This window comes from Scyliorhinus canicula, chromosome 9 (assembly GCF_902713615.1).
Source record: "Scyliorhinus canicula chromosome 9, sScyCan1.1, whole genome shotgun sequence".
Taxonomy (NCBI): domain Eukaryota; kingdom Metazoa; phylum Chordata; class Chondrichthyes; order Carcharhiniformes; family Scyliorhinidae; genus Scyliorhinus; species Scyliorhinus canicula.
The window spans coordinates 30370673-30514851 of record NC_052154.1 but is presented as its reverse complement, the minus strand read 5'-3'; the positions used below and the strand labels follow the sequence as shown (position 1 = coordinate 30514851).

General features: G+C 47.0%; 2 protein-coding genes across 7 annotated transcripts; one reads left to right on the top strand and one right to left on the bottom strand.

The window, feature by feature from the left end:
• Positions 1 to 318: 318 nt before the first annotated feature.
• On the top strand, positions 319 to 25306 carry gabarapl2 (GABA(A) receptor-associated protein like 2). Its single transcript, XM_038806409.1, has 4 exons — positions 319 to 493; positions 17077 to 17132; positions 18585 to 18757; positions 24879 to 25306. The coding sequence occupies exons 1-4, from the start codon at positions 460 to 462 to the stop codon at positions 24967 to 24969; spliced, it is 354 nt and encodes a 117-aa protein (XP_038662337.1). The 5' UTR covers positions 319 to 459; the 3' UTR covers positions 24970 to 25306.
• Positions 25307 to 82594: 57288 nt separating this feature from the next.
• Positions 82595 to 130613, bottom strand: adat1 (adenosine deaminase tRNA specific 1). 6 transcript variants are annotated; one of them, XM_038806405.1, is made up of 11 exons: positions 130469 to 130612; positions 125793 to 125971; positions 123355 to 123423; positions 114781 to 114835; positions 109309 to 109436; positions 106781 to 107492; positions 103309 to 103454; positions 98714 to 98813; positions 96197 to 96283; positions 88777 to 88924; positions 82595 to 82777 (listed from the first exon to the last, which is right to left on the bottom strand). In XM_038806405.1, exons 1-10 carry the CDS (start codon positions 130519 to 130521, stop codon positions 88792 to 88794), a joined length of 1662 nt encoding a protein of 553 aa, XP_038662333.1. In that variant the 5' UTR covers positions 130522 to 130612; the 3' UTR covers positions 82595 to 82777; positions 88777 to 88791. The 6 variants fall into 6 exon arrangements, 5 of the variants coding, with proteins under 5 accessions (XP_038662333.1, XP_038662336.1, XP_038662332.1 ...); XM_038806408.1 differs by lacking the exon at positions 82595 to 82777 and having other exon boundaries at positions 88135 to 88924; positions 96172 to 96283; positions 130469 to 130613; XM_038806404.1 differs by lacking the exon at positions 82595 to 82777 and having other exon boundaries at positions 88135 to 88924.
• Positions 130614 to 144179: the final 13566 nt, after the last annotated feature.

Here is a 144179-nt window from a genome sequence, read left to right as displayed (position 1 = left end):
TTTCCAGCTGTGCTGCTTGCACTTTCACTCAATCTGGAACCCGACGTTGGAAAAGGGAAAATTAGGGAATGTGTCAACATATTTCCCCTTTAAAGTCATAAGTGATGCAATTTGACGGCTGAAACTAATCTTTCGGAACAAACCATAGCTGTGTGAGGGATATTTCAAAGTTCTGCAATTATTCTTAGAAGACAAAAATGGATCACTCGGAACGGTTATTGAAAAATACAAACTAGAAATCTAGGGTAGAAAATAAGATGTACTGTGGCAGTCAGAAACCTCTTGGCCTTCTCGCCTGAAGCATTGTTCCTCCTCACGTCCACCCCCCCTCTATCAATAGGGAATAGGTGAGTCGAACAGGACAGTCCCTGCGCTTGATACAGTAGCAGTCCTCAGAGTTACGTTGTAGCAGCGTTTTGTTTCTTTTTAGTAAATAGATACTTTTATACAGCGGGCAACATGAAATGGATGTTTAAAGAAGACCATTCATTAGGTGAGATCAGTTTGGCGCCTTGGTTAGGTGTAGCAGTGAACCCATTCTGCTGGGCTGCTGTACATGTCTCAGGGCCTAGTCCTGACCTGCGCAGTTTGTACCTCCGGCCTCCTGTTTGTTTTCCTTTAGCTTGTGTAAATTGTTGCGTCTATTTGTTTTTATTTCAGAATTCGAGCAATGATTTACCTAATGTTCGAATATTGCATTGCATGTACCAATTTAACCAGTAAAGCAGTCACGTATTTAATCCTGTTTTACACTGTCATTTCTACATTTGGACATCACAATACGGTACAGTATTTAGAGATGTTAATCGGGGCCAGCTTGCCCGAACCCTTCCCTTTTAATGTCGACACCAATTCTCATTGATTTTCTCATACATCTCAGGAGCATACAGCTCTGAGAAACAGGGTACACATCACATCAACTTCAAACTGCATCCAATAATTTAAAGAGCGACTTCCATTACCTGAGAATATTGCAAAAAGCTTATGAAATATTTTTGAAGTGTTGTCATATCGAGAACAGATTTGCAAACATAAATAACAATAGCAAAGTCATAAATAACAAATTATTTGAGTTTTGTAAGTATTGGCATTTACACGGGGCCATTTTCTTCCTCTTGTAACTGGGATCATCTTGGATTTAAGCTCAATTCAAACTTGGGGCTTTTTAGGACCTTGAGATTCAGAATCTTAAAATCCAAATCCTATCCATTGCCAAGATTACAATGTCTGTACCATATTTAGCACAAGAATATCCTAGAAGTATTGTATAACAAAATATGGCACTGAGGTATTTAAGGAGATATAAGGGCAGATGAATAAAAGCTTGGTCAAAGAGGCAGGCTTCAAGGAGTGTTCCAGAGGAAAGCAAAGTTGAAAGGTGTAGAAAGGGTATCAGAGCTTGGGACCTAAACAGCTGATGGTACAGCCACCAATGGTGGAGCAATTAAGACAGGGATACACGTTAAACTGGAATTAGATGAGTACGGATATCTCAGAGGATTTTAGGGCCAAAGGCAATTGCAGAGATAGGGAGTGTCCAGGCCATGGAAGAATTTGAAAGCAAGGATGATAACTTTAAAATCTAGATGTTGCATGACTGGGTGCCAATCAATGAGACAGGAGTAATAGGGGAACAGGACTTGGTGCAAATTAAGACATGGGCAGCAGAGTTTAGATTTTTAGAAGACCTTTGACAAGATGCCATATAGGAGGCTGTTAAATAAGTTAAGAGCCCATGGTGTTAAGGGTATGATCCTGGCATAGATAGAGGATTGGCTGACTGGCAGAAGGCAGAGAATGGGGATAAAAGGGTCTTTTTCAGCATAGCAGCTGGTGACTAGTGGTGTGCCTCAGGGACGGTGTTGGGACCACAACTTTTCACAATATACATTAACGATCTGGAAGAAGGAACTGAAGGCACTGTTGCTAATTTTGCACATGATACAAAAATATGCAGAGGGACAGGTTGAGGAAGCAAGGGGGCTGCAGAAGGACTTGGACAGGCTAGGAGAGTGGGCAAAGAAGTGGCAGATGGAATACAATATGGAAAAGTGTGAAGTTATGCACTTTGGTAGGAATAATGGAGGTATGGACTATTTTCTAAATGGGAAAAGGCTTAGGAAATCAGAAGCATAAAGGGACTTAGGAGTCCTAGTTCAAGATTCACAAGGTTAACGTGCAGATTCTGTAGGCAGTTAGGAAGACAAATGCAATGTTAGCATTCATGTCAGGAGGGCTGGAATACAAGAGCAGGGATGTACTTCTGAGGCTGCATAAGGCTCTGATCAGACCACATCTGGAGTATTGGGAGCAGTTTGGGGCCCCGTATCTGAGGAAGGATGTTCTGGCCTTGGAAAGGGTCCAGAGGAGGTTGACAAGAATGATCCCTGGATTTAAAAGCTTGTCATATGAGGAGCGGTTGAGGACTCTGGGTCTGTACTCGTTGGAATTTAGAGAGATGAGGGGGATCTTATTGAAACTTACAGGATACTGAGAGGCCTGGATAGAGGGACATGGAGAGGCTGTTTCCACTAGTAGGAAAAACTAGAACCCGAGGCCACAGCCTCAGACTGAAGGAACAATCCTTTCAAACTTAGATGAAGAGGAATGTCTTCAGCCAGAGGGTGGTGAATCTGTGGAACTCTTTGCCGCAAAAGGCGGTGGGGGCCAAATTATTGACTGTCTTCAATACAGAGATAGATAGGTTCTTGATTAGTGAGGGGATCAGGGGTTACAGGGATAGTACAGGGAACGTTACAAATAGTAACGTTATGGTGGGGCAGGCAATAAACAAAGAAATAACTGATGCATGTAGAAATGGTACAGCAGTTATCATGGGGGATTTTAATCTACATGTCGATTGGTTTAACCAGGTCGGTCAAGGTAACCTTGAGGAGGAGTTTATAGAATGTATCCGCGATAGTTTCCTAGAACAGTATGTAATGGAACCTACGAGGGAACAAGCGGTCCTAGATCTTGTCCTGTGTAATGAGACAGGATTGATTCATGATCTCATAGTTAGGGATCCTCTCGGAAGGAGCGATCACAATATGGTGGAATTTAAAATACAGATGGAGGATGAGAAAGTAAAATCAAATACTAGTGTTTTGTGTTTAAACAAAGGAGATTACAAGGGGATGAGAGAAGAACTAGCTAAGGTAGACTGGGAGCTAAGACTTTATGGTGGAACAGTTGGGGAACAGTGGAGAACCTTCCAAGCGATTTTTCACAGTGCTCAGCAAAGGTTTATACCAACAAAAAGGAAGGACGGTAGAAAGAGGGAAAATCGACCGTGGATATCTAAGGAAATAAGGGAGAGTATCAAATTGAAGGAAAAAGCATATAAAGTGGCAAAGATTGCTGGGAGATTAGAGGACTGGGAAATCTTTAGGGGGCAACAGAAAGCTACTAAAAAAGCAATAAAGAAGAGTAAGATAGAATATGAGAGTAAACTTGCTCAGAATATAAAAACAGACAGTAAAAGTTTTTACAAATATAAAAAACAAAAAAGAGTGGCTAAGGTAAATATTGGTCCTTTAGAGGATGAGAAGGGAGTTTTAATAATGGGAAATGAGGAAATGGCTGAGGAACTGAACAGGTTTTTTGGGTCGGTCTTCACAGTGGAAGACACAAATAACATGCCAGTGACTGATAGAAATGAGGCTATGACAGGTGAGGACCTTGAGAGGATTGTTATCACGAAGGAGGTAGTGATGGGCAAGCTAATGGGGCTAAAGGTAGACAAGTCTCCTGGCCCTAATGGAATGCATCCCAGAGTGCTAAAAGAGATGGCTAGGGAAATTGCAGATGCACTAGTGATGACTTACCGAAATTCACTAGACTCTGGGGTGGTCCCGGTGGATTGGAAATTAGCAAATGTGACACCACTGTTTAAAAAGGAGGTAGGCAGAAAGCAGGAAATTATAGGCAGTAGGGAAGATGCTGGAATCTATCATCAAGGAAGAAATAGCGAGGCATCTGGATAAAAATTGTCCCATTGGGCAGACGCAGCATGGGTTCATAAAGGGCAGGTCATGCCTAACTAATTTAGTGGAATTTTTTGAGGACATTACCAGTGCAGTAGATAATGGGGAGCCAATGGATGTGGTATACCTGGATTTCCAGAAAGCCTTTGACAAGGTGCCACACAAAAGATTGCTGCATAAGATAAAGATGCATGGTATTAAGGGTAAAGTAGTAGCATGGATAGAGGATTGGTTAATTAATAGAAAGCAAAGAGTGGGGATTAATGGGTGTTTCTCTGGTTGGCAATCAGTAGCTAGTGGTGTCCCTCAGGGATCCGTGTTGGGCCCACAATTGTTCACAATTTACATAGATGATCTGGAGTTGGGGACCAAGGGCAATGTGTCCAAGTTTGCAGATGACACTAAGATTAGTGGTAAAGCGAAAAGTGCAGAGGATACTGGAAGTCTGCAGAGGGATTTGGATAGGTTAAGTGAATGGGCTAGGGTCTGGCAGATGGAATACAATGTTGACAAATGTGATGTTATCCATTTTGGTAGGAATAACAGCAAACGGGATTATTATTTAAACGATAAAATATTAAAGCATGCCGCTGTGCAGAGAGACTTGGGTGTGCTAGTGCATGAGTCACAGAAGGTTGGTTTACAGGTGCAACAGGTGATTAAGGCGGCAAATGGAATTTTATTTTGTCCTTCATTGCTAGAGGGATGGAGTTTAAGACTAGGGAGGTTATGTTGCAATTGTATAAGGTGTTAGTGAGGCCACACCTGGAGTATTGTGTTCAGTTTTGGTCTCCTTACTTGAGAAAGGACATACTGGCACTGGAGGGTGTGCAGAGGAGATTCACTAGGTTAATCCCAGAGCTGAAGGGGTTGGATTATGAGGAGAGGTTGAGTAGACTGGGACTGTACTCGTTGGAATTTAGAAGGATGAGGGGGGATCTTAAGAAACATTTAAAATTATGAAGGGAATAGATAGGATAGATGCGGGCAGGTTGTTTCCACTGGCGGGTGAAAGCAGAACTAGGGGACATAGCCTCAAAATAAGGGGAAGTAGATTTAGGACTGAGTTTAGGAGGAACTTCTTCACCCAAAGGGTTGTGAATCTATGGAATTCCTTGCCCAGTGAAGCAGTTGAGGCTCCTTCATTACATGTTTTTAAGGTAAAGATAGATAGTTTTTTGAAGAATAAAGGGATTAAGGGTTATGGTGTTCAGGCCGGAAAGTGGATCTGAGTCCACAAAAGATCAGCCATGATCTCATTGAATGGCGGAGCAGGCTCGAGGGGCCAGATGGCCTACTCCTGCTCCTAGTTCTTATGTTCTTATGTTCTTATGTTCTAAGGCAGGAGAATGGGGATGAGAAATATATCAGCCATGATTGAATGGCGGCGCAGACCCATGGCCTAATTCTGCTATATGCCTTATGGCCTTATGGAGTGTCGAATGTGAGAGATCAGCCAGGAATAGTCAAGACTACATTATTAATGCTGCTAACAGTCATTTTCAGCCTTTTGTTTCAGAGTAAGTTGTTGACTATAGTTAATATTTCCACTTCTGTAATAGCTTCCACCTCTACTTCCACTGCCAATGAAATTCCTATCCATGTCTTTGTCAGCACTAGACTTTATTTCTCTAATATGTCTCTTGTTGACTCCTAACTCTACTGCACTACCTGAGTTATATGCATGTTCAGTCCTGCTGAGAAGTCCTTGACCTGAAATATTTACTTTGTTTCTCTCTCTACAGATGCTGCCTGATATACTGAATATTTAAAGCATTTTCTGTTTTTATTTCAGATTTTCAACATCGATTGTATTTTGCTTTTGTCATATCCATATTAAGTTGTGCGGTCATGTCCTCGCCTTCCATTGTCTCCCCATTCCCCAACACATTGAATTCAAACTTCTGCCATTTGTTTACAATATTCCCAGCAGTCAATGTAACACTATTATTCATGAAGCAAGGGTGAGAGACAACAGGGAACTACAGGCCAGTCAGCCTGATCATCATCGGGAAAATGGTGTAATCGACAAGAAAATCTTAACAATGCATGCTGAAAATCATTGTATGATCAGACAAAGCCAACATGGCTTTATGAAAGGGAAATAGTGTATGATGAATTTATTAGAGTTTTGAGAATGTATCTGGGAGGGTAGATAAAGGGGAGCCAGTAGATGTAGTCTACTTGGATTTCTGAAAGGCATACAACAAGGTGCCACACAAAGTTAATATAAGTCCTCATGGAGTTGGTGATATATTGGCATGGATGGAGGATTGGTTAATGAAAAGGAAGCCAAATGATAATTGGGGCATTTTTGAGGTTTTTACTCATTCAAGGGATGTGGTTTTTGCTGGCTGGACCAGCATTTATTGTCTACTGACAATTGCCCTTAAGAAGGTGGTGGAGAACTGCCTTCTTGAACCGCTGCAGTCCATGTGGTGTAGGTACACCCACTGTACTGTTGGTGGGGGGGGTTCCATGAATTTGATCCAGTGGCAGTGAAATATATTTCCAAGTCAGGATGGTGAGTGGCTTGGAGGGAACTCTGCTGCCCTTGTCCTTCTAAATGGTCGTGGTCATGGGTTTATCTAAAATGCCTTAATGAGTTTCTGTTGTGCATGTTGTAAATGATACACACTGCTGCGACTATGCATTGTTGGTTGATGGAGTGAATGTTAGTGGAAGGGATGCCAATCAAATAGGCTGTTTTGTTTTGGGTGGTGTCGAGCTTCTTGAGTGTTACTGGACCCCGCATCCCACCTCACATGGGCAAGGAGCCCAGAGGCCCGATCCCTGGCACGGGCAAAATTCCAGCCTGCCACCTTGGCAGTGCCCCCTGCCAGCCTGGCAGTGCCAAGCTGCCTGGGTAGCACCAGCAGTGCCAGGGTGCCACCCTGCTCGGAGGCCAACCCCCATAAGTGCCGTTCTGCCTGCTCCCCGTTTGTGGGGACCAGTGTTAATCGGCGCCTAGCTGGGGTCTTCTCGGTGAGGCCGATAGATGTTGGCTGGCCGTTCGATCTGGCGTCAGCAGATTTAAGTGGGTTTCTAAACTCATTAACTCTACGAGATCAGTTAGATCTCATGAAGCGTAAAGACCGTCAGGAATCCTGGGAGAGGCCTCTCCTGGGGTCTACTGGTCACATCCTGCCCCGATTCCGGCGGGCGCGGCCAGTAAATTGCACCCTCTGCCTTCGATCATGTCTCCTAACCCTTCAACTGTAACTTGATGTCCATTTTCCTTCCTTCTGTTAAAAGCCATGGATTAAGTGCTACATTTGAGCTGCAGTGTAAACACAAAGTTGTTATATCTTCCTGTAGCACTTTATTGAGCCTTGGAATTACTTGTGATTCAGCATAAGAGCAATTAACTGCTATGATTAACTTTAGCTGTTTATTTTAACATGGGTATTAAGGTTTTTAATTTTAGAGAGTGCTGTTGTTGATATAGCAGAGAGAGGAATGTCATGATAATGTGTTAAATTCTCATCTGCTAATAGTGCCAGGGTAATTTCCAGCTAGACAACATGAAAGTGCAAATCACAAAAATAGCTCTCCATTCAGCTGACTGCCTCAAAGCCTTATGGGTTTCATAGGGAGATAGCTGCCTGCACTGCTCTCCGCGTTCAACATTGCTTTTCGACATCATACCTGACGTGTTCCATTGAAGCTTGCAACAAGAGATTTACAGTGTTTGAGAACTGGGAGTACTGTTTGATTTGTCATTTCTCTTTATCCGTTGTCATTCCATAATTATTCAACTTCATCATTGACACGTAGATCAAAGCAGCAATCTTATTGTGAGAACATCTGAATTTAGACTTTGCCTTTCATTGAGCTCTGAGCCCAAATCAGATGATGGGTTTAGGCAACAGATGGGAAACCAATTTATGGGCCCAAATCTTTCCTAGTTATCTATTATTAATAGTAGTTGGTTGGTGCTTTCTCATAAGCCCACATTAATAATTAGTTACATTTCTGAAGGAATAAGAATTTGACATGAAAATCAGTGATATGAGGATTAGGATAGAATGTAATTTTCTTTCATTTGCTCATGAGGTGTCATAGAAGAATCATAGGGCGCGGTTCTCCGAAAACATTTCTAAGTACATTTGTGGCGGATTTTTCAGGGATTTTCCCGCAGGCTGTGCCGGCGAGGTCTCCACCACTATTCAATGACACTTAGTCACTGGGGAGTTTTGCATTGGTTTAGTCCACACTTAGGGCTGGATTCTTCCGCCCCACCTACCACAGGAATGCCATGGGCGAGAGGCGGACAATGGAGAATTCCATTAACCTCGGGCAGGATTCTCAAGTCGCCAGGCGAACGCGGCCGGAGAAACCTGCCCTTAGAATCGTTTAGCCTGGGGATCTGAACTCAGAGGTCGGGCTGCCATTTTGAAAGGGTGCCCGAACTCTGTGAGCTGTGGGTCCCCCACAACCCTCACCCATGGGCACTGACATCCCCACACACATGGGCACTACTCCCACCCCCCAAGTGAGCAGCCCCGCTATGGGGTCTCTGGGTCCCCCCCCCCTCTTCAGGCTCCCCAAGTCCCCTTACAGCACCAGTATCTCTCCCTTCCAGGATGCCCACTTGTCAACCCCAAAATCCCTGAGGCCCCTACTTACCTGCCCTGCACCCTTCAAATCCTCCCTCCACCTTCCTTTCATGGGCATGCCCCTCCTCAACTTCTGACCCTGGCATTCGGGCACTCTTGCACTGGCACCCAGGCAGTGCTCCAGCCAGCTTGGCAGTGCCAAGGTGCCAACTGGGCAGTGTCAAGGCGCCTGCATTCCAGGGGGCCGCGCTTAACTGATCCCGACCACCCAGGGGTCTCCAATGGCCCAGGAGACCCCATGGGTGCCATTCTGCCTGGTCCACATTTGTTTGGCTCAGTGCTGAATGGCGCCCATCTGCGGTCTCGCTGGACAGGCCAGTGGATCCTGAGATGCTGATGGATACCTGGTAAGTTCACCAAAGCCGGTTTAAAACCAGCTTCGGCGCGCACCACTTTGATCCGCCCCTTGTGGACATGTTTCTGACTCCGACATGGGTGAATCCCGTGAGGCGTGAAAAAGTCCGGGAAGCCCACGGAGGGCTCTCCCAGCATTCACAGGCAGCACCTCACTCAAGTGAGAGCGCAATGTGGCCCGTGGATTACGCCCATAATATCCCTAGACTGGAAAAGGAGGCCATTCGGCCAATCAAGTCTGCACCAACCCTCTGAAAGAGCACCTTACCTAGAGCCCACTCGCCAGCCCGATCAACGTAACCCCACAACCCCACCGACCCAGCACATCGTTAGACACAAAGGGGCAATTGTAGGCATGGCCCTTGAAAAAGAGATGGTGAGCTGCCTGAACCCCTTCTGTCCCTGTGGTGTGGTACCCAACAGTGCCATGAGGGGGAGAATTCCAGGATTTTGTCCCAGCGAAATTAAAGGAACAGTGATACATAGAACATAGAACAGTACAGCACAGAACAGGTCCTTCGGCCCTCGATGTTGTGCCGAGCTTTGTCCGAAACCAAGATCAATCTCCTTGGAACTGGTCAGTTGCATTAAAATGTTTGCAAATTTCATTATTTCACTCAATCATTTAAGGAGCACAGCGTGAAAATAAACTGATGTGGAAAATACCAAAACATCAAGTACAGAATTAAAAAAACAATATTGTACTCAAACAGTAAATACTGCAAAACCCTCTTTGCACTATCAATGATAATAGCATTATAGAGTTCCAAGTCAGGGAATGCATATGAACGTCAAATCCATACAGTGTAAACTATAATAAGGGTAATATTTGAGGAATTAAAAGAGTCTATGAGTACATTGTTTAATTTTCATTTCATATTTCAGCCTCCAAAATTGCAAAGTGTGTATATTTAGTAACCCTTTTCTTACCAAGCTGCCAGAAAGTGAGCATGTTACCCTCTTTTTAAAAAAAGGTGGGTATGTTCCCCTCGTATCCTCCCCTGAGAGAAAATAAATAGCTGCTCAGGATTGTAACTGCAGCATAATTACGCCTGGTAATGTATTTATAATGTATGGAAAACCATTTTATTGTAATTTATTTATTTATTTAATTCATGTATCCAATGATGTCACCATTCTTTTGTTGCACTTCCTTGTGTTAAGTGAATTTTAATCGATCTGATTTGTCGAGTTGCTCTGTGTTATTCATGGTTTGCTGAATCACTTTGTTTTGTTGCCGGTTGAGACAAAGAGAAAGTATATTTTTGTGCATTACTTCTCCATGGTCTGGCCACTCCTTATCTCTGTTATTTGCTGCAACATTCTGAAAACTCTGCGCTCTCCCAAATCTGGGCCGGGATTCTCCGATCCCGCGGCCAAGTTCTGATGGCGGCGTCAAAAGCGGGGTGAGCGACTCTGGCGTCAACGTGCTTCCAGGCCCAGGCATTCGCCCCTTCCTAGGGGTCTAGTACGGTGCTGGAATGCTGTCCGCTGCTCTGATGCTCGAAAGCTGGCGCGCCGCGGCCGACGCAGGTCCGCGCATGCACGTGGGTTGCTGTCTCCGCGCTGGCACCCGGGCAATATGGCAGAGCCCTACAGGGGCCCGGCGCGGAGGAACATAGGCCCCCCCCTGGAATTAGCCCGCCCACCGATCGGTAGGTCCCGATCGCAGGCCTGGCCACTGTGGAGGCCACCCCCCAGAGTCGGATCCCCCTGCCCCCCCCACCAGGACACCCCCGCAGCCAGAACTGCGAGGTCCCGCCAGGTAGGACCATACGTAACCCACACTGGCAGGACTCGGCGGGCACTCAGCCAGTCGAGGCTCCGAGAATCGCTGGGGGGGGGGGGGGCGCTTTCAATGACCCCCGACCGGCGCAGCGGCGACCCCGCGGGTGCGATTGGCGCCGATTCTCCGGTGACTGGAGAATCGGTGGCCCAGTGTTGGAGCGGTGTGGTGTGATTCTAGTGCCCCCCGCCAATTCTCCGATCCTGCGAGGTCTCTTAAACATCTTATAGCTCCACTATTGGGGGTTGTTCCTTCAGCTGCTAAGGCCTTAAACTTTAGAATTCCTTGCCTATACTTATCTATCTCTCTTGCCTCCAATAAGATAAACCTATCTCCTTCACCACGTTTTTGGCCAATGTTCCAATATCCCTTATGTAGCTCGATGTCAAATTTTATTTGATAATGCTCCCTTGAAGTGTCTTGGAACATTGCGTGGCATCAAAGGTACTATATATAAATGTGGGAAGTTGTTGTTGTTTAGGGACCAGTTGGCTCAGTCAGTTAGGTGGCCAGTGTGTGGCTCAGGAAAACGGCAGCATTGCGGTTTTGATTCCTGTTCTGGCTGAGCTAAACTGGGGACCTGCTGCCGTTGCTCTGTCCCTGACAGTGGGAAGGGTAAACTTACCAGTGCCAAGGAAATGGTTCAGGATGAAGCATCAACAGATAATGGCTCAAGAACTTGCCTTCGGGCAGAATAGACATGACATGAGTTTTTTTTACACATTCTTGCTGTCCATGAGGGTCTTTGTTATGTTGAGGCACAATTTAATTTGTGAAGACAAAGCATGAAAACGTTCTAAATTTCAATATGTTTTTCTATTAGATGATTGCAATTGAATTCTAGCCATTGTGAGATTACCACCTTACGCAGTTTCATTATTTGCCGAAATTTGGACCCCGTGCTTTCCTCAACTCACAGGAGCATACTTTGCATCAGTGCAACATAGAATGATCAGGAAAGACTGAATAAGTTGGAGCTCAACTCGAGAAGGCTGAAGAGTGTCCTGATAGGGGCCTTATACATTATGCAAGTGTTTAATATGATAAATGTAAATAATGCTTCAATTTGTGAGTGTCCAAAGCTAAAGGTCCTGAATATGAGATAGTCACTCATCAATCCGAAAGGTGTGGTAAGAATGGGGAATGCATTACCACCAGGAACAGTTGTGCTGAATAACATTGATATATTTAAAGAGAAGCACATGAGGGAAAAGAAGGCTATGATGATTGTTAGAGGCAGGGTCCTATGAGGCTAATGTGAAATATAGACTGAGGGACCTGTGACATTTGCTCCACTTAAATACCAGGCAATGGTCTATCTCCAACAATAAAAGCCTAACCAAGGTATTACCAATTATCAAAACTCCCATCATTAAAATCCTAGTGATTATCATTGATGAGCACATAAATACCATTACTAGAAGAGCAAGTCAGAGGTTGGGTATTCGCAGTGAGTGACTTGCCCCCTGATGCCCAAAGAGTTTATGCTACCTACAAGGCATAAAGCAGGAGTGTGATAGGATACAACCCCTACTTGTCTGCACAAATGCAACTCCACCAACACAAGAAGCTCATTATCATCCCAGTAAAACAACCTGCGTGATCAACACACAATCCCTCACCTTAAAATGTCACTCCTTCCAACACGAGTCTACCACCCACAGGATGCACTGCAGTAATGTGCAAAGCTCAACAGCACCTCGAAAACCTGGGGCCTCTACTACCGAGCAGGAAAAGGCTCGTAAGTGCATTAAAAAAAAACAGTACCCCAAAGATCCCCTCCCAAGTCTTGCACATCCTGGCTTGGAAAAGTCTTGCTGTTCCATCATCATCACTGGGTCATTGTCCTGACACTTCCGACCTAACACCTCAAGGGCAATTTGCTATGGGCAATAAATGCTATTCTTGGTTGCAATCATCACATCCCATGAGTGAATTTTAAAAAACTGCAACTGCTTTTTGGTAAGATACCTTAGTCTGATTACATGTTTTTCCTTTTTACTTCTCAAATAAAGCATTATTAGAATTTCTCTAGATAGTTTCCAAATATGAATAAAGTTTTGTTAACAGTGAGACTATAGGAATAATTGAACAGCTTCCGTATTATTTTGTCTCCTTCCCTGCTCCCTAACCCACCATTATTTATTTCAGATCATTCCACAAGTCATACCCTAATCTTGTCAGGCGTGCATGAAGCTGTGTGACATAGCCATACAGATCCACAGCACAGAAAAGGCCCATCGTGCCTGCGCCAGTCAAAAGCAACTACCTAAGTATCCTAATCCCTTTTCCAGCACTGGGCCCGTAGCCTAGTATGCCTTGGCATCGCAAGTGCACATCTAAATACTTCTTTTTTTAAATAAATTTAGAGTGCCCAATTATTTTTTTCCAATAAGGGGCAATAAGCGTGGCTAATCCACCTGCCCTGCACATCTTTGGGTTGTGGGGGTGAAACCCACGCAGACATGGGGAGAATGTGTAAACCCCACACTGACAGTGAGCCGGGGCTGGGATCGAACCCGGGACCTCAGCGCCGCAGGCAGCAGTGCTAACCACTGCACCACCGTGCCGCCGACTAAATACCTCTTAAATGTATGAGGGTCTCTGCCTCCATCACCCTTCCAGACAGTGAGTTCCAGACTCTCACCACACTCTGGGTGTTAAAGGTTTTTCCTCACATCCCCTCTAAACCTCCTGCCCCTTTCCTTAAATCTATGCCCCCTGGTCATTGGTCCCGCCACCAAGGGGAAACGTTTCTTCCTATCTATGCATGCCCCTCATAGTTTTATACATCTCAAACATGTCCCCCTTCAGTCTCCTCTGCTCCAAGACCCCCCCCCCCCCCCTCCCCCCCCTCCCCCAGTCTCTTGAATTTCTCTTCTTAACTAAAAGTCTCCAGCCCAGGCAACATCCTAGTAAATCTCCTCTGCACCCTTTCCAGTGCAATCACATCACTCCTATAATGTAGATTCCACAACTGCACACAATACTCTTATCAGTGACCTAACCAACGTTTTGTACAATTCCAGCATAACCTCCCTGCTCTTAAACTCTAGGCCATGACTAATAAAGGCAAGTATATCATATGCCTTCTTAAACACTGTATCCATCGGCCCGGCTACTTAAGGGACTGGTGTATACTCGCAACAAGTTCCCCCTGATCTCTGGTACTTCCCAGATTCCTGTCATTCATCATGTATTCCCTTGCCTTGTCCTGCCCAAGTCCATCAGCTCACACTTATCTGGATTGAATTCTATTTGCCACTGATCAGCCCGTCTATATCCTCCTGTAATCTAAGGCTACCCTCCTCACTATTTACCACTCCACCAATTTTCATATCATCCATGAACTTGCTGATCAACCTTCCTACATTCATGTCTGAATTCATTAAAATAAACCACATACAGCAAACTTCTGATCTCTTCCAAATCCATCCTTTATCAGTTCAGGGGATGGAGGGGTTTTATGGACTGGTTGCTTAATTAATTTTCTTTGTGACTTTCAACCCATTTACAATAGTTTCTTGATAGAATAACCCATATTTTGTATAGTTAATAGTAGTGAGATTAACAACACCTTGCCATTATAATTGAGTAAATTGAGCAGCAACTTCTAGCACTTGTACAGTCAGATGCAGAAATTGGAATTTGCTGTCCGAGATACCCACTCCTCCACAATGTGTTCTGCAACAGTTCATGCTGATAGATTCAGCACAGAAATCAATGCAATAGCGCCAACTTTGGGATACTTGTCTGCCAGTTCCCCACGAAAGACATCAGAATAAGTTAATGCTAGTGCATTCAGGATTAAGGATTCCCCCAAAAAATGTTTAAGTTAATTTGTGGCAGATTTTTTAGGGAGTTCCCCACCGCTATTCAATGACACTTAGCCACTTTTTTGGGCCCTGACAAGTTTCTCACCGGGTTAGCCCACACATAGATTTTTTTTAGCACCAGGGAGTAGAGATTGGGCCGTCATTTTGAAAAGGTGACCCAATCTCTTAGTGAGCTTGTGGTTCCTCCACACCCCCAACAATGGGCATTGTCTACCCCACACCCCCCAAGTGAGGACACCCCGCTGTGGGGTCCCCCCTCTTCAGGCCCCCAAGTCCCTTACAACATCCCCTCCCTTCCAGGGCCCCTACCCATACCCTCCCCAACATCCCAGAGGCCCCTACCTGCCAGCTGGGCAGTGCCAAGGTGCCCACTTTCCGGGGGAGGGCCAGGGGGCCACCCTGCAGTTACCCTGACCACCCATGGGCCGCTGATGGCCCGGGAGACCCCGCAGGCGCCGTTCTGCCTGGTCCACGTTTCTGTGGAACAGCAGTGATCGCCGCCCAGTTGCAGCCTCCCTGGGGAGGCCGGAGAATCGACAGAGGTTGTTGGATCCCAGGCAGGTAGGTCGTAAATAGGTTTGTGACCTACATCCGGAGTGGCGTTTGGTCAGGCCTCCTTCAGCACTGTAAATTCTATGAAACATGCCATTAGGCTATATAATGAAACTACCAGTCTCCTTTCCAACTCTAGTCAAGGAATATAAATAGTACTTAGCTGTAAATTAAAACATAGACGTTTGTAAGAATTAAATATAGTCTGCTGCTTAGATACTTAAAAAGCATTAGTACACATATGTGACTATGGTTGAATGATGTTCAACTTAGAACAAGTTATCATGAATTTAAAGGTCATTGTATTATCGGAACAGCTTGTACACATCATTGAAGCTGTATCAGTGACTACAAGATATTGGCATTCCTTCTTTAACTCAAAGTAATGGTATAATTCAGCACAAATAACATTTGTCATTTACAGATTATTGGTTTCAAAGAAAATTTGAGTTATTACTCCCAGGATAAGGGGCCAATCATTTTGGACTGCAATGCAGGGGAATTATTTCACTCAAAGTGTTGTGAATCTTGGAATTCTCTATGCCAGAGCACTGTGGATGCTCCATCATTGAATACACTTAAGGCTGGGATAGACGAGCTTTTGGACCTTTTGGAATTGAGAGATATGGGAAACGGCAGGGAAGTGGTATTAAACCTAAAGATCAGCCATGATCGTATTGAATGGCAGAGCAGGCTTGATGGGGCATTTGGTCTATTTCTGCTCCTATTTCTTCTTTTCTTGCGTTCCCTTTCTACTGATTTGGAGTATATACGGAGCGCAAAAACGTTATCACTAATTATTCGTTATCCAAAATATAGCAGGCGGCACAATGGCATAGTGGTTATCACTGCTGCCTCACAGCGCCTGGGTTCAATTCTGGCCTTGGATAACTGTCTGTGTGGCGTTTGCACTTTCTCCCTGTGTCTGTAAGGCTTTCCTCCGGGTGCTCCGGTTTCCTCCCAGTCGAAAGACGTACAGGTTAGGTGGATTGACGATGCTAAATTGTCCCTTAGTGTCCAAAGGTTTGCAGGTTAGTTGGGGTTGCGGGGCTAGGTTGGGGGAATGGGACTAGGTAGGGTGCTCCTTCAGAGGTGCACTGCAGACTCGATGGACCAAATGGCCTCCTTCTGCACTGTAGGAATTCTATGTTCTATTTGTATTTATCTGTCTTCACAATGAGCTCCTGAAGAGAGAAAGTATGTAAACTTTTTTGTATGTATGTATAGTTTGATCAAATAGGCCTCCAGTGGTGATTGTAGGGTAAACACAGTATATTTATGCCACACGAACAGGGAAGTCCCAAGTTTAAAGGTTGACTTAGCTGCTGCTATTTCGGGGAGCAGTAAGAATGATTATGTCACTCTTTCTTTTATTGTTTGGTTGTCTCGGAAGACATTAGATGTCTTTCCCTGGTAAGAGATCTGATTGGAGGCAAAGATTTTTCCTTAAAAATACTTTTATTTACATAGCTAACTATTTGCAAGATTACAGAACATCAGAACATCTTTTATTCATCTCTTTCTGAGTGACATCATTCGGACATACTTCTTTATGCACAAGCTCAGTAGTTATTATAGTGTTAGATTTAACCCATTACATCTCCCCCAAGTCTTTATCCCTATATTATGTTATAGATATCCTCCTACACTCTCGGATTAGGGAAAGGAATGTTGGTCTAGCTTCCCAAATATTAAGCAACTCCTGCTGAATGGTTACAGCGGTGCCAGGCAAGGACAAGACCTGGTTTAGATGTGAGTGACGGAAAGGTCGCCTGTTGAAGGTCACACATGAATAATTGTCACTTGAGCAAGGCACTGGAGATCAACTGCTGTATGTGGAACCTTAACCTATGCTGGAGTCAGCAGTATTAGGCAGGGTGTGAGAAAATGGGTAAATGTGTATGTGAAATTTCTTATTATTCATACTGACCTTTACTTTACAGAACACAGGTGTGTTGAATCTGCCAAAATCAGAGCTAAATATCCAGACAGAGTACCAGTGAGTATCATTTCAGTAAAATGGTATGAAAGGGTTTTGATAAGAATTATTTTTGCATTATGTTTTGGAAAAAAAAAAGTTATTTAAACTTCTTCCAAAAACTTTTTGGGATTCCCCATTGAAGCCACGCCACGCTGCTGCTAACCCCATGGGCGGGGGTGCGCTAGTGGCGGGAACAGGGAATGCCAAAAATTGGAGAATTCCAGCCCTCCTGTGTTTTGTCCACTTGATAAGATCATGGTCAACTTTTCAAACAACTACAAAACAGTGACAAGAATGCTGAATAGCTTCTAAAAGGAAAGTGGTTAAATAGTTGAAACGAGAGCATTTAAAAGGTTAGGTTACTTGGAAAGGAGAGCAGAATGGTATAGTTCTGGTGAGCTGTGTGGCCTACTTTGCTTAAATCTGTATAAAATGATTGAGTTTTACAGAAGTCACTTATTTGAAGCTTTTATTTACACTGACATTTCTTTAGCTTGAACTTCAAAAAAAATCACAACCTCTTACAGTAAAGATTTAAATTGGTAGAATTTAAACAAAGAACAGCGGGTTGGGTTTGCAACAGGCAAATTATTACAGTGTATGGATCCAGGCTAAGGGTGTGTCAGGCGTGGATTAAATTAGCCCCTAAAGAGCAATGTTATAAATGGTTACACCAGAAAGAAATAATTGCAGTGATCTTTATAGATCTGGGTTACTAATTATGAAGCAAAAGACTTTTAGTTTAACCTATATATTTTGTGATATTATCTCATTTATTACGCACTAACTAACAAGCAGGGCATTAACGTGCAAGCATATGCAGAACATCCATTAGGACCTTTGTTATTGATAAAAATAGTGATATACACAACTGTTGGCAGAATTATTATATTACTTATAATGTTTTAAGCAAACTTACTCAAGTTTGCCTTTTTAATATTTTATGATAATTTTTAGAATGCGTACTTGATTTTAACAGTTTACTATAAAGACATTTCTCCGGATTTTATTAAAGCAGTGGGAATGTGTCAGAGTATATTTTGTGATTGTTAAGTACCTGACCAACATTTGCCCCAAGTAAAAATAGAAAATGTTGGAAACACTCAACAGATGAGGCAACATCTGTAAAGAGAGGAAGGTAGGGTTAACAATCCAAGTAAAAGACCCCTCATTAGTTGTGTTGCAGTGCTTTAAATGAGCTAGTTGCAGCAATATTTATGGGCTATTCTCCAAGTGCCTGTGATCACCTATTTTGTAAGATTCGAAACACTGAAAAATAAAGGTAAGTGCAGTCTCTTGTACTGTGCCTGCCACACAACATGACAGTCCATGTTAGTGATGTGTTTGTTGCCTATTTAATACATTTACAAATCGTCAGTCTCTGTAAAATATTTATAAGTTTTATTCAAAATCTATTCACAATGTCAAAATGTTTTAAACGTACTTGTGATTCTTTTGTGCTTCCAAAAGGTGATAGTGGAGAAGGTATCTGGCTCACAGATAGTGGATATAGACAAAAGAAAGTACCTGGTGCCCTCTGATATCACGGTGGCACAGTTCATGTGGATTATTAGGAAACGGATCCAGCTGCCGTCTGAGAAAGCCATCTTCCTTTTTGTAGATAAAACAGTCCCTCAATCCAGGTCAGTGGTTTCACGTCTTGCAATTGGCTTATTTAGCCAACTTTTTGGGAGATAACTCTGCACTAATGCTGGAAATGAAAATCTTTGTATGCAGTTAAGGAAATATTAAAATAGCTTATTAATTGAAGTGAAAAATTTAATATTTAAATGGGGTTATTCTTGATATAAAGCAGATGTCTTCAATTTTTATTTACCTTTTGATTCGTGGAACTATAATTGATCTATCTGACTCTTGAATATGATTTTATCTGTGTCTGAAGAATCATTCTGACATTTGAACACTGTGGTGAGGTTTATGAGTACAATTAATGGAATGAAAAGGTCATTCAACAGCAGTAGGAAGCACCAATGACCGTCATAATTTATTTGGGATTTGTCACCCAAGACATTTAAAATAATGAGTATTCTACTTTTACCCATTACATATCCTTTACATTTGGTGATGTAGGGCCTGTTTTTCCCAAAATATTTCTACATTTATTTTTGGCTGGATTTTCAGGGAGTTTCCCACCGGCTCTGCCGGCGAGTTCCCCACTGCTATTCAATGACACTTCGTCATTATTTTGGGCCCTTGTGAGTTTCTAACCGGGTTAGCCCACACTTCGATTTTTTTTTTAGCACTGGGCAGCTGAACTCCGAGATCAGGCCGCCATTTTGAACGGTGCCCCAATCTCTAAGTGGGCTTGTGATTTTCCCACATCCCCCATCCATGGACATTGTCGTCCCCCCCCCCCCCCCCAACACACACACACATAGACACTACCCCAAACCCCTCAAGTAAGGACACCCCGCTATGGGGTCGCTGAGGGTGCCTCCTCTTCAGGCCACCCTCCCTCAAGCCCCTTACAGCATCCCCTCCCTTCCAGGACCCTACCCCTCACCAACCTCCCAGAGGCCCCTGCTTAGCTGCACTGCACAGCCCCACTCTTCAAACACTCCCTCCACCCTTCTTTCATGGGCATGGCTCCCCTCGCCCCCTGGCCCTTGGCAGTGCCCCCTGTCATATCGACCCCCCTTCACTGTGACCTTGGCAGCTGGTCAGTGTTCCTGCCAGCTTGGCAGTGCCACATGGGCACCTTGGCAGTGCCAGGGTGGCAGTGTCAAGTTGCCAGCTGAGTAGTTTCAAGGTATCCCCGTTCCAGTGGGAGGGCCGGGGGCAACCCTGCACTGACCCTGACCACCCAGGGGTCACCAACGGTCTGGGAGACCTCCCTGGGTACCGTTCTGCCTGGTCCACATTTGTGTGGATCAGTACTGAACGGCGCCCGGCTGTGGCCTTCCTGGCGAGGCTGGTGGATCCCGCGATGCTGGTGGATGCTGGGTAAGTTCACCAAAGTCGATTTAACATAGGCTTCGGCACGCGCCATTTGGTCTCGCCCCTTGTGGGCGGGATTCTGACTCCGAGGCCTCATGGAACTTGGGTGAATCCCGCGAAGACTTTTCGAAGAATTGTTCCTCCAATCACAGGCCATTTCTCTCCCGCATTTGCTATGGTCACGAGTGAGCCAATCAGCAGCAAATGTGGGAGAGAGCCAGACTTTAATTGGCAGAGCAGCTTTCTGCATTTGAAGGGCTGGAAATCTGGCGTGACAGCAATGGTGAGAATATTTTGGAAGAAGGGAGTGAGGTAGGTTTCCAGCTGTGGGAGAAGAGTGAAGTGGCAGCCAGGTTGTGAAAGGTGGTTGCAGGGCGGAATAGCCATGGAGCAGCGGCTCCAGTCTCTCTCTCCCTCACACACACTCCCTCCTTCACATGCACTCTCTCTATAGCTCACACGCACTCTCTCTCCCTCACACGCAAACCCTCACTACCTCAGACGCACTCTCTCTCTCTATCTCTCCCTCACATGCACTGCCTCTCTCCCTCACATGCACCCCCTCTCTCCTTCACATGCACTCCTTCTCTCTCTCTCCCTCACACGCACTCCTCTCTCTCTCCCTCACACGAACTCCCTCTCCCTCTGGAGCCGCTGCCGGGCGGAGACAGTGGCAGTCGAGCGAGGGGAAGGGAGTAACAATCGGGCAGGAAGAGGAGACAGGCTGCAGCTAGGGGGAAAGAAACTGGGAGCTGGATTGTGTGAGAGAGAGAGACAGAGAGAGTGTGAGGAAGAGACAGAGAGAGAGAGTGTGTGAGGAAGAGACAGAGTGTGTGTGAGGGAGAGACAGAGAGAGAGTGTGTGTGTGTGAGGGAGAGAGAGAGAGGGAGGGAGTGTGTATGAGGGGAGAGAGAGAGAGAGAGAGAGTGTGTGTGAGGGAGGGAGAGAGAGAGAGAGAGTGTGTGTGTGAGGGAGAGAGAAAGTGCGTGTGAGGGAGAAAGAGAATGCGTGTGAGGGAGAAAGAGAGTGCGTGTGAGGGAGAAAGAGAGTGCGTGTGAGGGAGAAAGAGAGTGCATGTGAGGGAGGGCGTGCGTGTGAGGGAGAGAGAGAATGTGTGAGGGAGAGAGGGAGTGTTTGTGAGGGAGAGAGAGTGCGTGTGAGGGGGCGAGGGAGAGGGAGTGCGAGTGAGGGGGAGAGGGAGAGGGAGTGCGTGTGAGGGGGAGAGGAAGTGCGTGTGAGGGGGAGAGGGAGTGCGTGTGAGGGGGAGAGGGAGTGCGTGTGAGGGGGAGAGGGAGTGCGAGTGAGGGGAGAGGGAGTGCGAGTGAGGGGGAGAGGGAGTGAGGGGGAGAGGGATGTGCGAGTGAGGGGAGAGGGAGTGGAGTGGGGCGGAGTGAGGGGGAGAGGGAGTGCGTGTGAGAGGGAGAGGGAGTGCGTGTGAGGGGGAGAGGGAGTGCGTGTGAGGGGGAGAGGGAGTGAGGGAGAGAGGGAGTGCGAGTGAGGGGGGAGAGGGAGTGCGAGTGAGGGGGAGAGGGGAGGGTGCGTGTGAGGGGGAGAGAGGGAGTTGCGTGTGAGGGGGGGGAGAGGGAGTGGCTGTGAGGGGGGAGAGGGAGTGCGAGTGAGGGGGAGAGGGAGCGAAGGGGGAGAGGGAGTGAGGGGGCGAGTGAGGGGGAGAGGGAGTGCGAGTGAGGAGGAGAGGGTGTGCGTGTGAGGGGGAGAGGGTGTGCATGTGAGGGAGAAAGAGTGCGTGTGAGGGAGAGGGTGTGTATGAGAGCGAGTGAGCGTGTGTGTGTGAGTGAGAGAGAGAGTGTGTGTGATATAGTGCATGTGTGTGATATAGTGCATGTGTGTGAGAGAGTGCGTGTGTACTTTTTTTCTTCATTTACGGGATGTAGCCAGCATTTATTGCCCATCCCTAGTTGCCCTTCAGAAGCTGGTGGTGAGATCCTTTCTTGAACCGCTGCTGTCCGTCAAGTGTAGGTACACCCACTGTGCTGTTATAGAGGGAGTTCCAGAATTTTGTCCCAATGACAGCGAAGGAACGGTGATGTATTTCCAAGTCAGGGTGGTGAGTGACTTGGAGGGGAACCTCCAGGCGGTGGGGTTCCCAGGTACCTGCTGCTCTTGTCCTTCTAGATGGTAGCGGCCGTGGGTTTGGAAGATGCTGTCTAAGGAACCTTGGTGAGTTACTGCAGTGCATCTTTCAGATGGTACTCACGGCTGCTACTGTTAATCGATGGTGGAGGGTTTGAATGTTTGTGGAAGTAGGAGCAATAAAGCGGGCTGCTTTGTCCTGGATGGTGTCGAGCTTCTTGAGTGTTGTTGGAGCTACACACATCCAGGCAAGTGGAGAGTATTCCATCACACTCCTGACTTGTGCCTTGTAGATGGTTGACAGGCTCTGGGGGGGGTCAGGAGGTGAGTTACTCGCCATAGGAATCCTAGCCTTTGACCTGCCCTGGTAGCCACAGTAATAATGTGGCTAGTCCAGTTCAGTTTCTGATCAATGGTAATCCCCAGGATGTTGATTGTGGCGCATTTTTCCGTGTCGCGTCTTTTCGTCCGACGTCACTTCGTCCAACGACACTTCGTCCACGTCTTTTGGTCCAACGTCTTTTTGTCCGCCCGTCTTTTGGTCCAACGTCACTTCGTCCAATTATCCAATTACAAATTAACTCCGTATAAAACCATTTAATTAAGTACAATACAGCAAGTGAATTTAATTGCTAAAATGCAAGTAATTGATAAAATGCAAGTAAAATGCAAGTTTAAAAATGCAGTTTAAAAATCTAAAAATGCAGTTACAAAATCTAAAAGTTTACTAATTACTTAAAATTCCCGAAATTACTTAAAATTGATGTAAATTCCTCAAGGTATCCCCGTTCCAGTGGGAGGGCCTCAAGAAATCAATTTTTTGAGGCGTTCAGTTATTTTCTTATATCGCGTACATGAAGTCGACGGATCTCCCCGAAGAATTTGAGCCTTTTTGCCTATTATGAACCCTTCCTCTTCCTTCAGAGTTTTGATTAACCTCCAGATATTCAAATGAGCTCCACCCGCCGAACGCTTTATGGCAGAATGAAACCCCTCAGCAGCATTATTTGTTCTCGGTAGATCTTGTAGAACACGCTGATTAACATTCCATACAGCTGTCGGGAATGTAGGTGTTTCTCTCCTTCGTCTGGCACCACGTCCTCAATGAACTTTGCCATTTCGGGATGGGCGAATTAAGAAAGAGAATGATAATATCTATCCTTTAACGAGGCTCGTTAAAGGAAAGAGACCGGTAATAAAAATCCTTTATTGCATAAAAAGTTAATGTGGGGAGTGGAGTGGAGTGCTACAAGTTACAAAAAGTCAAGTTACAAAAAGTCTTAGACAAAAAAAATTATTAGTAAACTTTTAGATTTTTAAACTGCATTTTTCAACTTCCCGGAGGCCGCTACGTGCTTGCCCTGAACACCCCCACGCTTCAAACCCCCACCCCCCAACTCTCATGGGCATGACCACCTTGACCCCTGACCCTTGGCAGTGCCAAGGTGCCAGCTGGGCAGTGCCAAGGTGCCCGCATTCCAGAGGGAGGGCCAGGGGCCAACCCTGCATTGACCCTGATCACCCAGGGGTCTCTGATGGCCCGGAGACACCCTTGGTGCCGTTCCGCCTGGTCCACGTTCTTGTGGACCAGCACTGATTGGTGCCCAGCTGCAGCCTCTTTGGTAAGGTCAGAGAATTGAGGGAGGCGGGTGGATCCCAGTTAAGTAGGCCTTTAAGTAGATGTAAGACCTACTTCCGCGAGCGCGTTTGGCCCCGTTCCTTTTCGGGGGAATTCCAAATCTGATGCCTCATGGGACTTGGGTGAATCCTGCGAGGCACGGAGGCTTTCAGGAGGCCTGCGCGAGGACTCTCCCAGGATACTCTGCCCGTGTTGTGCTCCCACTCGAGGATCACGCCCAGTGTCTTCCACTGTGACGACTGCCACAAAGTATTTGTTTAACTCCTCTGCCATTTCCTGGTTCCCCATTATTATTTCCCCAGTCTCGAAGGGGCCTATGTTCACTTTGGCCTCTCTCTTCCTTTTTATACATTTAAAGAAGCTCTCACTGTCCCATTTTTATATTGCTAGTTTATCCTCATTGTTTATTTTCTCTCTCTTTACTTTTTTTTTCATCATCCTTTTGTTGATTTATGAAACTTTCCAATCCTCTGACTTGCTACTAAGTTTTGCCACATTGTATGTTTTCTCTTTCAGTTTAATACTAACTCCTTGGTTAACAATGGTTGATTTATCCTCTCCCTAGAGTGTGTGTGTGTGTGTGAGTGACTGAGTGTGTCTGTGAGCGAGAGAGTGTGTTAGTGTGTGAGCAAGAGTGTGAAAGAGTCTGACTCACCTCCAGTCTTCGGGTTCACACTCGCTCTCACTCCCACACAGCTACACACTCACCAACTCGGACAGTGGGTGAGTTGGAAAAACACAAGTTGGCCCTCTCACAATCTTTATTAACCACTCAATATTTTAAATGACCAGTTTATTGCTTTGACATTTCTTTATTTTTCCTCAGCAAGTTGCTTCCTCATACCTCAGCATTTTATTGAAATCCGTGTTCGATGTTTTGCCAAACTTTAGCTTTTCGAAATTTGCTCATTGGCCCTGGGGTGAAAAGAAAATTGTAATGTGGCCCCTGGCACAAAAATGTTGGACAAGCTTGTTTAATTCATTGACCACAATATAGATCAGCAACTCTATCACTGTCCAAACTGTTAAAAACACATTGCTTTATTGTGATGCTCATTGTTTGTTTCTCATTATAGTTTGACCATGGGCCAACTGTACGAGAAGGAAAAAGATGAAGATGGATTTTTGTACGTGGCTTATAGTGGAGAAAACACATTTGGCTTCTAAATGCCTGTGCTTTAGCTGACAGCCACAGTTAATGCTCATCAGTGGAAAGCCTACTTGTACTGTAGATACACTCTCTTTTTGGAATATGATCTTGTGCTGAACATTAATCATTATGAATGCATTTTTGACTTGTTTCACACTATATTCAGTTTATTGTGTTTAAATTAATATATTATATAAACATTAGTTTTCTTTGTTGCGGCTAAGTATTGTGACATGCCTGCTGTTTTAGATTTTTAATTACTTAGACCCCTATTTAAGAAAAGTTGTGTAAATATTGAATGATAAGGTGGCTGGAACAACCTAAACAACAATAAAAGACATCAGAATTTAGAAATCAGTGTTTTTGTTCAGTTGTGGTCTTAATAATAGGTGTTTCTTTATTTTTATATTAAACTAAAATGATAAACATCTAAAGTATCTTCTGTTTAATATAAAAAGAAAGAGGACACCTATGTTGTACCTTAAATACACAGTATGATTGTTCAATAATGTTATGACAGATTGCAAGAGTAAGGATGCTTGGTAATAGAAGGAAGATTGGAATCCACAGGATTAGCACATTGCCCCTGCATTGGGGTTCATATATAGTTCAGATTCATTAGATAGAAGTCTCTTATCTCAGTTGACTCTGTTGTAGGTTTTTTATACAAAGAGTCTTTTAATTTAACTAAATACTGAATTACACAATTATCTGACTTCAAATTCACCCAGTAAAATCCAATAAATGTTTTGGTTCAAACAAGACATAACCACTAGCCAAGATGGTTTCAAATTGCAACTTAAGAGAGAAAGTATGCTTACTAACACAAAATAGACTTCACAGCTTCAAATGAGTGATCAGGCCACTGAAGATTAAAGTTGTCCACCAGTTCCTTCGTTGACAGCAATCCTTTCAAATTCTGCCTCAGGGGCATCCAGTATGGTGCTAGCTAGCAAAGATTAAAAAAAAATAAATTTAGAGGACCCAATTCATTTTTTCCAATTAAGGGGCAATTTAGCGTGGCCAATCCACCTACCTTGCACATTTTTGAGTTGTGGGGGCGAAACCCACGCAAACACGGGGAGAATGTGCAAACACCACGCGGACAGAGCTGGGATCGAACCTGGGACCTCAGCTCCGTGTGGCAGCAGTGCTAACCCACTGCATCTACGTGCTGCCCTAGCTAGCAAAGATGTCATTCATAGTCTACTTTTATCCCCATAATTATCAAACCCTCATCTCTGACCATGTCTGTGTAATTTAATAATCAGTAATTTAATTATTGGTTTGTTTTAATTGGAGTTTCACCACCATTGATCTGGGCTCTCCGATTTTGGGGCTATGTGTGGAGGAGCCATGGCATTTTACATGGGAAGAATCGGCGATTCCCCAGCACTGATCCTCTGACCGGCGAGGGGCGAGCAGCCGCGCCACATAAAACACACGGCCTTCCCGTTATAAACACTTGGAGAATTGTTGGGCCCATGGCCGTGCCGTACAACATGGCGGCGGTCATGCAGGGTCCCGACCTGCCAGATAGTGCCCCCGGGGCCACCCCCCGTGCCCCCACCGCTCCCCTAAGCCCTCCCTGAAGCCCCACAGCCAGCAGCACGGCTCCCGCCAGACTGTTGGCGACACTGGACACAGTTTGCAGCTGCCACGCCGGGTTCCCGACTGCTGAGAACACACGTCAACTGCACGGTTGGGAACTCAGGGGCTGAGCATGGGGGGATGGCCTTCAGGTAACGTCCTGAGGTCGTCCCAATGGCGTGCGGTGTGCTCCTCAATGATGTCATTTTGGAGGGGATGGAGCTTCCGAAAACCGGCGGCGCCCCGATTCCGGCGGGGGGAGGGGGGGAGGGGGCAGGGGAGGGGGAGGAGGGGGGGGGGAGGGGAGGAGGGGGAGGGGGGGGAGGGGGGGGGGGAGGGGGGGGGGGAAGGGGGGGGAGGGGGGGGTGGGGGGAAGGGGGGGAGGGGGGGGGGGGGGGGGGGTGGTGGAGGAGGGGGGGGGGGAGAGGGGGGGGGGGGGGGGGGGGGGTGGGGGGGGGGAGGGGGGAGAGGGGGAGGGTGGTAGGTGGGGGGGGGGGGTAGGAGAGTGGGAGGGGGAGGGGAGGGGGGGGGAGAGAAGGGGGGGGGTGAGAGGAGGGGGGTGGGGGAGGGGGGGAGGGGGGGTAGGGGGGGGGTACGAGGGGGGAGGGAGGGGGGCCAGTGTCGGGGGGGGAGGGGCGACGTGGAGGGGGGGATCGGGGGAGTGGGAGGGGAGTGAGGAGGGGGGCGTGGCGGGGGGGAAGGGGGGACCAGTGGAGGGGGGGAGGGGGGCGGGAGGGTGGAGGGGGGAGGGGTAGTGTGGAGGGGGGAGGGGGGAGTAGGAGGGGGGGAGGGGCGGATGGAGGAGGAGTGGAGGGGGAGAGAGGGGTGGAGGGGGAGGAGGGAGGGGGGAGGGGAGGGGAGGAGGGGAGGGAGGGGGAGGGGAGGGGGGAGGGGGAGGGGGGGGAGGGGAGGGGGAGGATGGGCGGGGGGAGGGGGAGGGGGAGGGGGAGGGGAGGAGGGGAGGGGAGGGGGGAGGGAGGGGGAGGGGAGGGGGAGGGGGAGGGAGGGGGAGGGGCAGGAGGGGGAGGGGAGGGGGGGGGGGGGGAGGGGAGGGGAGGGGGCGGAGTGAGGGGAGGGGAGGAGGGGGAGGGGAGTGGAGGGGGAGGAGGGAGGGGGCGGAGGGGAGGGGAGGGGGGAGGGGGGGGGGAGTGGAGGGAGGGGGGGGGAGTGGAGGGGGAGGGGGGAGTGGAGGGGGAGGGAGGGAGGGGGGGGAGGGGGGGGAGGGGAGGGGGAGGGGGGAGGGGGGAGGGGGAGGGGAGGGGGGAGGGGAGGGAGGGGGGGAGGGGAGGGAGGGGAGGGGAGAGGGGAGGGGAGGGGAGAGGGGAGGGAGGTGGAGGGGGGAGGGGGGAGGGGGAGGGGGGAGGGAGGGGGGGGGGAGGGGGAGGGGGGGGAGGGGGAGGGGGGAGGGGGGGGAGGGAGGGGGAGGGGGGGGAGGGGGAGGGGGGAGGGGGGGAGGGGGGGGGGGGAGGGGGAGGGGGAGTGGAGGGGGAGGGGGGGGGAGGGGGAGGGGAGGGGAGGGGAGGGGGGGGGAGGGGGAGGGGGGGAGGGAGGGGGGGGGAGGGGGGAGGGGGAGGGGGGGAGGGGAGGGGAGGGGGGGAGGGGAGGGGGGGAGGGGGAGGGGAGGGGGGGGGGAGGGGGGGGGAGGGAGGGGGGGAGGGGGAGTGGAGGGGGGGGAGGGGGGAGTGGGGGGGGAGGGGGAGTGGAGGGGGAGGGAGGGGGAGGGAGGGGGGGGAGGGGGAGGGAGGGGGGAGGGGGAGGGGGGGAGGGGGAGGGGGGGGGAGGGGGAGGGGGGGAGGGGGGGGGAGGGGGAGGGGGGAGGGGGGAGGGGGGGGGGGAGGGAGGGGAGGGGGAGGGGAGGGAGGGAGGGAGGGAGGGGGAGGGGGCTGGTTCTGGCTCTGGACAGGATTAAAGGTGCCCCTGAGGCTTTCTACTGGGGCTGCATAGGTCATAGCCTCTGGAGGAGGGCTCCGGGATGGAACAGATTTTGGATGGATTGGCAGCATTTTAGATTGGGTGTCATTCCATTATTGTAGCCAATTTGCGGGAACCATAGGTTTGCACCAATGGGGGCAGCACAGTGGCTCAGTGGTTAGCATTGCTGCCTCATGGCGCCAAGGTCCCAGGTTCAATCCTGGCTCTGTGTCACTGTTCGTGTGGAGTTTGCACATTCTCCCCGTGTTTGCATGGGTTTCGCCCCCACAAACCAAAGATGTGCAGGGTAGGTGAATTGGCCACACTAAATTGCCCCTTAATGGAGAAAAAAATGAATTGGGTACTCTAAAAAAAGGTTTGTACCATCAGATATGGATACAATATACAACATTTGGAAGAGGGAGGGGGGTCGAGAAATTCAGGGGTCTGTGGAAGGTAGGTTCGCAAGGGTGGAGGAGATGGAAACATGTTGGGCGTGATCCTACGGCCACGCCGTAAAGACCTCAACGTCTTCGAAGTCTCAATGCTTAATGGGCGGCACAGTAGAACAGTGGTTAGCACTGTTGCTTTACAGCTCGAGGGTCCCAGATTCGATTCCCAGTTTGGGTCACTGCCTGTGTGGGTCTGCACGTTCTCCCCGTGTGTGCGTGGGTTTCCTCCCACTGTCTGAAGATGTGCAGGTTAGGTGGATTGGCCTTGCAAAATTGCCCTTAGTGTCCAAAAAAGGTTAGGTGGGGTTACAGGGATAGGGTGGAGGAGTGAGCTTAAGTAAGGTGCTCTTCCAAGGGCCGGTGCCAACTCGATGGGCCGAATGGTCTCCTGTACTGTAAATTCTATGATTCAATACAGCACAACAATCAGTAAAGCCAAAAGGTTTTGTCTTTATTCTCCCATGGGCTGTGCAAGTTCTGGGAATGTGAATTGTTGCCCATCTCTAACTTCCCTCGAACTGAGTGGCTTATTGAGTGGCTTATCAGTAGAGAAATCATATACATATATATACACACAAATTCAAAGATGCCAGACAATGCTTAGAATGCGAGCATTTGCAGGTAATCAAGTCTTTACAGATCCAGAGATAGGGGTAACCCCAGGTTAACGAGGTGTGAATTGTCTCAAGCCAGGACAGTTGGTCTCTCTCTCTCTCTCGGATCTGTGCTGCGACCCCTCATCCCTGACAGAAGTAACTAAACAGGTGACGGTTCTCGAATCTAAATTTGACTGTGAGTACATTTTATTTTGTGTAATTAGCCGCAGGTCAGGGACCTTGTTGATCTCGTTTTTCATCCGCATCAGATTTATACAGGCTGTCAATAAATTTGGGTCAGGGACCCTTTGATTAAGTTTTGGGGTCAGGGACCCTGTCAATAAGTTTTGGGGTCAGGGACCCTCTCAGTAATTTTTTGGGGTCAGGGACCCTGTCAGTAATTTTTTGGGGTCAGGGACCCTGTCAATAATTTTTTCGGGTCAGGGACCCTGTCAGTAATTTTTTGGGGTCAAGGACCCTCCAATTTGATTTGGTACCAGAAATTTTGTTTGAGCGTTTTTTTTTGCCAGGGGCACATTTTTACTGACATTATGCGACAAACTTTAGACAAAGCTAGGGGCAATTCCCCTCTATTTTTCATGTGTTTAGAAAAAAAAACAGTCCACTTAAAGCAACGAACAATCACTATTTATGAATTGAAGAGATAACGCCCGCGAAAAAGGAATTAATGAGTGTGTGAATGGTAAAGCGAAAGATTGGAAGACTTTAAATTTGTAATGTGAGCTTTGGGATAGAAAACAGTCAAAATGATAAAAAGCAATCTGGCAATAACAAACCTCCTGTTAGCAGAAAAGTAGGACTGGCCAATCAGATTATAGGAAAGGAGGATCCTCCCAGTTGCTCTGGCATGCCGATGTTCCCCTATTCAAGCGATACGGAAGACGAGGAGGAATTGAACCCTGGACCCCACCCTCATTTTGCGCTCCCCGATCCTACAATTCCACTGCCCCAAGTCCTGACTCCCACTTCTGATCCCATTACCAATGAGACTCCTGCTAACGTATCCCCCTTAGCGACACGCACTCGGTCACAGACGCAAGCCGTAAATATCGAACAACCCTTCTCTACGGAAGACATGATAATTGACTAAAGGGTGTTGATTAAAAGATCCACAATAAGGAAATTATAGAAGTGAATTTAATAAGTTACCAATTTAGAAGCATGCTGGCAATAATGACTAAAGTTTAACGTTGCTTTTGAACGAAACTTAGTACATCAGATAATGTAAACTGACTACTGCTTGGAATATTGTACTGGCCTTATTATGATAACAAGTGGTTCTTCTGAAGGACAACAAAATGCGTACTCGAATTGTTTTTAAACTAATGGCAAAACATTCATAATTCCTCTTGCAAATGTTTTCAAAGTTGTTCAGTTCACACTATATCAGTTTAAAAGAAAGTAACTTTACGAATAAGAGTAATTGAAATATGAATAAGTTTTTAGATTGCGTGAAAAGACGTAAATGGCATCACGCCAAGTTCTCCGCCCCTTACATTCTGCAGGAAACATTAACCATTTCAGCAGACAGTTGGTCTTTTTTGAATTGACAAAGAAAAAATACACGTCTCAAAGAATAGCTAATGCCTCTAAAATTAATCAGTGCAAATTGACTTAAATGGAATAACACAGATAAAGTTTTCGAAAGAGAATGAAAAATTTTTGTTCAAAATTTGTCCCCAAGGACAAGGGCTGAATCCAAGAGAGAGAAAGTGAGACAGAGGAAGAGATTGAAGGAGAGAGAGAGAGAGAGCCAGCAACAAGAGACAGGAACTGTTAGAGAGAGCGAAAGAGAGCGAGTCAGGGAGAGGCAGAAATGGAGAGGTAGGCAGATAAAGAGAAAGAGCAACAAGAGTTCCAAAGACAGTCAGAGTTATGTAGAGAGGGAGAGAGATAGATAAGAGAGAGAGGGAAAGAATTCATATTTCATTTTTCAGACTTTGACTTTAAAAATTATGTTTCAAGCTGTGATGATTTGAAAGAGGTAGAGATATCGATGACAACATGGTCCTTGTTATTACCTGAAACCTTCGCGATAAAAGGTTCCCGTTAACTTTGTAAGGCGGGTGGCATAGAATCTTTACAGTGTCACCTTCGAGCTGTTAATTGGTTTGTACGGAGCGCGATTACTCCGTGATTTAAATTATAATCTCCTGCAGATGCGGATAACTCTGCTTAACAACACATAAACAGGGCAAAAAGCGTGCAGACCCTGACATAAAACATCACACACGTAATTTCCTTAATCAATTGTTAAAATTGTAATCGGAAGGACCATCTGGTATCAGACAAAGGGTGCAATGGGTAAAACTTTAGATACAACTTTTTAAAATGGCAGCGTACTGCAAACGCTGTGTGAACAACTAAAGACCTATCAACAGTAATAGAAGCTCAACAAGTGATTTGGGAAAATAATAGGGCGTCAACTGTTAAAAAGTTAGTGGCTCTATGGAGGGAATATTGACCAAAATTGAAGGATGCCTCCTTGTTTGCCAGCTGGCAGGATAAAGAATTAAAATTGGGAATAGAATTGACAGGTCAAGTTAGGCTATCCACCTTGATCAGAAAGGGGCTAAAACACTCCATTAGTTTTTGTTCAGGAATATCTGAGGATAACAAATCTCCCAAAATGAAAAAAAGGGGAGCAAAGTCAATACAAGATTACGGTTAGGAACTTAACAATGGATTCTTGTCTAAAATAACTTCAGGTTGTTTCAGGCCGTCCAGATGGACTCGGCGGTGGTTCAGTTCATTTGAAATAAAAAGAAATAATAAACATCCAGTAATGTCTCTTTCCAAAAAACTGGTTAAATAGCAAATATTGAAAATTGACTGAAATATGTCCCACTCATAGCCTTCTCGCAGTAAGGATGTACAACAACTAACGACACCTGACCATATTAGGCAGACAGACACTGCAAATTCGGAGCGGTAATACATCGCATTGATAATGGTATGTTTATCGAACTGTCTCAAATACGAGGTCACCAGCTGCAAGATTTAATAACTTCTGTGCCTGCACTTGATTGCTCTGTGTTCTATGCTGGCAGCTAACGTTAACCCTGAGTACCACTGTTTAAAAAAATAAAAATCTAAAAACTGCAGGAAGTCTTACAAAAGATTAATGACACTTGGGCACAGCTATTAAAACACCTGATAGAGTCCAGATGAGAGAATATAGTGACCCAAGCCTTGATAACGGCATTACTACATCACCTATCCCGCAGGCCCAGCTTCGAAACTTTCCCCTATTCACTACTCGATGTTGTGGCCATTTCAGAGACATGGATAGAGCAGGGACAGGAATGGTTGTTGCAGGTTCCGGGGTTTAGGTGTTTTAGTAAGCTCAGAAAAGGGGGCAAAAGAGGGGGAGGTGTGGCGCTGCTAGTCAAGGACAGTATTACGGTGGCGGAAAGGATGCTAGATGGGGACTCTTCTTCCGAGGTAGTATGGGCTGAGGTTAGAAACAGGAAAGGAGAGGTCACCCTGTTGGGAGTTTTCTATAGGCCACCTAATAGTTCTAGAGATGTAGAGGAAAGGATGGTGAAGATGATTCTGGAAAAGAGCGAAAGTAACAGGGTAGTTGTTATGGGAGACTTTAACTTTCCAAATATTGACTGGAAAAGATATAGTTCGAGTACATTAGATGGGTCGTTCTTTGTACAATGTGTGCAGGAGGGTTTCCTGACACAATATGTTGACAGGCCAACAAGAGGCGAGGCCACATTGGATTTGGTTTTGGGTAATGAACCAGGCCAGGTGCTAGATCTGGAGGTAGGTGAGCACTTTGGAAACAGTGACCACAATTCGGTGACCTTTACGTTAGTGATGAAAAGGGATAAGTATACCCCGCAGGGCAAGAGTTATAGCTGGGGGAAGGGCAATTATGATGCCATTAGACATGACTTAGGATGTGTAGGTTGGATAAGTAGGCTGCAAGGGTTGGGCACACTGGATATGTGGAGCTTGTTCAAGGAACAGCTATTGCATGTTCTTGATAAGTACGTACCATTCAGGCAGGGAGGAAGGGGTCGAGAGAGGGAACCGTGGTTTACCAAAGAAGTGGAATCTCTTGTTAAGAGGAAGAAGGAGGCCTATGTGAAGATGAGGCGTGAAGTTTCAGTTGGGGCGCTTGATAGTTGCAAGGAAGCGAGGAAGGATCTAAAGAGAGAGCTAAGACGAGCAAGGAGGGGACATGAGAAGTCTTTGGCAGGTAGGATCAAGGAAAACCCAAAAGCTTTCTATAGGAATGTCAGGAATAAAAGAATGACTAGGGTAAGAGTAGGGCCAGTCAAGGACAGTGGTGGGAAGTTGTGTGTGGAGGCTGAGGAGATAAGCGAGATACTAAATGAATACTTTTCGTCAGTATTCACTCAGGAAAAAGATAATATTGTGGAGGAGAATGCTGAGACCCAGGCTATTAGAATAGATGGCATTGAGGTGCGTCGGGAAGAAGTGTTGGCAATTCTGGACAAGGTGAAAATAGATAAGTCCCCGGGGCCTGATGGGATTTATCCTAGGATTCTCTGGGAAGCCAGGGAAGAGATTGCTGAGCCTTTGGCTTTGATTTTTAGGTCATCATTGGCTACAGGAATAGTGCCAGAGGGCTGGAGGATAGCAAATGTGGTCCCTTTGTTCAAGAAGGGGAGTAGAGATAACCCCGGTAACTATAGGCCGATGAGCCTAACGTCTGTGGTGGGTAAAGTCTTGGAGAGGATTATAAAAGATACGATTTATAATCATCTAGATAGGAATAATATGATTAGGGATAGTCAGCATGGTTTTGTGAAGGGTAGGTCATGCCTCACAAACCTTATCGAGTTCTTTGAGAAGGTGACTGAACAGGTAGACGAGGGTAGAGCAGTTGATGTGGTGTATATGGATTTCAGTAAAGCGTTTGATAAGGTTCCCCACGGTCGGCTATTGCAGAAAATACGGAGGCTGGGGATTGAGGGTGATTTAGAGATGTGGATCAGAAATTGGCTAGTTGAAAGAAGACAGAGAGTGGTAGTTGATGGGAAATGTTCAGAATGGAGTTCAGTTACGAGTGGCGTACCACAAGGATCTGTTCTGGGGCCGTTGCTGTTTGTCATTTTTATAAATGACCTAGAGGAGGGCGCAGAAGGATGGGTGAGTAAATTTGCAGACGACACTAAAGTCGGTGGAGTTGTAGACAGTGCGGAAGGATGTTGCAGGTTACAGAGGGACATAGATAAGCTGCAGAGCTGGGCTGAGAGGTGGCAAATGGAGTTTAATGTGGAGAAGTGTGAGGTGATTCACTTTGGAAAGAATAACAGGAATGCGGAATATTTGGCTAATGGTAAAATTCTTGGTAGTGTGGATGAGCAGAGGGATCTCGGCGTCCATGTACATAGATCCCTGAAAGTTGCCACCCAGGTTGATAGGGTTGTGAAGAAGGCCTATGGCGTGTTGGCCTTTATTGGTAGAGGGATTGAGTTCCGGAGCCATGAGGTAATTTTGCAGTTGTACAAAACTCTAGTACGGCCGCATTTGGAGTATTGCGTACAGTTCTGGTCGCCTCATTATAGGAAGGACGTGGAAGCTTTGGAACGGGTGCAGAGGAGATTTACCAGGATGTTGCCTGGTATGGAGGGAAAGTCTTATGAGGAAAGGCTGATGGACTTGAGGTTGTTTTCGTTAGAGAGAAGAAGGTTAAGAGGTGACTTAATAGAGGCATACAAAATGATCAGAGGGTTAGATAGGGTGGACAGCGAGAGCCTTCTCCCGCGGATGGAGGTGGCTAGCACGAGGGGACATAGCCTTAAATTGAGGGGTAATAGATATAGGACAGAGGTCAGAGGTGGGTTTTTTACGCAAAGAGTGGTGAGGCCGTGGAATGCCCTACCTGCAACAGTAGTGAACTCGCCAACATTGAGGGCATTTAAAAGTTTATTAGATAAGCATATGGATGATAAGGGCATAGTGTAGGTTAGATGGCCTTTAGTTTTTTTCCATGTCGGTGCAACATCGAGGGCCGAAGGGCCTGTACTGCGTTGTATCGTTCTATGTTCTATGTTCTACTCCACAGTGGTGGTCGATTGATTTTGATCCCTCACACTTTTCACCTCCCTTAGATATTCCCAATCCACATGTCACTCTTTGCTACGATCATACAGTAACCTCGCCCGATTTGGTGAGCATTTACCAAGACAAAAGAAGGGTCTGCCTTTCTTGTTGATTTACCCCACAGCCTATGGCGTCAGTCGAGACTTATGTCACCCCACGTGACCCTTTCTGTCAACGAAGGCTACAATGCCAAGTCCTTGGGATTTCTGGCAGCTGCACTAAGAGGACAAGCTGATCCTTTCCTTAATGATAGTCAAACCCTACCCACAGGCACTTTAGAATATTTTAAACGCCCATTTGTCCTCATTTGCACACTGCACCATCATCATTCAGCCCAATCTACGACTCCTGAACTACCCGCAGATTTATGGGCAGCCTCCAAACATGAAGTTGCTCTCACTAATGTCCCTCCCGTTGTTATTAGAATCAAACTTTTGCAGACAATGGATTCCGAATGTTACTATACATACTAAAGAATTAACTCCTTACTCCTCTCAAAATGCTCCTCTTAAGTTTGATCTACCTGATTCAGCAAAGCAATCTTTTATTACTCTGAAAAACGCCCTGGCTACCGCCCCAGCGCTAGGACGACCTATGTATGACAGACCTTTCAGCTGTACGTTAATGTTCTTGATAAATGCACCACTGGTGTTCTTACACAAGAACACGGTGACCGGCGTCGCCCGGTCGCCTACTATTCTTCTAAATTAGATCCTGTAGCTTGTGGTCTACCTCCCTGCACCCAAATTCTTACGGCTGTCCATTTGTTAGTCCAGGCAGCCTCCAATCTAACCCTTCACCAACCAGTACAAGTGCATACTTCACACTCTATCGTGGCTCTCCTAACGTCTCAGCAAACCCAGCATCTGACTCAAGCGCGATTGAGCCGCTATGAGGTTTCACTATTGCAAAACCCCTATCTCTCTTTTCATTATTGTTCAACCTTAAATCCTGCTGTGTTCCTCGAACAGCCCCCCGATAACCTTGAAGACCCACCACACGATTGTTTGCTTCGGAATCACTTCCTTACCGCACCTCGCCCGGATTTAACAGACAGGCCTATTGATAATCCAGTGCTTCATTAAACGTCCCCAATAGATGTGGTGCCAGGTCCGTTGCAAATTCCTTATAAAATTCTGCCGGGTACCCATCCGGCACAGGGGCTTCCACGACTTCATACCCCAATACTATCCAGCACCTCCCTCAGCCCCAGGGGCTCCTCCAATGCCTGCCTCTTTGCTTCCTCCACCTGGAGAAATTCCAGTGCATCCAGAAACCGCTCAATGTCCCCCTCCTCTCCCCCCACGTCGGCCACGTAAAGTCTCTGGTAGTCCTCCCTAAACACCTAATTTATCCTCCATGGCCCTGACACCACATCTCCAGCCCCAGTCCATATCTTCAGTATTTCCCTGGACGCGGTCTGCCTCCGCAGCTGGTGCACCAGCATGCGGCTCGCCTTCTCTCCATACTCTTGCCCTACGCAGTTGCCCATCATCCTCCTGTCAAACTGCCGCTGCAAAGTGTTCCTCTCAATCCCACCACGGTGTGGGCACCCTCGAATATTCCCTGTCCATCTCCACTATCTCGCTCACTAGATGGTCATGTTCCTCCCTCCTTTCCCTATCCGCACGGGCCTTAAACAAAATAATTTCCCCCCGGATCACTGCCTTCAGTGTTTCCCAGAAAATGGCCACGGACACCTCCCCATTCTGATTCAGCTCCACATATTCCTTAATCGCCGCCCGCACCTTATCACAGAAGCCTCCATTCGCCAACAACCCCCGAATCAAACCACCACCCCGGCCTCTGCTCTAATCCCGCTCTGAACCGAATCTCCAGCCAGTGAAGCGCATGGTCCGAGATAACTATCCCCGCCAACCAAAATCTCCCGACTCCCCACAAAGTAATCAATCCCCGAATACACCTTATGGACGTGTGAAGAGAAGGAATACTCCCTTCCCCCTGGGTTCTGAAAAGGCCATGGGTCCACCATACCCATCCTCTCCATAAACCTCCCCAGCTCCCTAGCCATTTGTACCCCACCATAGACCTGGGGCTCAACCTATCCACCCTCGGCTCTCGGACACAGTTAAAATCTCCTCCCGTGATCAACTAGTGCGTGGCCAAATCCGGGATCTTTGCCACAACCCTCCCATGGCAAGCCGTATGGACGAACACCACCAGCTCTAAATATTTCCAGCTGCACAGAGGCACGATGCAGGGATGCCCGCTGTTCCCACTGCTATTCGCCCTGGCAATCAAACCACTAGTGATCGTGCTCAGGGTGGCTTCGAGCTGAAAGGGGATCCGGAGAGGAAACAGAGAACACAGTCTCGCTCTATACGGATGATCTGCTCCTCTACGTCGCTGACCCACAAAGCAGCATAGAAGGAATCATGGCGCTATTGAAAGAGTTTAAACCTTCGTGAGCTACAAACTCTACCTGAGCAAAAGTGAGATCTTCCGGGCAGCACGGTGGTGCAGTGGTTAGCATTGCTGCCTCACAGCGCTGAGGTCCCAGGTTCAATCCCAGCTCTGGTTTACTGTCCGGGTGAAGTTTGCACATTCTCCCCATGTTTGCATGGGTTGCGCCCCCATAATTAAAAAAAAAGGGTAGGTGAATTGGCCACGCTATATTGCCCCTTAATTGGAAAAAATGAATTGGGTACTCTAAATGTGTAAAAAAAAAGTTAGATCTTCCCGATGAAACCGGGAATGAGCAGCACAATAGCACAGTGGTTAGCACTGTTGCTTCACGGCGCCAGGGTCCCAGGTTCGATTTTCGGCTTGGGTCACTGTCTGTGTGGAGTCTGCACATTCTCGCCGTGTCTGCGTGGCTTTCCTCCGGGTGCTCCGGTTTCCTCCCACAAGTGCCGAAAGACGTACTGTTAGATCATTTGGACATTCTGAATTCTCCCTCTGTGTACCCGAACTGGTGCCGGAATGTGGCGACTGGGGTCTTTTCACAGTAACTTCATTGCAGTGTTAATGTAAGCCTATTTATGACAATAAAGATTATTCTTCTAAAGGGGTGGGCAGAGTTGTAGGGAAAGCCATTTAAGCAGGCCCAACACAAATTCTGCTACCTGGGGATGCAAATAGCCCATGACTGGACATAAATCCACAAGTGGAACCAGACCAGCCTGCAGAGACGGAACTGGCAAAGAGAGTGTAGTCTATGAAGATGAATGTAATGTTCAGGTTCTTGTTCAGATCCATATCTGCATCACGGTAGCATCGTGGGTAGCACTGTTGCTTCGCAGCTCCAGGGTCCCAGGTCTGTGCGGAGTCTGCACATTCTCCCTGTGATGGCGTGGGTTTCCTCCGGGTGCTCCAGTTTCCTCCCACAAGTCCTGAAAGACGTGCTGTTAGGTGAATTGGCCATTCTGAATTCTCCCTCTGTGTACCCAAACAGGTGCCGGAATGTGAACATAGAATATACAGTGCAGAAGGAGGCCATTCGGCCCATCGAGTCTGCACTGACCCACTTAAGCCCTCACTTCCATCCTATCCTTGTAACCCAATAACCCCCCCTAACCTTTTTGGCCACTAAGGGCAATTTATCATGACCAATCCACCTAACCTGCACGTCTTTGGACTGTGGGAGGAAACCGGCCACGGTGTTATCCACTTGTGCTACCATGCTGCCCTTAATGGTGACTAGGGTCTTTTCACAGTAACTTCATTGCAGTGTTAATGTAAGCCTACTTGTGACAATATGATTACTATTAATTAAATATCGATATACATCCCCAAAGCCTTCTTCAATTCAGTGGAAAGATTGATCATGGCGTTTTGTGTCTGTGGAGGGTGGGGGTGTGGAGCATTATCAGAGACACCTCCTACCCAGCATTGCCTTCTTCCAGACCCTTCCATCAGGCAGAAGGTACAGAAGTCTGAAGACTCGCACATCTAGACATAGGAGCAGCTTCTTCCCCACAGCTACAAGACTCCTCAACGATTCCCCCTCGGACTGATCTGTTCCCTGTAAGAACACTATTCATGTCGCCCTATGCTGCTCTTACTCATGTATTTGCTTTATTTGCTTTGTTTGGCCCTTTGTTCCACACTGTAACCAATCACTGTTTGTCGATGTACCATTTGTCAATGTTCTCTGTTGATTATTCTTGTGTCGACTGTGTACGTACTGTGTACGTTCCTTGGCCGCAGAAAAATGCCTTTCACTGTACTTCGGTACATGTGACAATAAATCAAATCAATCAATCAAAGAAGAACCTTAGGATCCCCAATAAAGTCCTGCAAAGAACAAGAAGCATGGGGGGAACCTAGCCCTCACAAAACTGCAATATTATCACTGGGCAGCAACAGTGGAAGGAGTAAAGGAATAGTTAAAGGAGCCGAAGGCCGAATGGGTAAGATGGAAGAGAACTCTTTCACGGGACCTACCTCTGGGCCCTGGCTCCCATTCCCACGACCAAAGAGCCCAGTGGTGATAGCCACACTCTCGTGGTGGACTCAACTGCGACAGCACTTTGGTCTAACCGAGATGTCTAAGGCCCACGTCGGCAACAACCACAGGTTCGCGCCAGCCAAAATGGATGCTACCGTCAAAAGGTGGAAACAGTTCGGGGGGGGGGGGGGGCATTGACAGTTAGGGACTTCTACACAAACAACAGACTGACAACACTAGAGGAACTGACAGAGAAGTTCCAACTGACCAGGGGACACAAATTCATTCTTACGTAGGTAAACAAAGAGATACCCACGGCCACCACAACAATCGTTATTCGAGGATCTACAGGACGCAGACATCCTGGGGAGAGGAAACTGCGGGGACCTAATGGGCGACTACTGGAAAGGACATGCTTATCATTGGACAAGACAAGGGAAAAATGGGAGGAGGACCTAGGGTTTGAAGTAGGGTGGGGACTCTGGAACAAAGCACTGCACCGGATCAACTCCACGTCCACTTGCGTGAGGCTAAGCCTAATGCAGCTGAAAGTGGTGCACAGAGCCCACTTAACTAGAACCCGAGTGAGTAGGTTCTTCCCCGAGGTAGAGGACAAATGTGAATGGTGCCAAGGAGGCCCGGTCAACCACGCCCACATGTTCTGGTCATGCCCCAGACCTGTCGAGTTCTGGACTGCCTTCTTCGAGACGATGTCCAAGGTGATGGGGATGAGGGTGGAGCCGCGCCCGAGAGAGTTGCAGCCTTCAGGGTAGCAGAACAGCCAGAACTCTTTATGAGGAGGGCCGATGCCCTTGACTGTGCCTCCATAATAGCTCTCCGGAGAATCTTGCTCTGCTGGCGATCAGCAGCACCACCCAAATCTGTGGACTGCCTGTCCAACCTATCAAACTTCTCCAAATGGAGAAAATGATATTCACCATCTGGACGTTGGAAGAGGGCTTCCACAAAACATGGGAGCCATTTACCCATCTGCTCCAAGACCTGTCTGTATCCAACAGCCAATAAACCAGAGGGAGGGTGGATCCACAGAACAGCCATGGACACAAAATAAAGGAAAGTGGGCAAGGGGTGGTGGGGGGGGGGGGGGGGGGGGGGGGGGGGGGAAGCAGGGTTGAAGGAGGGAGGAAACAAAGAGGCACAGAACCCAACCATACCTAACATGTAACAATATATACTGCACTATAATAATAATAAACTTTTATTGTCACAAGTAGGCTTACATTAACACTGCAATGAAGTTACTGTGAAACTCACCTAGTCATTACATTCCGGTGCCTGTTCGGGTGCACAGAGGGAGAATTCAGAACGTACAATTCACCTAACAGCACATCTTTCTAGTGGGAGGAAACCGGAGTTCCCGGAGGAAACCCACGCAGACACAGGGAGAACGTGTAGACTCCGCACGAACAGTGACCCAAGCCGGGAATCAACCCTGGGACCCTAGCGCTGTGAAGCAACAGTGCTACCGTGTCACCTGTTTTGTTATGCTCCTGACGTAGCATAAGCTGCTTCCTTGGTCTGACAAAGGAAGGTTCAGACTTGGAGATAGCTTTAATACATTTATTAAACTGTTAACGATTCTCCTACTTGGATTCGACTCTCCTGTTAATCCTACTATAGCTACTCAGGCCATCTAACCAGTCTGCTACAATCCACGTGGTGGGTATGATGTGTTTCAAATCAACCCTGTGTACTCACTTAGTGTCTCCACTGGAAAGAGAAAGATCACGTGTGCTGTGTCCTTATATATGGGTTGGTGTAATGCCCTCCTGTGGTAGTGTCACCTGTGTGTGTCTTGAATGCCCATTGGTCGTGTCCTATCTTACTGACCTATTGGTTGACTGTCTGTGTGTCATGTCTCTGGTGCTCCCTTTAGTGTCTATCTAGTCTAAGTGTATTTACATTAACCCCTTGTGTATTTACAGTGATGCATATCACCACACCGCCCATGCCACCCCAACAGGCCAGATTGGAAGAACAAACAAAGAAGGCAGCCAGACAACAAGAAGGGGAGGGGGATCAGGAGAAAAGGGGGGAGTCTGGGGCAGGGGATCCAGCCAAAAATAGGGACCAGCTAAGTACCTGACGTATGTAGTGAATGGTAACCTATGTATAGAGTTTCTTTTTTAAGATAAATTTAGAGTAGCCAATAATTTTTATTTTTCCAATTAAGGGCAATTTAGTGTGGCTAATTCGCCCACCCTATGCATCGATGAGTTGTGGGGGTGAGACTCACGCAGACTCGGGGGAAATGTGTCCCCACGGACAGTGACCTGGGTCTGGGATCGATGCCGGGTCCTCGGTGCAATGAGGCAGCAGTGCTAACCACTGCACCACAATGCCGCCCTCCAAAGTATATAGTTTCTGTCTGTGTTCACGTTCATCTTTACTTTGTATAAAAAGAAAACCTTAATAAAAACATTTTAAAATAAAGTTATGTACTTCTGTGGCCAACTGTGAGTTAGCATTAGCACAATTGTTACCGCCATATATGTCATCACCAATATTAGCACTGTACACTGCCCAAACTCTGCGAGCTGTGCATTGATTGAAATGTGCATTAGCACAATGAATCGTTTCAGGTTTGAGGGGTGTTAGCACTTTACATTGTTTACATTGTTTACATTTTTGTTTTAATGCTGCTCACTTTCTGATTTCTTCAGGGCTATTGTTACAGTGCCTCCAGTCATTGGCAACTGTCTTTGGCAATTGGTAAAGTTATTAAGCAAAACTTGAAAATAGCACTCCCTTCCTCCAGCTTGCCTACCAATAAAGAAGGCAAATTAGACATTCCAGACGCAATGCTTGCGATTTACATTGTCTGTACTCCTGTACTCCTCCTGTATCAGCTGAGAATATTAATGAAAACTCCGCCTCTCGCCTGAGGTACGGTGACCCTCAGGTTAAATCACCTCTCCCCCTCAAAGGGGAAAGCAGCCAATGGCCATCCGGGACTCCGGCACACAAGAGGACGTGCCAATGTCCACAAATGCATCCTTTCAAATAAAATATTTTGTTGGAAAACGATGATGAGACCAGGACCAGCTTATTGAAAAGTACTTTCCAGTTAATGGGCACGATTCAATGAGAATGTTTCAAAGTGTGGTAGTGAGCGGGAACTGTTGCGAGCTTCACGGCGTCACTTAAGGAGGCCCCACGGGCTTCACGCCACAAACCAAGGCTTTCCAGCCGAATCGCTAGCACCACACTCGCCAGCCCCCTGCTAACAAGGTAGAGCAGCACTTAAAATGCTTTTGCGCACAGCTCACAGCCATGGCACCGAGACGACCGGTCCCACCATTCTGGGTTACAGACTTGGGGAGGCTCCTAGGGGTGGTCAAGGCAAGGATGGGTGACCTGTTCCCTCGAGGGTCCCAGAGCAGAAGCCACAGGGCAGGCAGTGCCACCTGGTAGGAAGTGGCAAAGGCCATCAGCTCGGGCAGCGTCACCAGGACGACTGGCACCCAGTGCTGCAAGGTCTACGACCAACACTGGGCCACATGGGTGATTTGTCACCAGACCCCCCCCCCCCCATGGGAATGCACCTGGCACCGCCCCAGCCCAGCACTGTGCCATACCCTGGCCCACCCATGCTGCCCACGCTGCCCCCTACCGAACCCCCCCTAAACCTGCCTTCTCCATGCGAACCACATGCTCCCACCCCAAGCCCCCAACCCAAACCCTTCCCCCTGCTGCGGTGAAGCACGCGTGAGGCTAACAATGCCCTCTTTGTCTCTCCACCTTCGGCAGATGACTAAGATGGGCAGCAGGTTGCCAGACATCAGAATCCTCACCACCTTCGAGGATCGGGCCCAGGACATTACAAGACTGGCCGAGGACAGAGCGGTCACCAACGCGGAGGTTGGCACACGTCGCAGAGGTGAAGATCCACCAGCACCACGCCCCCCCCCCCCCCCCCCCCCCCCCACCGATGGGTTTTTAATGTCAAACATGAGTTTTTAATGCCATACAGATTGTCCCTTCCCTCCCACTGACTACATGTCCATCCTTCTGCGTGACCTCCAGGTGACGGTGCCAGCCATCCGCGGTGGTTACTGCCTCCCATGGGAACACGTCGGAGGAGAGCTCCAAGGATGCCACCATATATAGGTCACAACTGTCATCCCCACCCTCCATCAGGGCAGAGACTCGCACCTCGGGGGGCAACGGGCATGGTCAGGCTTCTGGGGAACAATCTGGGAAACACAGCTGCTGATGCACATCAGGAGGAGGCAGAAATTCCCTGGGGGAACAGCAGTCGGAGGTCTGTTGGATCCCAAGAAGCAGCTGGGTCCCAGTCAGATGCTGAGCCTCTGGAACATCTTTACCTGGAGCTGATGCAGACATTAGGGTGCAACCACCATATTCAGAGGGGGAATGTCAGTGACCCTTCAGTAGGGCCGTAGCCGATTGGAGGTGGCTCAGAGGCTACGTGTGCAGGATATGGCACTGGCAATGCGTGGCACTGAGGCCAACACTGCGAAGGTAAAGTGGAGAGCCTGGTACACGACATCAGCACCATGAGTGGCGGTGTTCAAGGCGTGGCGCAGTCGGTGACGGCCATGGCTGAGGACCTCGGTAGACCCGCTGGGGGACGTGACCCAGTACCAGACCGACCTTGATGCGTGCTGCATCCCAGTTGTTATATTACTTTGTGTAATATGTTACTCATTTGCTTCTTTCCAATATGATCCTGTACTCGATGTTCATTAACACTCAAAGTCTCCAATTAAAGCAAATTGTTTATTGAGTAATGTTAACAAATAAACTGAGAACTCTCTTCAACAACTAAACTAGAGATTAAATTAACAAGATTAAATATATATTAACTGTGATGAACAACACCTGCACTCTGAGCTATCTCTCTCTACCTCTTGTCACGAGTCACTACAAACATGAAGAGGCGGGAACTCGGCTTGAGTCTGTCTTTTATACCCATCTCTAGTGCTGCCATCTAATGATCACTTAACTGTTACTTCTATATATTAACCCTTTATACAAACAATATGCAGATCACTGCACCGCTCTCAGATGGGAATAGCCGAGATGCTGCGGAGCTTGTCCCAGTTGCAGGTGGGCATTGCTGAGAGTCTACAGAGAAGGTCCTAATCACTGAGGAGCATTGCTGAGGGTGTCGACACCATGTTGCAGACACTGGGGGGGCACCAGGGCAGAGCCAGATGATGCAGGGGCAGATGGGGCTCAAACCAACTACCCCTCTGACCTGAGGTGAACCCCAGGGCCCTATGGGCACCGACCAGGAAGAGGGGGCGCTGAGTGCCAACCCGGACCCATCCTATGGAGTGGTAACAGTGGCCACCAGCTCCCCCGGGCTCTACCCCTCTGACGATGCTGCATTTCACAGTCAGTACCCAGTACAGTGTGGCACGGCTGTTCATGTGCTGCCAGCAATGTGCTGGGGCTTTCCGGCCACAGAGCTCCGTGAGACACCCGCCTGGAGCATTGAAAGCTACAGGACGTGGTAAGCAGCTGGCTGCCTCCACCTCTAATTCCTGGGAAACACCTAGATGCAACAGTAGAGCACAGAAGGCTAAACATGTTGAGAATCACTGAGAGGGCACTGGGGGGGAGGTAGTGTGTAAGGGGGTTAAGTGTGCATTGGGGGAGGGGGAGCGTGAAGGGGTGATGGGGAGAATGGGGCACTATCAGGAGAGTGGGGCAGTGGTGGACATTTATGTGAGATATGTGTGCACCACAACCAATGACACCTCTGGCACTTCCTTCCACACTGCGGGCTGACCACCAAGCCCCTGCCCCATCTCCCAGACATGGGGTCTGGATCCCCTGCGGCCCACCCGGCACACTATGTGCAGGTGAGGGGGGAGAGCGAGCACCCAGCAGACAGGCAGGGTCAGATTATGGCACAGATTGAGGAGCACCAACGCTCAGCTCTCTGCGGGTTTTCATCACCACCAGCTTGCTGGATCCTCGTTTGCCGCCTGTCCTCCAGCATCCGGCTGGTCCTCCGGTGCCTCCCCAGGATTGTCCTCCAACCCCTCCTGGTCCAGCGCCGCCTTCTCACCCTCCTCCTCGAAGGTGGCCATATGTTTCTCCTCCTCCACCTCCAGCACATCGCCCCATTGCTGTGCCAGGTTGTGGAGGACACAGCAGGCCACTACAAAGCAGGTGACCCACTGGGGGTTTCACCAGGGCAGTTGAAGCATCGCAACTCCAAAAGACCGCCATCACTCCCGCCCAGAAACTTTTTTCCGCAACCCCAAAACAAGTGCCGCTCGGGCGCCTTATTGGTCAAAGTCTGTGAGGAATTGGGAGAGGGTGTGAGACAGACCAACAATGGTGTCTTCCACCCTGGCCACAGCGGGTCTCCCTGCTCACTGGCGCCATACCCTGCACCCCAGACACCCACAATAATGTTACCTGTACTGGGCACAGGTCCCCTCCCTGTTGCTCCCACCCATTCACTGGCCGCAGACATGTCCCCGGTGCTGGGCCCATCTCTGGGTGCTCGGATGTTGGCTGTTGCGTTTGTGGTGTTGTCTCCCGCAGCGTTCAGGAACAGAGTCCAAGTATCACAGTCTGATTGGAATGCGAGGCAATAATTCTCACATACTACTTGGCCCGCCTATCCACTGGAATCCCCTTGGGATGTGTGAAGTGCTCAATTCCCTTTTAGCAATAGCCTGCAGTCACATGGCCAGAGGCCTCCGCGGTCAGTGGGAGTTAAGGAGTTGCCGCTGTAACAGGTACACATGATCCAGGGGTTGGCATGGAGGACTTGCACACGTTTGCTCCCCCCCCCCCAGCAGAGACCCCGCGCCCCCAGCTCTGATACCCCTACCCCCCATGGTGGCCCATCCCAACTGAGGCTGATTCCCCCCCCCCCCCCCCTCAGTTGCTCTCCAATCTCTCTCCGCGCACAGAGGCAGCAAAGCTCAGTACCCTGGCTCTTTTCCTGTGAGTGAAGATGGCTACTCACCTCTTCGGGGCCCCCCCAGCTGCCCATCCAGCAGGTTCACGTTTTTAAAAAGCTGTACTATTCGGCGCCAGCATGATCACTTGCTGGGAGGCGGTTGGATCACGGGAAGCCGTTGGATATGGGGTGGCTCTCATTATTTGTATGGAAATGAGTCTTAAGTGATGGCTATTGGTTTCTCGCTATGGCCGCTGCCCAATGCTGCCTTTGGGAGCAGGCCAGTTGCATCGCAAGCGGTTTTGGCGCCTGGCACGGTTCTCGTTTTTCTCCTCTCCCACTATTTACCGGCCTCGTTGTGGTATCGCCCGAGCGCAACGAGACCACTGAATCATGTCCAATGTCTCTGAATATCCTCAGAGACTAGAGTGTAGTCATTTTAAAAAACCAGGAGAAGTGGGTGAAGGGTAGAGTGGAATGTGATCCCGAAACATCGGTCTCAGCCCTCAAGCTCAATAAAGCTATTTATAATTTACTGAAAAATAATATCTAAACTCTAATAATTTTTCTGCGCCAGTAATAAAGGACACAAAGAACAGTACACTTACTGTCCCAAAGCTTCTTTTCAGAACCAATAAATCATACCAGATTTCACTACAATATCTATCAACAAAAGATGCCTTTACAAAATCCTGTAGATATTATGGTGCCTGTTACACAGAAACTCTACAATCAGTTTGAAAGCTGTGGAATAACAATATTAGTTTCCTAAAGTTATTTTTGGAAAAACATGAATCCCAACGCGAGAAAGGCTATAAATGTGCATTTTGTTGCCCAGTGATTCACCACAAAGTTTCAATATAATCGCTGCGGGTGTTTTAGTTTTTGGCTGCTTATATTATGTTTAAATGTCACTGTTGCATTTCTCTGCATCGTTAAAAAAATATTCAAGAATGTACACCAAAGGAATCTCCTGAGAAACATAGTTTATAGTGAGTATTTATACATTTTTAAAAATCTTTTTATTCTTCTCATTTTCAACATTTTCATCAATAAACAACCAAAAAAAACCGAACAATCCCCCACACACAAACCGCACCCCGCTCAATATACAGATTAAACCATCCACCCGTACACTCCAGGTACAAAACACCGATTAACAATCAATCCCTAAACAGCGTAACAAAAGACAACAATGCTGCCCACCCTCTTTTCTGCCCCACCCCCAATGCAACCAATTCTCAAAAGTGCACGATAAACAGTCCCCATGAATTGCGAAACCCATCCTTCATCCCCTTCAGCTGAGACTTCATCTTCACGAGAGTCAAAGAAATTCAAGTAGGTTTCCCCCCCCCCCCCCCCCCCCACAGGATGGAGATGGTGACCTCCACCCCAATTGCCTCCGGGCAATCAGCGAGGCGAAGGCTAAAAACATCTGCCCCCGCACCCGCCTGCCATCCGAGCCGGTCCGACCTCCCGAAAAAGGCTTTGAGGGGCCCTGGTTCCAAGTTCACGAACATTACCCTCAAAGTGACACTGACAACCTCTCTCCAACAAACCCCTCACACTCCCCGGAACTATCCTAACCGGAATTCTCTCACCCCCCCCCTCCCGCCCCCCCCCCCCCCCCCCCCCCCCATCCCCCGCCCCTCCTATCCACCATCATCATAAGTCCTGGCCCTGCCCACTTTGTTTGGTCCTCCCGTCCCATTGTTACCATCAAGCCCCCGCCCCCCCCCCCCCCCCCCCAACCCACCCGCTCCCCCGCCCAAAATCCTCTCGAAAACGCCTCACCCAGTATCGGTTCCCCCCCCCCCCCCCCCCCCCCCCCCACTTTTCACGCCCCCTAGGCATATCAAAACCGGTTCTACCAGGCTCCATAGGCCGCAGCCCCCCCCCACTACACTCCAGTTCACTGGGAGGCTCCTGCCAAGGCCCCACCCCCGTTCAATCCCCTCCCCCCACCAGGAAAACAAAGAAATCCCCATCAGCACAACCCCAGTGTAAGCACACAAACCCCAAACAGCCATCATTGTAAATGAAAATCCCGACTCCTACCTTGTCCAAATAGGCAACTTCAGCTCATTTAGCACATATAACAACATGCAGTAAAAAATAGAGCTACACACACTCCTCCACCCCACCTACCCTCTGTCCAAGACCTGTCCTCAGTCCCATTTCTCACTTCTGTCCCAGTCCTTCTACCTTCACAAAGCCTCCGCCGCCTCTACCGTCTCAAAATAAATTGCTTTGGAGTTTGTAGGTCACCCTCAACTTAGCTGGGTACACTATGCCGAACCGCATTCCACTGTTATACAGTGCCGTCTTCACTCGGCCAAAGACCACCCGCCTCCTCACCAACTCTACAGTAAAGTCCTGCTATATATGTATACCAGCTCCTGCCCACTGCACCTCCCGCTTCTGCTTCGCCCAACCCAGGACCTTCTCTTTCACGTGATACCTACGGACACAAATAAACTTTTGGTTTGATTTATTATTGCCACATGTATTAATATACAGTGAAAAGTATTGTTTCTTGCATGCTATACAGACAACGCGTATCGTACATCGGGAAAGAAGGAGAGACTACAGAATGTAATGTTACAGTTATAGCTAGGGTGTAGAGAAAAGACCAACTTAATACGAGGGAGGTCCATTCAAAAGTCTGATGGCAGTGGGGAAGAAGCTGTTTTTGAGTCGGTTGGTACGTGACCTCAAACTTTGGTATCTTTTTCCTGACGGAAGGAGGTGGAAGAGAGTATGTCCGGGGTGCGTGGGGTCCTTAATTATGCCGGCTGCCTTTCTGAGATAGCGGGAATTATAGATAGAGTCAATGGATGGGAGGCTGGTTTGCGTGATGGATTGGGCTACATTTACAACCTTTTGTAGTTTCCTGCAGTCTTGGGCAGAGCAGGATCCATACCAAGCTGTAATACAACCAGAAAGAATGTTTTCTATGGTGCATCTGTAAACGTTTATGACAGTCATAGCTGTCAGGCCAGATTTCCTTTGTCTTCTGGGAAAGTAGAGCCGTTGGCTTTCTTAACTATAGTGTCGGCATGGGGGGGGGGGGCCAGGACAGGTTGTTGGTGATCTGGACACCTAAAACCTTAAAGCTCTCGACCCTTTCTACTTCGTTCCCATTGATGTAGACAGGGGCATGTTCTCCACTACGCTTCCTGAAATCAATGGCAATCTCCTTTATTTTGTTGACATTGAGAGCGAGATTATTGTAGCCGCACCAGTTCACCAGATTCTCTATCTCATTCCTGTACTCTGTCTCATCATTCATAGGATTTACAGTGCAGAAGGAGACCATTCAGCCCATCGTGTCTGCACCGGTCCTTGGAAAGAGCACCCACCTAAGCCCACACCACCACCCTATCCCTGTAACCCAGTAACCCCACTTAACCTTTTTGGACACTAAGGGCAATTTAGCATGACCAATCCACCAAAGCTGCACATCTTTGGACTGTGGGAGGAAACCGGAGCACCCGAAGGAAACCCACGCAGACACGGGGAGAAAGTGCAGACTCCGCACAGACAGTGACCCAGCCAGGAATCGAACCTGGGACCCTGGAGCTGGGAAGCAACTACTGTGCTACCATGTGCTAATTGTTTGAGATCCGACCCACTAGAGTGGTGTCATCTGCAAATTTGAAAATCGAGTTGGAGGGGAATTTGGCCACACAGTCATAGGTGTATAAGGAGTTGTTCTGGAAAATACAGAAAGAAGTCTGCCAATATCTGGTCTGGGAGAGTGCAGGGAAAGATCCCACAAGAGGTTGGTGGCAGCTGAAAAGAGCAGAAACTGTGGCCAGCTCTTCTGTCAAAAATGCAGTCAATTTCAGTCTGTCAGAATTGTTATCACAACCTGCAGCAGGAGAAAGGGAAAAAGAAAAAGAGAGTTTGCATAGATTTCTTTGTGCTGTGTTGAAGCACTGTGATGTACTGAATAGAGGGGGACCCATTGGCCTGGTTGTGTCCCACCATGCCCCTTTAAGCCCCGTAGCCCATCCCCTATCGGAGGTCCCGATCTCTCCCGCCAAAAAGCACTAAGCGTGGGCTCCCCTCGCTCCTCCCCCCACGCGCGAGGCAGAAACAGAGAGCAGCAGAACGCGAAGCAGCAACAGCTGGCGGCCGGGGCACGGCCCGGGGGAGCTCCGCTCCCCTCAAGGAGGTGGAAGGCTCGAAGATCAACGCCAGCAAGAATGAGGAGGAGAACTAAAAGAGAGAGAGAGAAACAGCAACAGGAGAGAAGGGGAGGAGAACTAAAAGAGAGAGAGAGAGAAACAGCAACAGGAGAGAAGGGGAGGAGAATTAAAAGAGAGAGAGAGAGAGAGAGAAACAGCAACAGGAGAGAAGGGGAGGAGAACTAAAAGAGAGAGAGAGAGTCTGAAGGTCCCTACAACAAACCAGCAGCAATGGGGAGGACAGAGGACAGAACACAGAGGACAGAGAAAACAGAGAAACAGCAACAGGAGAGAAGGGGAGGAGAACTAAAAGAGAGAGAGAGAGAGAGTGTCTGAAGGTCCCTACAACAAACCAGCAGCAATGGGGAGGACAGAACACAGAGAACAGAGAAAACAGAGAAACAGCAACAGGAGAGAAGGGGAGGAGAACTACAAGAGAGAGAGAGTCTGAAGGTCCCTACAACACACTAGCAGCATCCAGAATCACTAATCGTTTTTCCTTTCTGTAAAGAAAGTGTTTGCAACTTAAAGGAAAAAAAAGTATAATAATAAAATAACTTAACCTGAAAAAGTGGTTATTAGCTTACTTCACTTCCTTAATAACGCAGGACCCAGGACATCGATGCTATTAAGGGGTAAGTAGGTAAAATTCTTCGGTGAAGGTATGGGTTATACCGGGGAATAACTTGGAAATATAGTTTGACCTGAATAGCACCCACCGAAGCCTGCAGCGGAGTCAGGGAGTGAGAATCCCTGTTCACCATTTGGAATATCGGCCCTTTTTGGTATAGGGGGAATTCTAAGACAGAGTGGTGAATTTACAAAAACAGAGTATAGTAGGGCAGCACAGTAGTATTGTGGATAGCACAATTGCGTCACAGCTCCAGGTTTCCAGGTTCAATTCCGGCTTGGGTCACTGTCCGTGCGGAGTCTGCACATCTTCCCCGTGTGTGCGTAGGTTTCCTCCGGATGTTCCGGTTTCCCCCCCTGTGGTGAATGTAACTCCGTAATTTACACTGTATTGTATATACATGAGACCATGCATTTGTAAGTGCAGTTGCGTTGCCCGACCACTAGGGGGAGTAGCGCTGGGAATGCTTAGGAGTTTGTACAGGGCTCCACCCTTGGCTTCGCCCACGACTCCTCCCCTGGACTGCTGTATAAATACCAATGCTCAGAGCCAGTCGTTCAGTTCATCGAGAGTTCAACGCGGAACAGGCTGGCTCTGTTGTAAGTAGATTAAAACCACTGTTCATATCTTAAAGCACGTGTCTAGTGAATTGATGGTTCCATCAATTTACTCTACTTAAGAAACAGTCAGGATCAATCATGGAATCAGCCCTCAAGCCTGAGCGACTGGAACTCGACCCACAGGATGCAGAGGCAAAATATATTTTTTCTCATTGGCTGCGGTGTTTTAAAGCCTACCTGGCGGAAGCAAGCTCGGCCGAAACAACAGAGGAGCAGAAACTGAGCCTACTGCACGTGAGGGTGAGCCACAGAATCTCTACTCAACTAAACTGCGCCGGTTCATATACTGAAGCCCTAGAGCTACTCGACAAAATGTATGTAAGGCCTGTAAATAAGGTCTACGCGCGACACGTGTTTACTACTCGCCGCCAGCGGCCTACGGAATCGCTCGCAGAATTCCTGAGAGAGCTTAAAACTTTATCTAGTGACTGTAATTACCAGGCGGTTACCGCGGCAGAACATAGAGAACTTGCTGTACGTGATGCCTTTGTTGCGGGCCTTAGGTCAAATTACGTGCGCCAGCGACTGCTGGAAAAGGGGGGCCTAAATCTTGAAGCGACTGTTGAACTTGCTACCACTATGGAGGTCTCCTTCCGCAGCCTCACCTTGTTCCCCGCGGACCCCGCGACCCCGTCATGGTCCCCCGACCAGCGACTCCCCCAGACCTGCGCCATGCAGCCACCCAGCCACAATGCTGCCCCAGCCTGCCACTTTTGTGGCCAGAATCAGCACCCGCGGCAGTACTGCCCGGCCCACAACGCGACCTGCAGCAGCTGCGGGCGAAAAGGACACTATGCCAGAGTATGTCTGGCGAAGAAAGCCCCAGCCCCTAACCCTCCCACGGCTCCAAGCACTCGTTCCCTGAATTCACAGGCCCGCAGGCCCCGAAATGCTGCAGTCTGTATGCCGACTCCGCCCCCACCTGACATGTGCAACTCATGGGGGCGGCCATCTTGGCAATCCTCCTCCGTGCGGCCGGCCATGTGCGACTCATGGGGGCGGCCATCTTGGCAAGCCTCCTCCATGCAGCCGGCCATGTGCGACTCATGGGGGCGGCCATCTTGGCAATCCTCCTCCATGCGGCCGGCCATGTGCGACTCATGGGGGCGGCCATCTTGGCAAGCCTCCTCCATTGGGCCGGCCATGTGCAACTCATCTTGGGATTCATCCCCTTCAAACTCTGAAACTCACCTCGACGACTACGAACTCAGAGGGCAGTGATCACAGGGCCACTCCAGCACAGCTGATCGAGCTGCCGACTACCCGCAACTCAGCGCAGTCACTCTGGGCCAATCGCGCCCGAAGCATCTGCGAAACTCGATGGCAGAGGTCCAAATCAACGGGCACAGCACGCCAAGCCTTTTCGACTCCGGGAGTACTGAGAGCTTCATACACCCAGACCTGGTAAGACGCTGTTCGCTCCCCATTTTCCCCGTGCGGCAAACTATCTCGCTCGCTTCAGGCTCCCATTCGGTCCAGATCCAGGGGCGCACGGCTGCGACACTCACAATCCGAGGCGCTAGCTATGCAAAATTTCAACTCAACATCTTGCCCGACCTCTGCGCGCCACTCTTATTAGGCCTAGACTTTCAATGTAACCTCAAGAGCCTCACCCTCAGCTTCAGCGGGCCCCAGCCCCCACTCACGATCTGCAGCCTCGCTACGCTGCGAATCCCCCCCCCCCTCCCCTCTTCGCCAATCTCACACAGGACTGTAGACCTGTAGCCACTCATAGCAGGCGGTATAGCCTGCAGGACAGGGTATTTATCAGATCAGAGGTCCGAAGGCTTCTCAGTGAGGGGATTATAGAGGCCAGCAACAGTCCCTGGAGAGCTCAGGTGGTGGTCGTGAAGACCGGGGAAAAATTCCGTATGGTTGTCGACTATAGTCAGACCATGAATAGATTTACGCTCCTTGACACGTATCCCCTCCCCAGGATTGCAGACATGGTAAACCAGATTGCCCAGTATCGGCTCTTTTCCACGGTGGATCTGAAGTCTGCATACCACCAGCTCACAATCTGCCCGGAGGACCGCCACTACACACCATTCGAGGCCGATGGCCGCCTCTTCCATTTCCTCCCGGTCTCTTTCGGCGTCACTAACGGGGTTTTGGTGTTCCAACGAGCAATGGACCGAATGGTGGACCAGTACGGGCTGTGGGCCACGTTTCCGTACTTGGACAATGTCACCATCTGCGGCTATGACCAGCAGGACCACGACGCCAACCTCTACCGTTTTCTCCAGACGGCTCAGAAATTAAACTTCACTTATAACAAGGAGAAATGTGTTTTCCGCACAACCAGACTAGCCATCCTCGGCTATGTCGTGGAAAACGGAGTCCTGGGCCCAGACCCGGACCGTGTGATTAGAACTCTTAGAACTCCCCCTCCCTCATTGTCCCAAGTATCGACCGGGGAACCTCAACGAGCCCGTCTGGTTCGACTGGGGACTGAGGGCGCTGGGGGTTAGCCGGTGCGGGTACGCGGCACAGGTGGAGCGAGCTAGTGAGCTCGGGAGCGCGAGGGGGCGGCTGGGTTGCCCGGAACTAATAGCCAGATGCCCTATCACGTGGGACATGCGCCAGCGCGCAGATCGACCGCATGAAAGTCATCCACAACGACCTCTGTCACCTGGGGGTCACCCGGCTTGCCCACTATATCAAAGCCCAAAATCTGCCTTTCTCCACTGAGGAGGTAAAAGCGGTCACCAGGGACTGCCCGATCTGTGCGGAGTGCAAACCGCACTTCTATAGACCAGACAGGGCCCACCTGGCCAAGGCTTCTAGGCCCTTTGAACGCCTTGCGATCGATTTCAAAGGGCCACTCCCCTCAACTAACAAAAACGTTTACTTCTTAAACGTCATAGATGAGTTCTCCCGCTTCTCATTTGCTATCCCGTGCCCCGATATGACCTCCCACACAGTCATTAGGGCCCTGCATAGTATCTTCACCCTGTTTGGTTTCACCAGCTACGTGCACAGCGACCGGGGTTCGTCCTTTATGAGCGACGAGCTGCGTCAGTAGCTGCTCGACAAGGGCATCGCCTCGAGCAGGACTACCAGCTACAACCCCAGGGGGAACGGGCAGGTGGAGAGGGAGAACGCGACAGTCTGGAAGACCGTCCTACTGACCCTCCGGTCCAGGAATCTCCAAGTCTCCCATTGGCAGGAAGTCCTCCCAGACGCGCTCCACGCACAGCGACCAATCAGACCCCTCACGAGAGGCTCTTCAGTTTTTCCAGGGGCACCACCACGGGGGTCTCACTTCCGGCATGGCTGAGGACACCGGGCCCGGGTACTACTGAGGAAACACGTCAGGGCACACAAAACCAACCCCCTTGTTGAGAAGGTGCGCCTGCTTCACTCCAACCCCCAGTACGCCTTCCTAGAGTTCCCTGACAGCCGTCAGGACACAGTATCCGTCCGGGACCTTGCACCCGCCGGATACAGCATCCCCTCTATCACTACAGATGCACCCCTCACCCCACACCCCATCCTGCCGCCCCCTCGGGCTCCCGAGCCCACTAGCTCGCTGCATTGGTTCCGGGCAACCCAGCCGCCCCCTCGCGCTCCCGAGCCCACTAGCCCGCTCCACCTGTGCCGCGCACCCGCACCGGCTAACCCCCAGCGCCCTCAGTCCCCAGTCGAACCAGACGGGTATGGAGCTCGGACGAGATCTTCCCTGGAGTCCGTCATCGTACCCCAACCCACAACACCCGTCCAGCCACCGCAAGAGGCTGCAACCCCGGTGCCCCGCAGATCGCAGCGGGCAGTCCGACCACCGGACAGACTCAATTTATGAACCATCACCCTCGCCGGACTTGATTTTTTTGTAGGGGGTGAATGTGGTGAATGTAACTCCGTAATTCACACTGTATTGTATATACATGAGACCATGCATTTGTAAGCGCAGTTGCGTTGCCCGACCACTAGGGGGAGTAGCGCTGGGAATGCTTAGGAGTTTGTACAGGGCTCCACCCTTGGCTCCGCCCACGACTCCTCCCCCTGGACTGCTGTATAAATACCAATGCTCAGAGCCAGTCGTTCAGTTCATCGAGAGTTCAACGCGGAACAGGCTGGCTCTGTTGTAAGTAGATTAAAACCACTGTTCATATCTTAAAGCACGTGTCTAGTGAATTGATGGTTCCATCACCCCCACAGTGCAAAGATGTGCAGGTTAGGTGGATTGGCCATGATAAATTGCCCTTAGTGTCCAAAACTGCCCTTAGTGTTGGGTGGGGTTACTGGGTTATGGGGATAGGGTGGAGGTGTTGACCTTGGGTAGGGTGCTTTTTCCAAGAGCCGGTGCAGACTCGATGGGCCGAATGGCCTCCTTCTGCGCTGTAAATTCTGTGATAAAAGTAAGGGGCAGAGGACTCAGCCTTGTGGGGCACCGGTGTTGAGGATGCTCGTGGAGGTGTTGTTCCCTATCCTTACTGATTGTGGTCTGTGGGTTAGGAAGTTCAGAATCCAGTCGCAGAAGGAGGAGCTCAGGCCCAGGCCACGGAGTTTGGAGATGAGCTTTGTAGGAGTAATAGTGCTAAAGGCTGAGCTGTAGTCGATAAATAGGAGTCTGACATAGGTGTCTTTGTTATCTAGGTGTTCCAGGCTTGAGTCTTCTTTACGCGCATTCGCCTTTGGTTCTGGCCTCCACGCCCTATGAGCCATATTAATACATTTTGATTGTTGTATTGGTTATAATGTGATGAAGAGGACTGTTCAGTCACAGATACTGCTGCCTATAATCACCTCTAAACCAACACAGTTGTCCCACGATCTTCATGCTTCTGTGTGTGCAGATTCTTGATTAGATACTCCCAGAATCACAGTCCTATACCTCTTGCTAATCCTTTACTGCCACCGGACTTGGCACCTGGAAGAAGCCTGTGTGTGACTTTGTTTCACACGGGGACATTGGGGGCACGGTCATTGTCCACACCACCTTGATGGGTCAATGGTCATATTTTGCTGATGCCATTGCAGCCTGCTCCCATCTTCGCAACAGGTGAGACGCACAGTCTTCCTTCTCCTCTTCTGTTGCTGAGGAGCTTTTGAGCCTCACTTTGCCTGGCACTTCCTCCTGACCTTACCCCTGAGGCTGGTCCAACCGAGAACAAGGAGTTCCTGTCTGCATCACCCATGGAAGGTAGTGACCCATGGAGGAATAATGGAATCATTAATATGGTGCAGTATTTTGGTGAATGTAACATGATAATTCACACTATATCTTTGTAAGCGCAGTAGTGTTATCCGACCACTAGGGGGAGTAGCTCTGGGAATGCTCAGGAGCTTGTACAGGGCTCCACCCTTGACTCCACCCATGACTCCTCCCCCTAGTGCTGCTGTATAAATACCCTTGTCCAGAGTCAGCCTGCAGTTCACTGAGAGTTCATCAACGGGTAACAGGCTGGCTCTGTAGTAAGTCGATTAAAGCATTTATTCATATCGGAAACACGTGTCTGGTGAATTGATGGTTCCATCAATTTCACCTACTTAAGAACAGTAAAGATCGATCATGGAATCAGCCCTCAAGCCTGGACGCCTGGAACGCGACCCGCAGGATGCAGAGGCTAAAGAAATCTTCTCCCACTGGATGCGGTGCTTGAAGGCCTACCTGGCAGAAGCGAGCACCGCCGAAACAACAGAGGAGCAGAAGTTGAGCCTACTGCACGCGAGGGTGAGCCACAGAATCTCTACGTAACTAAACTCGGCCGGTTCATATACTGCAGCGCTAGCAGTACTCGATAAGATATATGTGAGGCCCATTAATGAAGTTTACGCACGCCATGTGTTCACGACTCGCCGCCAGCGGCCTACAGAATCACTTGCCGAATTTCTAAGGGAACTCAATAATTTGTCCAATGACTGTAATTATCAAGCGGCTGAACACAGAGAACTTGCTGTACGTGATGTTTTTGTAGCGGGCCTCAGGTATAATTATGTGCGCCAACGACTGCTGGAAAAGGGGGCCCAAGACTTAGAAACGACTGTGGAAGCTGCGACCACGATGGAGGTCTCCTTCCATAGCCTTAACTCGTTCCCCGCGGACCCGTGACCCAATCATGGGCCCTCGACCAGCGACTCCCCCAGGCCTGTGCCATGCGACTGCCTAGCCACCATGCTGCCCCAGCCAGCCGCTATGCTGCCCCAGCCAGCCACTATACTGCTCCAGCCTGCCCTTTCTGCGGCCAGAACCAGCACCTGCAGCAGCACTGCCCGGCCCGCAGCGCAACCTGCAGCGACCGGGCGGAAAGGCCACTACGCAAGAGTGTGCCTCGCTAAAAGGGCCCCAGCTTCCAACTCCCCAGCGGCACAAAGTAATCGCTCCCCTCACCCGCAGGCCCGCGGGGCCCGAAACGCTGCGGCCTATGCCCCGACTCCGCCCCCTCCAGCCATGTGCGATCCATGGGGGCCGCCATCTTGGCAAACCTCCACCACCTGGCCGGCCACGAGCGACTCATGGGGGCCGCCATCTTGGACGCCATCTTCCTCGCCGCCCGCCACGTGCGATCCACGGGCCCGACCTGCATCTCCGCGCTCGGACAACTCATCGGAAGAATACGACTATGAACTCAGAGGGCAGTCATCACGGGGCCACTCCAGCACAGCTGATCGAGCCGCCGACTACCCGCAACTCAGCGCAGTCACTCTGGACCAATCACGCCCGAAGCATCTGCGAAATTCGATGGCACAGGTCCAAATCAACGGGTACAAAACGCCATGCCTCTTCGACTCTGGGAGCACTGAGAGCTTCATACATCCAAACCTGGTAAGACGCTGTTCACACCCCGTTTTCCACGTGCGGCAAACTATCTCGCTCGCTTCAGGCTCCCATTCGGTCCAGATCCAGGGGCGCACCGCTGCGACACTCACAATCTGAGGCGCTAGCTACTCAAAATTCAAACTCTACATTTTGCCCAACCTCTGCGTGCCACTCTTATTAGGCCTCGATTTTCAGTGTAACCTTAAGAGCCTCACCCTCAGCTTCGGCGGGCCCCTGCCCCCACTCACTATCTGCAGCCTCGCTATGCTGCGAATCCCCCCCCTCCTCTCTTTGCCAATCTCACAAAGGACTATAAACCCATAGCCACTCGTAGCAGGCGGTATAGCCTGCAGGATAGGGTATGTATCAGAGCAGAGGTCCGAAGGCTTCTCAGTGAGGGGATTATAGAGGCCAGCAATAGTCCCTGGAGAGCTCAGGTGGTGGTCGTTAAGACCGGAGAAAAATTCCGTATGGTGCTCGACTATAGTCAGACCATAAATAGATTTACGCTCCTTCGACGCGTATCCCCTCCCCAGGATTGCAGACATGGTAAACCAGATCGCCCAAAATCGGCTATTTTCCACGGTGGATCTGAAGTCTGCATACCACTAGCTCCCAATCCGCCCGGAGGACCACCACTACACGGCATTCGAGGCCAATGGCCGCCTCTTCCATTTCCTCCGGGTCCCTTTCGGCGTCACTAATGTGGTCTCGGTGTTCCAATGAGCAATGGACCGAATGGTGGACCAGTACGGGCTGCGGGCCACATTTCCGTACTTGGACAATGTCACCATCTGCAGCTATGACCAGCAGGACCACGACGCCAACCTCCACCGTATTCTCCAGACAGCACAGAAACTGAATCTCACGTATAACAAGGAGAAATGCGTTTTCCGCACAACCAGACTAGCCGTCCTCGGCTATGTCGTGGAAAATGGAGTCCTGGGCCCAGACCCGGACCGTATGCGCCCCCTCTTAGAACACCCCTCCCCCATTGCCCCAAGGCCCTCAAACGGTGCTTGGGTTTCTTTTCCTACTACGCCCAGTGGGTCCCTCAATATGTGGACAAAGCCCGCCCACTCTTTAGGGCCACACGATTTCCCCTGTCAGCCGAGGCACGCCAGGCCTTCGACGGCATCAAGGAGGACATCGCCAAAGTGGTCATGCGGGCGGTGGATGAATCCACTGCATTTCAGGTAGAGAGCGATGCCTCAGAGGTAGCTCTAGCAGCCACACTAAATCAGGCAGGGAGACCAGTTGCATTTTTCTCCCGTACCCTCTCCGCTTCAGAACTCCGACACTCCTCGGTTGAGAAAGAAGCACAAGCCATTGGGGAGGCTATCCATTACTGGAGGCACTACCTCGCAGGTAGGAGGTTCGCCCTCATCACCGACCAAAAATCGGTTGCCTTCATGATCAACAACTAGCAAAGGGGCAAAATTAAAAACGACAAAATTCTGAGGTGGAGGATCGAACTCTCCACCTACAATTACGACATTAGGTATCGATCCGGGAAGCTCAACGAGCCTCCGGATGCCCTATCCCGCGGGACATGCGCCAGCGCGCAGATGGACCGATGAAAGTCATCCACAATGACCTCTGCCACCCGGGGGTCACCCGGCTCGCCCACTACATCAGAGCCCGAAACCTGCCTTTCTCCACGAGGAGGTAAAAGCGGTCACCAGGGACTGCCCGATCTGTGCGGAGTGCAAACCGCACTTCTATAGACCAGACAGGGCCCATCTGGTCAAGTCTTCTAGGCCCTTTGAACGCCTCGCGATTGATTTCAAAGGGCCACTCCCCTCAACTAACAAGAACGTTTACTTTTGAAACGTCGAACACGAGTTCTCCCGTTTCCCATTCGCTATCCGTGCCCCGACATGACCTCCCACACAGTCATTCGGGCCCTGCATAGCATCTTCACCCTGTTTGGTTTCCCCAGCTACGCACACAGCGACTGGGGTTCGTCCTTCATGAGTGACGAGCTGCGTCAGTACCTGCTCGACAAGGGCATTGACTCGAGCAGGACTACCAGCTACAACCCCAGGGGGAACGGGCAGGTGGAGAGGGAGAACGCGACAGTCTGGAAGACCGTCCTACTGACCCTCCGGTCTAGAAAGCTCCAAGTCTCCCAGTGGCAGGAAGTCCTCCCAGACGCACTTCACGCTATTAGGTCCCTTTTGTGCACAGCGACCAACCAGACCCCTCACGAGAGGCTCTTCATTTTTTCCAGGGGCACTACCACGGGGGTCTCACTTCCGGCATGGCTGAGGACACCGGGCCCCGTACTTCTGAGGAAACACGTCAGGGCGCACAAAACCGACCCACTTGTTGAAAAGGTGCGCCTGCTCCACTCCGACCCCCAGTACGGATTCGTCGAGTTCCCTGACAGCCGTCAGGACACAGTATCCCTCCGGGATCTGGCACCCACCGGATCCAGCGCCCCCTCTACCCCCACAGAAGGACATCTCACCCTACACCCCATGCTGCTGCCCCCTCGCGCTCCTGAGCCCGCGAGCTCGCTCCACCAGTTCCGCGCACCCACGCCGGCCAGCCCCCAGCGCCCCCGGTCGAACCAGGAGAGTATGAAGCACGGATACAACCCTCCCTGGAGTCCGCCATCGTACCCTAACCCACAACACCCATCCAGCCACCGCAAGAGGCTGCAACCCTGGTGCTCCGCAGATCACAGCGGACAATTCGACCACCGGACAGACTGTCTTTGTAGACCACCACCCCCCACCGGACTTGATTTTTTTGCAGGGGATGAATGTGGTGAATGTGACATGATAATTCATACTACATCTTTGTAAGCGCAGTAGCGTTATCCGACCATTAGGGGGAGTAGCTCTGGGAATACCCAGGAGCTTGTACAGGGCTCCACCCTTGGCTCCGCCTATGACTCCTCCCCCTAGTGCTGCTGTATAAATACCCTTGTCCAGAGTCAACCTGCCGTTCACTGAGAGTTCATCAACGGATAACAGGCTGGCTCTGTAGTAAGTCGATTAAAGCCTATATTCATATCGGAAACATGTGTCTGGTGAATTGGTGGTTCCATCAAGTATGTCAAGTCCAAAGCTCTGTGCCACAAGAATTATCTGATGCAATTTTGCACCTGTTAATGACCTAAAAGCCAAATCACCAATTTAAATCAGGAAGGGTACAAGACAAGGCAACGAACTACAGCACAAAATCATTTACAGGCTACTGCAATCTCAGCAATAATTTCAGAGCTTTGGCTTGGCTTCTCAGTCAAGAGCAGTGTATAGGGTGCAGATAACAAAGAAAATAAATAAGAAAAAGCATTATTTTCAAAACTGAGATGACAGATTTTTAATCAGTAAGGGAATCAAGGATTATGGGGATAAGGCTGGAACATGGGGTTGAGGATTATCATATCAGTTGTCATCTCATTGGAACTCTGCAGTTCTCAAGCTTATTTGTTATTTATATCTTGACAGCAGCAGGACCTGCTCAGTAACTTACTGCAGGCCGCCTCCTAATTTAGATGAGCCCTTGAAACGCTTCAGCATACAAGGCCACAGGTAGATCACCTCTATTTATAGCATATAGCAACTGTAGATAGGATTATAAAGGAGGGGGAGGGCTCAGGAGATGTTCGGAAAGTTTCCAGAACAAATAGTAGAACAGAGAATATAGAACATAGAACATTACAGCGCAGTACAGGCCCTTCGGCCCTCGATGTTGCACCAACCTGTGAAACCCCTCTAAAGCCCATCTACACTATTCCCTTATCGTCCATATGCCTATCCAATGATCATTTGAATGCCCTTAGTGTTGGCGAGTCCACTACTGTTGCAGGCAGGGCATTCCACGCTCTTACTACTCTCTGAGTAAAGAACCTACCTCTGACATCTGTCCTATATCTATCTCCTCTCAATTTAAAGCTATGTCCCCTCATGCTAGACATCACCATCCGAGGGCAGCACGGTAGCAAAGTGGTTAGCACAAATGCTTCACAGCTCCAGGGTCCCAGGTTCGAATCCCGGCTTGGGTCACTGTCTGTGTGGAGTCCGCACGTTCTCCCCGTGTGTGCGTGGGTTTCCTCCGGGTGCTCCGGTTTCCTCCCACAGTCCAAAGATGTGCAGGTTAGGTGGATTGGTCATGATAAATTGCCCTTAGTGTCCAAATTGCCCTTAGTGTTAGGTGGGGTTACTGGGTTATGGGGATAGGGTGGAGGTATGGGCTTGGGTAGGGTGCTCTTTCCAAGTGATGGTGCAGACTCGATGGGCCGAATGGCCTCCTTCTGCACTGTAAATTCTATGAAATTCTATGAAAAAGGCTCTCACTGTCCACCCTATCTAATCCTCTGATCATCTTGTATGCCTCAATTAAGTCACCTCTTAACCTTCTTGTCTCTAACAAAAAAAGCCTCAAGTCCTTCAGCCTTTCCTCATATGATCTTCCCTCCATACCAGGCAACATTCTGGTAAATCTCCTCTGCACCCTTTCCAATGCTTCCACATCCTTCCTATAATGCGGCGACCAGAATTGCATGCAATACTCCAAATGCGGCCGCACCAGAGTTTTGTACAGCTGCAACATGACCTCATGGCTCCGAAACTCAATCCCTCCACCAATAAAAGCTAATACACCGTACGCCTTCTTAACAGCCCTCTCAACCTGGGTGGCAACTTTCAGGGATCTATGTACATGGACACCGAGATCTCTCTGCTCATCCACACTACCAGGAATCTTACCATTAGCCCAGTACTCTGTCTTCCTGTTATTCCTTCCAAAATTAATCACCTCACACTTACCTAAGGTACCTAAATGTGCGCATACAAAACAAGGTAAATGAGCTTGTAGCGCACATTAAAATTGGTGGGCACGATGTGGGTATTACAGAGACGCGGCTGCAAGGGGATCAGGGCTGGGATCTAAATATCCAAAGATATGTGTCCTATCGAAAGGACAGGCAGATGGGCAAAGGGGATGGGGTTGCGTTGTTAGTAAGGAATTAAGTTAAATCGATAGCAAGGAATGATATAGGATCAGAAGGCATGGAATCTCGGTGGGTAGAGTTGAGGGATCGCAAAGGTAAAAAGATCCTGATGGGAGTTATGTACAGGCCCCGTAGCAGTAGTCAGGATGTGGGGCAGAAAATAAATCAGAAGATAGAAAAAACATATAAGAAAGGCAATATTACAATAACTATGGGGAACTTCAATATACAGGGTGACTGGGAAAATCAGGTTGGTAGCGGATCCTAAGAAAAGGAATTTGTGGAATGTCTCCAAGATGTTTTTTTTGAGCAGTTTGTGGATGATCCCACTAGGAAACTACCAATTCTGGATTTGCTGATGTGAAATGAGGCAAACTTGATGAGGAAAATGAGGGAACTTCAGGTGAAGGAACCCTGAGGGAGCAGTGACCACAATATCATAGAATTCACCCTGCAGTTTGAGAGGGAGAAGCTGGAATCAAATGTGACTATTACAATTAAATAAGGGTAACTACAAAGACATGAGGGAGGAGCTGGCCAGAGTTGATTGGGAGGGGAGTCTAGCAGGGAAGGTGGTGGAACAGCAATGACAGGGGATTTGGGGGGTTATTCGGGAGGCACAACAGAAATTCATCCCAAGGAAGAGGAAATATGCTAAGGGGAAGATGCGGCAACCAGTGCTGATGGGGGAAGTCAAGGACATCATTAAAGCAAAAGAAAAAGTATACAATGTGGCAAGGATTAGTGGGAAGCCTGAGGATTGGGAAGCCTTTAAAAGTAAGCAGAGGATAACTGAAACAGCAATAAGGGAAGAAGATGAAATATGAATGTAAGTTAGCTAACAATATAAAAGAAGACTGCAAAAGTTCTTTTCACTATCTATAAGGTAAGAGAGAGGCAAGAATGACATTGGACCGGAATAAACTGAAGCTGGAGAAGTAGTAATAGGGACAAAGAAATGGCAGAGGAACAGAATAGGTACTTTGTATCAGTCTTCACAGTGGAAGACACCAGCGGCATACCAGAACTTCAATAATGTCTGGGGGCTGAGGTGAGTGTAGTGGCCATCACTAAGAGGAAGGTGCTGGGGAAACTGAAAGGTCTGAAGGTGGATAAGTTGCCTGGACTGGATGGACTACACCCCAGGGTCCTAAAGGGAATAGCTGAGGAAATTGTGGAGGTATTGGTGGTGATCTTTCAGGAATCACTGGAGGCAGGGAGGGTCCGAGAGAATTGGAAAATGACAAATGTAACACTTCTGTTTAAGAAGGGAGGGAGGCAGGAGACAAGAAATTATAGGCTGGTTAGCCTGACTTTGGTTGTTGGTATGATTTTCGAGTCCATTATTTTTTTTTATTTTTAGATTACCCAATTATTTTTTCTATTAAGGGGCAATTTAGCGTGGCCAATCCACCTACTCTGCACATTTTTGGGTTGTGGGGGCGAAACCCACGCAGACACGGGGAGAATGTGCAAACTCCACACGGACAGTGACCCAGAGCCGGGATCAAACCTGGGACCTCAGCGCCGTGAGGCGGTTGTGCTAACCACTAGGCCACCGTGCTACCCATCCATTATTAAGGATGAGATTGCAGAGTACATGGAAGTGCATGATAAAATAGGGCTGAGTCATCACAGCTTCATCAAGGAGAGGCCATGGTTGCCAAATCTCTTACAATTCTTTGAGGGGTTAACGAGGAAGTTAGACAAAGGAGAACCAGTGGAGGTGATCTATTTGGATTTCCAGAAGGCCTTTGACAAAGTGCCATACAGGAGGCTGCAAAATAAGATAAGAGTCCATGATGTTCGGGGCAAGGTACTGGCATGGACAGAGGATTGGCTGACTGGCAGAAGGCAGAGAGTGGAGATAACGTATAGCAACCGGTGACTAGTAGTGTTCCGCAGGGGTCAGTGTGGGACCACAACTATTCACGATATACGTTAACAATCTGGAAGAAGGAACTGAGGGCATTGTTGCTAAGTTTGCAGATAATACAAAGATATGTAATGGGACAGGTAATGTTGAGGAAGCAGAGAGGCTGCAGATGTACTTGAACAGGCTAGGACAGCGGGCAAAGAAGTGGCAGATGGAATACAATGTGGAAAAGTGTGAGGTTATGCACTTTGATCAGAAGAGTAGAGGCATAGACTATTTTCTAAATGTGGAAAGGCTTCAGAAATCTGAAGCACAAAGGGTCTTAGGAGTCCTAGTTCAGGAATCTCTTAAGGTTATCTTGCAAGTTCAGTTGGTAGTTAGGAAGGCAAATGCAATGTTGGCCTTCATTTCAAGGTGTCTAGCATGCAAGAGCAGGGATGTACCTCTGAGGCTGTATAATGCTCTGGTCAGATCCCATTTGGAATATTGTGAGCAGTACTGGGCCTGGTATATAAGGAAGGATGTGCTGGCCTTGGAGAAGGTCCAGAGGAGGTTCACAAGAATGATCCCGGGAATGAAGGACTTGTCATGTGAGGAGCGATTGAGGACTCCAGGTCTGCACTCGATGGAGATTAGAAGGATGAGGGGGGATTGACTTGAAACTTACAGAATACTGAGAGATCTAGAAAGCATGGATGGTGAGAAGATGTTTCCACTGGGAGAAGAAACTAGAACCTGAGGGCCCAGCCTCAGACTGAATGGATGAGATGAGGAGAAATTCCTTCAGCCAGTGGGTGGTGAATCTGTGGAACTCCACAGAAGACTGTGGAGGCCAAATCACTGAGTGTCTTTAAGACAGAGATAGATAAATTCTTGATTGTTAAGGGGATCAGGGGTTATGGGGAGAAGGCAGGAGGATGAGGATGAGAAACATATCAGCCAAAATCAAATGGTGGAGCAGATTTGATGGGCCGAATGGCTTAATTCTGCTCCTATATCTTTTGTCTTATTCAGTTGGCGGCCTCCTTATGTGGTGGTGGGTCACAAAATGTCAACAAAATGTCAACCGCTACTGAAAAATGGCCCTGTTGTGGCCTTTAATTATGAAAATTGGCTGCCACCCCCTTGGAGAACGTCGTAACCCCCACAAAACCCTTGGGAACAACCCAATCGTTTCGGGCTTGTGGAATACGAGCTCCACCCCTGAGGGGCAGGGGCCTAACAGCGAGGCTCGTCAATTTCACCACATAAAAGCCGGCCCAAAAGGGAACTGATATCTTCGGAAGGTCCCGGCTGGGACAAGTTGTGCTTTCTGCCGCTGTGCAGCTTTACTGTTTCCAGAAATAAACTTCTTGAACTTAACTTTTCCGGACTCCTCCTACCAAATTGGCGACAAGGACAAAACGGAAGTACAGGTGGCGCTGCTGGATATCCAAACCACAGCTGCACCTCTCAGAGGAGCAAGGTTAGCACTGATTTAAAAGTGCCACTCTTTGGGAGGCACAACGCTTTTGATGTGAGTGTCGAAGATTTGGCCCATTACACTGAGCCGATACCTTACTTTTTCAGGGCAAACGCCATTATTGGGAACAATCACTAGAAGGTGATACTCCTGACAGCCTGTGGGGCCCCTAACGTCATAAAGAGCCTAACCTACTCTGTGGCACCAGACTCCAAGAGGTTTGATGACTTTGTGGCACTCAGACCACTATCACCCCAAACCAGCGGTTATTGTCCAAAGATACCACTTCAATATGGCCGAGAGAACCCGGGAGAGTCTGTTACTGAATTTCTGGTGCGCTTACGTAAGCTGGCTGAGCACTGCAATTACGGGCCATCTCGACCGGAGATGCTGAGGGACCTCCTTGTGTTCGGAGTAAATAACATGGCGACCCAGCAGAAATTCCTGACTGAACCATCTTTGGACCTGAAAAGGGCCATAGAGACATCCCTCTCATGGGACAGTGTGGAGAAGGAAGTCCAGGAGCACCAGAGCACAATCAAGATGGAGGCAAATAGCATTGGAAGACCCCCACTCAGGCGAGCGGTGCCCCCTAAGAACAGACCAACCTAACACCACTGCATGCGCTATAGAAAAAGCAGCAGGACTGGGCATGGAGGGCGCCACAAGGAAGCGTTCACCAAGGTGAAGTAGCAACTGTCATCATCAGACCTGCTGACCCATTAGAGTCCTTTAAAGCCTCTATTGGTCACTTGTAATACCTCCCCCTGTGGAATTGGGGCGGTGTTATCCCACCGTGTGGACGACAGAACAGAGAGGCCAATAGCCTATGCATCAAGGATTCTGATGGCTGATGTGGAGCGCAATTACACTCAGATCGAGAAAGGGCTGGCCATCATTTTCCTGGTGAATAAATTCCACTAATACGTTTATGGGCGCTATTGTACAATCGTAATGGACCACAAACCATTGCTCAGGTTGTTTAAAGAGGACAGGGCGATTCCGCCGATAGCGACTGCCCAGATACAGCATTGGGCCTTATTGTTGGCGGCGTACGAGTACGTGTTCGCGTATCGCCCAGGCTCGCAGGTCGCACATGTAGACACTTTGAGCTAGCTCCCTGATGGAACCATCAATTCACCAGACACGTGTTTCCAATATGAATCTAGGCTTTAATCGACTTACTACAGAGCCAGCCTGTTACCCGTTGATGAACTCTCAGTGAACTGCAGGCTGACTCTGGACAAGGGTATTTATACAGCAGCACTAGGGGGAGGAGTCGTGGGCGGAGCCGAGGGTGGAGCCCTGTACAAGCTCCTGAGTATTCCCAGAGCTACTCCCCCTAGTGGTCGGATAACTCTACTGCGCTTACAAAGACATAGTGTGAATTATCATATTACATTCACCACATTCACCCCCTGCAAAAAAAATCAAGTCCGGCGGGGGTGGTGGTCTACAACGTCAGTCTGTCCGGTGGTCGAATTGTCCGCTGTGATCTGCGGAGCACCGGGGTTGCAGCCTCTTGCGGTGGCTGGATGGGTGTTGTGTGCTGGGGTACCATGGCGGACTCCAGGGAGGGTTGTGTCCGAGCTTCATACTCTCCTGGTTCGACCGGGGACTGGGGGCGCTGGCCGGCGCGGGTGCGCGGAACTGGGGGAGCGAGCTCGCGGGCTCGGGAGCGCAAGGGGGCGGCAGCATGGGGTATAGGGTGAGATGTCCTTCTGTGGGGGTAGAGGGGGAGCTGGATCCGGCGGGTGCCAGATCCCGGAGGGATACTGTGTCCTGACGGCCGTCAGGGAACTCGACAAATGCGTACTGGGGGTTGGAGTGGAGCAGGCGCACCTTTTCAACAAGAGGGTCGGTTTTGTGCGCCCTGACGTGTTTCCTCAAAAGTACGGGGCCCGGTGTCCTCAGCCATGCCGGAAGTGAGACCCCCGTGGTAGTGCCCCTGGAAAAAATGAAGAGCCTCTCATGAGGGGTCTGATTGGTCGCTGTGCACAATAGGGACCTAATGGCGTGAAGTGCGTCTGGGAGGACTTCCTGCCACTGGGAGACTTGGAGCTTTCTAGACCGGAGGGTCAGTAGGACGGTCTTCCAGACCGTCGCATTCTCCCTTTCCACCTGCCCGTTCCCCCTGGGGTTGTAGCTGATAGTCCTGCTCGAGGCAATGCCCTGGTCGAGCAGGTACTGACGCAGCTCGTCGTTCATGAAGGACGAACCCCGGTCACTGTGTACGTAGCTGGGGAAACCAAACAGGGTGAAGATGCTATGCAGGGCCCTAATGACTGTGTGGGAGGTCATGTCGGGGCACGGGATAGCGAATGGAAAACGGGAGAACTCGTCTACGACGGTTAAAAAGTAAACGTTCTTGTTAGTTGAGGGGAGTGGCCCTTTGAAATCAATCGCGAGGCGTTCAAAGGGCCTAGAAGCCTTGACCAGGTGGGCCCTGTCTGGTCTATAGAAGTGCGGTTTGCACTCCGCACAGATCGGGCAGTCCTCGGTGACCGTTTTTACCTCCTCGTTGGAGAAAGGTAGGTTTCGGGCCGTGATGTATTGGGCGAGCCGGGTGACCCCCGGGTGGCAGAGGTCATTGTGGATGACTTTCAATCGGTCAATCTGCGCGCTGGCGCATGTCCCGCGGAATAGGGCATCCGGTGGCTCGTTGAGCTTCCCGGGTCGATACTTAATGTCGTAATTATAGGTGGAGTGTTCGATCCTCCACCTCAGAATTTTGTCGTTTTTAATTTTGCCCCTTTGCGAGTTGTCGAATATGAAGGCAACCGATCTTTGGTCGGTGATGAGGGTGAACCTCCTACCTGCGAGGTAGTGCCTCCAGTAACGGATAGCCTCCACAATGGCTTGTGCTTCTTTCTCGACTGAGGAGTGTCGGAGTTCTGAAGCGGAGAGGGTACGGGAGAAAAATGCGACTGGTCTCCCTGCCTGATTTAGTGTGGCTGCTAGAGCTACCTCTGAGGCATCACTCTCTACCTGAAATGGAGTAGATTCATCCACCGTCCGCATAACCACTTTGGCGATGTCCTCCTTGATGCCGTCGAAGGCCTGGCGTGCCTCGGCTGACAGGGGAAATCGTGTGGTCCTAAAGAGTGGGCGGGCTTTGTCCGCATCTTGAGGGACCCACTGGGCGTAGTAGGAAAAGAAACCCAAGCACCGTTTGAGGACCTTGGGGCAATGGGGGAGGGGGAGTTCTAAGAGGGGGCATACGGTCCGGGTCGGGGCCCAGGACTCCGTTTTCCACGACATAGCCGAGGATGGCTAGTCTGGTTGTGCGGAAAACGCATTTCTCCTTGTTATACGTGAGATTCAGTTTCTGTGCCGTCTGGAGAAAACGGTGGAGGTTGGCGTCGTGGTCCTGCTGGTCATAGCTGCAGATGGTGACATTGTCCAAGTACGGAAATGTGGCCCGCAGCCCGTACTGGTCCACCATTCGGTCCATTGCTCATTGGAACACCGAGACCCCATTAGTGACGCCGAAAGAGACCCGGAGGAAATGGAAGAGTCGGCCATCGGCCTCGAATGCCGTGTAGTGGCGGTCCTCCGGGCGGATTGGGAGCTGGTGGTATGCAGACTTCAGATCCACCGTGGAAGAGAGCCGGTACTGGGCGATCTGGTTTACCATGTCTGCAATCCTGGGGAAGGGATACGCGTCGAGGAGCGTAAATCTATTTATGTTCTGACTATAGTCGACAACCATGCGGAATTTTTCCTCGGTCTTAACGACCACCACCTGAGCTCTCCAGGGACTATTGCTGGCCTCTATAATCCCCTCACTGAGAAGCCTTTGGACCTCTGATCTGATAAATACCCTATCCTGCAGGCTATACCGCCTGCTACGAGTGGCTACGGGTTTACAGTCCTTTGTGAGATTGGCGAAGAGAGGAGAGGCTACAGATAGTGAGTGGGGGCAGGGGCCCGCCGAAGCTGAGGGTGAGGCTCTTGAGGTTACATTGAAAATCTAGGCCTAATAAGAGTGGCGCTCAGAGTTTGGGCAAAACGTAGAGTTTGAATTTTGAGTAGCTAGCGCCTCGGATTGTGAGTGTCGCGGCGGTGCGCCCCTGGATCTGGACCGAATGGGAGCCTGAAGCGAGCGAGACAGTTTGCTGCACGGTGTAAACGGGGAGCGAACAGCGTCTTACCAGGTCTGGATGTATGAAGCTCTCAGTGCTCCCAGAGTCGAAGAGGCATGGCGTTTTGTACCCGTTGATATGGACCTCTGCCATTGAGTTTCGCAGATGCTTCAGGCGTGATTGGTCCAGAATTACGGCGCTGAGTTGCGGGTAGTCGGCGGCTCGATCAGCTGTGCTGGAGTGGCCCCGTGATGACTGCCCTCTGAGTTCATAGTTGTCCGAGCGCGGAGATGCAGGTCGGGCCCATGGATCACACGTGGCGGGCGGCGAGGAAGATGGCGTCCAAGATGGCGGCCCCCATGAGTCGCACGTGGCCGGCCGCGTGGTGGAGGTTTGCCAAGATGGCGGCCCCCATGGATCGCACGTGGCTGGAGGGGGCGGAGTCGGGGCATAGGCCGCAGCATTTCGGGCCCCGCGGGCCTGCGGGTGAAGGGAGCGATTACTTCATGCCGCTGGGGAGCTGGAAGCAGGGGCCCTTTTAGCGAGGCACACTCTTGTTGCTGCAGGTTGCGTTGCGGGCCGGGCAGTGCTGCTGCAGGTGCTGGTTCTGGCCGCAGAAAGGGCAGGCTGGAGCAGCATAGTGGCTGGCTGGAGCAGCATAGTGGCTGGCTGGGGCAGCATGGTGGCTGGGCAGCCGCGTGGCACAGGCCTGGGGGAGTTGTTGGTCGGGGGCCCACGATTGGGTTGCGGGGTCCGCGGGGAACGAGTTAAGGCTGCAGAAGGAGACCTCCATCGTGGTAGCAGCTTCCACAGTCGTTTCTAAGTCTTGGGCCCCCTTTTCCAGCAGTCGTTGGCGCACATAATTAGACCTGAGGTCCGCTACAAAAACATCACGTACAACAAGTTCTCTGTGTTCAGCCGCGGTAACCACTTGATAATTACAGTCATTGGACAAATTATTGAGTTCCCTTAGAAATTCGGCGAATGATTCGGTAGGCCGCTGGCGGCGAGTCGTGAACACATGGCATGCGTAAACTTCGTTAATGGGCCTCACATATATCTTATCGAGTACTGCTAGCGCTGCAGTATATGAACCGGCCGAGTTTAGTTGCGTAGAGATTCTGTGGCTCACCCTCGCGTGCAGTAGACTCAACTTCTGTTCCTCTGTTGTTTCAGCTGTGCTCGCTTCCGCCAGGTAGGCCGTGAAGCACTGCAGCCAGTGGGTGAAGATTTCCTTAGCCTCTGCATCCTGCGGGTTGAGTTCCAGGCGTCTAGGCTTGAGGGCTGATTCCATGATCGATCTTGATTGTTCTTAAGTCGATTAAATTGATGGAACCATTAATTCATCAGACACGTGTTTCCGATATGACTCTAGGCTTTAATCGACTTACTACAGAGCCAGCCTGTTACCCGTTGATGAACTCTCAGTGAACTGCAGGCTGACTCTGGACAAGGGTATTTATACAGCAGCACTAGGGGGAGGAGTCATGGGCGGAGCCAAGGGTGGAGACCTGTACAAGCTCCTGAGTATTCCCAGAGCTACTCCCCCTAGTGGTCGGATAACCTTACTGCGCTTACAAAGACATAGCGTGAATTATCATATTACATTAACCACACTCCCGTTGACAACACGTCCCCTATCTCCTGATGCAGTCGTGTCAACCTTGCTGGTCACAGCTGTACTTTGTGACTAGACGCAGAAGGACCCGGGCTTGACGAAGCTACACCATATCGTCTTCCACAGGGGTCAGTGAGGGAAACTTCCTGTGGAGTTGTGGGATTTTGAGGCCAAGAAGTAAGAGCTCAGCATGGAAGCCGGCATATTTTTGTGGGAAGCTCGCATTCTGATTCCGAGTCAGGACAGGAAGTCTAACCTTCAGGACCTAAACAATGGATAACTGGGGGTGTTGAAGATGAAAATACTTGCCAGGGGCTACATATGGTGGTCAGGCTTGGATGGTGACACCGAGCGGTTGGTCCAGCGATGCGCCACGTGTCAGAAAAGTCAGAATCTGCCACCAATCACACCCCTCAACTGATAGGAAAGGCCAGGCCGATCTTGGCTACGTCTGCATGCAAACCTTCAAGGCTCGATGTTCTTGCTGATAGTGGACGCCCAGTCAAAATGTTTAGATGTCCATCGAATGCCATCCGCCACTTTGAAGGCTACCATCGAGAACCTGCACCTCTCATTTAGTACCCATGGTATCCCAAAGGTATTGTTCACGGACAATGGTACCCCCTTTACTCGCAAGGACTTTGTGCACTTCACAAAGTCAAATGGAATGGAGCACATTCGGACTGTCCCATCCCACCCTTCCTCAAATGGACTCGCAGAACAAGCTGTGCAGACGTTCAAGAGGGATCCGTGGAGATGAGATTGGCGCATTTCTTGATCATCTACCGTATCACGCCACATGTAACGACCGGGGTGGCATCAGTCTCCGCAGATGGGCCGGAGACTGAGAACCCACCTTAGCCTGCTGTTCCCCATTGTTAGCGGGAATGTAGAATGGAGACAAGGGCCGGGATTCTCCCCTACCCAGTGGGGCAGGGGGTCCCGGCATAGCGGAGTGGCGCCAACCACTCCGGTGTCGGGCCTCCGCACCTTTAGGGGCTAGGCCTGCGCTGGAGTAGTTGGCGCCACGCCGACTGGCGCCAAAACACGCACCAACGGCCTTTGACGCCCGACGGCCGGCGTCGGGGCTGGCCAAAAGGCCTATGCCGGTTCGCGCATGCGCCAGTGCGTCAGCGGCCGCTGACGTCACCACCGCCGCATGCGCGGTAGGTGGGTTCTCTTAGGAGGCCATGGCGGCGGCGGCGGACGAAAAAGAGTGCCCCCACGGCACTGGCCCGCCGGCCGATTTGGTGTTTGCACATTCTCCCCGTGTTGGTGTGGGTTTCGCCCCCACAACCCAAAGATGTGCAGGGTAGGTGGAGTGGCCACGCTAAATTGCCCCTTAATTGGTAAATGAATTGGGTACACTAAATTTTTTTTTTTAAATCGCCAGAGGCAGTACCCCAATAGACGGACGCAGAACAGACATTTTTGAATGGGGTACAGGGTATATGTCAGGAAATGCGGAGACGTTGCCTCGTGGATACTGGGGACCCTAGTGGAATGGACTGGACCAGCATCGTTTACAGTAAAAACATGGGAGCAGATGGTGTGATAACATGTGGACGACGTCTGCAGCAGGGAGCCAACACCAAGATTGGCCCCGCAAGATGAACCGGTCTTGCATACCCCTACCCGACACCCAAGGACCAGGGGGCAACAACCCCGAGGGGTGGGGCACAGACACAGGCACGGAGGTGCGCTAGGTGGAGGACCCCAGTTCCAAGATGGCGACAGCCTCGTCAGGGAATGGTTGCCGCCGATCACCGCGGAAACGACATTCCCCAACAGGTTACACGTCCCCCGATCCAGCACCATAACAGGCGGAGGTGCAACTGCGGGAAAAGTGGAGTAGAAGGCCTCCTCCACCCTCTACGACAGAGGGACTTAGAGACTTTGGGGGGGGGGGGAAGGATGCTCTGACCCCCACGAGACCTCACGGAGACAACCCGATTGATCTCCCCATGAGGCTTGTGGAATACGAACTCCTCCCCTGAGGAGCGGAGGCCCAACAGTGGGGCTCATCAATTTCACCCAATAAAAGGCCCATAAGAGAACCAGCATCTTCGGATGGTCCCGGCTGAGGCGATTTGCTCCCCGCCGCTGTGTGGCTTTACTTTGTACCAGAAATAAACGCCTTGGACTTACCTTTTCAGGGCTCCTTGTGATTACCATGGAGTGGACACGCTCTCCACATCCAGTGCCATCATCGGTAAAATACCTGTCAGTGAGGTGGAGTTGAGGTGAAGTTAGATTCCACTAATGAAAAACAAATTCTGTGTTTCTAAGTTTTCACAAATTATTTGAAAACAATGTGAATGAATTTAAGTTGGTTTGTGTTATCAAGTGTTAAATTTTATCTTAGAGAGGCTGCATATCTGAGGGGCAAATCATCACTGAGCTAGAGATGATGAAGGGCCCAGTTTTAATTCCTTGTAAATCAATGAGTTAACGTTAGACTTCCAATTTTACTGTATGACACAGACAAGCCTCGAAGAAAATATGCCATCGCTCCCACCCACCCTTGCAAACCTAACTGGCACCACTAATACCTGAGCGTCTGATACCAGACAACTTTATTTTGCATCAAGGTTAACATCATTGTAGCTTCAAAAATATGAGTTGTTAGCAATAGATTTTGAGGGGACAGATTTAATTATTATTAAATGCTCAAATTGCTGAGATGCCAAGGGGTATTTGTAAATTCATAACCCCATGCACATTGTCAATGTACAACTCTTGTAATAACAATTAAGAACAGTAGCAAATTGGACCAAATTGCAATGTACCACAGGAATTTCTGTACTGGCATTGAAATGAAGTCTCTCGTTAATGGATTCTCCAGTCGTTAAAGGAGATCATTGTGCTATTTCCTAATTTTTATATCAGGAAAGAGGTAAATGAACATCCATTATATGTATCTTTCTTTGTATAGTAGTAAGTTTAAAGAAAAGTTCAACAGCATAGCAATAATCATGTTGCTCCTCTGGCCAGTCGGAGCAGAGGAGCAATTGGTGACAGCTTTATTGCGAACACACGTCCAAGATAACTGAAAAATGTAATAAGAACATTGTTCATTCTTCTCAAAATGGAAGTTTGCCTAATGTTTTGGAGACTGTAACAGGAAACCTATGTACCTTCTTTGTTTATGACCTTTGTAGTGATATCATGGTTGTGTTGTAATTTATCCACAGACCACTAGGAGTCTCACTAGTATATAAGTGAATGTAATGTCAGCTGACCAGACACTGGCTGGAGGAAGTAAAAGAAAGAGTTTGCATGTGCATGATTTTGCTGTTGTTCATCTGTTGTCTTGTATATAGTTTACCCCCAGTTACTGTTAATAAATAATTTATAACTGCAAGTGTTCTTGTAATAAATCAGGCCATCCAACAAGAACATTATAACTGTCTATTGCAATTCAAATGCTCAAGTCTGCAATTTTATTTCAACACTGGTCATGACCTGTAAATCAGCCCTCGAAAAGTCAGTTTGTAAAAAAGAAAACGTACAGTTAATTTATATGTCAAACAGTTAAGCTTCAAATCAAATCACATCAACTCTAGTTTCAAATCAAAGCTAATACAATATTGCTTGTGCAAGGAAGCTCTATTTCAAGAATAGTCTAGTATTCTGCAAAGGGCCTGTCACATCATAGAATCCCTACCGGGCAGAAGAAGGCCATTCGGTCCATTGAGTCGACACCAACTGTAAGGAAAGGGTTAAAAATTGTGCTTAGTTTAATGATATTACATTGCATTATGGAAACGGCTTGTGCTGTACAATGAAAATTGTGTTACAGCTGGTGTATGTAGCTGCTTGCTATACTTCTTTGTATTGTGTACATTGCGTTAGTCACAGATGTATTTAGCTTTGTCCTCAGTTATTTTTATGTGACCAATGCCAACAACAGTTCTTTCAATTCTAAATTTGAATTTGGAATATGAACGAAGGGCTACATTTTGCCGAATTTGGCAGCATTCTAATGTCGAGAGTGTTTCCAGATCTTCCACATCACCGATCCCATGAATGATGGCAGGTAGAAGCTGGAAGTAACAGGTCCCTTTTAAAGGACAACTGTCAGTACTAAATATGATGCAGGCAGGGAGAAGTTGTGCTGAAGGGTTACTAAACCAAATAAGGGACATGACAGTCAGCCATGACAGGATCGTTCCAAGGTTCTCCAACGCCTCATCGGAGGTGATGAACGAGGCAGTATGAGCCTGGCGCCACATTGTTTCCTAAGAAGACATGGCTAGAGATCGCTAGAGCGGTCAGCAGTCACATCCTGGCGAGTAGGACCTGGGTCCAGTGCTGGATAAAGAGTCATTGGACTCAAAACATTAGCTCTTTTCTCTCCCTACAGATGCTGCCAGACTTGCTGAGATTTTCCAGCAATTCCTCTTTCGTTTCAGATTCCAGCATCCGCAGTAATTTTCTTTTATCCAGCCATGCCTTCCTGGATGTGGCAATATACTAGTGGAATAGCAATGGGAGATGCGTGAACATTGGTCAAGAGTTTCCATGAAACATGGTCAGTATGTCCTGCCTGTGCGTGAGGTCTGAAAGGGATGTGTAGTTGTGTGGTCTTACAGAAAATACTCTGCATCATGAGTGATGCACTCTATAGAGGGGCTGGAATATTTTACATTACTGTCCAATTTAGATCGTCTTAATGGAGGCTCTGCCATGATGCCATGCCTGAATCATGACATCCCTTGCTTCTCTGCCAGCATGCTCAGTATGTCTCTGTAAGAGTCTGACCTTTAGGTTGTCCTGAAGTGCCTTCAGCTGATCCTCATACTCAGATAAGCCAAAGCACTCTTTCCCATAAACCACCTCCAGTTCCACTCCTTTCTGAGTGACCATGTCCTGGAATGCAGAAGACTGCAACAATGCAGGAAACCTTTGTAAGGTGGCACCCGATATGTCAAAACCATAAGATCATAAGAAATAGGAGCAGAATTAGGCCACTCAGCCCATCGAGTCTATTCCACCATTCAATCATGGCTGATATGTTTCTCATCCCCATTTCCCTCCCTTCTCCCCATAACTGCTGATCACCTTATCAATCAAGAACCTATCTGCCTCTGTCTTAAAGACACTCAGTGACTTAGTGTCCACAGCCTTCTGCGGCGAAGAGTTCCATAGATTCACCATCTTCTGGCTGAAGAAAATCCTCCTCATCTCTGTTTTAATGAATTATCCCTTCAGTCTGAGGCTGCGGCCTCGAGTTCTAGCTTTTCCTACTAGTGGAAACATCCTCTCCATGTCCACTCTATCTCGGCCTCTCAGTATTCTGTAAGTTCCAATTCAACCTCCCATATCCTTCTGAGCCCCATTGAATACAGACCCAGAGTCCTCAACTGCCCCTCGTATGACAAGCTCTTCATTCCAGGGATCATTCTTGTCAACCTCCTCTGGACCCTTTCCAAGGCAAGCACATCCTTCCTTAGATTCCAGGGCCAAAACTGCTCACAGTACTCCAAATGGGGTCTGACAAGAGCATTATACAGACTCAGAAGTACATCCCTACCTTAATATTCTAACCCTCTCAACATGAATGCCAACATTGCATTTGCCTTCCTACCAACTGAACCTGCACTTTAATGTTAAGAGAATCCTGAACCAGGACTCCTTAATTCCTTTCTGCTTCTGATTTCTGAAGCTTTTTCCCATTTAGAAAATAATCTATGCCTCTATTCTTCCTACCAAAGTGCATAACCTCACACTTTTCCACATTGTATTCCATCTGCCACTTTTTTTTGCCTACTCTCCTAGCCTATCCAAGTCCTTCTGCAGCCTCTCTGCTTCCTCAACACTATCTGTCCCTCTACATATTTTTGTACCATTTGCAAACTTAGCAACAATGCCCTCAGTTCCTTCTTCCAGATCATTAATGTATATTGTGAATAGTTGTGGTCCCAATAGTGACCCCTGAGGAACACCATTAGTTACCGTCTGCCAAACTGAAAAATACCCCTTTATCCTCCCTCTCTGCCAGTCAGCCAGTCCTCTATCTATGCCAGTATCTTACCCCGAACATCATGTACTCGTATCTTATTTTGCAGCCTCCTGAACGGCACATCGTCAAAGGCCTTCTGGAAATCCAAATAGATCACGTCCAGTGGTTCTCCTTTGTCTAACTTCCTCATTACCTCCTCAAAGAATTGTAACAGATTTGTCAAGCATGTCGTCCCTTGAGGAAGCTGTGCTGACTCAGACCCATTTTACCATGCACTTTCATGTTCTTTGCAATCTCACCCGTAATAAAATCTTACCAACAACCAAAGTCAGGCTAATCAGCCTATAATTTCCCATCTTCCGACTTCCTCCCTTCTTAAACAGGAGTGTTACATTGGCCATTTCCCAGTCCCCTGGAACCTGCCCTGCCTCCAGTGATACCTGAAAGATCACCATCAATGCCTTCATAATCACCTCAGCTATCTCCTTTAGAACCCTGGGGTGTAGTCCATCCGGTCCAGGTGATTTATCCACCTTCAGACCTTTCAGTTTCCCTAGCATCTTCCCCTTAGTGATGGCCACTACGCTCACCTCTGGCCCCTGACTCTCTTGAGGTTCCGGTATGCTGCTGGTGTCTTCCACTGTGAAGATTGCCTGTCAAGGCATCTGAACTGCATCCCGGGGAGCTTAATGGCTGGTTCAATGGTTGCTCTTGCTAAGATGGTGGCAGTTATATTTTTGTGTGCCTCAGTGTGGAGTTTTGAACTGGGGTATGCAGCTATTTCCTCACCAGGTCACCCATGGTTGCCAGAAGCCATCCACATCGCTGTTTTGGTGGAAGAATAGCTGCAGCACTCATGTCTGCCTCAGATTGAATGAATCTGCAGCTGCCATAAAACCGAACACAAACCTGAAGGAAGTGATTATGATGGTTGCACACCAGCTGAATGTTTCCCTTCCTGTTGACTGATTTGGGCTGAGACAACGGAACGTCAATAGGAACATGTGTGCCATCAATCATGCCTTGTATCGAAGGAAATCCTGCCATTGAGGCAAATCCAATGGCCCCCTGTGTCTGACTGGTCACACCCTCGCAAAAACTGTAATGTCATTTGAGAAATAGGGCTTGGCTACCAATCGCATGATTCCACATAGGGCAACATTGGAGAAATGGGCAACAGAGGGACCCTGAAACAGGCCGCCATCAGCATCTCGAGTAGTGGGCAAGTGGAGGGCCCCGAAACAGTTAGTCAGCAGCCTCTAGATTGGGCAAGAGGGAGACCCCGAGACAGTCAGTCAGCAGCATCTCGATCGGACAAGAGGGAGACCCCGAGACAGTCAGTCAGCAGCATCTCGATCGGACAAGAGGGAGACCCCGAGACAGTCAGTCAGCAGCATCTAGATTGGACAAGAGGCAGACCCCGAGACAGTCAGACAGCAGCATCTAGATTGGACAAGAGGGAGACCCCGAGACGTCAGTCAGCAGCATCTAGATTGGACAAGAGGGAGACCCCGAGACGTCAGTCAGCAGCATCTAGATTGGACAAGAGGGAGACCCCGAGACAGTCAGTCAGCAGCATCTAGATTGGACAAGAGGGAGACCCAGAGACAGTCAGTCAGCAGCATCTCGATCGGACAAGAGGGAGACCCCGAGACAGTCAGTCAGCAGCATCTCAATCGGACAAGAGGGAGACCCCGAGACAGTCAGTCAGCAACATCTAGATTGGACAAGAGGGAGACCCCGAGACAGTCAGTCAGCAACATCTAGATTGGACAAGAGGGAGACCCCGAGACAGTCAGTCAGCAGCATCTAGATTGGACAAGAGAGAGACCCAGAGACAGTCAGTCAGCAGCATCTAGATTGGACAAGAGGCAGACCCCGAGACAGTCAGTCAGCAGCATCTAGAGAGGAACCCGAGTCACCACTCAGCTGCTGGATCAGTGAACGCCGGGTTTGAAGGAAGAGTGAAAAAGAAGTGATATTATAGCAAAGTCATGTGTTGATTGGTTAGTATCTATTGTAAAGACCTGTGTGCAATGTGTTAGATTAATTCACTGCTTTTAGGAAAAATGTGTAAATAGCGGTAGCACAGTGGTTAGCACTGTTGTTTCACAGCGCCAGGGTCACAGGTTCGACTCCCAGCTTGGGTCACTGTCTGTGCTGAGTCTGCATGCTCTCCCTATGTCTGTGTGGGTTTCCTCCGGGTGCTCCGGTTTCCTCCCACAAGTCCCAAAAGACGTGCTGTTAGGTAATTTGGGCATTCTGAATTCTCCGTGTACTCGAACAGGCACCGGAATGTGGCGACTAGGTGCTTTTCACAGTAACTTCATTGCAGTGTTACCGTATGCCTACTTGTGACAATAAAGATAATTATTATAGCCGCATTATAGAAAAAGATGTAAAACCTTTACAAAACGTAGGTCCCTATAGACACAGGCAAAGGAGCTGATTGGTGAATAAGGGTGAGTAATTCCACCTTCTAATCTCCAGTTTAAGTAAATAGCCCAAAGGTATGGCAGGGCAGCTCAGCCAGATGGAATGTGCATTCTGTGGCAAGTGAGGAGTCGTGAACCCTTCACGTGGCCCAGGTGAACACATGCAGGAAGTGCCATCTTCTGCAAAAACCTGAGCTCCGGGTTTCAGAACTTGAGCGATGGCTGGAATCACTGTCGTGCAACAGCTAACTGAGACCTGCGTGGATAGCCCATAAGGAGCAGATTAGGAACATGCAGGCAGAGAGGGAATGGGTGACCACCAGACAGTCTCGGAGTACCAGGCACACTTTGCATGAGTCTCATGAGTCTACCTCACTTACTTCCATTTTGGATACTGATGAGTACAATGGTAATGTAGAGGAGTGTAGCAAAAGTCAAGGTCAAGGCTCAGTGGGTGGGTGGCTCCGCTGCGCAGGTGGAGGGGAAGAAGAGTGGAAGAGTAACAGCAGTGGGAGATTCGGTAGTCAGAGGAATACAGATGTTACAGTGGCCGTAGATGTGACTCCAGGAAGGAATGTTGCCTCCCTGATGCCAGGATCAAGGATCTCACTGAGCGGCTCAGGACATTCTTTTGGGGAAGGGTGAACATCCAGAGGTCAAGGTTGGTACCAGCAACACAAGAAGAAAGAGGAATGAGGTCCTGAAGTAGATTTAAAGAAGCTGTGAAAAGTGATTGAAAAGCAGGGTCTCAAAGGCAGTAATTTCAGAATTGCTCATAGTGCCACGTGCTAGTAAGAATAGAAATAGGAGGACTGAACAAATGAACATGTGGCTAGAGAAGTGGTGTAGGAATATGGGCTTCAGACATCTGGGGTTTTGGGACTGGGTCTGGGGCAGATGGACCTGTACGGTAGATAAGTTACACCTTAGCTGCAGGACCGGGACTACCATTCTCATGCGGAGATTTACGAGAGCACATGGAGAAAGTTTAAACCAGCTTTGTTGTGGGATGGGAACCTTAGAGGGAATTCACCCAAGAGAAAAATGGAGCTTTTTAAAAAAAAAATGTTTTATTCAGTTTTCCGTATTTCATTGCAAACATTACATGGCCAAAACATGCATCTCCAATAGCTTACATACATTGTTGTTCAGGCAGTAATTTGCCAGCAACCTGTCTCTTGCTGTTATCGTCTCTTCTGCCTCTCCTGGGTTCTTCTTTGGGTCACAAAGCTGATAATGGAAAATAGAAAAACAGTAAACGATAGTGGAAGATACTGGAAACAAATGTCGGCATCAAAAATAGAGACATAAATATAGAATAATGTTAAAAAGGCAGAATTGAAGGTACTCTATCTGAATGTGCACAGCATTCGCAACAAAGTAGGTGTCTTGACAGTATAAATAGAAGTAAGCGGTTATGATCTAATTGCTACATCAGAGACATGCTGTAGGGTGACCAAGGCTGGGAACTGAATATTCAAGGTTTTGACAAAGGAAAAGGAGGTGGGGTAGTGTTGATTAGTCTTATGCGACTGGGAGGAGTGCGCAGTTAATTCTAGACCCACTGCTCCACAGGTTACAATATAGTGTAAATGTTTAATCCACTCACCAAAATAGCTAATCATTTACCTTTGCTACTGCTATACCAAGTATAAAAGAGACTTTAACCAGGCTTCTTTCAATAAACACATAATCATTGATTTTTAGTAAATGAAACTTCCTTAAAAGTTGCAAAGCTGGTTAACGGACAATTTGTAATCAGAAGGTTTAACATAAATAAACAAAGAAATAAATAAAGAGGGTTTCTGCAGAGGTTATAATAAGGGCATTTTATAAAAAAACATCAAGTTTGAAAAGGTCTCCTCTCCCCACCCAGCTTTGAATTCCCAAACTCACTCTTGGTTGTGCCTCACTCTGGCTGTGTCTTCTTTGGCTCACTGAGAGAACTCACCCAGGGTCTCAGATGCTCTCTGGTTCTCTCCCTGCAGATTAAAAGTTACAGGCCAGAAGAAAGAGAGAGAACAAACAGTAGGGAAAAAGCACCTCCTCCCATTCTGCACCAAATTACCTCACTGCACCAAATTGCAATTCCCACTCTGGATGTGCCTCACTCCGGCTGTGTCTTCTCGATTTGCGCAAAGCTTACTGAGTGCGCTTTCTGTCTGTCTTTTATACAGACCTCAGCTAACCAGGATGATTCAAACTACGTAAACTTCAAAGAGAAGAATACAATGTGCACCTTTGTGCCCCTAAACAGGCCTCAGGTGACTGACAGATAACTGCCTCTCAGAAATTAGGGTGGGGCAGCTTCAGCCAATCAGACACTAAGATACACACTGCACTTCTAACTGAAAAACAGCAGAATTAGATTTACAAAGATGCCCCTTAAACGTCACTATCGCCCCTGCTTCCACCACCTCCTCCGGTAGCGAGTTCCAGGCACCCACTACCCTCTGTGTAAAAAAACGTGTCTCGTACCTCTCCTCTAAACCTTGCCCCTCGCACTGTAAATCTATGCCCCTTAGTAATTGACCCCTCTACCCTGGGAAAAAGTCTCTGACGATCCAAATGATGTCAATTGAGTGCTCTGCAGATCAATGTAGATAAATCCAAAGATATACTGTTTATGTAGCAATGGCCTGCATCCCGTACCTGCCTCCCCGAACAGGCACGGAACGTGGCAACTAGGGGCTTTTCACAGTAAATTCATTTGAAGCGTACTTGTGGCAACAAGTGATTTTCATTTCATTTCATATGTGTGAACTTCTGTATCTTAATGATCAACCAGTAGAGATTGTAGAGTGTTTGAAGTATCTGGGAACATATATAGGCCAGAAGCTAAGCTTCTCAGAGAATTCTGACTATATCTTTAATAAAGCTAGTCAGCGTCTGCTTTTAATTAGAAAACTGAAAGGGTTTGGAGTGAGTGAAGATGTTTTAGAGAAGATATACTTAATTCTGACAGAGTGTTTTAACATTCAACATGACAGTCTGGTCAGACTTCCGATGACAGGGATGTGCTGAGGAGTCGCGGGAAAGGAGACTCTTGTGGAAACTCCAAATTAAGTTCTTTTAGCCTGAAAATTGGCCTCTGAACCCATAAACACCCCCCCCCCCCCCCCCACACACACACAAAAACCACCACATACCTGAAGATATGCCCTCGAATCAATAAAAGGGGCGGAGCGAGAATAAGAGCAGCAGGAGCCAAGAAATAAAGATGAGACAGTGGACGCAAGGAGCGAGGGAGAGCAAGATACAGCGGAGCGAATGGAACCATCGTTGCAAATGCCGGTGTACCCACCAATAGGCCAATGGATGGTGCTCATAGCACAGGAGCTCTTAAAGCACAGAGATGCCATATATAAGGGAATTATGGCAACAGTATAATTAGTAACCGCCGTGAGGCGGTTGTGCTAACCACTAGGCCACTGTGCTGCCCTGCTAAAAGTTTTTTGCTGAACATCCACTTCAGCCACTTGATGATCTGCCATTTGATGCTCGTTTGTATGAGAGGAAAATTATGAATGACTCAATCTCAAGAAAATGGCTAACATATAACAAAAGAAAATAGATGCTTATTTTGTTCATACTGCTTAGCCTTTGAGTTACCCAACACTTGTAATCCATCACCCTTTGTACGTGGCTTTAGTGACTACAGGCGTATTAGCCAGAGCTTGACTTTACAGGAATCGACAACAACACGTCAGAAATGCTCAGCAATATATCAGTGTGGTTAATGATGGCACCTTAGATAATTTATTTGCAGCATCACTAATTAAAAGGAAAGAAGAAGTATTGAAGCAGAGAAGTATTGTCATGAGGATTATAGACATCATCATAAAGATGTTAGGCAAGCAAGCACTTCCTTTTCGAGGTCACAGAAATGAATCGGCCTACACTTTAGATAATGAGATTCTGAATCATGGCAATTTTTTAGCTAGAGTGCAGTTGATGGCAAAATATGACCCCATTATGGCAGCTCACGTTTCTGCAGTGCAAAACACGTCTAAACAAAGAATCAAACGATTAGAGCAACAAGGAAAGGCTCAAAGTAAAGGCCATGGAGGACTTGTTACATACCTGAGTAAAACAACTATAAACATGTTAATCAAAATTATGAAGAATATGATACAAGAAAGAATTAGTCATGAAGTTTCTCAAGCAAAATATTATTCTATTCAGGTTGATTCAACACAAGATAATTTATCCATCGATCAGTTTAGCATTATTATTCGGTATGTGCTTAAAGGTATTATCTGTGAGCGACTACTTTCAGTTGTGCCAAGTAATGATGGTACAGGACAGGGACTTTTTGATCCATTGATTGAAACATTACAGCATCTTAAAATTGACCCCCAAAAATGTTTATCTGATAGGACAGATGGCGCAGCAAGCTACCATGGCCAGTATAATGGTTTACAAAGTAAAATTGCTGATGTGGCTGATCAACATGTTCATATATGGTGCTATGCCCATGTCTTGAATTTGGTGATAACTGAAACAACAAAATGTTGTGTGCCTGCAGTTTCTTTTTTCAATTTGCTCCAGAATATAGCAACTTTTGTGAAAGCATCATACAAGAGAATGGCTGTCTGGATAGAAGTTGTTGGAAAACATCTAGGACAAGAAAAAATGAAACGATTAAAGCTAATTGGTGAGACCAGATGGTCAGGAAAATCCAATGCAGCAACAACTATATTTGGACGTTTTGATGATGCCGCTGCCAGTACTTTCGTAAATCTATTGACATGCTTATCAATGATACAAGATTCAGAAAAGTCTGATGCAAAAACAAAACGTAAAGCAAATGTTTTACTTCAAAGTCTTCTAAAGTTTGAAACCATATTGACAGCATTTACTTACTTGTATATATTTGAAACTACAACCCCGTTATCAAGTTATCTACAGACAAGTGGTTTAGATATGTTTACTGCATGGAGTTTGGTAGATTCAGCTACAACAAAGTTGAAGGAACAGACAAGAACATTTGATAACGTTCAAAGCAAGGCTTTGGAATTTGTAAATAAATGTAATGACAGGATTTCACAGATGAATATGGATGAAAATCAAACATTGGAAATTGATGCGTTGGAAACAGCATTGCCAGTTAAGAGGCAGAGGAAGAAAAGAATGGCAGATGAGCTTATTGATGATTAAAGAAATTCCTCAGATTCTCTAGCTGATTTTCGAGTAAATGTGTTTAACCTAATAATGGATCGCATTGTCCAGTCACTAGACTCACTCTTTGTACAACACAAACAGTTGTATAAAGATTTGTCCTGCTTGGACCCAGCAAAGTTTAAAACTATTGCAGAGAAGGGCCTTGAAGATGAAGCATTGGAAGGTATTATTAAGCTGTTTCCACAAATCAGCAAAGATCAAGTAATATTGGAATTGTTTTCTTTTGCTTCAAACTTTGATGTATTAAAGCTATTGCTTAATGATGGTGAGAATATGGATTCCAGTTGCAACAATTGTAAAATTTGCAGCACTTGCCCATCGTGTGTACTAAAAATTCTGGCATCCAACAGACTTCATGACAAGGCATATGATAACTTTTATGAACTTTATAAAGTCATCTGCACACTATCAGTTACTCAAGTCCAATGTGAGAGGACATTTTCAAAGCTAAAGATCATAAAGACAAGGTTAAGAAATTCGCTGTCTGAGGAGAATTTGGAATCATACATGTTGCTATCCATTGAAAAGGAATTGTTAGATGAATTGGATGCAGAAGCAATTATTGGCAGATTTGCACAATCATCTAGCGAACACAAACGATTGCTCTTAATATAGTGGACTGCATGCAATGCTCTATTGTGCTTTTGAACTATCTGTTAATGTGTAAATTGTGCAGTAAACTATTTAAAAATATCAACCAATTACTTAAAATTAAAAAATAAAAATTCAATTATAACATTCTGTATTTACATTTGGTATCTACTGTCAGTAATATGCACAGTACATGTACACTGTAATTAATAAGAAATACACATTTTTTCCACAAAAATTTTAATTGTACCCTTTTTTCCATATGTATTTTTGGAAAATTTTATTTATTCGTTATGAAAATTAAATGATAGCATTGTAGTTGTGGGTGGGCCCTCTTTGTCTCCTGGCAACCAATATTTTTAGACCCAGTCCGCCTCTGTGCACAACTCACCACAATCTGCCATCAGTGGCAGTGTGGTCTGACATGCTCAGGAAGCAAATTCTCTGCCAGTAATTTGATCAGCTAATTATCTAATCTTTCAATACCAAATTTAAAATGTCTCCCACTTCAATCAAAGGTTTTCTGCTGTGCAGCCACCTCATCTGCTCGAATGAGGTGTTGATACAGTGTGTAAACCTATGTACCTCAGTACAATTTCACCACCTCACATAATTGCCTGAGAAGTGCCTCCTTAACTACCTTAATTACCTATCCACTGGATAGAAGGGCACACTCGCAGAGAAGTCACCTCTGATAAAAAGGCCACATGTTTGGCAGCCAGCTTACCGTGTTGCAATGCAAATTTGCTGGTTTACTCGCCTTCAAAACTGCCTCTGCCGGCTTGACAAAATTTAGCCCAAAAGGCCTTATGTAAATATAAGTCTGTTTTTACTTTGGTAACCATGGCGACAGCTTTTCTAAATTATTCAACTTTTTTTACATCATTTATCAACAACAGCTGGTGTCAAAGTACTTAGAATCATATACCCCCATACATTTTAATATTATTTCATTCTTTTTACAAGCAATTCTACTGTAATAGAACTTGGAACTGGATTTGAAGCACATGACAGACAAATCAAAAATCTCTTGAGCGTTTAATAAAATCCTCTTTCAGACTTTGTGCTTCATTGAGGAGTGCTCTTGCATGTTAGAGTAAAACCTTCTTGAATTTCATAGCAAAAAAAAATGATAAACAATGAGATAAAAACAGTGGCAATACTTTTCCAGTCTCCATCAAACTTAACTGTTACTATTTTATCTTTGTTTACTGATTGTATCTCATCAGTTTTTGGGATAACTCTGGCTATTATCCAAGTCTGCCCAGCCAGTCATCGAAATCCAGGCTCAGCAACATTAAAGTCCAGTAATTTTTAAAAAATGATTACTTACATTTTATCTGATGCAAGTTAACAATGTTAATTTTTTACAAATCCAGAAACAAATTTGGATCTACTGTCATGCATTGTAATCATCCACAAAGAACTGGCTTCAATTTCTTTTGTTATATTACTTTGATGTTTGCTCTCTATTGAAACTGCAGAAAGTCCCTTGGGGTTCGAATCCAGGTAACAAATGCCTGCTTCTGTATTTCATTCCATGCTTCCTGATAATTTGCTGCTGCTTCCTTGAATTTCCAGTAGGTTTTTAACGTATTATTTCTGTTTAAGTAAAGAAAAGGATCACAATTTTCAACAATGAAAAAGCCATTGCGATGAATAGTTAAAATACACCAAAACAAAAAAATATATATATTAGAAGTTGGAGCGAGTACAGAAAAGGTTTACCAGGATGTTGCCTGACACAGAGGGCATTAGCTATGAGGAGAGATTGAATAAACTGGGATTGTTCTCAATCTGTCAGAGAGAGACGGAGGCTGAGGGGAGATCTGATAGAAGTTTATAAAATGATTAGGGGTATAGAATAGGTGAACAGTTGGAGGCTTTTTCCCAGGTCAGAAATGACAATTACAAGGGGGCACAAGTTCAAGGTGAGGGGGAAAGGTTCAGTGGAGATGTGCGGGGGAATTTTTTTTACACAGAGGGTGGTGGCCTGGAATGCACTGCCAAGTGAGGTGGTTGAGACAGATACGTTAGCGACCTTTAAGACTTATCTGGATAGGCACACGAACAGACGTGGTATAGAAGGATACAGGCGGTTGGTCTAGATGGGACTCGTGATCGACGCAGGCTTGGAGGGCCGAAGGGCCTGTTCCTGTGCTGTATTGTTCTTTGCTCTTCATGGTTGACTCGACTTTTTGAATTATAATTTTTCTTTTTTAAATTTAGTTTTATATCTGTGCGTTTATAGTTGTGCCGAGAACTGTTTGTGTGCTGTGGCAACTGATACACTATGTACATCATCAACTTGTAATCTGCAGCTACACAGATACAAACAGACCTATTATGCTAGCTTCTCATTGTCAAGTCATTTGCTTCTTTTTTGTAAATAGCTGTTGCATGTTGTGATTATGCAGTGTTATAATTAAAAACTTCTGTTTTCAGTTTAAACTGAGAAAAACTCATCTCTTTTGTTGGTTTCCAATTGGGAGTAATCCTCTCGAGAAATAATTGCTAATGTTAGAAGTGCATAGGGACTGCTAAAAATGGCGAAACTGATTATGATGCTGGTTGATTTGAGTGATTTATTTTGGACCCAATACTTCTTGTTTCAAATTGTTAGAATGCGAAAGGGAAAGATTTAGAACATCCAGTGAAAAAGCCCAATAACTGTGACTACTTCAAATATGAAACACAAGAATAAAATAAGAATGAACTGAGACACATTGAGGGATCTCTTGGGTTTTTCCTTTTGGCTTCATTCTTTTTCTTCTAAATTTCAAGTTCTCTTGTTTTTCTCAGTTTTCCCACCAACGCGTTGGTGTAAGGGTAAACTGGAGACTAGCTCCATGGATTCCAATCAGATTGGATTGGATTTGTTTATTGTCACGTGTACCGAGGTACAGTGAGAAGTATTTTTCTGCGAGCAGCTCAACAGATCATTAAGTACATGGGAAGAAAAGAAAAGAAAATACATAATAGGGCAACACAAGGTATACAGTGTAACTACATAGGCATCTGGCATCGGATGAAGCATACAGGGTGTAGTGTTAATGAGGTCAGTCCATAAGAGGGTCATTTAGGAGTCTAGTGATAGTGGGGAAGAAGCTGTTTTTGAGTCTGTTGGTGTGTGTTCTCAGACTTCTGTGTCTCCTGCCCGATGGAAGAAGTTGTCTTCTGCCTTTCAGCGAAGTGCTCACTGGTCTACTTGAAATTGGGAATTCACCCACAATGGAACTGAAACATCATGCAACTCAATCAATCTGATCCATCAAATAAATTGGAGACATCAACAAAAGGAACGTGGGAGATAAAGTGAAGTTCTGGATTTGAATTGCATTTGTTTCTGCTCAACTCCAAAAAAAGAGGCTAGCATTTATATTGTTTATTCTTTCACAATGTGTGGGCGTGGCTGCTAGACTAGCAATTATTCCCTATCACTAATGGTCTTTGAAAAGATGGTCATGCGATGCCTTCTTGAATTCCTGAAATCCATGTAGTCTAGGTACACCCACAGTACTGGTAAGGGAGTTCCAGGAGTTTGACCCAGCGGCGATGAAGGACATTGTGCTTTTCATAACCTCAGGGCTCCTTATAGTGCATAACAGTGAATTAAGTACTTAAAAAAAAAAAAAAAAAAAATTTTATTCAAGTTTTTCAATAACAAATTCTCTCCCCACAATTTAAAACAAGGCGTGTTTCCACACCAGCACAAGAAAAGAACTCACCCCCCCCAATAAATAACAAAAAAAACCAACAGCAATACAAGAAAGAAGAAAATAACATAGCAAACCCACCGCCGCAAAAACAAACCCCCTAACCATCCCCAAACCCCGCCACCCCCCCCCCCCCCCCCCCAAGTTACTGCTGAGACCGACCACTCTCTACCCCTTCGCCAGGAAGTCGAGAAAGGGCTGCCACCGCCGAAAGAACCCCTGTACCAACCCCCTCAGGGCAAACTTCATCCTCTCCAACTTGATGAACCCAGCCATGTCGTTGATCCAGGCCTCTGAACCCGGGGGCCACGTATCCCTCCACTGTAACAGAATCCTGCGCCGAGCTACTAGAGACGCAAAGGCCAGAATGCTGGCCTCTCTCGCCTCCTGCACTCCCGGCTCCGAAGTGAATTAAGTACTTTTGAACTAGTCATTGCTATCATGTAGAAAATGCAACAGCCAAGTTGCACACAGCAAACACCCACAAATAATAGTGGGATAATGACCAGCTAACCCATATTAGTGATTTTGATTGACTGATAAATATTGGCCAGGATATATTCGCAAAGAAAAAGCACAATGAAGGAAAACTAAATGCAGCAAAATTTATAAAGGTTGTGTGTGCAATATCATAACACAGCACAGATAAGCTTTCCCCTCGTGCCTACAGTTTACTTAATGATGTTATAGATTGAGGTATTAATCTAAGGTATTACTCAGCTAGTTATGCTGAGTAAGGTCACTGCTTACTGTTGCAATACATTTAAACGTCACCTACTAACTAAATTTCAAATATGTTATGCAACAATGTCAACAACTTGCATTTATACAGTACTTTTAATCTACAAAATTGGCTCAAAACATTTCACAGATGATAATCAGCCAAAAATAAACAATAAGCTGAAGAAGGGATTATTGGAAGTGACAGAAGTTTGGTCAGAGAAGTGACTTTTAAGGAATTAAAGTAGGAGAGTATGATGGGGAGTTTTTGTCAAAGCCTTTTGACAAAGGGTCATCTGGACTTGAAACATTAGCTCTTTTCTCTGCCTACAGATGCTGCCAGACCTGCTGAGATTTTCCAGCATTTTTTGGGGGGGTTTCAGATTCCAGCATCTGCAGTAATTTGCTTTTAATTCGTTCAGTTATGGCTTCCAAGGCGGGCTAAGTGGGAGAGGCACAAGAGTCCAGAGTTGGAGGAGTACTAAGTTCTGGGAAGGGGCAAAATATAGATTTTTGGAGACCAGTTCCATCGATTCCAATCTGATTTCCTTCTCCTCTCACAATGAACTATTCTGATTTGCTCTTGCAGCTACAATATATGGCTGGTCCAGTTAAGCTTCTGGTCAATGGTAAACTCCATGGTGTTGGTGGTGGGGTATTTAGTGATGATAATACTCTTGAATGTCAAGAGGAGATGGTTGGATTCTCTTTTGTTGGAGACAGTCATTATCTGGCACTTGTGTAGTGTGAATGTTAATCTCTTGCTGAGGCAGACAGTGTGTGGTAAAGAATGTGCAGAATAGCACAAAAGTCTGGCCACTTGGCGCGTTTCCTCCTCTGGGCAATCTCACTGGAGACAAGGGGGCAATAAAAAAGCGGCTACCTGCCTGGCAATGGCGAATAGCCAATTTGTGGCAAGTATCTTGGAGCTAGTCAGAGGACACTGCGGGATCTTATTGGCAGTGGATGGGCTCCACGTTGCGGGCAAAGCTGGGCAGGTCCCTGAAGGTGACCTCCAGTTGTCAGGCAAAAGATCCAGGGATGCTTCCTTTATTTATCATAACGAAGGCCTTGAAATTATGGCCACAAATAATATTTAAAACTTTACACATCTTCTGAGGGCACCATTATCTTGAGGTGCCCTTGCACTCGCCTGCCTGCCACAGCACTGCCCACACCTTCAAAGATTTTGCCTAAGAAGGTACTGGCCATCAGGATGACCAACACACTGGCAGTAGAATGTGACCAAACAACTCATTGTTTCAAAGTGAAACAGCTGCAAAACATTTAACAGGGAAAATACAGCGGATGCTTGAAATCCGAAAGAGAAACAGAAAACACTGGAAGTATTTAGCTGGTCAAAATGCAAAGCCAATAAAGTTCTATGCTGCAATAATACACAATACACATTCCCTCAAACTTTCAAAACATTGTTTTTCTAAATTAAACAAATGCTTGCAGCAAAGCTGCTTTACCTGAAAGTGGCCAATCATAAATATAGCACTATTCTTGCCCCTAACTTCTATAAAGCCTTCAAGTTTCGAAAGGCTAAACATATTACTGAACATGATTTAATTTACCATTGCATTGCCTGGAAGACTCATTACTTGTTTATTTGTGGATGATCCAATCATTGAGTCCTTTAAAAACTTGTTTCGAAGTAAATTCAGAACTTGATGTGCCCAGATCATATTTTAAACTTCAAAAATCAAAAGCATTTCTTCAGTAACATTCCGATTTATATGTCAGGAGGCTATACCCTTTATTCGCTAATGGTTCTGCTGGTGAGTATAACGTATGAAACTCGGCTCTGGTTGAAAGGAATACCAAAATTGCTATCATCTGGGTTAACCTAAACCAGAGGCTGGGAAAGGAAGTCAGAACAAAAAGTTATGGAGTATTTTACACCGTCCAAATCTCACAGCTTCGTTTGTCTGATTGGTCAATCTGACAAAGTTTGGTTTTCACAGAATCCAGACAGTGGGAAAGGAAGCCATTCGGTCCATCTTGTCTGCGCCGATCCTCCAAAAGAGCACTCTACCTAGGCACGCATTCCTGCTCTATCCCCATAACCCAACCAACACATTTTTGGACAGTAAGGGGCAATTTAGCTTGGCCAATCCACCTGCATATCTTTGTGACAAACAAAATGTGGCTTCGATTATGATGGTGGAAAGATGCATGCAGAGCAATAGGTGATTGTTGCAAAGGGTCGTCGAGGATAATTTTTACCCTCTACAATGATTGCGGAAAGGGAACATGATTTACTGATCAATACTTCAGCATGGTGAAGTTAGATCCGCTTAGGGCAACTAGGCAAGCCATGATCAAAAGTTTGAGTATGAAGGCAGCAGTGAGTGGCCATACTGGCTGGTCAGTTATTAACTAGGCTACTTTGTGAAGCAGCAGTAAAACTGTAGTAATCTAGTTTTAGGGAGGGGTGGGGAAGAATGGCTTCCCATTTTTATGGTTCAAAAAATAAATGTCTGAGAAGTTAGTGAAAAATTAAGCTTTAACATGAAACGTAAGTGGCAAGTAACATTCACATCACACAAGTGCTGGGTAATGACCATCTCAAACAAGAGAGTCTAACAATCTCCTCTTGTCATTCAATGGCATTACCATTGGTGAATCCCCCACGATCAACATTCTGGGAGTTACCGTTGATCAAGAACTGAACTAAACTAGCCATATAAATACTGTGGTTAGAACAGCAGATCAGAGGCTGGGAATTCTAAGGAAAGTAACCCATCCCTTGAATTCCAAAAACCTGTCCACCATCTGCAAGGCATAAGTCAGGAAAGTGAGTTTCAACCTTTGAGAGTCCCTTTCACCAGAGCTGAGTTTCATACATTATATTCATCACCAGAATTTCTTACTTCCCACTCTGCAACATTGTTTGCTTCCAACTCTCCACTTCCCTGGATGAGTACGGCTCCAACAACACTCGAAAATCTCAACACCATACAGGACAAAGCAGCCTGCTTGATCGGTACTCCCTCCAACACCAATGCAGAGTTGCAGAGGTTATACAACATGCACTGCGAGAACTCACTGAGGCTCCTCAGACAGCACCTCCCAAATCTGCACCCGTTACTACCTAGAAAGACAAGGACAGCAGACACTGGGAACACCACAAGCTGCAAATTCCCTCAAAGTCACAGGACATCCTGAACATCACTGCTCCTCCACTGCCATGGGAACAAAATCCTGGAACTCCTTTCCCAGCAACACTGGGGTGTACCTGCACAAGATAAACTGCAGTGGTTCAAAAATGTGGCTTACTACCATCTTCCTCGGGGCAATTAGGGATGGTCAACAAATGCTGGCCTTAGCAGTGAAGCCCACATCTCATAAAAGAAAAGATCATGAAGAGGTCAGTGGCTATGGCTTACAAATAGTTTGAACCGAGTGTGGTATTAATTAAATCTGCCTATGTAAGTGACTACATAGTTCATTGCGAATGTCCTGAGGAAAAGAGATTACACGATAATACATGCAAATTCTTTATTTCCAGGCCACAACTTCAGAAACAAATTCAAGTATTTGGAGCAAACCAACAGTTAATATCTATCTTTTCTTCAGGCTTTATTAATTTCCTTTAAAAATAAGCCTTTATACAAAGTAGGACATACAACTACCTCAGGCTATAAAAGAGTATGTGGAAACTAAATTATTTTGCATCTTTATGTAACCCTTTTTCAAAGTAAAAAGTTGCTGGTAACATAAAACAGCCACATACTTTTCGTTGTTATGGGTCCAGTTAGCCAAACCATACAATGCAAACTGGAACAACTCATCTTTTGGTTTGAAGAATGTTGGGTTCATGTTTGGTCCAGAGTCCCAAAGACAAAATTAGATAACCTGTTGTGTGTGGACTGCAGAGGGGTGGTGACAATGTCAACCATAAATGAAAACAGACAAATTATTCACTGTGCCTGAAATAAATAAACTACATGAAGCTCTCTGAAGTGTGGAATAACAAACATGCAAAGTTTTTCTTGGATTCGCTTTAAACCATTTTCAGATTAAATTCTAAAGTTGTGTTCCTTTGTTCTGGATTCACACATGAGAGAAGAATCATTTCCCTACTGCCCTGTTGATTCCTTTCAATTTTCAACACTTCAATCACAATGCCTTAATTCATTCATCATAACCTAGTCTCTTCATTCCAGCTATCATTCTAATGCCACAATAGTTTTTTGACCATGCCACCTCGCTTTCAATGACTTGTGCCTCTGGCACTAAATCCATCTAGTGCTTTTCCCAATGGGATTATTCCCCAGTGTAATGTTGCAATACAAGAATAAAGGCTACAACTTTTTGTTAAACAGTCCTCTACTGAATATGTCAAAAACAAAATTTACTTGGGCAACAGCTACATTCAATTCAGTTTTATGACTATTTCCATACCTTTCTGTTAAAAGTTATCACCTACCGAAGGGATATTGGACGGTTTTCTTCAGAAAGGAAAGTAAGCAGTTCTCTGAATTCCATGAAAAGCTCAGCCTTGCAAATTCTAGACCTGCAAATAAAGAAGCAAATTTACTAAATTGTTCAAAGCACCAAATTTATTGATAGTAGAGCAGAAGAGACACATCGTCTCAACTTGAATTGTTAATGTCGGTTCCTAAATCCATCCAGAAAGCACGGGACATACAGGTTAAGCAGCAGTCATTTCCAGCAGTATTTAAAGGGATTATTCCTTGTTCTCAGTTAAAATGCTGCAACGGTATGCATTCCAGTTTGCTTGTACTGGATGCTGTTTTTGCTACTTAGTTGATGTTAGGTGCTTGTGGTGGGAGTATAACATTCTGAATTCTTCAGGGGCTTCTCACAATGCACCTTTCTTTTTTGCTTAGAGACAATTTCAGCCTCAGCAGAGAGGTAGGGAGGAACGTACTCAACTGCAGGGAAGACAAATAGTAGATTCACTTGCAAAAATCCTCATCCTCCCAACAGAGTGCAATATATCACCAGTTCCATGAGGAGTGAGAATAAAGAGTTGTATTTCTCTAGGAAATAGACAGAGTTGTCAATTCCAGTACCAAAGCCTAAAACCAACTCTTGTGGCCAAGGTCATTGCAGCTTTGGGGTTGTCTATGGTTCCATACTGGCTACCACAGGATTTAGGCAACTTTTGTCAGTCTGCTGTTTAATATTTCATTAAACACATGAATAATGTCACACTTGCTCGAGCAAACATTTAAATTACTTTCGCTAAGTGGACAAGCAGAAGCAAAAGATTAGAACACTAGATTCAGGGAATGTAGCAGAAAAATCATCCAATGCAAGAAAATTGCAAGAATCACCCGGTTGACAGTCTCATTTTCTCTTTAGTGACATCACCCTGCTGATTCCTTTACATGTAATTTTTATAAGAATGTAATTTTATTTAATTACTCAAGTACTTACACATGAATTATTACCCTGGTGTAAGCTCACTGTGCCTGTCTAACTGCTCTCTTACCGAATCTAGTGCCCCTATGAGAAGGTCTATGGGTCAGCCAAGGACTCTGGAGAGCTCATGGTCTGCAATCTGTAGGAGTTCAGACCTGAGAGGGCACAGGTGCAGAACACACAAAACTGACAGCTTCCAAGAACTTTTGGCCAAGTTGGTAACCTTGCATCCAAATGGGTAATGATTGAGGGGTTGGTGAGAATGTAGACATGCTGTCATTCTAAGAGGAGGCAACATGATACATTCACATTGCCAGACTACCCCGTAATCTGGCTGCAACTCAGAAACTTCCTCGGCTCAGTGGAAGATTGTGTATCCGAATTCTTAAGTCTCTATTCTCCTCTAACGTTTAAAGTGCCAATATCTATTTCTTCCCGTATAATTACGAATTTGACACCGTTGCCACTGATTTCACCACTTTCCACAGCTAATGTCACCGTTTGCAAACTCCTATTTGACCCAGCGAAGCTTTCGGACCCATCGCCTGGGCCCTTCGATTCCTCGCCCTGGATCTCATCCACTTTGTTCTCCCCCTAAAAGGCCCTCCTTAAATCCAACGTCTTTGATCAAGCTTTTTTGTCACCCATCCTAACATGATCTTCCTTGACTCAGCATCCAAATTCGTCTTCTTATAGGACATTTTCCACATTAAAAGTGATAAATACAATTTGTTGACATTATTCTTCCCAAAGTGCACCACTTCACAGTTGTCTGCATTAAATTTCACCTGACATATATTTGCCCATTCCACCAGCCTATTAATTCTCCAGATTGTTGGAAACACCAAGCAATCCAGAATATTTTGCATAATATGAAATTATTAATTTGAAATGCTTTAATTTTCTACAAACTATAAATGTTAGTTTATTTAAACTATGTTTAAAATATACCATGCTCAAAAGTCAGAGTTCAGTTAATAACAAAGAACAATCAAACCAGGGTGGGGACTCGCGATTTTTGGGGTTGGGGTGGAGCCGGGAGTGCAGGAGGCGAAAGAGGCCAGTGTCCTGGCCTTTGCGTCCCTAGTAGCCCGTCGAAGGATTCTGTTACAATGGAAGGATGCAAGGCCCCCAAGCGTGGAGACCTGGATCAGTGACATGGCGGGATTTATAAAATTGGAAAAGGTCAAATTTGCCCTGAGAGGATCAATACAAGGGTTCTATAAACGATGGCAGCCTTTTCTGGACTTCCTGGCTCAGAGATAGGTAACTGGGTCAATAGCAGCAGCAACCCGGGGGGGGGGGGGGGGGGGGCATTATTGTAGTGTTTATTCTGTAACTTTATAGTGTGTTAATTTGCGTTGTTGTTAAAATGCTGGGTTGTTCATGGGGATGGGGCGAATGTATATGATTGTTAATATTATTGTTATTTTCGGTATTTTACTAAGGTGCGTTATTGTTGTATAAAATCAAAATTTCTCAATAAAAATTATTTAAAAAAAATAAAATAACAAAGAACAATATTTCATCTAATTAAAAATGCATAATTCTGTACCTGGCTTGTGGGGTTCCAAGGATCTTTTTTGTTGCACCTTGTTTAAAGCCATTTACAGAAACATCCAGTGGCTGGTGTGGAACAGCACACCAACTTATTGCTATAAGAGATTAAAAACAATCACTTCTGCTTAACAGCATCACAATATCTTTGGTAATGATAGTCATTAACTATGTGTATTGCATACATATAATTTACCCTCTATTGAGATCATCTGGAATCAGTGATGCAGTTTACTGTGCACAGTGAGTTGACTTACCTTAACAAAAAAACAATCACACACCAAGATTAAGATGCTGCATTTGGAAAAGGAAAATATGACAATTATGATCAAAGCTTCAATGTTTTTGATTTATGGGAATTATCTGTAAATAGAAACCGCTATCTTCCTCATTCTATTTACCATGTCACGTTTACATGGTGGAATAGCTAGGGATTGACACAAAGCACCCACTAGGACTATAAAGACCCCCTCCTCCTATGCTGTACTATAATTTTATACCTATTATCCAGCAGATTTAATTGATTTCAAGTAGAGCACCAGGATCAGAGCCATTGGTAATTTAATTGTACATTTATTTATAAATCTGCAACTGTTCCACATAAAACACATTCTATGCAGTTAGCAACAGCTACATAGATCTACATAGAATATTGAACACAGGTCAGGCCACCTGTTCACACTGTTGTTTCTGCTCCATTCAAGCTTCCTACCATCATTCCTCAATTAACTATATCACCAACATCAATTGTTTATGGGCAGAGGTGGCAGAGGCCATGAGCCCCACTGCAAGGACCGGACAGCAGTGCAGAAAGGTGCACAACCTCCTCAGTGCGGCCCGGGTGAGTCATCAGCCCCGTCCCAACAGCCCCCCAGCCAGGGTGAATCACCAACCCTATGCCCCTAGCACCAACCCCATCCCACACTTCGCTATACCCATCCCTCCCTTCTACAGGGTGCCCGAACACTACCCACTGGCAGTTCATGGGCACCCCACCCCAAACCACATGCCAACATTCATATTTTTCACCACGGCCGGTGCCCTGCACACATGGGCCACCAGCTGCAGACCCCTGTGCTGCACATGTCAGAGTGTCCCACACTGTGCATTATTTGTTCCCCCCACCCCCAGGAGAAGGCGGCCCTCAGCCGCCAGGAGTGGGAGAAGATCGGAGGGACCCCGCTGGACCTGCGGCTTCTCAATGTTGCGGAGCAGAGGGCGATGGACCTAGTTGGCAGGGTGGGAGAGTGGGTAGTCGCAGAGACGGAGGTCAGCATGGGACAAACAAGTGAGTCCCCAAAGTGTTGCGATGTCCCTATGGCACGTGAGTTAACCCTCTCACCCCCACACACTTAACCGCGATTTCACAATGCGCCTCGTCTTGTGTCTTGCAAGGTCACCTCCCAACGAGGCAGAACCCGCTGGTATCCTTTGCCCCCTGGCGAAACCCGGCAACTCACCTGGCAACGAGCGGGACCTTCCAGGGTCACTCGCCCCCGGCGCAACCCCGCCAACACCTTACAGCACAAGTCCGGGAACAACACCGACTTCCCGCCACTGCTGTCACCGACACCCTCCAGCATCCCAGAGACACTCCCCTCGGTTGGGCACTTTAGTGAAAAGGCTTCTGGAATGCACAACACACATGAAGCGATGCATCAGGTGGAGAGACGAACCCTCAAGGGGGCGGACGGTCAGAGGGCAGTCGGACAACAGGGACTAGCTGCCGTCCAGAGAGTTTCTGGAAAGGGCGGTCCCATCCATGTTGGAAATGCGGGTGCAGAGCCAGGAACTACACGAGGGGATGTCATCAACCATCCAGTGCCTGCAGGTGCAGTTGAAGGATACGTGCCACTCAGGCCAATGCTACACGGGTGGCGTCCTTGGTGGAGGCCTTGGGTGTGAGAGTCACGCCATGGTTCACGACGACCAAGGGCTGGGGTACAGTGTGCGGCGGATGGCTGATGCGCAGGACAGGGCAGCCATGTCACAGGCAGCCATGTATCTGGGCTACATGGACATTGCTGCAGTCCAGAGCATGGCCCAATTAGCAAGTCATGGTTGTGGGCGTTGAGAGCATTGGCCAGGCGCTGGCTGACCTGAGCCAGTGACGGAAGGATCTGGCACAGTCCCTGTGCTCCATGGCTGCGAGCATCAAGACCTGGCTGAGATGAGAGCGGGCCTCCAGGTCCGGCAGTGCCAGGTGACGGCGGAGCACCATGCCCCTGGCCCCGTGGGTGCCTGGCACCAGGGGGGGGGGTCTCTATCCATGCCAGCGTAATGCTCCACCGCAGGGGTGGGCTGCCATAGGAAGGTGGGGACAAGGGAGTCACTGGGGGGGAAACCGCTCACGGCACCACCATGCCAACCCCTGGATAGTGTGTACCCGTTCCGGGGGCAACCCTAGTCCCTGCCCATCTGCCCCAACGACCAACCACCGACTGCTGAGGCCTCTGACCGGGTGGCTGAAGGTTATTGCTAATAGGGGATTGGCAAACATGGTTAAGTGAGTACTTCACACATCCCAAGTGGATCCCCGTGGGTACGTGGGCCATGTAGTATGTGAGAGTCATTACCTAGCATTCCAATCACACCTTGATGAATGGATACTGTGCCAGAACACTGCGGGAGGCAACAGCACACATGCAGCAGCCAACATCCGAACAGCCAGCGGATGTGACACAGTTCTGGGGCATGTACACGACCGGAGGGTGGGTGGGTGCCATGGGGAGGGGAAGATGCCTGGAGAGATGGGCCAAGAAATCGAGGTCAGCCCGCATTGCGGACGAAAGTGACAGAGGCGTCATAATGATTGTGCACAAGGGTGTTTGATGTGTAATACAAGTCCCCACCCTCCCGATGGTGCCGCGCCCCCAACCCCCACCCCTACCTACCCTCCCCTCCTAATTACAGCAGTTTGCTTATTTTACACCAGTGATTACACTTTAGATGGGAATTCATTATAGCTGTGAATTGCATTCAGATATAAAGACATGAAACATGCTATATAACTTCAAGTTATCATTCTGTCTCTTAATTAACAGGCTGATTCAAAATTAGCAGAATAACAATTAAACACGTTATACTAAATATTTTTTTCCTGAAATAAATATTCTGAAGAAAATAGCACGGCTTTTATATTAACAACAGTAGTGAGGCTAATGGCATTGTAATGAAACAAAGAGGGCAGCAATTATTGGCAAGTGCGAGCTGTATTCAAATGCAGAAATTGGAAAGTTTCCGTCAGAGATACTAGAGTCTCCACAGGCTACATTGTAACGGTCCTTGCCAATGTAATTGGTATTTAGAGACACGCAATGGCGTGAATTCGGAGTATTTGTCCATTAGTTTTGCATCGAAGACAGTGGAAAATATTGGTGTGAGTGAATTTCGAGCAAGTGGATTTGTAATAGCGTGATGTGTGATAATTACTGAAAACGATCTCTCTGGCTCTGAAAATGTAATTTTGCAAGATTTTAGGTTAATTACTTCAGTAGTTAGTTTTGTGGACTTTTTTTTGTTTTACTTTCTGTCTTTTATCTTTCTTACTCCCGCCTGTCATTCCTTTTTTTAAAAAATTTAGAGTACCCAATTCACTTTTTCCAATTAAGGGGCAATTTAGCCTGGCCAATCCACCTACCCTGCACATTTTTTGGGTTGTGGGGGCGAAACCCACCCAAACATAGGGAGAATGTGCAAACTCCACACGGACAGTGACCCAGAGCCAGGATCGAACCTGGGACCTCGGCGCTGTGAGGCAGCAGGGCTAACCACTGTGCTGCCTCGCCTGTCATTCCTGAGCTTTATTTTGCTTCCTACGTGATTTAATTTTCATTTATATTTTCTGTTTCATTATTCCTGGCTTAGACTCCACATGCTTCAGTGAGGATTCCATAATCTGATTGGTTGGACTGCTTGGCTATATCTTGCCTTCTTCACACATGCCACAGATATTTTGTGGCAGACGGTGTTACTGGGGCCTCACGGTAGCATGGTGGTTAGCATCAATGCTTCACAGCTCCAGGGTCCCAGGTTCGATTCCCGGCTGGGTCACTGTCTGTGTGGAGTCTGCACGTCCTCCCCGTGTGCGCGTGGGTTTCCTCCGGGTGCTCCGGTTTCCTCCCACAGTCCAAAGATGTGCGGGTTAGGTGGATTGGCCATGCTAAATTGCCCGTAGTGTAAGGTTAATGGGGGGATTGTTGGGTTACGGGTATACGGGTTACGTGGGTTTAAGTGGGGTGATCATTGTTCGGCACAACATCGAGGGCCGAAGGGCCTGTTCTGTGCTGTACTGTTCTATGTTCTATGGACCAAACACTAGATTTGAGGTTTGTCAGTGAGGTGAACAGTTGGTGTCGTTCCTGCGCTGCTTTCGCATAACCTGGGCCATCATGTGGAGTACAACTAATATAGCACAAAGAATGGACCTATGAAACATGACGATTGCATTCAAGAGATATATAAATTACGTACTTCAAATGTCATCACAAAAATGCTGCTGTCTTTAAAACATTATTGTTTCAAAGACTTTCAAATACCTAGTTTGGGATTTGTAAAAAAAAATATATATATTTTTAAGAAATTGTCCTCTACCTGCTGCACATGGTACAAATTTCTCTTTGTTGGGCTCATTGCTGCTTTGAAGTGAATGGCGACCGTGTACAAACTCCAGTTGTGACTGCAGCAGCGTTACATCGTGAACTCTGAATTCTTTTGGGAGAGAGGTAATGTGGCGACATCTGTTGGAACACAAGGGGAAAACAAACAGTAACTCAATGTTTTCTTTAGAATCCTTGCTGTGTTACTTTTATCAGAATCCAGAAGGTTAAATCCTCAAACATCTTTTATTTCCATGTATGGAGCACCTGAAACTCAGCATTTCCTGTAAAGTACTTTAATTACATTTTATTGAACAATAAACAAGTCTTTATTACACGAGAATGACATCTTAACCTACACATAGTTAAGATTAAAGCTCTAAAATTATAAACATATTTTGGAGAGTTGGGGTCATTTTGCAAATCACCATAGAATTTACAGTGCAGAAGGCGGCCATTCGGCCCATTGAGTCTGCACTGGCTCTTTGAAAGAGCACCCTACCCAAGCCACACCTCCACCCTATCCCCATAACCCAGTAACCCTACCCAACACCAAGGGCAATTTTGGACTCTAAGGGCAATTTAGCATGGCCAATCCATCTAACCTGCACATCTTTGGACTGTGGGAGGAAACCGGAGCACCCGGAGGAAACCCACGCAGACAGTGACCCAAGCCGGGAATCGCACCTGGGACCCTGGAGCTGTGAAGCAATCTAAATCTAAAGACAGATCTAGCAGTTCAGAGATTCCCAGTTTCCAGCATGGTTTCAAGAGTTAAGCCATAGATTCACAGACTGATGAAACATAATATGGCCATGTTGCAGCTTTTGAATGTTTAATAGTTTGCATACCACTAGAGCAGCAGTTAATTAGCTAAATTATTCATGAAAGCCATGCAGACAAAAACAGCAGATTTTTCTCCCAGTGACTGTCATCATTCATGCTGAGTGGGAAAGAATTATAGAAGTAGGGGAAATGGCACCCATTTCTGCACTAACAAAGAACAAATTTGCATTTATACAGCTTCAATCATGACTTCAGGTTATTCCTAAGCGTTTCATAGCCAATTGATTATTTTTGAATTGTCACTGTTATAATGAAGGAAAGTGTGGCAACCAATTTGCACTGAGCAATGTTACATAAACAACATTGAGATAAATCTTTCTATAATAATCTTTATTGTCACAAGTAGGCTTACATTAATACTACAATGAAGTTACCGTGAAAAGCCCCTAGTCGCCACATTCGGCGTCTGTTCAGGTACACGGAGGGAGAATTCAGAATGTCTAAATTGCCTAACAGCACGTCTTTCGGGACTTGTGGGAGGAAACCGGAACACCCGGAGGAAACCCACGCAGACACGGGGAGAACGTGCAGACTACACACAGACAGTGACCCAAGCGGGAATCGAACCCGGGACCCTGGCGCTGTGAAGCACAGTGCTACCGTGCTACCCTTGCACAATGTTGATTGAAGGATAAATGTTGGCCATTACCTCCTTACTCTTTCAATAGTATTTTACTGTAAGAGGGTAGATGAGTCCTCGGTTTAATGCCTAATCTAAAAGACTGTACCTCCAACATTACACCACTCCTTTAGTTATCTCTTTTAATTTGTAACAGATTACTTCACTGTATAGAGTGTATCTGATTCCGATATTTTTAAACTTCAATACATACAAAAGTTTACATAATTCACAAAAATGTGGGGTTATTTAATTCCTCTTCATTTTTGAAGAACAATGTGAGTTGCATCTATCTTTTTAATTTTTAATCTTATAGAGACATTTCGCCAATACACGATTTTACCAATAAAGATTAAAAGAAATTATCACAAAAGGTCCTGCACTTTAGCAATACTGTGACCAATTTTGTAAAGGTGAAGCATTTGTGCATCTCACTGTAAAAATACAACTCTATACATTTCAATGTGTTGCAAATCTACGTTCACTGTCTTTCCCCTTTTCGCCTCTAAACAATTGAAGTGTTTCTGTTGCCAATGGTCAGTCATTGCAATTGCTATAAAACAGGTCATGTAGATAGTTCAACCACAGAAGTCAGTAATGTGCAATGAATTAGAGAGGATGGAAAGCTTGAAAACAATCCTTTCACTAATGACATTATTGCATATCTAAGTAAATCATGAAACTAGAAGTCTGTGTCACCACAGTGCTGAGGTATCTGTGTCAACTAATTCAAGTGGAAAGTGAAGTTAAATTACTATCAACTTTACTCACATAGTTCTTCATTTTTGTTTATATTTTGATTACAAGTTTCTCCTTTGAAGTGCTGCAAGCATTAATTACAATCCCAAAAATCTTATCCTTATTAATGTTTGAACCAACTAATATTGGAGAGAAGCCATCACCAAGTAAAGCCATTCTAACTGTCCACTTCTGCCCTATTCACTTCTCAAACGACCTATTCTTCTGACAGTTTTACTATTCCACATAGTTGCCAGGGTTGGGGATGGAAGGATGGGATTCTCTCTAAATTTCCATTGTAACCCGGGCACAATGCTGTTCATTACTTGGGGCCGTTCAACATTTTCCTGAGTTTCTTGGCATCTCATGTATACTGTGTACCAATAGCAGCTAATTAAGTGGAAAATTTCTTTGAAATACTTTGATGCACAGTTAACCAGTATCTTTCAATGAAATGGGAAGCAAAGCTGCTGCAGTGCAGTGGAAGTAGAATATTGGTCAGATATAAAGAAGCCATCATTTAATGTTGCTGTAGCTATGGATCTGAGGATAAAACCAAGAGCACACACAGCATGGCTACAAAAAAAAACACTACAACGTTTTGTTGCCAATAATCACATGGCCTGTTTCAGGCTGCCAAATTAAACTTGAAAGCATCAAATTTGTGGGTCGCTATGTGTTGTTGACTCATATCCACTGGGAGAGAATTGAGACGGCCAAAACAGCTTAGTTCTGGATCTTCACCAAAACTTAGATTAAAAAAGACTTTCATCCCATCTATTTGGTTTAGATTTGAAATAAGACACAGCAAGGGGAAAAGTAGTCTACCAGACCCACAATTTACCAAGTCTCAATAGTAACCTTTACTTTTCAGATTTTAATGACGGATTGTATTTCCTGTTTAGCCATGATGCAATCCTACTTATGGGATAACAGCCAAGCCTGTCACAGGCTCAACTGAGATTTGTAAAATGAAAAGTGGATTGAATTGAGCCAACAGGATTAGATTGAGATATATTCAACATGCCAGCTCCGCAAAAATAATACAATTTGTCACATTGGACTTTGGAACTAAATGTTGTATGTACAATTAATTCATGTAGTCTATTCCAGATAAAAAAAACTGAATTGTCCAACAATAAAATTGAATTATTAGATCAATTCAATTAACAAATTTCTAATTATTTGGAGTAGACTGTATTATCACTTCTTCAGAAAGGCCAGAAAACTTTGTGTGTTCTTTACAAAAATAAAATATTGTTACCTGTCCAGTATAGCTCTTTTCATGGCCTCCTCGCTATATGGACACTGTCCCACTACAATAGAAGAGAAATACACAGGCTCCTCAAAGAAATGCATGAGAAGTGCCCCTTGACAGCCAAGGATGTTCCAACGAGCAAGTTTATCACTACAGGACATCGATAATGTTCTGTCACCTCTTCCTGGCTTCACCCTCAATGATTCCACACAGTGATAATTAACTCCAGGCTTATGGGGATCTTGAAGGCCACCTGGTACACATTTAGCCCCAGTTCGGTGTATGTCTGAAACTTTGATTTGCATCTGCTTGCTTTCATCTGCATTCAGTGCACCTGCGATATGAGGGGCAGCAGTATCATGGCTACTAAGATGTATTGCTTCTGCTGCACAAATGTGATTATTATTGATCCTGACACCAAGACTTCCTTCTGCAGATGGATGACAAGGTCTTCCTTCAGAAACACTTCTACTCCCCGACACACAGCCTCCACTTTCATGAACAGTTTTTACTCTTTTTACAGAAAGCTGTGTGGGATATTTAACACATTTCCGTTTTCTGTCCTGTGTGTGCTCTTCATTATTTGATGACGGTACACCTTCAGCGCTTTTATTATCTTGAACAGTGTTTTCTCTCAATTCACCAGTTTCCTTTGCTGTCATTTTTGGACAAGGTGTGATCTCATGTTCTGCTTTTGGGATAATGGAAGCATCACCACCTGCAAAAGCAACACAAAGGTTTCTATTCAAATCATTTAAAAGCTTTTAATTGACAAAATTATCTTTATAACCTTACAGGAATAAATACTCAAAGCACAGAAACCTCAAAACAAATCTGATGGAATTACTGCAAAACAAAATGTTGGGCTGGCTAACACATGCCTAAATCACTAGATGCAATTTGCAACAATATATACATTCCTTTAAGGTGATTAACAAAGAAGAGGAGTTGCAAGATAGTATTATATCAAAGGAAGAGTCTTATAATTTGACTCAAATATCAAAGTCTGAGACTGGGAGGATTTTAGAATTCAACAGTACACGACCAAGAAATTCAAAAGGAAGGAGAAAAGAGAATATGGGTGTAATCTAACAAGAGACACAAAAACAGATTATAAGCGTTTCTATAGGTATGTAAATACGAGATTAGTTAAAGTAAAATACAGGCAATTATAGGGCCATTATAGGCAAAATCAGATAAAATTACAATGAGAGTAAGGAAATGGTACACACATTAATCAAACCTTTGCATTACTTCAAGGTAGGAGACACAAAATACATTCCAAAAATAATGGGGAAGCAGGGGTGTACAGCGAATGAGGAACTTAAATCAATGCAAGTGAAGAATTATTTCTGGAGAAATTAATGGAACTAAATGGCAACAAAACCCTTTGACCTGACAACCTGCATCCTTGGTTTTAAACAAAGGCAGCTGCAGAGATGGTGGTGCATTTGGTTTTGATTTTTCAGAATTCCTTAGATCCTAGCACAGTTTCCAAGCATTGGAAGTTAGCAAACATAACCCCAGAGAAAGGGGGAACAGATAAATGTGGAACTACAGATCAGTAAACATAGCATCAGCAGTATGCAAAAATGATAGAAGATATTAGTAAAGTAAGTAAAGTTGCCATAGTCCCAGATGACCATAGGCTTCTTTCCCCTTTGACAGGGGGAGCTGGCTGGTGGTGATTTAACCTGAGGATCACCACACCTCAGCCGGTACGGGAATTGAACCCGCGCTGTTGGCCCCGCTCTGCATCACAAACTAGCTTTCCAGCCAACTGAGCTATGATACAATAGTTGCTTCGTTATGGTAATCATGAAACGGTGTTTCAGCTATTTCTATACCCGTTAGATTATGCTCAATCCCACAAGACCACCAATATGTCTTCCTACAAGACTAACAGGGGCAAAGTAGAGCACCACAAGGTAACATACCCTGACCTACAGGAAAAGTGCAATTACTTGTGCAATGTTGAGCATTTTATTGTGTGTGACCCTTCTAACTAACTGTCTTATGAAGAATTAGCAAAATCACCCAGTAATTATTTGTAAGATTGGGACACAAACACATGATATTCTAGTTGTGATTCAAGGATCTGATTCCTGGACCTATCAGAATGCTTCCATAAGCTTCATCCCATTTATTTTCCTGATATCCGCTAATATTCTGCTTGAACCAAGGGAGACTACTGCATTTAGCTTTAGAAAACTTCCAAGTGCCCCAATGATCTGTTAACAGGTAACAGCTTTTGTGGGATAAAATTGAATGGAATAACAGAGTATTTTTTACCCCAACTCCTGTAAAACTACATACTCAATAGCAAAGCAGATCTAGTGGCCACACTAAGCTGGATGACTGTAAATCACAGCACAAGTGGGGTCAGTCTGCAACCAGAACATAGTTAAGTGAGTTGCATGTTTATGTAGAATAGGACACCCATTTCAAATATCCATATTCTTCCCCCGAGACTGCTGAAAATTTTCCTGAAAATTAAATAATCACAAGGTGTCAGATTAATTAGATTTACTCACATGGAGTGTGACTCATAAAAAACACAAAGGAAATGCCTGGCTTCAGATTCCATTTCCCATTGTGTCTGCTTGCAGCCAGGATGCTATTTTTCTCTTTAAATGCCTCTTTCAGTTGATAATATAAATACCTGCAATTCAGGAAAGAAACAGAAATGCATAATAGCAAATAACATAATAACAAATAAATTCACCTTTGCTTACTCTTATACATCTGGTATGAGTATGTGTCTAATACCGACGTTTTCAAATAGATGAATGTAGTATTCTTTTACTTGAACAGGAGAGAAGAGGATGCAGAGGCAGACAACAGCACCTAAACACTATCCAATCCATGGCTCCAGAGCAGACCAGCCCAATGGGAAGAAAAGTGTGGCGTCAGAGAAAAACACAAGTAGTTGTTTGGTTGGTGAAGTATTTTTCTCATTTATTTTTAAAAGCTGGGGTAATTTTCGTAATTGTAATTATTTATTAGTAGCAGTACGGTTTACTAATTGTAGTAACGTTTATTAGATTGGCTGATAAATATTTATTTATCCTAACCAGGGAATTGCAATCGGGGTAAGTAGAATGTTTATTGAAGTAATAATGTAAGCACAGACAAGACTAGAGACATTAAAGTTCAATCAGCAAATTCACTGATGAATTAAACACTATCAAGCTGGCAGGGCAGGTAATGTGTGGTGGCTGAAGCATGGGTAGGAACTCGTGAACCCCTGTGTGATCCAGACAAATACATTTGCAGTGAATGTCGGCAGCTAGAGGAACTTCAGCTCAGAGTTACTGAGCTGCAGACACTGCAACACATCAAGGCAGGAGATAGTTAATTAGACACTTTGTTCCAGGGGGTCTTTAGAATAGGCACTGAGCTGTCGTGATCCATATAGGTACCAATGATATAGGTAGAACCAGGAAAGAGTTTCTGCATAGAGAGTATGAGAAGCTAGGCACGAAAGTAAAAAGCAGAACCTCAAAGATTATAATCCCTGGATTATTACCTGAACTCTGTGCAAATTGGCACAGGCTACTGGAAATTGAAGAGATGAATACATGGCTCAAAAACTAGTGAGGGAGACGTGGGTTCTGGTTTGTGGGCCACAGGCACCAGTAGTGGGAAGTCAAGAATGTACTGTTGGGACAGTCTGCACCTGAACTATACTAAAATCATAGAATTTTAGTGCAGAAGGAGGACATTTGGCCCATCGAGTCTGAAAGAGCATCGTATTTATGCCCATCCCTCCACCTTATCCCTGTAACCCAGTAACCCCACCTAACCTTTTGGACAGAATTTAGCATGGCCAATTGACCTAACCTGCACATCTTTGGACTGTGTGAGGAAACAGGAGCACCCGGAGGAAACCCATGCAGACATGGGGAGAAAGTGCAACCTCCACACAGACAGTCACCCGAGGTTGGAATTGAACCTGGGTCCCTGGTGCTGTGAGGCAGCAGTGCCAACCACTGTACCACCCTACCACCCTGCTTGGGATCAGTGTTCTTGAGAACTGCATAACTAAGGAAATAACAAAGGTTTTAAACTAAATAATGGGGGTAAGGGATCAAAAATGGGCAGATGTGATATATAAAAGAGTAGAGACAAGGGATCAGAGGAAGGTATTAATTTGAAAAATGCGAAACAGAGCACAACAGGAAGGGATAGAAAGTACAAATCTAACAGTGAATCAATAGATAAGGCTAAAGGTTACAAAAATAATAAAAGACAAAACGTAAAGCTCTGTATCTGAATGCCTGCACCATTCTAAACAAAAGAAGTAAGTGTGACCCAATAGCCATTACAGAGACATTGCTGTAGGCTGGCATAGGTTTGGACCTGAATATTGAAGGGTATGTGAATTTTAGGAAGAATACATAGTTCGGAAAAGGTGTAAGCGCGGTTCTGTTAATTAAAGACAACATTTGCCAAATAAAGAGTGATGACCTAAGCTCAGGAAACCAGGATATAGAAACATGTTTGGTAGAGTGGAGGAATGATAAAGGCAAGAAGTCAATTGAAATTGTAGCGTGCAGGCCCCCAAACAGTAATCACACGGTAGGATGAGGAATCAAAGAAGAAATAATGGGAGCTTGCCAGAAAGATTATAGACTGGAATGATCCGATGGGCAAAAAGTAGCATAGATGACAAATTCACAGAACGTTTTTGGGATAACCTCTTAATCCAGCACGTTCTGGAGCCAACCAGGGAGCAGGCTATATGAGACCTGGTATTGTGTAATAATATGAGATTGATTAATTAATTACCTCCGTGATAGTGCCCCTCAATAGCAATGATTAGAATTGAATTTTGCATTCAGTTTGAGAAAGTGTTAGAGTGGGTCTGAGACCAATAAACTAGGGCAATTATGAGGACATGAAAGCAAAGCTAGCAAAAATGAACTGGCAATTTAGGTTAAGGGATAGGTTAATACAGATGAAGTGGCAGAAATTTAAGAGGATATTTCAGAATACACAGAATAGATACATTCCAATGTGGAAAAAAAATTCATCCAATCACCATCTGTGATTAACTAAAAACTTAAAGATAGTTTCAAACTATTAAGGAAAAAGAATATAAATGTGCAAAGATGGCTCAGAGGATTCGACAGAATATTTTAAAAAACAAAGAATAACAAAAAAGTTAATAAGGAGAGAAAATGTAGAGTACAAAAGAAACCTAGCTAGAAATATATAGACAGTTGCAGCTCAAAGGTAGCCCCCCCCTTAAACGAAAGACAAAATAAACTCTCTCTGTATAATAAAGGAAATTAGCGGGCGAGAAAAACGTGATGTGTATATATACAACTGTTTATAAATATGAGAAATGCCAATAAAAAGATTTTTTTTTTAAAGAAATATAAAGACAGAGTATGAGTTTCTACAGATCTTTAAAACGTGGTGGGCCTATAGAAAGTGAGTCTGGTGTATTAATCATGGAAAATAATGAGATGGCAGATGAATCGAAGAGTTATTTTATGCTGATCTTCGCTATAGAGGATGGAAGTAACATCCCAGAAATGGCTGTAAATCAGGAATTGGAAGTGTGGAAAGAATTCAAGAAAATTAAAATCACCAGGGAAGTGGTACTTAGCAAATTTTTGGAACAATTGTGGGCTGACAAAGGGCCCATGTCCGGATGCATTTCATCCTAGGATCTTAAAAAAGTGGCTAGTGAGATGGTTAATGTGTTGGTTTTAATTTTCCAAAATTCACTATGATTCGGGGAGGTTCCATTAGATTGGAAAATAACTAATGTAACTTCATTCAAGAAGGGAGCGAAACAGAAAGCAGGAAACTAGGTCAGTTAGCTTAATATCTGTCACAGGAAAATTGTTAGAAGCTACTAAATGTAATGTTCAAGGTAATCAGTTGGAGTCAATATGGTTTTGTGAAAGGGAATCCATGTTACTGATTTATTGAAGGTTATTAAAGAAGTATCAACTCCTGTGGATAAAGGGGAACCAGTGGATGTGTGTATTTAGATTTTCAGAAGGCATTTGATAAGGTACCGCATCAAAGATTATTGCAGAAAATAAAAGTTCAGGGTGTAGGAGGTAGCATATTGGTATGGATAGAAGATTGGCTAGCTAACAGGAAACAGAGTAGGCTTAAATGGACCATATTGGTATGGATAGAAAATTGGATAGCTAACAGGAAACAGAGTAGGCTTAAATGGACCATATTGGTATGGATAGAAGATTGGATAGCTAACAGGAAACAGAGTAGGCTTAAATGGGCCATATTGGTATGGATAGAAGATTGGATAGCTAACAGGAAACAGAGTAGGCTTAAATGGGCCATTTTCTGGTTGGTAAGATGCAACGAGTGGTGTACCACAGGCAGCAGTGTCGGGGTCTCAACTCTTTAAATTTATATAAATGATTTGAATGAAGGGGTCAATGGTATGGTTGCTAAATTTGCTGATGACGCAGATAGGTAGCAAAGTAAGTTCTAAAGAGGAGGTTACAAAAGGATATTGATAGGTGAGGTGAATGGGCACAGATCTGACAAATGGGAGTGTAGTGTTGGAAAGTATGAGGTTGTCCATTTTGACAGGACGAATAAAAACTATGTATATTATCTAAATGGTGAGAGATTACAGAGGTCTGAGATACAGAGGGATCTGGGTGTCCTGCTGCAGAAATCACAAAAGGTTAGTATGCACATGCAGCAAGTAATTGGCAACGCTAATAGAATGTTACTTCTTATTGCAAGGGGAAGTAAATACAAGAGTAGGGAGGTTATGCTTCAGTTATACAAAAAGCATTGATGAGATTACATCTTGAGTACTATGTACAGACGTGATCTCCTTATTTAAGGAAAGATGTAAATACATTGGAAGCAGTTCAGGGAAGGTTTGCTAGATTAATAACTGGAATGGATGAGTTGAGTTATGAGGAAAGGCTAGACAGGCTAGTATTGTATCCGCTGGAGTTTAGAAGACTAAGACCTACATGATTGAAATATTTAACATCCTGATGGGTTTTGGGAGGGTGGATGTGGAGAGGATGTTTCCTCTTGTGGGATAATCGAGAACCTGGGCCCACTGTTTTAAAATAAGGGGTAGCCCATTTAAGACAGTGATTAGGAAAATGGTTCCTAAGGAAAACGGTTCCCCCAGAGGGTTGAGACATGGAATTTTCTTCCTCATAAGTTGGCTGAAGCAGAGTCTTTATATATCTTTTAAGACAGAAGTAATAATACTCTTGATGAGCAAGGGGGTGTTAGGTTATCAGGCGAGGCAGTTACGGTTAAACTTAGATTAGCCATGAATTTATTGAATGGCGGAGCAGGCTCAGGGGGCCATGTGGCCCTCTTGCTCCTAATTTCAATTGTCTGAGAGGGTAATGTTCCATAGAATCCCAACAGTGCAGAAGGAGGCCATTTTGGCCCACTGGGTCTACACCAACCCTCCGAAAAGGCACTCTTCTTAGGCCCACTCACCCGTCCTATCCCCATAATCCCACACATTGATCATGGCCAATCCACCCAAACTGCACATCTTTTGACACCAAGCATAAATTTAGCATGGCCAATCTACCTAACCTGCACAACTTTCAACTGTGGGAGGAAACCGTGGCACCCGGAGGAAACCCAAGCAGACATAGGGATAATGTGCAAACTCCACAGTCACCCCAGGCCAGAATCGAACCCGAGTATCTGGCGCTGTGAGACAGCAGCGTTAACCACTGTGCCACCCTATTTTTGTATTCACAAGATCCACTTGAAATGTCTCCCTGCAGAGTGGATTACCAGTTAGGACACGACGTAGTCTCATAGGCATCCATTTAGGTAATAATTCAACATATTTAAAAACAACGGTAATTTTATTTTTAATACAAGGCATTTCCTCTAGTTCTTTCCCATGTAACAGGTACGTTCAATTTTATAGTTTAATAAAACTGTAGGCAGAATAACTTACAAAGAACTCAGTACAAGTTTTGTTTACTTTGCGGACATTCTGTTGCTAGAATTCTCACCTCAGGAACCCACGTCGAGCAGTCACCTCAGCGTGGCTGTCATTAACCACATTACCTAGAAAATAGATTTCGAAAATATGAAACATATATGGGAGAACAATGCAGCACAAATCAATACATTTCTATGTTCAAAAACATCAGCGGGGCAGCACGGCGGTGCAGTGGTTAGCACTGCTGCCTCAGGGCGCTGAGGACCCGGGTTCAATCCCGGTCCCAGGTCACTGTCCATGTGGATTTTGCACATTTTCCCCGTGTCTGCGTGGGTCTCAACCCCACCAACCCAAAAAGATGTTCGGGGTAGGTGAATTGGCCACACTAAATTGCCCCTTCATTGGAAAAACAAGAATTGGGTATTCTAATTCATTTTAAAAACATCAGCTTTGAATTTTGTGATTAACCTTCGGACATGTTACCATCAAGTCCGAGCCAATCGGTCAGAGTTCATTGGTTGGTTCTGATTGGTTGGAAGTTAGAAATGTGGCTGGCACTTGCAATGAGATCTAAATGGCATATCCATTAGACACCAACTACTTCTGTAACCTGACCAGCTATGCCTTCTGCTCTCCGTTCCATTACAATTTCAGAACATGACAGGCCACTCACTCCATGGCCTCCCATTCTTCACTGTTCTACAGTGCCAGTCCTTCTCCGTTTATGGGTTTTGCTACTTTTTGCCTCCGACAACATCTTGCCATTTCAAGTAGCAAGACTGCTCTGGGCTATTGCAGCTGTCCTGGGCTCTTTTGCAGGAAGGGATAAGGAAGTATAATTGATACAGTTCTTATACACAGTGGCACTGCAGTTGGTGTAGGAGCCTCTCACAAATACTTATGTAAACTACAGTAAAATTCTTGATAAGTCGAATCCCAGGCCAAATTACTGTTAAGCGGGGCATCGTAATAGTCAAGGAGGCGGCATTTCCAAATGAATGTAGTTCTTTCTAACCGGATATATATACACAGTATATGTAAAAAAAACAAGATTCAGATGCCGCATGAAATAACAATAAAGTAGTAAATGTGTGAGAAAGTCTTAAAAAATTTGTTCGCACCATACAATGAGCTGACATTTCAAAAGGCTGAGAGCTCCATAGAATCCTTACAGTGCAGAAGGAGGCCTGTTTGCCTATCAAGTCTACACCGACCCTCTGAAAGAGCACTCAACCTACTCCTACACCTCCACCCTATCCCCATAACCCCACCTAACCGGCACATCTTTGGACACGAAGGGGCAATTTAGCGTGGCCAAATAACCTAGTCTGTACATCTTTGGACCATGGGAGGAAACCAGAGAAGCCGGAGGAAACCAATGCAGACGTGGGGAGAACATGCCAACTCCACACAGACAGTCACTTTTTTTTAAAATTTAGAGTACCCAATTAATATTTTCCAATTAAGGGGCAATTTAGCGTGGCCAATCCACCTACTCTGCACATCTTTGGGTTGTGGGGGTGAAACCCACGCAAACACGGGGAGAAGGTGCAAATTCCACACGGACAGTGACCCATAGCCAGGATCGAACCTGGGACCTCAGCGCTGTGAGGCTGCAGGGCTAACCCACTACGCCACCGTGCTGCCCCACACAGACAGTCACCCACGCCAGAATTGAACTCAGATCCCTGGTGCTGTGAGGCAGCAGTGCTAACCGCTGGGCCACCATGCCCCCCGTAATTCGCTCCAGAAAACTCCATAATCTTTTTCTGCTTTGTGTGCTGTTTTAGGACCTTCATGATACAGTCTGCCATGTCTCCAATACATCCAAACATGTTTTTGGTGTTTTCGAGCTGCAGTGTGAAATTCCAGACCATCTTGACTGCCTTTGCAGCATGGCTAGGGAAACCGGCTGGGCATTCAGAGCTTAGCCATGGTGTTGGGAGCCAAAGACAAAACATGCATCAAAAATGCTGAAGATCATCCAGATATTGTTAGCCTCACGCTGTCTAGGTAATGTTTCGACATTCACAAAGCAATGTGGCTCCTTGGATTTTCCTATCATAAGAAGTGGTAGCTTTTTGCTGCCATTCATGTAAGCTCAGACCATAGCAGTGACCGTTCTTTGCTGCACTTTCCACCATTACATGTTTCACCTTCAAGCATCAAAGAGTGGTCTGTCAAAAGATAGTTCAGCTTAATCCACACTAAAAGTGTCTCTTGGTAACCACCGTCCTCTCACCACTTACCACGCAGAAGACAATGCCATGCCTGGTCTCAAATTGGTCTAGCCATTCACTCAGGTGAATTCCATGCGGCCCAACCTCTTTGCCAGGGCAATACCCCTTTCCTGGAGGGCTGGACCAGAGATTGAAATGTTTTCTGCTTAGCAGAGCTTAAAAGTCAGGATAGGCCACATTCTCATCCTCTTCCATGCTGGAGAAAATGCGTGTTTGACAAACTCTTTCAAGATGTTCACCTTGTGTTTCATAATGGTGGACAAACTCAGTGGTGAAATTTCTCATTCCGTTGCAACTTCCGCTTTTAACTTCGCGTCACTTTTTTCCACTTGCTGTATCAACCTCACCTTTCTCTCAGTGATAGCATTTTTAACCTTCGCACAGGTTTAGGCACATCCTTTCACAGGGAGATCGCAATGTCAAATGACAGCTTGCCCAGTGCTACATAATTTTGGGTCTTTGTATCATCTAACTCTGCTCTGATTGCTCAGTGCAGTCAAAAGACAGGTTAAGCTAATCCAGAGTTAGCAATGTGGAATTTAGGCTTATCACAGACACCATCCTATTCAATTTGCTATTCTCCTGATGAGAATGGTTGACGGAATCAACATAACTGGAATTTAGCGTCATTTGGGTTTGACTTGATCTGATTTTGCTGTAGTTTGATACTTGGCATGGCAAGCAAGAAAAAGTAATTTATCTTTAATAGATAAATCCCTCAAGGAAATTACACTCTGTTTAGATTCCAGTGTGTGATGGTCCTCGGCTTGTAGGTCTTGGCTTGTAGATAGATTGATTTACATGCTCTGCCAGTATTTGTTCAGCATCCTGAAATCCCGTAAAAATGTAGAAAAGTAGAAACTTTTCCCCAAGGACTTTGCTCAAACTTCCAAGCCCAAATTCTGTATTGCACTAAGTTTCACTTCATCCATCACTCCTTTGCTGGCAAACTTCACTGGCTTCCTGTACCCCAGAGTGTTGAATTCAAAATCTTCTTAATAAATCTATATATTTGTTGTATTCATCTGTTAAATGAGGGTGGAGAAAATGCCTGATTGTCAAACTGTTCAAGATGTTCGTCTTGCGTTTCACAATGGTGGACAAACTCAATGGTGAAATCTCCCACTCCTTTGCGATGTCCAATTTCCACTATGTGCCATGGTTCTCCACTTGTTGCATCGACTTCACTTTTTCTCCAATAACTCCATCCTAATTCTATAATGTCCCCTAGTCTTCTCACTCCTAGCATTTCTCACTTGGTGGTAAATCTTCAAGAATCCCTGATGCAAAGCTCTATATTCTCATTTCTTTCCTCCCCACCTTTAAAAGCATACCAAAATTTACAATTTTGACAATGTATCTGAGCACGTCTAATTCACCCACTACTTTATAGTCCATTCTCTCTTACATAAAAACACTTTGGAATGTCTACTCAATGTCTGGGTGTTGTTCAATGCTTCCTTCCATTGGTGTAGTTGAGATGAACTTTGCAAAAGAATACTGGAGCTATATGGCCCAAAGATAGTAAATATAAATGAGTCCTGTTCCTCTATTACCCCTGTGCGCGCTGATCCACATTGGCTCCCAGTCAAGCAACGTTTTGATTTTAAAATTCTCATCCTTGTTTTCATCATTGATGGCTGTGCCTTCAGTTGCCCAGCCCCCTACCTCTGGAATACTTTCCCTATACCTCTGTGCTATACTTTTCTTCTGTCAGAAACTCTTTAATACCTACCTCATTAACCAATCTTTCGACCATTTGACCTAATTCTCCTTATGTGGCTTGATGTCCTATTTTGATTTATAATGCTCCTGTGAAGTAGCTTTGGATCTTCCATTAGATTAAAGGCACTATATGAATGAAAGATCCCCACCCCCAAGAACTGTAAGAAGATCAACGACCTTCACCGGGCCGCAAGGTTAGGTTGGCCATTGGCCCCAGGCATCTGTCTACGCCTGCGCCGCACCGCGCCCCCCCCCCCCCCCCCCCCCCCAACCTCCCGCGCAATTAAAGAAGAGTGCGGCTCACAATACCCTCTGAGTCCCCACAGGAGAAGTTGCCGTTGGCCCACAACAAACAACAGGGAGCCCTGACATCAGAATCCTCAGCCCCTACAAGGAATGGGCCCTGGAGGTCGCGGGGGTGTCGAGAACAGATTGGTCACCAATGTAGAGGTTGGAGTAGGACGCAGAAGTGAGGATCCACCAGGCCCCCACCCAGTTGACCTGTCACACGTGAGCTGTTAATGCCAGGCTGAATGATCTGTCCCTCTCACTGACCACATGATCATTCTCCTGCAGGATCTGCATCCGATGATGCCGGCCCATCAGAGATAGTCCCCCCACTCCCCTCTGCCTCCCAAGAGAACACCCCGGAGGGGATCTCCGAGGAGACCACCATATTTGCGTCACAGCTGTTATCCCTACCCTCCACCAGCGCAGAGACACACACCTTGCTGGGCAAACGTAGTGGACTTCTGGGGCACAATATGATGGGCACCACACAGTTGCTGATGGACATCAGGTGGATACAGGAATCTCCGGGGGAGACAGCAATCGGGGTCTACTGGATCGCAGGGCCCAGTTGGGTCCCAGTTAGATGCTGAGCCTCTGGACCAGGTTTACCCGGAGCTGCTGCAGACGATAGGGTGCGGATGTGAGATTCACAGGGGCTGTCGGCAATACTCCAGAAGGTCCATAGCCAACTGGAGGCGTCCCAAAGGCCATGGGCGCAGGAGATGGCGTTGACAATGCATGGCAACGAGGCCAACAAAGCTAGGCTGGCGACTGCAGTGGACAGCCTGGTGCACGATGTTGGCAGCGTGAGTGGAGGTGTCATAGCTTGGCTCAGTCAGTGACAGTCATGGCTGAGGGTCTCAGCAGCATGTCCAGTCACTGGGGGGTGTGTCCCAGTCCCAGGTGGACTTGAGGAGCTGCGGAGCATGTCCCAGTCTCAGAGGGCATTGCCAAGGAACTCCACAGCATGTCGCAGTCACTGGGGGATGTGTCCTGGTCTCAGGTGGACCTTGCCAGGTACTTCAGAGCATGTCTGAGGAACATTGGCAAGGACATCAGCATCATGGTGCAAACAGTGGAGATCCGCCAGGGTTGGCAGAGCCATGTGACGCAGGGGCATCCGGAGCTCAATCCAGCTGCCCCTCTGTTCTGAGGTGTCTCAAGGGCCCTACGGGTACAGACCAGGAGGAGGAACTGGGTACCAACCTGGAGTCACCCTATGTGGTGGTGACAGAGGGCACCAGCTCCCAAGTCTTCCACCTCCGAACAACGGCGCGTCTCAAGAGTCAGCCTCCAGGACAGGGTGGCATGGCGAAGCACGTGCTGCCAGCAAGTGGGGCGGAGCCCTTCAGCCCCAGGGCCCACAAAGTCGGCCACCAGGGGCATCAAAGGCCACGGGACGATGAAAGCAGCAGGCTGCCCCCACCTCTGATGGGCACCTATGAATGGGTGCGTTGGTTGGAAGGGGAGGGGGTGAGATGATAGACAAAGACACAGCCTATAAAAAGCGGGCCTCCCTGGCGCTCTGGGTATTCTGGACCCAGCCGCTACCTCCAACCTCCGGCTTGTCCTGCGGGTCCTCCCTGGGCTCATCTTCCAACCCCTCCTGGTCCGGTGCCTTCTCGGAGATGGCCGCATGTTCCTCCCCCTCCACCATATCGCCCCGCTGCTGTGCCAGGTTCGTGAGGGCACAGCAGACCACCACAAAACGGGGGACCCTCTGGGGGATGTACTGCAGGGCACCACCAGAACAGTTGAGGCATTGGAATTGCATTTTGAGCAGTCTGGTGCAACGCTCAATGACAGCCCGGGTGCCCACATGGGCTTCGTTATATCAGGTCTCCGCATCGATCACCGGCCACCATACTAGCGTCATTACCCAGGTCCTAATCCCACAAGAGCCAACTGGCTATCCTGGGGTGGACCTCAAAGAGATTGGGATTTCTGACCGCCTCAGTTTGTCGCTATCATGCACACCCCCGGGGAAGCATGCACACAAGTGCATGATCCTCACATGGACAACCTCTGATCGCAGGAATGTCCCCAGTGCTGAGGCCCAGTTACTGGGTGTTTGGATTTTGGCTGCTGTGTCTGTGGTGTTGAGGCCTCCAGTATTCAGGTAAAGTGTCCAGGCCTCACGGTCTGATTAGGATGCTGGGCAATAATGCCCAACCACGACATGTCACACCTATCCATGGGAATCCACAGCTGTGAAGTGCTCTCTTTACTACAATTGCCAATTTCCTATTAGACATAGCCTTCAGCTATGTGCCCAGAGGCCGCCACGGTCCATGGGGGTTATGGGTGGTCATTGGGGCAGATAGGTAGGAGCTGGAGTTGCCTCCATTATGAAACATTGCCCCCCCCTCCCCCTGCCCAGAGGCAACCCACTCCCAAGCCCTGGGGCAGCAACCTCATCGAAGATGGCAACTCACCTCCTCGGATCCCCGCAGCAGCCATTCCGCCAACTTCACATTGGCGCCCACGTGACTGCTTGCTGGGGAGGCAGTTAGATCACGGGAGGCCGTTAGATAGGAGGTTGTTTCCATTAATGCATTTTGGAAGGTCTAACACAGGTGGGGAATATACAGTGAATGGTAGAACCCTCAAGAGTATTGACAGTCAGAGAGATCTTAGTGTACAGATCCACAGGTCACTGAAAGGGGCAACAGAGCTAGAGAAGGTAGACAAGAAGGCATACGGCATGCTTGCCTTCATTGGCTGGAGCATTGAGTATAAAAATTGGCAAGTCATGTTGTAGCTGTATAGAATTTTAGTTAGGTCAGACTTGGAGTATAGTGTTCAATTCTGGTCGCCACACTACCAGAAGGATGTGGAGGCTTTAGAGAGGGTGCAGAAGAGATTTACCAGGATGTTGCCTGGTATGGGAGGCATTAGCTATGATGAGAGGTTGAATAAACTTGGTTTGTTCTCACTGGAACGAAGGAGGTTGAGGGGCGACCTGATAGAGGTCTACAAAATTATGAGGGGCATAGACAGAGTGGATAGTCAAGAGATTTTTTCCCAGCGTAGAGGGGTCAATTACTAGGGGGCATAGGTTTAAGGTGCGAGGGCGAGGTTTAGAAGGGATATACGAGGTATGTTTTTTTACACAGAGGGTAGTGGGTGCCTGGAACTTGCTGCCGGAGGAGGTGGTGGAAGCAGGGACGATAGTGACATTTAAGGGGCATCTTGACAAATACATGAATAGGATGGGAACAGAGGGATACGGACCCCGGAAGTGTAGAAGATTTTAGTTTGGATGGGCAGCATGGTCGGCGCAGGCTTGGAGGGCCGAAGGGCCTGTTCCTGTGCTGTACTTTTCTTTGTTCTTGTTCTTCGTTAACGGTATGGAGGTTGCCTTTAATTGGTGACTATTGGTTTCTTGGCATGCCGTGGGGGGTTCGGTTCTCACCTACAGGGACGGGCTGATTAGATCGCAAACCAATCGGCACCTGGTGTATTTCACGATTTTGGCCTCTTGCGATCTGATGGCCACGTCGCACTCTCGCTCAAGCGCGATGCGGCCGTTAAATCGCGCCCTTATTTTTGATTTCTGGTTTAAAACTTAAAATGGGAGCTGCTCTTTTTTCATTGTTTTGCGAATCTAGCTTCGGTCTATTTGTAAAATTATTCAGTCATCTATAGTTTCTTGCTATCTAAGGAGGCACAAAAACGTGATGGGCATCCACTTGGCAATTTACCATTACCAAAATTAATTGTTTAGACCTGGGCTGTGCTTACCAAAGTATTCCAGACAGAGAAACAAATTTCAGCCCTTAAGAGATCTGGTCTGCTTTTTGGAAAGAGTGGTCAAGCCTTTTACACAAGAAAAAGATTTGAAAGAAAGCCCATTTTTTAGCAATCAGAAATCTGAAACTATCTCTGGAAAAACGCTAGATGCTGGGACATTGGAGCTTTAAAAATTATCCTTTGTTAGGAAAGGGTATCATGGCATATATGGAGCTAAGGCCGAGATGAGGTACAGATCAATCCTGATCTAACCGTTTGGCGAGCAGGCTCAACGGGCTAAGTGGCCTTCCCTTCCCCCGATCTTCTTTTGCTCCTACCCATTTCTTTGAAAATCAGAGAGCGCAATTTTTAAAAATAGACCTGGGTTGCATATGAAAATAATAGAATGCCATTTCATTATCATTCAACAGACGTAAATTTAAGCTATGAAATGTAAGTGTATGGATAAAATTACCACTGATTTAATTTCAGGAAGTACGATACTACAATAAATGCGAAAACTTCCATTGCTGTATTAAAAAGAACTTAGTAAATGAAATACAATTTTTACACTGTGACAAACAAGAGTACTGTTTAAATGTTATTCCAAAGGGGAGGTACCATTATATTGTCAATTCACCAACATTAGTACGTACCATCTTTGCTCATTTTTGTCTGTCCAATGCATTTTGATCCAGTTCCCATTGCAACAACTTCCAGGGCTACTGCAAGAAACACAGGTCCATCTTATAACACCTCCTATGACAATATTCCAAACATTCAAATGTGTTCAACAAAAAAGATTAGCAATAATGTCAATCATACAATGCAAAGTGATGTTATGCTAACTTTGTGAATGACACATGCTAATGTCAATGCTGCAAGGCAATTAAACATGGCATTAGTATTCTTCCTCTGACCTGGAAAACATTCTTTCCTCACTTAGGTTCATGAAAGTGTCACTCTCCATGCACAAATCGAAGGCAGTAACTCTCGCAATGTTCTATTTTTATCATTGAGGCACTAACGTCCTCACTTGATGTCCTAACCATGGACACTTATAAGAAACAACAAAGAGAAACAAGGAACCCTGTCTGTTTAAGCCCACCCAAACCCAGAGGTATATTATGATCAATCCAACTGGAATTAACAAACTGACCACATACTTGTAAAGAAAGCTGATCTTCATTGGTTGGTATAGTTCAGTACTGCATGAGGTGGTACATTTAGAGAACTGTACTTTTAAAGAAATTCACCACACTGGAAATGCTGAAATTCATGAGCTTCACATCAAACAAGTTATTAAGTTATTCAAAATTGTCAACATTATCTATTGGCTTTTGGTAATTGTCAGACAGGCTGCAAGGAGCAGCGGCATACAATAGCTAAATAAACTATTGCCAGCGGAAGTAATTTAGACAATTCCGGCCTAGTTTAGAGCAGCTGCAGTTCTCGAGCGGCACGGTGGCGCAGTGGTTAGCACTGCTGCCTCAAGGCACCGAGGACCCGGGTTCGATCCCAGCCCTGGATCACTGTCCATGTGAAGTATGCAGTCCCCCCCTATCTGCGTAGGTCTCACCCCCAAAACCCAAAGATGTGCAGGGTAGGTAGATTGGCCATGCTAAATTGCCCCTTAATTGGAAAAAAATTAATGGGTACACTAAATTAAAAAAAGAATGGCTGCAGTTCTGAAGCAAAAAATGATAAATAAGGTGGCTGTGTCAATCAACCTACAACAAGAAACTAAATCATGTCTTCCTAGCACAGTCAGGGTGTGAAGGTTGTGGTTAAGGCACATAAGAAAAGAGTGGAAAGCATTTTTCTGCCTCTAATCTTAACCTTCACACTTTTTTTATAGAATTGACAGTGCAGAAGGAGGCCATTCGGCCCATCGTGTCTGCACCGGCCCTTGGAAAGAGCACCCTACCCAAGCCCACACCTCCCCGTAACCCAGTAACCCCACCCAATTTTGGACACTAAGGGGTAATTTATCATGGACAATCCACCTAACCTGCACATCTTTGGACTGAGAGGAGAAACCGGAGCACTCGGAGGAAACCCGCGCAGACACGGGGAGAACGTGTAGACTCCACACAGACAGTGACCCAAGCTGGGATTCGAACCTGGGACCCTGGAGCTTTGAAGCAACTGTGCTAACCACTGTGCTACCGTGCTGCCCCCAACACTAAACATAATCAGGCTGAAACTCCTCCCATTGTTAACTCTATCATAGAATCCCTACAGGCAGAAGGAGGCCATTCGGCCCATCACGTCTGCACCAGACCTTGGAAAGAGCACCCTACTTAAGCCCACACCTCCACCCTATGCCTATAACCCAGTAACTCCATCTATACTTTTGGACACTTTGGGGCAAATTTGCATGGCCAGCCACCTAACCTGCACATCTTTGGACTGTGGGAGGAAACCAGAGCACCCGGAGGAAACCCATGCAAATGCGGGGAGAACAAGCAAACCCCACACAGTCACCCAAGGACGGATTTGAACCCGGGTCCCTGAAGCTATGAGGCGGCAAAGCTAACCACTGTACCACCTCTACTACTGAATTTTATCAAAAAATGACTTTGGGTATAAAATGGGATTTCCTTTTCAATACCTTCTCCGAATGTAAAAATGTACTCCGTGCTCCATGACCCAATTCTTCAATGTTGTTTTTAAAAAATGCAAGATAATTGATTTGAACCTCCAGCCAAATGTATTAAGTGCATTTGGGGAAACTGAAAAGGTTGTAGGGATTCCAAATACAATAGCTTTATTCTGATGCTGAACTTGAGTCTGTTACATTATTGACTTCTTCTTGCAGTGAAGAAAGAGATGATGGGAATTCAGAGCATTTAGGAAATTGTAGCTTTGTTCCCCCTTTTCAGTCTTCCTAGTAAATGTCAAGAAAGTGGAACGTGGCAGTGGGACATCATTAAAATCAGCAACTTTCTGTCAAAAGTTCAAAGATTATTAGTTTATTCTATTAGTTTATCAGCTTATCTATTGGACCAGTCAAAAATACCATAAATTTAAAATGCGCTTGTCAGAATCGTATACGCTTTGATAGGCAACAATAAATCTCCTACTTTCTTACCATCATTTCTCGCACTACTATAACATGGTTTTGTGCTGGACTTTTCCTCAACTTTTACCACAGCTGCAAGTAGTGCCCATTCTCCTCTGAGATCTGGCAGACCCGTCTTTGGTAGCTTGGTAGAATAATGTTTATAGCAAAGACTGGCAATTTCATCCGCTGTCCACATTGTGGGAATCCTTAAGGGAAACAGGAAAAAATGAGCTTTACACATGGAAACAGGTACGCTATAGATTAGACTAAATAATACTTTGTAAAGTGGAGAAGCTTTTCTCTTTCCTGTATGGGTGCATGGGTTATTCATGTAATAAACCAATCTACCTCTCTGAACTGCAATACTTCTGTAGAAAGGAAGTATTAGAAGGGATAACTGAAAACCTAGTCCAAAAGATAGGGTTTCAGTCAATTTATTAAGGTTTCAAACAGAAGTAAACTTCATTCAGTGGTAGAGGGGCCCTGACTGAAGACCCAAATATGCATGATTAAATAGAAAAGATTTAGAACGGAAGGAATGAGATTCTTCTTGATGCAAATTGAGAATGTGTGGAATTGTACTGGTATTAACAAAACCCTGAAAATTCAAGATCAGGTTAGATAGGTGGATGAAGGAAAAGCAATTAAGGGATATGGGAACAGGACTATAAATACGATTGAAGCAATTTGTTTACAATCAGGGTAAATAGACAGGCTGATTGGGCTAAAAGGCCTGTTTACGTGCTATAATTTTTATGTATACCCCAATAGAGGTAGAAAGGTGTAGCGAGGGAACTTAAGAGTAAGATCAAGATTGCTGCCACCAATGGTGGGCGAAGAGCCAGTCAGTAAACTTTGGAGTGAAGAGGGGGTACAAGGCCAAAGGATACTGCAGGGTGGGGGAAGGTCATGAATAAAGTTGAGGACTTTAAATTTAAGAAATTAATGCAGGTGAGCAAGGATGGGGATGGCGGGTGAGTGGAATAAAGTACAAGACAGAATGTAATTCTGAATTAAAGAATAGGCAGCTGAGAATGAGGGCACCAAAATAATCAAACCAAGAGTTAACAAAAGGACAGATAAGTATTTCAAAGGTAGCAGGGCTGAGGTAGAAAATAGAAATGTATGTTCTTGATTGTGGATGTGGAGATTGAAACTCAATTTCCGATCAGAACACCCAAGGTCTCAAAACTGGATATCCTGCTTGCACTTCTGTACATTTCCACAATTTTAATCAGTACATGTTGAAGAGAAAGGTAGAGATGCAACACGTCTCAGGGGAGAACTTTAGGGTCTAGGCAGCTCAATGTTGGAAATAATAAAATTGTGGATGTTCAAGAGGAATGCTAAGATCTTGGAGGGTTGCAAGGCGGGCAAGGGTTACAGAGATAGGGAGGTTATGGAAGGATTTGGAAACAAAGTTGGGACTTTTAAAATTAAGACATTGCCAGGTTGGGAGCCAATGTAGGTGACCCAACATGGGGCTAATCAGTGGTGCGTGGTAGGACACATGCAGCAGTTTTGGATGAGTTTGAATTTATGGACAGTCAAGGTTGGGAGTCAGGCCAAGAGAGTGGTGAAATAGTTAAATCAAAAAATAGCAAAGCCATGGGCGAGGGTCCCAGCAGGGGATGAGATGAGGCAGGTGCAGTCATTAGATGTTGCTGAGTTGGAAGTAGATGGTCTTGAGTATGCAGATATGTAGTCAGAATCTCATCCAGTGTAACACCAGACTGTCTGCTTTAGCTTCAGGCAGCTGCCAGAGAGAGGCAGAATTGATGGCTAGGAGACACTGCAGTCTTGACTGTTAGAATTCTTCAGTACGGAACTTTTACATGAAGTCAGTCACACAGCAATCAGTTTGAACCATTGTGCAAGTTTACTTCAGGTCAAATTATCTAGACAGTGGTTTATTCAAGCAAGGCCATTTGGCATAGCCTCAGAATAACATTGTGGGTTTGCTCCCCAGATTCATTCCTCCATCTCATGAGAGTATGTTCAGTGCAAACACTATGGGTATGGCACGAAGCCAGAAAATGATCTGCATAACTTATCCCAGGTAACAGGACATGTCAGTGTGAAGACTCAAAATCGTTATCCTGTTAGAACACTACCACAACTGGAACATTTATTTTTGAGATTTACACTAGTGAAGTAAAACAAAAATCAATTTTTGTTAATTCTTATTCCACGCAATCAATTCTTTATTGAACTACATCTAAAGTGGAGGCTGCAACTGGACAAGCCCATACACCTCTCCACCTCCCTCTCCTCCATCCCACACACCCCTCCACCTCCCTCTCCTCCATCCCACACACCTCTCCACCTCCCTCTCCTCCATCCCACACACCCCTCCACCTCCCTCTCCTCCATCCCACACACTCCTCCGCCTCATTGCCCCGGATCACAACCCACCACCCCCTTACCCATCCAACAATGCACCGAGACCTGTTCACCCCAGAGGAGATGCTATTCTGAATATAGGTTAAAGTTCATTAATATTGCTCCCCTCGACTCGTCACAGCGGGTCGCCGCCAGACTCCCTGTCCCCCACTGTCCCAACCCCGCCCCCCTCCGTTCCAACCCCACCCCCATCTGTTCCAACCCCACCCCCCTCCGTTCCAACCCTGCCCCCCTCCGTTCCAACCCCACCCCCATCTGTTCCAACCCCACCCCCCTCCGTTCCAACTCCAACGCCCTCCGTCCCAACACTCAGGCCCCCCGTCCCAACCCCACCCCCCTCCGTCCCAACCCCAACCCCTCTGTCTCATCTCCCTCCCCCCTCCGTCCCAACCCCATCCTGCCCCATCCCAACCCCCACCCCCCTCCGTCCCAACCCCCACCCCCCTCCGTCCTAACCCCACCTCCCTCCGTCCCAACCCCACCCCCCTCCATCTCATCCCCACCCCCTCCATCTCATCCCCACCCCCTCCATCTCATCCCCACCCCCCCTCTGTCCCATCCTGCCCCCCTACCCCGCCACCCACACATCCCCACCCATCCATCCCCATCCCCCTCCATCCCCCGCTCTCACGCCCCGCTCCCCCACCCAACCCCCCCAACACCACCCCACGGCCCCCACCCAACACCGTCCAACACCCATCCCACCACCCCACCCCACTCACCCCACCCCCCCACTACTCACCCCACCCCCCCACTACTCACCCCACCCCCCCACTACTCACCCCCCCCACTCACCCCACCCCCCCCCACTACTCACCCCACCCCCCCACTACTCACCCCACCCCCCCACTACTCACCCCACCCCCCCCACTCACCCCACCCCCCCCCACTCACCCCACCCCCCCCCACTCACCCCACCCCCCCCCCACTCACCCCACACCCCCCCCACTCACCCCAACCCCCCCCACTCACCCCAACACCCCCCCACTCACCCCAAACCCCCCCCCACTCACCCCAACCCCACCCCCACTCACCCTAACACACCCCCCCCACTCACCCTAACACCCCCCCTCACCTAACCCCCCCCCACTCACCCTAACCCCCCCCACTCACCCTAACCCCCCCCCCCCACTCACCCTAACCCCCCCCCACTCACCCTAACCCCCCCCCACTCACCTAACCCCCCCCCCCCACTCACCCTAACCCCCCCACTCACCCTAACCCCCCCCCACTCACCCTAACCCCCCCCCCACTCACCCTAACCCCCCCCCCACTCACCCTAACCCCCCCCCCACTGACCCTAACCCCCCCCCCCACTGACCCTAACCCCCCCCCACTGACCCTAACCCCCCCCCACTCACCCTAACCCCCCCCCCACTCACCCTAACCCCCCCCCACTCACCCTAACCCCCCCCCCACTCACCCTAACCCCCCCCCCACTCACCCTAACCCCCCCCCCACTCACCCTAACCCCCCCCCCCACTCACCCTAACCCCCCCCACTCACCCCAATCCCAATCCCCACTCACCCCAATCCCCACTCACCCCAATCCCCCCCCCACTCACCCCAATCCCCCCCCCACTCACCCCAATCCCCCCCCCCACTCACCCATCCCCGAACACTCCATCCCCCCACCCTGCCAATCCCCCACTCCCCTCCCATCCCCCCCACACCCCTCCCATCCCCCCCACACCCACCCCGCCAATCCCCCCCACACCCCCCCCGCCAATCCCCCCCACACCCACCCCGCCAATCCCCCCCACACCCACCCCGCCAATCCCCCACACCCACCCCGCCAATCCCCCACACCCACCCCGCCAATCCCCCACACCCACCCCGCCAATCCCCCACTCTCCTCTCATCCCCCACCCCCCAAACACCCCTCCATCTCCCACCGCCCGACCCCACCCCCATCCCCCCGACCCCACCCCCATCCCCCCCACCCCACCCCCATCCCCCCCACACACACCATTAACCACACACCCTCCATCCCCCACCCCCATCAACCACACCCTGCCCCCGACATCCTGCCCACCACCACACCCTGCCCCAACCCCAACCCCCCAAACAATCCCCCCCTTAACCAATCCCCCAATTCCCCCTGCCCCCAACCAATCCCCGCCGCCCGCACCTGGTACGGCTGCTTCCGAGCCTATGCGCATGCGCCGTGGAGCGACTCCACGGCACATGCGCAGACACCCTGGTCTGCGGCAGCCACCGCGGGCCGGACATTCCCGGGCGGTTGGTCATCTGTCTGGGGAGCTTCGGAAAAACTATGGCGTCGTTTTGTACATAAATACCTCTCCCGCACCAAGTGGGTGTGAGCTCTGGCCCATTCACTGCCGCATGGCATATAACAAAAACCCTCTTTGTTCCATCATTAACCGGCTGTTTACTCCAACTAAAGCCAGGAAAGACCCACAAACTGAGGGGGAAAAGCAGGAAGAGTTTGAAATGTCCGCGTGCTGGTCTGAAGCAGGAGCTGCAGCTCAGACCAAACTAACCAGTCCATCAATGTGAAATACTGCTGATGCTGGAAACTGAAATACAGCCAATAAATGCTGCAAAAACTCAGCCCTTCTGCACCATTTGTGAAAAGAGAAACTGAGTTAACGTTTGGGGTCTGACTCCACTCATTTCCACATTTTACTGTTCATAATAATCTTTATTGTCACAAGTAAGCTTACATTCACACTGCAATGAAGTTACTGTGAAAAGTCCCTGGTCGCCACACTGGTGCCTGTTCGGGTACACAGAGGGAGAATTCAGAATGTCCAATTCACCTAACGACACGTCATTCGGGACTTGGAGGAAACCGGAGCACCCGGAGGAAACCCACGCAGACACGGGGAGAACCTGCATGGGGATCTGTATTCCGAAAACCCACTGCTGTGAGAAAAAAGCTAATTTTAAATGGTGTGTTTGAAATATTGCCTTTCTTGCAGAGTATCCGTTGATCTGGATAATCACATCGTGACCACCCAGCTGCTCCAAACATAATGTTTTACCTTCGGCACTTCACACGGGTGAATCCAGTGAACGTATATTTACGGTTTATTTAAATATGCTGATCTGGATCATGCCCATTGAGGGTCTCGTCCAGTAGCAGGCCTGAGTTGGTGGCACTGGGAGGGTGGGGGGTGGATCCAAGGTTCTGGTGGCAAACCCGAGTTGGTGGCAGTGGCAGGAATGGGGTCCAGCTGAGTCCTCATGGCACGCCTAAGGGGGGGGGGGGGGGGAGAGAGATGATTTTGTGTATAGTATCCCGGCAAGCCCAGGCATTGTGTACGGCAAGCCTGGTGGGAGTGAGAGGGTCGACTGATTTAGTGTGGGAAAATGTTTGGAACAATGGTCATTTGAATGAGCATGGGTGAAGAGGTTTGTGAGAAGGGCCTCCAAGGGAAGGGAGTTTGACAAAAATGCTTGTGCATTAGGGAGCAGTGTGATGCATCTGGGAACAGTGCAGAACTTCAATAGAGAAACATGCACTGCGTTGACAGGGTCACCAAGAGGAGGCAGAGTGTAAGTTAAATATTTTATACATACAATGTTGCAATGGCGTGCTTTGTTTTTAGGGTAACTCTTGAATCTCCTTGACCATACCGACAATATGCACTTTAACATGCACTTTAAGGCATGTAAAATTGTCGGCTCCAACGCACCCCTCCCTGATGAGCTCAATGCATTCTATGCCCGCTTTGAAAAAGAGGTCAGCGAGAGCGAGCCCTCCACCCCAGAAGCTGTGGATTAACTTGTATCTGAGATCGCCACTGCAGACGTCAGAGCAGCCCTCTCGAAGGTCAACCCACGGAAAGCCACTGGCCCGGATGGGATACCCAGACGAGCACTCAGGTCTTGTGCGGATCAGCTGGCGGAGGTATTCACAGACATCTTCAACCTCCCTTTACACCAATCTGAGGTCCCTATCTGCTTCAAGAAGACGACCATCATCCCTGTACCAAAAAAAAGTCAAGCAGCATGCCTTAATGACTATTGTCCAGTGGCTCTGACATCCATCATCATGAAGTGCTTCGAAAGGTTAGTCGTGGCACAAATCAACTCCAGCCTCCCAGATTGCCTTGATCCACTACAGTTTGCCTACTGCTGCAACAGGTCCACAGCAGATGCCATCTCCATGGCCCTGCACTCTACCCTGGAACACCTAGATAACAAAGACACCTATGTCAGATTCCTATTTATCGACTACAGCTCAGCCTTCAAAACCATCATTCATACAAAACTCATCTCCAAACTCCATGGCCTTGGCCTTGGCTCCTCCCTCTGCGACTGGATCCTGAACTTTCTAACCCACAGACCACAATCAGTAAAGATAGGTAACAACACCTCCTCCACGATCATCCTCAACACCGATGCCCCACAAGGCTGTGTCCTCAACCCCGACTATACACCTTATACACCTACGACTGTGTGGCCAAATTCCCCTCCAACTCGATTTTCAAATTTGCTGACGACACCCCCGTAGTGGGTCGGATCTCAAACAATGACGAGACAAAGTATAGGAATGAGATAGAGAATCTGGTGAACTGGTGCAACGACAATAATCTCTCCCTCAATGTCAACAAAATGAAGGAGATTATCATCGACTTCAGGAAGTGTGGTGGAGAACATGCCCCTATCTACATCAATGGGAACGAAGTAGAAAGTGTCAAGAGCTTCAAGTTTTTAGGTGTACAGATCACCAACAGCCTGTCCTGGTACCCCCATGCCGACACTATAGTTAAGAAAGCCAACGGCTCTACTTTCCCAGAAGACTGAGGAAATTTGACATGTCAGCTACGACCCTCACCAATTTCTACAGATGCACCATAGAAAACATTCTTTCTGGTTGCATCACAGCTTGGTATTGAGCCTGCTCTACCCAAGACTGCAGGAAACTACAAAAGGTCGTGAATGTAGCCCAGTCCATCACGCAAACCAGCCACCCATCCATTGACTCTATCTATAATTCCCGCTGTCTCAGAAAGGCAGCCAGTATAATTAAGGACCCCACGCACCCCGGACATACTGTCTTCCACCTCCTTCCGTCAGGAAAAAGATACCAAAGTTTGAGGTCACACACCAACCGACTAAGAACAGTTTCTTCCTTACTGCCATCAGACTTTTGAATGGACCTACCTCGTATTAAGTTGACCTTTTCTCTACACTTTGCTATAACTGTAACATTATATTCTGCAGCCTCTCCTTCCTTCCCTATGTACGGTATGCATTGTTTGTACAGCATGCAAGAAACAATACTTTTCACTGTATACTAATACATGTGACAGTAATAAATCAAATCAAATCAAATCAAAAAATCCCTGAACTTCTGGTCAATAGTCTTGCCGGCACCACCACTCCACCCTGATCTTGTCAGAAAGCCCCCCCCCCCCCCCCCCCCCCCCGGACCCCTGCCATGGTCTTGCCAGCACCCGACCCTATTTTGTCCCCACAGAGTTTGGTACACTGGCTGGTTTTAATGAATGTAAAAATGTCAGATATATTGCATTATATGTAACTGGTGCAGTAAGGGTTAAAGGCCTGGGGCAGTCATATTTTTACAAGTCCTGGTTTGAAGGGTTGCTGGACTTTTTGGAGACAGGTGCAATTAAAGCATTGTAAAAGTGAGATCATAATTCATGGATATTGTTTGCTGAAGACGGGTGAATAGACTGCTTTATATTAAGAGGGTTCCCTGGGGAGCAGATAATTAGAGACATTGGCCGGAAGTCTCCGGTCATTGCAATTCAAATTTCTTGCCGGCAATGCACCCCTGCTGGTGGGTTTCACAGCAGCATGGGTTGGTTATAATGGAAAATCCTATTGACAGTCCGCAGGAAAATAGAATTCCGTCGCAAGGCCAAGAAACATGTGGCTGCCGGACCAGCTTCCCACCCATTGTATTTAGTTTTAGTGGGATGATGTACTTAATGGGAGGAGCCAGGAGCTGAAGTAGGCAGGTGTTAGTTTTTTCCAGTTTAGTCTTTAGATTGGGATGTGAACAGACAAGAACCTGTGGTCTCAATACAGTTCAGTTAAAGATCCGTCTGTGTCTTGAACAACAGTTTCTGAAAAGGCGGTCAGATTAAACAATAGTTTCAAACAGGCAAGAACCTGCCAGCTATTTCCTGGGGGGGGGGGGGGGGTATCTTTCTCAAAGTGGAGTATCCAAGCTATCTCTTTACAGCAAGTATTCCTGAGTCTGCTCAATGTATTTAGAAGTGGATGGTGACCTGAGATGATTTTGTTTGAGTGGAGATAAAGGTAGCAGTTAGGATTGTTTCATTGTATTGTTGAGCATTGTTTAACTGGGAAATGAAAGCTATTGCACTTATGATAAAGTTGGTAATACTGTGTTAGTAGTAAAGTTTATTTTAATATACGATATCCCTAACTGTGCGTGAAGTCACTCCTGGCGCAAAGTATCCTTTGCTCACTGTCTTACAAATTAAATAAGACATTGAGGTTTCTGTCTGGTATCCTAGCAACTGTTGGGGTCTGGTCCAGGATCGCATTAGGTAGATAATAGGTCACTGGGCGCAATTCTCCTAAAGGATTTCTAAGTGTGGTAGCGGGCGGAAACTGCCGCGAGCTTCCCAGCGCTCAGCCGAGTGAGGCCAGCAATGCTCTTCAACGTTAATTGGTTCACTTAACGAGCCTGCAAATGAAGGCTCGCCAACCAATTCACCGGCACCATACTCGACAGCTCCCCCGTTAACTAGGTCGAGCAGTACTTAAGCAGCACTTGCTCAGCCAACCCCAGCCAGCTCGCAACAATGGTGCCCAGGAGACCAGCCCCAAGATTTGGAGATGCATATCTGGGGAGGCTTCTAGACACAGTGGAGACCAGCAGACATGTCCTGTTCCCCCAAGGGTCCCAGAGGGTCAGTCACAGGGCAGCCAGTGCCGGGCGTGTGACCAGAAGGACTGGCCTCCCGTGCCAGAAAAAGATCAGTGACCTACACCGGGCAGCACAATTGAGTAGACACCAACACCCCCCCCCCCCCCCCCCCCCCCCCCCAGCCACCCGCGAGACATTTCCTCCCCCAGGCGAGCATTCCCCCCCAAAACTGCATGCAACCCCCAACTCTACACCACTCCTCTCTCCCTTCAACCTCCCCAACACTTCCTTCACAACGCCCTTCCCACCACTGTGAACGACCCGTGTGATAACGATGCCCTCTAATGAAAAGCCCTCCCACAATTGCTGGGAAATGTCCCTAACTGGCGGCGTATTGCCGGACTTAAGAATTCTCACCTCCCATGAGGAACGGGCCCTGGAGGTGATTGGGGTGGCCGCGGACAGGGAGGTTGGCGGAAGCCGCAGAGGCGAGGAACCACCGGGCTCCACCCGGAGGACCTGTCAAACGTGAGTTGTTATTGCCTTACTGACTGACCCATCCCACCACTGACCACATGTCCATTCTCCCTCAGGTCGGTCGGTGGCGCTAGCCCATCCCGGGTGGCACCCTCTCCAGCCTCCCACGAGAACACCTCGGAGGGGAGCTCCAAGGAGGACACGATCAAGGCGTCACAACTGCCATCTGCACCGTCCACGTGCAGGTACACGCACTTCGGTGGGAAATGTTCTTTTAAAATTTAAATTTAGAGTGCCCAATTCATTTTTTCAATTAAGGGTGAATTTAACGTGGCCAGTCAACCGAGCCTGCACATCTTTGGTTTGTGGGGGCGATACCCAGGCAAACACGGGGAGAATGTGCAAACTCCACACGGACAGTGACCCAGAGCTGGGATCGAACCTGGGACCTCGGCGCCGTGAGGCAACAGGGATAACCCACTGCGCCACCGTGTTGCCCCTTGGTCGGAAATGATAGTGGTCAGGCTTCTGGAGCACAATTTGATGAGCACCACACAGTGGAGGCAGGAACCCCCAGGCGAGACAGCAGTCGGAGATCTGCTGAATCCCAGGACCCAGCTGGGTTCCAGCCTGATGCTGAGCCTGTGGAAGAGGTATTCACGGAGCTGATGCAGACGATAGGGAGCGGTCAGGACATTCAGAGGGAAACATCCAGCTGATCCATGGCCAATTGGAGGAGACCCAGAGGTGGGGGGAAGGCTCTGGGGGGGGGGGGGGGGGGGGGGAGCTGGGTGGCAACCCGGACCCATCCCATGGGGTAACGATGGTGACCATCAGCTTCCCGTGTTCCACCTCTCTGATGAGGCCGCGTCTCGCAGTCAACACCCGGAACAGGACGGAACGGCTGTGCATGTGCTTCCTCCGGCCGGGGTCCTCTGGCCCCAGAGCCCTTAGTCTCCTTGCATGACCACAACATGTAAATATTTTACAGAATTGGCAAAGCACGACCTCTCTAAATTATTTTTTAAATAACCCTGTTATGGCTTACAAGATAGGTATAGGTTCCAGAGATAAGAAACATCAGGTATGAGGATAAATTGAAGAGGTTGGGACTGTTCTCCTTGGAGAGAAGAAGGTTAAGAGGAGAGTTGATAAACATGTTCAAAATCACAAGGGGACAGCACGGTGGCGCAGTGAGTTAGCCCTGCAGCCTCACGGTGCCGGGGTCCCAGGTTCGATCCTGGCTCTGGGTAACTGTCCGTGTGGAATTTGCACATTCTCCCTGTGTTTGTGTGGGTTTCGCCCCCCCGCAACCCAAAGTTGTGCAGGCTAGGTGGATTGGCCACGTTAAATTGCCATCTATTGGAAAAAAATAATTGGGTACGCTAAATTTACATTTTTTTTAAATCACAAGGGGGCTGGCTATCTATACACAAGAGTGTATAGATAGAAACTGGTCCTGCTCGTGAAAGGATCAAGAACGAAAGGGCACAGATTTAAAGTGATTTGCAAAAGAAGCACTTTCACACAGCAGGTGGTATGGTTCTGGAAGTACTGCCTGGAAGTGTGGTGGAGGCAGGTTTGATTGAGGCATTGAGGAGGATTACTTGAATAGGAACAATGTGCAGGGGTATGGAGAAAAGGCAGGGGGATGGCAGTCAGCCACAATGCTTGTTTGGAAAGCCGGTGCGGACATAATGGACCAAGTGGCCTCCTCATGTGCTGTAACAGTTTTGTGATTCTGTGAGATGAGAAATGGGAGAATAAGGGAGTAAGTTCACTCCTCATCATCTAGTCAAAACACTGACTAACTGTATAACTACTGTTAGGTGGTCTATTACTACACTAATTATCAAACTATATCTCGCTTCATTTTGTGTGCCTTTTATTCCTAATCTCTACTGATGCTCTCCTGAACCAAGATCCTTAGAGGCTGTTTAGCACAGGGCTAAATCGCTGGCTTTGAAAGCAGACCAAGGCAGGCTAGCAGCATTGTTCAATTCCCACACCAGCCTCCCCGAACAGGTGCCGGAATGTGGTGATTAGGGGCTTTTCACAGTAACTTCATTTGAAGCCTACTTGTGACAATAAGCGATTTTCATTTCATTTCTTACAACTGAGTTTGTCATCCTTTATTATAATGGCTACTCCTTCTTTTCTATTCTTCCTGACTTTTTGAAATGCTGTGTAGCTTCAAATATTTATTTCTCAACCTTGTTCACCTCACAATAGAGGCTGGTTTAGCACAGTGGGTTAAACAGCTGGCTTGTAATGCAGAACAAGGCCAGCAGCGCGGGTTTAATTCCTGTACCGTCCTCCCCGAACAGGCGCCGGAATGTGGCGACTAGGGGCTTTTCACAGTAAGTTCATTGAAGCCTACTTGTGACAATAAGCGATTAATATTACACTGTCCCTGTAGTTGCAAGATCAAATCCGTTTCTGTTTGTGCTGTTGGCTTGTATTTCTCATTATGGACATTTTGTGCATCAAGATAAAGGGCCTATAATTTTATTATTTTAACCAATGCTCTTTGCGTGGATCTGATTTGCTTATGTGCTGTGACTGTTAAACTCTCTTTGCATTCTTCTTCCACTCAGCTTGCCTTTATTCAAATTGCTAAACTTATTTATTGCTTTGACCTTTCTCGCAGATTTCTAAATCGGCCTTCACCTAACTCCCTCCTCTTTCCTTCTCCTCAGACATTTTTGGATTAAAGCTCTATCCACAGACCCAGTTATATAATTTCCCAGGACACTGATCCCAGCCGATTTAAATGACGATCACGAGACCATAAGACATGGGAGCAGAAGTAGGCCATTCGGTCCATTGGGTCTGCTCTGCCATTCATTGAGATCATGACTGATCTGATGTGATAATCTGCAGCTACACGTTCCCATTTTATCCCCATTAATCTTGATTCCCTTACTGATCAAAATCTGTCAATCTCAGCCTTTAACATACTAAATGACCCAGTGTCTACAACCCTTTGTGGTAAAGAATTCCACATATTCACTACCCTAAGAGAAGAAGTGTTTCTTCGTCTCTGTCGTAAATTACTCTGAGATTATGCCCTCGGGTCTGAGACTCCCATGTGGGAAACAATCTCTCAGCATCTACCCTGTCAAACCCCCTGAGAATCCTACATGTCTCAATAAAGTCACCTCTCTCCCATTCTTCCAAACTTCAATGAGTACAGGCTCAACTATTCAACCTCTCCTAATGAGAAAATCCTTCCATACCCAGGATCATCTCAATGGAACAGCTCCCTTCTTCATGAGTAATGGGATCACTGCCAATGGAATCAAAGCTCTTCTTCCCACATCACACCATTCTTTGAGCCATGTGTTTAATTCTCTAATCTGGTTGACTCTATGTCAATCACACCGTGGTTTGGGAAACAATCCAGAGATTATTAGTTTTAAGGTCCTGCATTTTAATTTGGACCCTAATTCCTCAAACTCTCTCAGAACATCTTTCCTAGTTCTAGCTACGTCAGAGATTACTACATGAACTCTAAAGTTCATCTCCAGTTGCAAGGAGAGAGTTTTATCTTGGCACCGGGCAGACAATGCAGCCTTTGAAAGAGCCAGTGCTGAAATATAACTTCCTGATTTCTCCGTAAAAGTTACTTAACCCAAGATTTTCCAGAATATCCTGTTTTTATTCTTGTAAATGTCCAATGATGATCACTTCAATAAATACCCAAGTAATCGGTGAAACACTGGTATGATTAGTATATGATACCCAATTTTCTAAGCAACTGTGCATTCTCCCATGTGAACAATGGCCGGGCCTTTTTGCCCATTACATAATGTATTACATAAACACATTCATAAACCGACTCATGCTGAAAGCAGGTCCAAAACATACTCTGTGGATAATATGTTGCTTCATAGTTTGCATATTGTACAAAAATAAATGTGTCACCTGCAATATAGACCAACACATTCCCAGTTTACTAAATGAACTGGAATAGGAGAGACATAGTAAATGAACTGGAATAGGAGAGACAAGTCATCCCGAGGTGTTTGAATGATCGAATCACTGATGTTGACTGACATGGACCTTTTTCTGTGCTTGTGGTATCGATTTAGTGTGTCATCTGCCTTGAAAGCGGGTGTGCTTGCTTGTTCTGGAGCAGATGTGAATTTGTGCGATTCTTTGTCATGCCATGGCATGTTTGTAGTCTTGTCATTCTTTTGCAGTGTGCTGTGGCATTGTCCTTCATGTGCAGAGTTGTACCATTTTGTACAGGTCATTGTTTCATTGTTGTTGTTTCTGTCGTTTCTCTCTTTGTTGTTTTCGTTGTCGTTCTTGTTGCTGTTTTTGTCGTATCTGTCTTTGTTGTTTTCGTTGTCGTTCTTGTTGTTTTTGTCGTGCTTGTTGTTTCTGTTTTCGTTGTTCCTGTCGTTTTTCTTGTTGTGTTTGTTTCTGTTTTTGTTGTTTTCGTCGTCGTTCTTGTCATGCTTGTTGTTGTCTTTGTTATGCTTCTTGTTGTTTTTGTTGTTGTTCTTGTAGTTTTTGTTGTTGTGCTTGTAATTTTTGTTGTTGCTGTTGTTCTTGTTTCTGCAGTGCTTCTTGCTTTTTTGTTGTTCTTGTTGCGCTTCATGTTGTTTTTGTTCTTGCTGTTATTATTTTGGTTTCTGCTGTGCTTCTTGTGGTTTTTGTTTTTCTTGTTGCGCTCAATGAGTGTTCCGTGTGGATAATTTGCATAATTGTCACAGTTATTGGTGCGAGTGTCCTCTGTGGTATCTGTTACATTGAGCGTTTCGTCTAGAGAATGGCCTGATGTTGCATTGATGTTGGTGACATCAGTCATTTGTGGTGGATTTGATTCCTCTTCTTTGCTTTCTTGGAGCTCCTCTTCTGGAGTCAAAATCTTCATGATTTCATTCTCTTGTGGGTCTTGGTGCTCCCCTTCTGGAGTCAAAATCTTCATGATTTCTATTGATGTGGTCTCTCTGGACTCTTGGGTATCCCTACTCTGATTGTTGAGAGCTTTTGTACAGACGAGCTGAGTTCTGTCAGTCTCGCTGTGATCCTGCACATCCTGTATGTTGATTGTGATCACATTGTCACTGTTTCAACATACAGTTGGTAGCCTTACTTTGTCTTCTTGTTGATTATGTGAGCTTGGTAGACTTTCATAGTCTGCTTGTGGTTGCTCAGATATGGTGGGTTGATCTTCATGGTCTTGCTCATGCATGGCGTTCGCAATGGAGTGTTTGTTTGCTTCCATTTTTGAGTCTGTCAACGAGCTGTCCGTGGAGGCTTGCGTCGATCCCTCTGTGGAGTCTTTCATCGCTCTCTGTGTGGAGTCATGCAGTGTTCTCTCTGTGGAGTCAATCTGTGCTCTCTCAGCTGAGTCGTTCTGTGCTCTTTGTGTGGCGTTGTCTTCTTCTTGGGTATTGCTCTCATCCAATGTCTCGACGATCTGCCATGGCATCATGGTAATGTATTCATCTACCGTGAGTAGAGTCGTGTTGAGCTTTGCAACCGTGTTGCTGATGATGTGATCAGCATATCTGAATAACTCAGCCATGCCTGGGTAGTATTGTTCGAAAAACAAATCATCTTTTTTGTTACGGATTTGTTTTCGTTTTCTTCATCTTTTTTTGTTTCGGATTTTGTTATTGTTCTCTTCACTTTGGGTGGTACAGACTGCTTGTTCCAGGGTGTTGTGAAAGTTATCTTCCACTGCTGGTATAAGTTGAGGCATTGTTCTGTCTTTTGAAGTAAGAAAATGGGGTTTTACAACTTTAAGTTGCTTGTTTTCAATTTTCGGGCGTTTCCCTTTTAAGTGGGTGTGGTCCAGGTCCCCTGATGTCATGACGCTCGAGACGTCATGCGTAGGACTCGATTGTGCATGCGCAAATCGATTTCCCTTTACTCTGCGGTTTTTCGTACACTGCACATGCACAGCTTGCGCATGCGCAGAACCATCTTTGAATGGTGCGATCTTTTCTTTGTACTGGGCATGCGCCGCTTGCGCATGCGCAGAATGCAAAACGGCTGATTTTAACTGCGCATGCACGGCTTCTGTTTCCTGCGCATGCGTAGATGCAGATTTTCGTCTTTTGTTCCCCGGGGACTGTCAAATGTGCTCCGACGCCATTTTACAGTGGATTTCAGCGTTTTTTCTTTGTAAAAAGTTCAAGTTAATTTTTTCTTTCGGTCTGGACTTTTCAATCACGATTTTCATAGTTAACCCTTTCTTTTCTGGTTTTGATTGTTTGAGTTTTGCATCACTCATTCCCTGTGCAATTTGGTCTCTGGGCATTGAATGTTTTTAAGCAGCGTTGTTACTCATGTTACAGTAATCTTCACATTTTTTCAGTATTACTTCTAATTTGGTGCTGTCTTCACCTTTCAAGTATTTAAAGCAATTATAGATTTTTCTAGGTTTCTGTCCCGCTGTGTTGCAGCGCTATTTTTGTTGCATCAGAGACTGCGTTCATATCATTTGCTACGATACATATTTCAAACATTTGTTTAAAGCTTTTCCAGTTATTACTTAAATTACCGGTTGTTTCTAGCTGTGGCGGAAGTCCAAATTGCAGTAAATCAGCGAAGTCTTCCAACGTCTTTCTTGCCATTTTGGTCTTTCTGTGTCTGCAGCTTGTGTAATCTTATAGTAAGCGTTCTGAAGCCAGGCCTGGTACCTTGTGTTGTTCCCTGTGTCTTAATAACACTAGTAGTCTTGAAGTTGAAGTAGATGCTTTATTGTGAGTTTGTTCTCTCTTCAGTGCTTAAACCATGTTACATCTATGCTGCCAGTCTGTGTCTTGCTACCAGCTCCCCTTCCTGTGAAGTGTGTCCTGACTTCCTGTTCGTGTGTATTTGTACCTCTCCTGTGCTCCCTCTAGTGCTTGCTCAGTTGTATTGCATCTACACAGATATACGATCACCACAACTACAGTCACACCCAATCAACAGCCTTTTTCACCCCATCTTTAATACTTTTAAAACTAATAAACAGTTGTGTTTGAAGTAGAATGAGTAAGATACATTTTTGTAATGCAATGACTTTTCTCCCAGCAGTGAGTAGAACATTAATCTTTAATTACTGATGACTCCAGGGCAATCCTGCATGATTGAGAACTCTGCCCACATATCACAAGGCACTTACTGCTCTTGATTGTTATCTATAGTACTTTTGGTAGAAAGTGTGGGCAGGACTATGCTCAACCATTATGTTCTCATAAACTTATACATGAGGAACAGCCATTGGACATAGCAGCAAATACAGTGAAATCACATTCGGGTACTGTTTTGTTATGCTCTTGACGTGGCATAAGCTGCTTCCTTGATGTGCACTCTGACAAAGAAAGGTTCATACTTGGAGATAGCTTTAACACATTTATTAAACTGTTAACAATTCTTCTACTTGGATTCGACTCTCCCGTTAATCCTGCTATAGCTACTCAGACTGACGAACCAGTCTGCTACAATCCAGGTGGTGGGTGTGATGTGTTGAATCAACCCTGTGTACACACTGAGTGTCTCCACTGGAAAGAGGAAGATCATGTGTGCTGTGTCCTTTTTATATGGGTTGGTGTAATGCCCTCCTGTGGTGGTGTCACCTCTGTGTGTATCGTGAATGCCCATTGGTCGTGTCCTATCTTATTGACATATTGGTTGAATGTCTGTTTGTCATGTCTCTGGTGCTCCCTCTAGTGTCTATCTAGTCGACATGTATTTACATCAACCCCTTGTGTATTTACAGTGATGCATATCACCACAATGACCAAAGCCATCTTCTCACAAAGCCAACCCCTTACCTGCGAGGAGTGTTGTGTCCATCCTCCATGGTGGGGGCGCTGGGCTTGGTCAGTCTCCAGCTGCATATCCACATAATGTGGGGTGTGATCTGATATTACAATCGCCGAGTACCCAGCCGCCACCACCTCTGGGAGTAACGATTTCCCCACCACAAAGAAATCTGTTCAGGAGTAGACCCAGTGCACATACGAGAAGAAGAAAAACTCCCTTTTTCTTGGGCATTTAAACCTCCACGGATCTACCCCCTGTATCTGCTCCATGAACACTGCCAGTTGCCTCGCCATCCCCAAAGTTACAAAGCACTTGGGCTCGACCTAGCCATCCTTGGGTCCAATATACAATTGAAAACTCCCCCCATAATCGATTGGAGCAAATCTAGCTCTGGGATGACTACCAACACCTTCTTGATAAAGCCCGCATTGTCCCAATTCAGTGCATATAGGTTCACTAAATCTACGAGAGCTCCCACTAACATCTAACTCACTATCACGTATTGCCCCCCCCAGGGACCATCAAAATACTGGCTGCTGTAAAGGCCATCCTCCTGCTAATCAACAGCACCACCACCCCCCCCACATCAAAATTCGAGTGGATCACCTACCCTACACGTCCCTTCCTTAGTCTCGCCTGATCCCTAATCCTCAATTGCATCTCCTGCAAAAAGGCTACATCCGCCTTCAAACTCTTCAAATGGGTAAAAACCCTAGACATTTTAACCAGATTGTTTAACCCCCTCATGTTTAACGTAACCATCCTAAGTGGGGGTTTCTGCCCCCCCCCCCCCTTCTGCGAGAATCAGCCATGCCCCATACATGAGGAAATCCTATTCCCAAAACTGTGCCCGTAAACCGGGCAAAAAACAAGTCCAAGTGGGAATCACCTTGTGTGCAACTGTTCACCTCATATCCCCCACC

What these genes read in the sequence shown, in the direction of transcription:
- gabarapl2 (XM_038806409.1), top strand. Translation starts at nt 460, where the DNA reads ATGAAATGGATGTTTAAAGAAGACCATTCATTAG. An exon ending in TAAAGAAGACCATTCATTAG is followed by an intron (nt 494 to 17,076) that starts GTGAGATCAGTT and finishes TTTACTTTACAG; the next exon opens with AACACAGGTGTGTTGAATCT. An exon ending in AATATCCAGACAGAGTACCA is followed by an intron (nt 17,133 to 18,584) that starts GTGAGTATCATT and finishes TGCTTCCAAAAG; the next exon opens with GTGATAGTGGAGAAGGTATC.
- adat1 (XM_038806405.1), bottom strand. Translation starts at nt 130,521, where the DNA reads ATGCCATGCGGCAGTGAATGGGCCAGAGCTCACACCCACTTGGTGCGG. An exon ending in ACCCACTTGGTGCGGGAGAG is followed by an intron (nt 125,972 to 130,468) that starts GTATTTATGTAC and finishes GTTTCCCTTAAG; the next exon opens with GATTCCCACAATGTGGACAG. An exon ending in AACCGTCCAATATCCCTTCG is followed by an intron (nt 88,925 to 96,196) that starts GTAGGTGATAAC and finishes TTACTTAAACAG; the next exon opens with AAATAATACGTTAAAAACCT.